Raw genomic sequence first — 138,090 nt, forward strand, 5'->3', positions numbered from 1 at the left:
CACACAGTCATCCGTGTTCCGGAATTCTGAGTGTGGGGAGGTTCCGTCTTCTGTCTGCAGCACCCGGATTCTCCTAGGAGCCCTTCGAGTGTCTTCCCCGCGTCCCTCCCTGTGCGGGCGGCCGGGGAAAGGCGGGGGTTCGGCTGGAAACTCAGGTAGCATCTAGTGCCTCCTCATGGACAGGGGAGGTAATTAGCGGACATCACCCTGCCAGGGAACATCTGTGACACCAGGCAGCTGCGTGGAGGGCGGCTCTTAACCTCCCCCTCACAGTCACCCGTGTTCCGGATTTCTGAGTGTGGGGGGGTTCCTTCTTCTGTCTGCAGCACACGGGATCTCCTAGGAGCCCTTCGAGTGTCTTCCCCGAGTCCCTCACAGTGCGGGCTGCTGGGGAAAGGCGGGGGTTTGGCTGGAAACGCAGGTAGCATCTAGTTCCTCCCCATGGACAGGGGAGGTAATTAGCGGACTTCTCCTTGCGAGGGAACACCTGTGACACCAGGAAGCTGCGTGGGGGGCGGCCCTAAACCTCCCCCACACAGTCATCCGTATTCCGGAATTCTGAGTGTGGGGAGGTTCCGTCTTCTGTCTGCAGCACCCGGGTTCTCCTAGGAGCCCTACGAGTGTCTTCCCCGATTCCCTCCCAGTGCGGGCTGCCGGGGAAAGGCGGGGGTTTGGCTGGAAACGCAGGTAGCATCTAGTGCCTCCCCATGGAGCGGGGAGGTAATTAGCGGAATTCCCCTTGCGAGGGAACACCTGTGACACCAGGCAGCTGCGTGGAGGGCGGCCCCGAACCTCCCCCACACAGTCACCCGTGTTCCGGAATTCTGAGTGTGGGGGGGTTGCTTCTTCTGTCTGCAGCACACGGGATCTCCTAGGAGCCCTTCGAGTGTCTTCCCCCAGTCCCTCCCAGTGCGGGCTGCCGGGGAAAGGAGGGGGTTGTGCTGGAAACGCAGGTAGAATCTAGTGCCTCCCCATGGACTGGGGAGGTAATTAGCGGACTACCCCCTGCCAGGGAACACCTGTGACACCAGGCAGCTGCGTGGAGGGCGGCCCCGAACCTCCCCCTCACAGTCACCCTTGTTCCGGATTTCTGAGTGTGGGGGGGTTCCTTCTTCTGTCTGCAGCACACGGGATCTCCTAGGAGCCCTTCGAGTGTCTTCCCGAGTCCCTCCCAGTGCGGGCTGCCGGGGAAAGGCAGGGGTTTGGCTGGAAACGCAGGTAGCATCTAGTTCCTCCCCATGGACAGGGGAGGTAATTAGCGGAATTCCCCTTGCGAGGGAACACCTGTGACACCAGGAAGCTGCGTGTGGGGCGGCCCTAAACCTCCCCCACACAGTCATCCGTGTTCCGGAATTCTGAGTGTGGGGAGGTTCCGTCTTCTGTCTGCAGCACCCGGGTTCTCCTAGGAGCCCTTCGAGTGTCTTCCCCGAGTCCCTCCTAGTGCGGGCTGCCGGGGAAAGGCGGGGGTTGGGCTGGAAACGCAGGTAGCATCTAGTGCCTCCCCATGGACCAGGGAGGTAATTAGCGGACTTCCCCTTGCGAGGGAACACCTGTGACACAAGGCAGCTGCGTGGAGGGCGGCCCCGAACCTCCCCCACACAGTCACCCGTGTTCCGGAATTCTGAGTGTGGGGAGGTTCCGTCTTCTGTCTGCAGCACACGGGATCTCCTAGGAGCCCTTCGAGTGTCTTCCCCGAGTCCCTCCCAGTGCGGGCTGCCGGGGAAAGGCGGGGGTTGGGCTGGAAAAGCAGGTAGCATCTAGTTCCTCCCCATGGACAGGGGAGGTAATTAGCGGACTACGCCCTGCCAGGGAACACCTGTGACACCAGGCAGCTGCGTGGAGGGCGGCCCCGAACCTCCCCCACACAGTCAGCCGTGTTCCGGAATTCTGAGTGTGGGGAGGTTCCGTCTTCTGTCTGCAGCACCCGGGTTCTCCTAGGAGCCATTCGAGTGTCTTCCCCCAGTCCCTCCCAGTGCGGGCTGCCGGGGAAAGGCGGGGGTTTGGCTGGAAACGCAGGTAGCATCTAGTGCCTCCCCATGGAGAGGGGAGGTAATTAGCGGAATTCCCCTTGCGAGGGAACACCTGTGACACCAGGCAGCTGCGTGGAGGGCGGCCCCGAACCTCCCCTACACAGTCACCCGTGTTCCGGAATTCTGAGTGTGGGGGGTTCCTTCTTCTGTCTGCAGCACACGGGATCTCCTAGGAGCCCTTCGAGTGTCTTCCCCGAGTCCCTCTCAGTGCGGGCTGCCGGGGAAAGGCGGGGGTTGGGCTGGAAAAGCAGGTAGCATCTAGTGCCTCCCCCTGGACAGGGGAGGTAATTAGCGGACTTCCCCTTGCGAGGGAACCCCTGTGACACCAGGCAGCTGCGTGGAGGGCGGCTCCGAACCTCCCCCACACAGTCATACGTGTTCCGGAATTCTGAGTGTGGGGGGGTTCCTTCTTCTGTCTGCAGCACACGGGATCTCCTAGGAGCCCTTCGAGTGTCTTCCCCCAGTCCCTCGCAGTGCGGGCTGCCGGGGAAAGGCGGGGGTTTGGCTGGAAACGCAGGTAGCATCTAGTGCCTCCCCATGGACCAGGGAGGTAATTAGCGGACTTCCCCTTGCGAGGGAACACCTGTGACACCAGGCATCTTCGTGGAGGGCGGCCCCAAACCTCCCCCACACAGTCGGCCGTGTTCCGGAATTCTGAGTGTGGGGAGGTTCCGTCTTCTGTCTGCAGCACCCGGGATCTCCTAGGAGCCCTTCGAGTGTCTTCCCCGAGTCCCTCCCAGTGCGGGCTACCGGGGAAAGGCGGGGGTTGGGCTGGAAAAGCAGGTAGCATCTAGTGCCTCCCCCTGGACAGGGGAGATATTTAGCGGACTTCCCCCTGCCAGGGAACACCTGTGACACCAGGCATCTTCTTGGAGGGCGGCCCCAAACCTCCCCCACACAGTCGGCCGTGTTCCGGAATTCTGAGTGTGGGGAGGTTCCGTCTTCTGTCTGCAGCAACCGGGATCTCCTAGGAGCCCTTCGAGTGTCTTCCCCGAGTCCCTCCCTGTGCGGGCTGCCGGGGAAAGGCGGGGGTTGGGCTGGAAACGCAGGTAGCATCTAGTGCCTCCCCCTGGACAGGGGAGGTAATTAACGGACTTCCCCTTGCGAGGGAACACCTGTGACACCAGGAAGCTGCGTGGAGGGCGGCCCTAAACTTCCCCACACAGTCACCCTTGTTCCGGAATTCTGAGTGTGGGGAGGTTCCGTCTTCTGTCTGCAGCACCCGGGTTCTCCTAGGAGCCCTTCGATTGTCTTCCCCCAGTCCCTCCCAGTGCGGGCTGCCGGGGAAAGGTGAGGGTTGGGCTGGAAAAGCAGGTAGCATCTAGTGCCTCCCCCTGGACAGGGGAGGTAATTAGTGGACATCACCCTGCCAGGGAACACCTGTGACACCAGGCAGCTGCGTGGAGGGCGGCTCTGAACCTCCCCCTCACAGTCACCCTTGTTCCGGATTTCTGAGTGTGGGGGGGTTCCTTCTTCTGTCTGCAGCACACGGGATCTCCTGGGAGCCATTCGAGTGTCTTCCCCGAGTCCCTCCCAGTGCGGGCTGCCGGGGAAAGGCGGGGGTTTGGCTGGAAACGCAGGTAGCATCTAGTGCCTCCCCATGGACAGGGGAGGTAATTAGCGGACTTCCCCTTGCGAGGGAACACCTGTGACACAAGGCAGCTGCGTGGAGGGCGGCCCCGAACCTCCCCCACACAGTCAGCCGTGTTCCGGAATTCTGAGTGTGGGGAGGTACCGTCTTCTGTCTGCAGCACCCGGGATCTCCTAGGAGCCCTTCGAGTGTCTTCCCCGAGTCCATCCCAGTGCGGGCTACCGGGGAAAGGCGGGGGTTGGGCTGGAAAAGCAGGTAGCATCTAGTGCCTCCCCCTGGACAGGGGAGGTAATTAACGGACTTCCCCCTGCCAGGGAACACCTGTGACACCAGGCAGCTGCGTGGAGGGCGGCCCCGAACCTCCCCCACACAGTCACCCGTGTTCCGGAATTCTGAGTGTGGGGAGGTTCCGTCTTCTGTCTGCAGCACCCGGGATCTCCTAGGAGCCCTTCGAGTGTCTTCCCCGAGTCCCTCCCAGTGCGGGCTACCGGGGAAAGGCGGGGGTTGGGCTGGAAAAGCAGGTAGCATCTAGTGCCTCCCCCTGGACAGGGGAGGTAATTAGCGGACTTCCCCTTGCGAGGGAACCCCTGTGACACCAGGCAGCTGCGTGGAGGGCGGCTCCGAACCTCCCCCACACAGTCATACGTGTTCCGGAATTCTGAGTGTGGGGGGGTTCCTTCTTCTGTCTGCAGCACACGGGATCTCCTAGGAGCCCTTCGAGTGTCTTCCCCCAGTCCCTCGCAGTGCGGGCTGCCGGGGAAAGGCGGGGGTTTGGCTGGAAACGCAGGTAGCATCTAGTGCCTCCCCATGGACCAGGGAGGTAATTAGCGGACTTCCCCTTGCGAGGGAACACCTGTGACACCAGGCATCTTCGTGGAGGGCGGCCCCAAACCTCCCCCACACAGTCGGCCGTGTTCCGGAATTCTGAGTGTGGGGAGGTTCCGTCTTCTGTCTGCAGCACCCGGGATCTCCTAGGAGCCCTTCGAGTGTCTTCCCCGAGTCCCTCCCAGTGCGGGCTACCGGGGAAAGGCGGGGGTTGGGCTGGAAAAGCAGGTAGCATCTAGTGCCTCCCCCTGGACAGGGGAGATATTTAGCGGACTTCCCCCTGCCAGGGAACACCTGTGACACCAGGCATCTTCTTGGAGGGCGGCCCCAAACCTCCCCCACACAGTCGGCCGTGTTCCGGAATTCTGAGTGTGGGGAGGTTCCGTCTTCTGTCTGCAGCACCCGGGATCTCCTAGGAGCCCTTCGAGTGTCTTCCCCGAGTCCCTCCCAGTGCGGGCTGCCGGGGAAAGGCGGAGGTTGGGCTGGAAACGCAGGTAGCATCTAGTGCCTCCCCCTGGACAGGGGAGGTAATTAACGGACTTCCCCTTGCGAGGGAACACCTGTGACACCAGGAAGCTGCGTGGAGGGCGGCCCTAAACTTCCCCACACAGTCACCCTTGTTCCGGAATTCTGAGTGTGGGGAGGTTCCGTCTTCTGTCTGCAGCACCCGGGTTCTCCTAGGAGCCCTTCGATTGTCTTCCCCCAGTCCCTCCCAGTGCGGGCTGCCGGGGAAAGGTGAGGGTTGGGCTGGAAAAGCAGGTAGCATCTAGTGCCTCCCCCTGGACAGGGGAGGTAATTAGTGGACATCACCCTGCCAGGGAACACCTGTGACACCAGGCAGCTTCGTGGAGGGCGGCTCTGAACCTCCCCCTCACAGTCACCCTTGTTCCGGATTTCTGAGTGTGGGGGGGTTCCTTCTTCTGTCTGCAGCACACGGGATCTCCTGGGAGCCATTCGAGTGTCTTCCCCGAGTCCCTCCCAGTGCGGGCTGCCGGGGAAAGGCGGGGGTTTGGCTGGAAACGCAGGTAGCATCTAGTGCCTCCCCATGGACAGGGGAGGTAATTAGCGGACTTCCCCTTGCGAGGGAACACCTGTGACACAAGGCAGCTGCGTGGAGGGCGGCCCCGAACCTCCCCCACACAGTCAGCCGTGTTCCGGAATTCTGAGTGTGGGGAGGTACCGTCTTCTGTCTGCAGCACCCGGGATCTCCTAGGAGCCCTTCGAGTGTCTTCCCCGAGTCCATCCCAGTGCGGGCTACCGGGGAAAGGCGGGGGTTGGGCTGGAAAAGCAGGTAGCATCTAGTGCCTCCCCCTGGACAGGGGAGGTAATTAACGGACTTCCCCCTGCCAGGGAACACCTGTGACACCAGGCAGCTGCGTGGAGGGCGGCCCCGAACCTCCCCCACACAGTCACCCGTGTTCCGGAATTCTGAGTGTGGGGAGGTTCCGTCTTCTGTCTGCAGCACCCGGGATCTCCTAGGAGCCCTTCGAGTGTCTTCCCCGAGTCCCTCCCAGTGCGGGCTACCGGGGAAAGGCGGGGGTTGGGCTGGAAAAGCAGGTAGCATCTAGTTCCTCCCCATGGACAGGGTAGGTAATTAGCGGACTACCCCCTGCCAGGGAACACCTGTGACACCAGGCAGCTGCGTGGAGGGCGGCCCCGAACCTCCCCCACACAGTCAGCCGTGTTCCGGAATTCTGAGTGTGGGGAGGTTCCGTCTTCTGTCTGCAGCACCCAGGTTCTCCTAGGAGCCCTTCGAGTGTCTTCCCCGAGTCCCTCCCAGTGCGGGCTGCCGGGGAAATGCGGGGGTTTGGCTGGAAACGCAGGTAGCATCTAGTGCCTCCTCATGGACAGGGGAGGTAATTAGCGGACATCACCCTGCCAGGGAACACCTGTGACACCAGGCAGCTGCGTGGAGGGCGGCTCTGAACCTCCCCCTCACAGTCACCCGTGTTCCGGATTTCTGAGTGTGGGGGGGTTCCTTCTTCTGTCTGCAGCACACGGGATCTCCTAGGAGCCCTTCGAGTGTCTTCCCCGAGTCCCTCCCAGTGCGGGCTGCCGGGGAAAGGCGGGGGTTTGGCTGGAAACGCAGGTAGCATCTAGTGCCTCCCCATGGAGAGGGGAGGTAATTAGCGGAATTCCCCTTGCGAGGGAACACCTGTGACACCAGGCAGCTGCGTGGAGGGCGGCCCCGAAACTCCCCCACACAGTCACCCGTGTTCCGGAATTCTGAGTGTGGGGGGGTTCCTTCTTCTGTCTGCAGCACACGGGATCTCCTAGGAGCCCTTCGAGTGTCTTCCCCCAGTCCCTCCCAGTGCGGGCTGCCGGGGAAAGGTGGGGGTTGGGCTGGAAACGCAGGTAGCATCTAGTGCCTCCTCATGGACAGGGGAGGTAATTAGCGGACATCACCCTGCCAGGGAACACCTGTGACACCAGGCAGCTGCGTGGAGGGCGGCTCTCAACCTCCCCCTCACAGTCACCCGTGTTCCGGATTTCTGAGTGTGGGGAGGTTCCGTCTTCTGTCTGCAGCACCCGGGTTCTCCTAGGAGCACTTCGAGTGTCTTCCCCCAGTCCCTCCCAGTGCGGGCTGCCGGGGAAAGGTGGGGGTTGGGCTGGAAAAGCAGGTAGCATCTAGTGCCTCCCCCTGGACAGGGGAGGTAATTAGTGGACATCACCCTGCCAGGGAACACCTGTGACACCAGGCAGCTGCGTGGAGGGCGGCTCTGAACCTCACCCTCACAGTCACCCGTGTTCCGGATTTCTGAGTGTGGGGGGGTTCCTTTTTCTGTCTGCAGCACACGGGATCTCCTAGGAGCCCTTCGAGTGTCTTCCCCGAGTCCCTCCCAGTGCGGGCTGCCGGGGAAAGGCGGGGGTTGGGCTGGAAAAGCAGGTAGCATCTAGTTCCTCCCCATGGACAGGGGAGGTAATTAGCGGACTACGCCCTGCCAGGGAACACCTGTGACACCAGGCAGCTGCGTGGAGGGCGGCCCCGAACCTCCCCCACACAGTCAGCCGTATTCCGGAATTCTGAGTGTGGGGAGGTTCCGTCTTCTGTCTGCAGCACCCGGGTTCTCCTAGGAGCCCTTCGAGTGTCTTCCCCGAGTCCCTCCCAGTGCGGGCTGCCGGGGAAAGGCGGGGGTTGGGCTGGAAACGCAGGTAGCATCTAGTGCCTCCTCATGGACAGGGGAGGTAATTAGCGGACATCACCCTGCCAGGGAACACCTGTGACACCAGGCAGCTGCGTGGAGGGCGGCTCTGAACCTCCCCCTCACAGTCAACCGTGTTCCGGATTTCTGAGTGTGGGGGGGTTCCTTCTTCTGTCTGCAGCACACGGGATCTCCTAGGAGCCCTTCGAGTGTCTTCCCCGAGTCCCTCCCAGTGCGGGCTGCCGGGGAAAGGCGGGGGTTGGGCTGGAAAAGCAGGTAGAATCTAGTGCCTCCCCATGGACAAGGGAGATAATTAGCGGACTTCCCCCTGCCAGGGAACACCTGTGACACCAGGCAGCTGCGTGGAGGGCGGCCCCGAACCTCCCCCACACAGTCACCCGTGTTCCGGGATTCTGAGTGTGGGGAGGTTCCGTCTTCTGTCTGCAGCACCCGGGATCTCCTAGGAGCCCTTCGAGTGTCTTCCCCGAGTCCCTCCCAGTGCGGGCTGCCGGGGAAAGGCGGGGGTTGGGCTGGAAAAGCAGGTAGCATCTAGTGCCTCCCCCTGGACAGGGGAGGTAATTAGCGGACATCCCCCTGCCAGGGAACACCTGTGACACCAGGCAGCTGCGTGTAGGGCGGCCACGAACCTCCCCCACACAGTCACCCGTGTTCCGGAAATCTGAGTGTGGGGAGGTTCCGTCTTCTGTCTGCAGCACACGGGATCTCCTAGGAGCCCTTCGAGTGTCTTCCCCGAGTCCCTCCCAGTGCGGGCTGCCGGGGAAAGGCGGGGGTTGGGCTGGAAAAGCAGGTAGCATCTAGTTCCTCCCCATGGACAGGGGAGGTAATTAGCGGACTACGCCCTGCCAGGGAACACCTGTGACACCAGGCAGCTGCGTGGAGGGCGGCCCCGAACCTCCCCCACACAGTCAGCCGTGTTCCGGAATTCTGAGTGTGGGGAGGTTCCGTCTTCTGTCTGCAGCACCCGGGTTCTCCTAGGAGCCATTCGAGTGTCTTCCCCCAGTCCCTCCCAGTGCGGGCTGCCGGGGAAAGGCGGGGGTTGGGCTAGAAAAGCAGGTAGCATCTAGTGCCTCCCCATGGACAAGGGAGATAATTAGCGGACTTCCCCCTGCCAGGGAACACCTGTGACACCAGGCAGCTGCGTGGAGGGCGGCCCCGAACCTCCCCCACACAGTCACCCGTGTTCCGGAATTCTGAGTGTGGGGAGGTTCCGTCTTCTGTCTGCAGCACCCGGGATCTCCTAGGAGCCCTTCGAGTGTCTTCCCCGAGTCCCTCCCAGTGCGGGCTGCCGGGGAAAGGCGGGGGTTGGGCTGGAAACGCAGGTAGCATCTAGTGCCTCCTCATGGACAGGGGAGGTAATTAGCGGACATCACCCTGCCAGGGAACACCTGTGACACCAGGCAGCTGCGTGGAGGGCGGCTCTGAACCTCCCCCTCACAGTCACCCGTGTTCCGGATTTCTGAGTGTGGGGGGGTTCCTTCTTCTGTCTGCAGCACACGGGATCTCCTAGGAGCCCTTCGAGTGTCTTCCCCGAGTCCCTCCCAGTGCGGGCTGCCGGGGAAAGGCGGGGGTTGGGCTGGAAACGCTGGTAGCATCTAGTTCCTCCCCATGGACAGGGGAGGTAATTAGCGGACTACGCCCTGCCAGGGAACACCTGTGACACCAGGCAGCTGCGTGGAGGGCGGCCCCGAACCTCCCCCACACAGTCAGCCGTATTCCGGAATTCTGAGTGTGGGGAGGTTCCGTCTTCTGTCTGCAGCACCCGGGTTCTCCTAGGAGCCCTTCGAGTGTCTTCCCCGAGTCCCTCCCAGTGCGGGCTGCCGGGGAAAGGTGGGGGTTGGGCTGGAAAAGCAGGTAGCATCTAGTGCCTCCCCCTGGACAGGGGAGGTAATTAGTGGACATCACCCTGCCAGGGAACACCTGTGACACCAGGCAGCTGCGTGGAGGGCGGCTCTGAACCTCCCCATCACAGTCACCCTTGTTCCGGATTTCTGAGTGTGGGGGGGTTCCTTCTTCTGTCTGCAGCACACGGGATCTCCTAGGAGCCCTTCGAGTGTCTTCCCCGAGTCCCTCACAGTGCGGGCTGCTGGGGAAAGGCGGGGGTTTGGCTGGAAACGCAGGTAGCATCTAGTTCCTCCCCATGGACAGGGGAGGTAATTAGCGGACTTCTCCTTGCGAGGGAACACCTGTGACACCAGGAAGCTGCGTGGGGGGCGGCCCTAAACCTCCCCCACACAGTCATCCGTATTCCGGAATTCTGAGTGTGGGGAGGTTCCGTCTTCTGTCTGCAGCACCCGGGTCCTCCTAGGAGCCCTACGAGTGTCTTCCCCGATTCCCTCCCAGTGCGGGCTGCCGGGGAAAGGCGGGGGTTTGGCTGGAAACGCAGGTAGCATCTAGTGCCTCCCCATGGAGCGGGGAGGTAATTAGCGGAATTCCCCTTGCGAGGGAACACCTGTGACACCAGGCAGCTGCGTGGAGGGCGGCTCTGAACCTCCCCCTCACAGTCACCCGTGTTCCGGATTTCTGAGTGTGGGGGGGTTCCGTCTTCTGTCTGCAGCACCCAGGTTCTCCTAGGAGCCCTTCGAGTGTCTTCCCCGAGTCCCTCCCAGTGCGGGCTGCCGGGGAAAGGCGGGGGTTTGGCTGGAAACGCAGGTAGCATCTAGTGCCTCCCCATGGACCAGGGAGGTAATTAGCGGACTTCCCCTTGCGAGGGAACACCTGTGACACAAGGCAGCTGCGTGGAGGGCGGCCCCGAACCTCCCCCACACAGTCAGCCGTGTTCCGGAATTCTGAGTGTGGGGAGGTTCCGTCTTCTGTCTGCAGCACCCGGGTTCTCCTAGGAGCCATTCGAGTGTCTTCCCCCAGTCCCTCCCAGTGCGGGCTGCCGGGGAAAGGCGGGGGTTGGGCTGGAAAAGCAGGTAGCATCTAGTGCCTCCCCATGGACAAGGGAGATAATTAGCGGACTTCCCCCTGCCAGGGAACACCTGTGACACCAGGCATCTTCGCGGAGGGCGGCCCCAAACCTCCCCCACACAGTCGGCCGTGTTCCGGAATTCTGAGTGTGGGGAGGTTCCGTCTTCTGTCTGCAGCACCCGGGATCTCCTAGGAGCCCTTCGAGTGTCTTCCCCGAGTCCCTCTCAGTGCGGGCTGCCGGGGAAAGGCGGGGGTTGGGTTGGAAACGCAGGTAGCATCTAGTGCCTCCTCATGGACAGGGGAGGTAATTAGCGGACATCACCCTGCCAGGGAACACCTGTGACACCAGGCAGCTGCGTGGAGGGCGGCTCTGAACCTCCCCCTCACAGTCACCCGTGTTCCGGATTTCTGAGTGTGGGGGGGTTCCTTCTTCTGTCTGCAGCACACGGGATCTCCTAGGAGCCCTTCGAGTGTCTTCCCCGAGTACCTCCCAGTGCGTGCTGCCGGGGAAAGGCGGGGGTTGGGCTGGAAAAGCAGGTAGCATCTAGTTCCTCCCCATGGACAGGGGAGGTAATTAGCGGACTACCCCCTGCCAGGGAACACCTGTGACACCAGGCAGCTGCGTGGAGGGCGGCCCCGAACCTCCCCCACACAGTCAGCCGTATTCCGGAATTCTGAGTGTGGGGAGGTTCCGTCTTCTGTCTGCAGCACCCGGGTTCTCCTAGGAGCCCTTCGAGTGTCTTCCCCGAGTCCCTCCCAGTGCGGGCTGCCGGGGAAAGGCGGGGGTTTGGCTGGAAACGCAGGTAGCATCTAGTGCCTCCCCATGGAGCGGGGAGGTAATTAGCGGAATTCCCCTTGCGAGGGAACACCTGTGACACCAGGCAGCTGCGTGGAGGGCGGCCCCGAACCTCCCCCACACAGTCACCCGTGTTCCGGAATTCTGAGTGTGGGGGGGTTGCTTCTTCTGTCTGCAGCACACGGGATCTCCTAGGAGCCCTTCGAGTGTCTTCCCCCAGTCCCTCCCAGTGCGGGCTGCCGGGGAAAGGAGGGGGTTGTGCTGGAAACGCAGGTAGAATCTAGTGCCTCCCCATGGACTGGGGAGGTAATTAGCGGACTACCCCCTGCCAGGGAACACCTGTGACACCAGGCAGCTGCGTGGAGGGCGGCCCCGAACCTCCCCCTCACAGTCACCCTTGTTCCGGATTTCTGAGTGTGGGGGGGTTCCTTCTTCTGTCTGCAGCACACGGGATCTCCTAGGAGCCCTTCGAGTGTCTTCCCCGAGTCCCTCCCAGTGCGGGCTGCCGGGGAAAGGCAGGGGTTTGGCTGGAAACGCAGGTAGCATCTAGTTCCTCCCCATGGACAGGGGAGGTAATTAGCGGACTTCCCCTTGCGAGGGAACACCTGTGACACCAGGAAGCTGCGTGTGGGGCGGCCCTAAACCTCCCCCACACAGTCATCCGTGTTCCGGAATTCTGAGTGTGGGGAGGTTCCGTCTTCTGTCTGCAGCACCCGGGTTCTCCTAGGAGCCCTTCGAGTGTCTTCCCCGAGTCCCTCCTACTGCGGGCTGCCGGGGAAAGGCGGGGGTTGGGCTGGAAACGCAGGTAGCATCTAGTGCCTCCCCATGGACCAGGGAGGTAATTAGCGGACTTCCCCTTGCGAGGGAACACCTGTGACACAAGGCAGCTGCGTGGAGGGCGGCCCCGAACCTCCCCCACACAGTCAGCCGTGTTCCGGAATTCTGAGTGTGGGGAGGTTCCGTCTTCTGTCTGCAGCACCCGGGTTCTCCTAGGAGCCATTCGAGTGTCTTCCCCCAGTCCCTCCCAGTGCGGGCTGCCGGGGAAAGGCGGGGGTTGGGCTGGAAAAGCAGGTAGCATCTAGTGCCTCCCCATGGACAAGGGAGATAATTAGCGGACTTCCCCCTGCCAGGGAACACCTGTGACACCAGGCAGCTGCGTGGAGGGCGGCCCCGAACCTCCCCCACACAGTCACCCGTGTTCCGGAATTCTGAGTGTGGGGAGGTTCCGTCTTCTGTCTGCAGCACCCGGGATCTCCTAGGAGCCCTTCGAGTGTCTTCCCCGAGTCCCTCCCAGTGCGGGCTGCCGGGGAAAGGCGGGGGTTGGGCTGGAAACGCAGGTAGCATCTAGTGCCTCCTCATGGACAGGGGAGGTAATTAGCGGACATCACCCTGCCAGGGAACACCTGTGACACCAGGCAGCTGCGTGGAGGGCGGCTCTGAACCTCCCCCTCACAGTCACCCGTGTTCCGGATTTCTGAGTGTGGGGGGGTTCCTTCTTCTGTCTGCAGCACACGGGATCTCCTAGGAGCCCTTCGAGTGTCTTCCCCGAGTCCCTCCCAGTGCGGGCTGCCGGGGAAAGGCGGGGGTTTGGCTGGAAAAGCAGGTAGCATCTAGTTCCTCCCCATGGACAGGGGAGGTAATTAGCGGACTACGCCCTGCCAGGGAACACCTGTGACACCAGGCAGCTGCGTGGAGGGCGGCCCCGAACCTCCCCCACACAGTCAGCCGTGTTCCGGAATTCTGAGTGTGGGGAGGTTCCGTCTTCTGTCTGCAGCACCCGGGTTCTCCTAGGAGCCATTCGAGTGTCTTCCCCCAGTCCCTCCCAGTGCGGGCTGCCGGGGAAAGGCGGGGGTTTGGCTGGAAACGCAGGTAGCATCTAGTGCCTCCCCATGGAGAGGGGAGGTAATTAGCGGAATTCCCCTTGCGAGGGAACACCTGTGACACCAGGCAGCTGCGTGGAGGGCGGCCCCGAACCTCCCCTACACAGTCACCCGTGTTCCGGAATTCTGAGTTTGGGGGGTTCCTTCTTCTGTCTGCAGCACACGGGATCTCCTAGGAGCCCTTCGAGTGTCTTCCCCGAGTCCCTCTCAGTGCGGGCTGCCGGGGAAAGGCGGGGGTTGGGCTGGAAAAGCAGGTAGCATCTAGTGCCTCCCCCTGGACAGGGGAGGTAATTAGCGGACTTCCCCTTGCGAGGGAACCCCTGTGACACCAGGCAGCTGCGTGGAGGGCGGCTCCGAACCTCCCCCACACAGTCATACGTGTTCCGGAATTCTGAGTGTGGGGGGGTTCCTTCTTCTGTCTGCAGCACACGGGATCTCCTAGGAGCCCTTCGAGTGTCTTCCCCCAGTCCCTCGCAGTGCGGGCTGCCGGGGAAAGGCGGGGGTTTGGCTGGAAACGCAGGTAGCATCTAGTGCCTCCCCATGGACCAGGGAGGTAATTAGCGGACTTCCCCTTGCGAGGGAACACCTGTGACACCAGGCATCTTCGTGGAGGGCGGCCCCAAACCTCCCCCACACAGTCGGCCGTGTTCCGGAATTCTGAGTGTGGGGAGGTTCCGTCTTCTGTCTGCAGCACCCGGGATCTCCTAGGAGCCCTTCGAGTGTCTTCCCCGAGTCCCTCCCAGTGCGGGCTACCGGGGAAAGGCGGGGGTTGGGCTGGAAAAGCAGGTAGCATCTACTGCCTCCCCCTGGACAGGGGAGATATTTAGCGGACTTCCCCCTGCCAGGGAACACCTGTGACACCAGGCATCTTCTTGGAGGGCGGCCCCAAACCTCCCCCACACAGTCGGCCGTGTTCCGGAATTCTGAGTGTGGGGAGGTTCCGTCTTCTGTCTGCAGCACCCGGGATCTCCTAGGAGCCCTTCGAGTGTCTTCCCCGAGTCCCTCCCAGTGCGGGCTGCCGGGGAAAGGCGGGGGTTGGGCTGGAAACGCAGGTAGCATCTAGTGCCTCCCCCTGGACAGGGGAGGTAATTAACGGACTTCCCCTTGCGAGGGAACACCTGTGACACCAGGAAGCTGCGTGGAGGGCGGCCCTAAACTTCCCCACACAGTCACCCTTGTTCCGGAATTCTGAGTGTGGGGAGGTTCCGTCTTCTGTCTGCAGCACCCGGGTTCTCCTAGGAGCCCTTCGAGTGTCTTCCCCGAGTCCCTCCCAGTGCGGGCTGCCGGGGAAAGGCGGGGGTTGGACTGGAAACGCAGGTAGCATCTAGTGCCTCCTCATGGACAGGGGAGGTAATTAGCGGACATCACCCTGCCAGGGAACACCTGTGACACCAGGCAGCTGCGTGGAGGGCGGCTCTGAACCTCCCACTCACAGTCACCCGTGTTCCGGATTTCTGAGTGTGGGGAGGTTCCGTCTTCTGTCTGCAGCACCCGGGTTCTCCTAGGAGCCATTCGAGTGTCTTCCCCCAGTCCCTCCCAGTGCGGGCTGCCGGGGAAAGGCGGGGGTTGGGCTGGAAAAGCAGGTAGCATCTAGTGCCTCCCCATGGACAAGGGAGATAATTAGCGGACTTCCCCCTGCCAGGGAACACCTGTGACACCAGGCAGCTGCGTGGAGGGCGGCCCCGAACCTCCCCCACACAGTCACCAGTGTTCCGGAATTCTGAGTGTGGGGAGGTTCCGTCTTCTGTCTGCAGCACCCGGGATCTCCTAGGAGCCCTTCGAGTGTCTTCCCCGAGTCCCTCCCAGTGCGGGCTGCCGGGGAAAGGCGGGGGTTGGGCTGGAAACGCAGGTAGCATCTAGTGCCTCCTCATGGACAGGGGAGGTAATTAGCGGACATCACCCTGCCAGGGAATACCTGTGACACTAGGCAGCTGCGTGGAGGGCGGCTCTGAACCTCCCCCTCACAGTCACCCGTGTTCCGGATTTCTGAGTGTGGGGGGGTTCCTTCTTCTGTCTGCAGCACACGGGATCTCCTAGGAGCCCTTCGAGTGTCTTCCCCGAGTCCCTCCCAGTGCGGGCTGCCGGGGAAAGGCGGGGGTTGGGCTGGAAAAGCAGGTAGCATCTAGTTCCTCCCCATGGACAGGGGAGGTAATTAGCGGACTTCCCCTTGCGAGGGAACACCTGTGACACCAGGAAGCTGCGTGGGGGGCGGCCCTAAACCTCCCCCACACAGTCATCCGTATTCCGGAATTCTGAGTGTGGGGAGGTTCCGTCTTCTGTCTGCAGCACCCGGGTTCTCCTAGGAGCCCTTCGAGTGTCTTCCCCGAGTCCCTCCCAGTGCGGGCTGCCGGGGAAAGGCGGGGGTTTGGCTGGAAACGCAGGTAGCATCTAGTGCCTCCCCATGGAGAGGGGAGGTAATTAGCGGAATTCCCCTTGCGAGGGAACACCTGTGACACCAGGCAGCTGCGTGGAGGGCGGCCCCGAACCTCCCCCACACAGTCACCCGTGTTCCGGAATTCTGAGTGTGGGGGGGTTGCTTCTTCTGTCTGCAGCACACGGGATCTCCTAGGAGCCCTTCGAGTGTCTTCCCCCAGTCCCTCCCAGTGCGGGCTGCCGGGGAAAGGAGGGGGTTGTGCTGGAAACGCAGGTAGAATCTAGTGCCTCCCCATGGACTGGGGAGGTAATTAGCGGACTACCCCCTGCCAGGGAACACCTGTGACACCAGGCAGCTGCGTGGAGGGCGGCCCCGAACCTCCCCCTCACAGTCACCCTTGTTCCGGATTTCTGAGTGTGGGGGGGTTCCTTCTTCTGTCTGCAGCACACGGGATCTCCTAGGAGCCCTTCGAGTGTCTTCCCCGAGTCCCTCCCAGTGCGGGCTGCCGGGGAAAGGCAGGGGTTTGGCTGGAAACGCAGGTAGCATCTAGTTCCTCCCCATGGAAAGGGGAGGATATTAGCGGACTTCCCCTTGCGAGGGAACACCTGTGACACCAGGAAGCTGCGTGTGGGGCGGCCCTAAACCTCCCCCACACTGTCATCCGTGTTCCGGAATTCTGAGTGTGGGGAGGTTCCGTCTTCTGTCTGCAGCACCCGGGTTCTCCTAGGAGCCATTCGAGTGTCTTCCCCCAGTCCCTCCCAGTGCGGGCTGCCGGGGAAAGGCGGGGGTTGGGCTGGAAAAGCAGGTAGCATCTAGTGCCTCCCCATGGACAAGGGAGATAATTAGCGGACTTCCCCCTGCCAGGGAACACCTGTGACACCAGGCAGCTGCGTGGAGAGCGGCCCCGAACCTCCCCCACACAGTCACCCGTGTTCCGGAATTCTGAGTGTGGGGAGGTTCCGTCTTCTGTCTGCAGCACCCGGGATCTCCTAGGAGCCCTTCGAGTGTCTTCCCCGAGTCCCTCCCAGTGCGGGCTGCCGGGGAAAGGCGGGGGTTGGGCTGGAAACGCAGGTAGCATCTAGTGCCTCCCCATGGACTGGGGAGGTAATTAGCGGACTACCCCCTGCCAGGGAACACCTGTGACACCAGGCAGCTGCGTGGAGGGCGGCCCCGAACCTCCCCCTCACAGTCACCCTTGTTCCGGATTTCTGAGTGTGGGGGGGTTCCTTCTTCTGTCTGCAGCACACGGGATCTCCTAGGAGCCCTTCGAGTGTCTTCCCCGAGTCCCTCCCAGTGCGGGCTGCCGGGGAAAGGCAGGGGTTTGGCTGGAAACGCAGGTAGCATCTAGTTCCTCCCCATGGACAGGGGAGGTAATTAGCGGACTTCGCCTTGCGAGGGAACACCTGTGACACCAGGAAGCTGCGTGTGGGGCGGCCCTAAACCTCCCCAACACAATCATCCGTGTTCCGGAATTCTGAGTGTGGGGAGGTTCCGTCTTCTGTCTGCAGCACCCGGGTTCTCCTAGGAGCCATTCGAGTGTCTTCCCCCAGTCCCTCCCAGTGCGGGCTGCCGGGGAAAGGCGGGGGTTGGGCTGGAAAAGCAGGTAGCATCTAGTGCCTCCCCATGGACAAGGGAGATAATTAGCGGACTTCCCCCTGCCAGGGAACACCTGTGACACCAGGCAGCTGCGTGGAGGGCGGCCCCGAACCTCCCCCACACAGTCACCCGTGTTCCGGAATTCTGAGTGTGGGGAGGTTCCGTCTTCTGTCTGCAGCACCCGGGATCTCCTAGGAGCCCTTCGAGTGTCTTCCCCGAGTCCCTCCCAGTGCGGGCTGCCGGGGAAAGGCGGGGGTTGGGCTGGAAACGCAGGTAGCATCTAGTGCCTCCTCATGGACAGGGGAGGTAATTAGCGGACATCACCCTGCCAGGGAACACCTGTGACACCAGGCAGCTGCGTGGAGGGCGGCTCTGAACCTCCCCCTCACAGTCACCCGTGTTCCGGATTTCTGAGTGTGGGGGGGTTCCTTCTTCTGTCTGCAGCACACGGGATCTCCTAGGAGCCCTTCGAGTGTCTTCCCCGAGTCCCTCCCAGTGCGGGCTGCCGGGGAAAGGCGGGGGTTGGGCTGGAAAAGCAGGTAGCATCTAGTTCCTCCCCATGGACAGGGGAGGTAATTAGCGGACTACGCCCTGCCAGGGAACACCTGTGACACCAGGCAGCTGCGTGGAGGGCGGCCCCGAACCTCCCCCACACAGTCAGCCGTGTTCCGGAATTCTGAGTGTGGGGAGGTTCCGTCTTCTGTCTGCAGCACCCGGGTTCTCCTAGGAGCCATTCGAGTGTCTTCCCCCAGTCCCTCCCAGTGCGGGCTGCCGGGGAAAGGCGGGGGTTGGGCTGGAAAAGCAGGTAGCATCTAGTGCCTCCCCATGGACAAGGGAGATAATTAGCAGACTTCCCCCTGCCAGGGAACACCTGTGACACCAGGCAGCTGCGTGGAGGGCGGCCCCGAACCTCCCCCACACAGTCACCCGTGTTCCGGAATTCTGAGTGTGGGGAGGTTCCGTCTTCTGTCTGCAGCACCCGGGATCTCCTAGGGGCCCTTCGAGTGTCTTCCCCGAGTCCCTCCCAGTGCGGGCTGCCGGGGAAAGGCGGGGGTTGGGCTGGAAACGCAGGTAGCATCTAGTGCCTCCTCATGGACAGGGGAGGTAATTAGCGGACATCACCCTGGCAGGGAACACCTGTGACACCAGGCAGCTGCGTGGAGGGCGGCTCTGAACCTCCCCCTCACAGTCACCCGTGTTCCGGATTTCTGAGTGTGGGGGGGTTCCTTCTTCTGTCTGCAGCACACGGGATCTCCTAGGAGCCCTTCGAGTGTCTTCCCCGAGTCCCTCCCAGTGCGGGCTGCCGGGGAAAGGCGGGGGTTGGGCTGGAAAAGCAGGTAGCATCTAGTTCCTCCCCATGGACAGGGGAGGTAATTAGCGGACTACCCCCTGCCAGGGAACACCTGTGACACCAGGCAGCTGCGTGGAGGGCGGCCCCGAACCTCCCCCACACAGTCAGCCGTATTCCGGAATTCTGAGTGTGGGGAGGTTCCGTCTTCTGTCTGCAGCACCCGGGTTCTCCTAGGAGCCCTTCGAGTGTCTTCCCCGAGTCCCTCCCAGTGCGGGCTGCCAGGGAAAGGCGGGGGTTGGGCTGGAAACGCAGGTAGCATCTAGTGCCTCCTCATGGACAGGGGAGGTAATTAGCGGACATCACCCTGCCAGGGAACACCTGTGACACCAGGCAGCTGCGTGGAGTGCGGCTCTGAACCTCCCCCTCACAGTCACCCGTGTTCCGGATTTCTGAGTGTGGGGGGGTTCCTTCTTCTGTCTGCAGCACACGGGATCTCCTAGGAGCCCTTCGAGTGTCTTCCCCGAGTCCCTCCCAGTGCGGGCTGCCGGGGAAAGGCGGGGGTTGGGCTGGAAAAGCAGGTAGCATCTAGTGCCTCCCCATGGACAAGGGAGATAATTAGCGGACTTCCCCCTGCCAGGGAACACCTGTGACACCAGGCAGCTGCGTGGAGGGCGGCCCCGAACCTCCCCCACACAGTCACCCGTGTTCCGGAATTCTGAGTGTGGGGAGGTTCCGTCTTCTGTCTGCAGCACCCGGGATCTCCTAGGAGCCCTTCGAGTGTCTTCCCCGAGTCCCTCCCAGTGCGGGCTGCCGGGGAAAGGCGGGGGTTGGGCTGGAAAAGCAGGTAGCATCTAGTGCCTCCCCCTGGACAGGGGAAGTAATTAGCGGACATCCCCCTGCCAGGGAACACCTGTGACACCAGGCAGCTGCGTGTAGGGCGGCCACGAACCTCCCCCACACAGTCACCCGTGTTCCGGAATTCTGAGTGTGGGGAGGTTCCGTCTTCTGTCTGCAGCACACGGGATCTCCTAGGAGCCCTTCGAGTGTCTTCCCCGAGTCCCTCCCAGTGCGGGCTGCCGGGGAAAGGCGGGGGTTGGGCTGGAAAAGCAGGTAGCATCTAGTTCCTCCCCATGGACAGGGGAGGTAATTAGCGGACTACGCCCTGCCAGGGAACACCTGTGACACCAGGCAGCTGCGTGGAGGGCGGCCCCGAACCTCCCCCACACAGTCAGCCGTGTTCCGGAATTCTGAGTGTGGGGAGGTTCCGTCTTCTGTCTGCAGCACCCGGGTTCTCCTAGGAGCCATTCGAGTGTCTTCCCCCAGTCCCTCCCAGTGCGGGCTGCCGGGGAAAGGCGGGGGTTGGGCTAGAAAAGCAGGTAGCATCTAGTGCCTCCCCATGGACAAGGGAGATAATTAGCGGACTTCCCCCTGCCAGGGAACACCTGTGACACCAGGCAGCTGCGTGGAGGGCGGCCCCGAACCTCCCCCACACAGTCAGCCGTGTTCCAGAATTCTGAGTGTGGGGAGGTTCCGTCTTCTATCTGCAGCACCCGGGTTCTCCTAGGAGCCCTTCTAGTGTCTTCCCCGAGTCCCTCCCAGTGCGGGCTGCCGGGGAAAGTCGGGGGTTTGGCTGGAAACGCAGGTAGCATCTAGTGCCTCCCCATGGACAGGGGAGGTAATTAGCGGACTTCCCCTTGCGAGGGAACACCTGTGACACCAGGAAGCTGCGTGGGGGGCGGCCCTAAACCTCCCCCACACAGTCATCCGTGTTCCGGAATTCTGAGTGTGGGGAGGTTCCGTCTTCTGTCTGCAGCACCCGGGTTCTCCTAGGAGCCCTTCGAGTGTGTTCCCCGAGTCCCTCCCTGTGCGGGCGGCCGGGGAAAGGCAGGGGTTGGGCTGGAAACGCAGGTAGCATCTAGTGCCTCCCCATGGACAGGGGAGGTAATTAGCGGACTACCCCCTGCCAGGGAACACCTGTGACACCAGGCAGCTGCGTGGAGGGCGGCCCCGAACCTCCCCCACACAGTCAGCCGTATTCTGGAATTCTGAGTGTGGGGAGGTTCCGTCTTCTGTCTGCAGCACCCGGGTTCTCCTAGGAGCCCTTCGAGTGTCTTCCCCGAGTCCCTCCCAGTGCGGGCTGCCGGGGAAAGGCGGGGGTTGGACTGGAAACGCAGGTAGCATCTAGTGCCTCCTCATGGACAGGGGAGGTAATTAGCGGACATCACCCTGCCAGGGAACACCTGTGACACCAGGCAGCTGCGTGGAGGGCGGCTCTGAACCTCCCACTCACAGTCACCCGTGTTCCGGATTTCTGAGTGTGGGGAGGTTCCGTCTTCTGTCTGCAGCACCCGGGTTCTCCTAGGAGCCATTCGAGTGTCTTCCCCCAGTCCCTCCCAGTGCGGGCTGCCGGGGAAAGGCGGGGGTTGGGCTGGAAAAGCAGGTAGCATCTAGTGCCTCCCCATGGACAAGGGAGATAATTAGCGGACTTCCCCCTGCCAGGGAACACCTGTGACACCAGGCAGCTGCGTGGAGGGCGGCCCCGAACCTCCCCCACACAGTCACCCGTGTTCCGGAATTCTGAGTGTGGGGAGGTTCCGTCTTCTGTCTGCAGCACCCGGGATCTCCTAGGAGCCCTTCGAGTGTCTTCCCCGAGTCCCTCCCAGTGCGGGCTGCCGGGGAAAGGCGGGGGTTGGGCTGGAAACGCAGGTAGCATCTAGTGCCTCCTCATGGACAGGGGAGGTAATTAGCGGACATCAACCTGCCAGGGAATACCTGTGACACCAGGCAGCTGCGTGGAGGGCGGCTCTGAACCTCCCCCTCACAGTCACCCGTGTTCCGGATTTCTGAGTGTGGGGGGGTTCCTTCTTCTGTCTGCAGCACACGGGATCTCCTAGGAGCCCTTCGAGTGTCTTCCCCGAGTCCCTCCCAGTGCGGGCTGCCGGGGAAAGGCGGGGGTTGGGCTGGAAAAGCAGGTAGCATCTAGTTCCTCCCCATGGACAGGGGAGGTAATTAGCGGACTTCCCCTTGCGAGGGAACACCTGTGACACCAGGAAGCTGCGTGGGGGGCGGCCCTAAACCTCCCCCACACAGTCATCCGTATTCCGGAATTCTGAGTGTGGGGAGGTTCCGTCTTCTGTCTGCAGCACCCGGGTTCTCCTAGGAGCCCTTCGAGTGTCTTCCCCGAGTCCCTCCCAGTGCGGGCTGCCGGGGAAAGGCGGGGGTTTGGCTGGAAACGCAGGTAGCATCTAGTGCCTCCCCATGGAGAGGGGAGGTAATTAGCGGAATTCCCCTTGCGAGGGAACACCTGTGACACCAGGCAGCTGCGTGGAGGGCGGCCCCGAACCTCCCCCACACAGTCACCCGTGTTCCGGAATTCTGAGTGTGGGGGGGTTGCTTCTTCTGTCTGCAGCACACGGGATCTCCTAGGAGCCCTTCGAGTGTCTTCCCCCAGTCCCTCCCAGTGCGGGCTGCCGGGGAAAGGAGGGGGTTGTGCTGGAAACGCAGGTAGAATCTAGTGCCTCCCCATGGACTGGGGAGGTAATTAGCGGACTACCCCCTGCCAGGGAACACCTGTGACACCAGGCAGCTGCGTGGAGGGCGGCCCCGAACCTCCCCCTCACAGTCACCCTTGTTCCGGATTTCTGAGTGTGGGGGGGTTCCTTCTTCTGTCTGCAGCACACGGGATCTCCTAGGAGCCCTTCGAGTGTCTTCCCCGAGTCCCTCCCAGTGCGGGCTGCCGGGGAAAGGCAGGGGTTTGGCTGGAAACGCAGGTAGCATCTAGTTCCTCCCCATGGAAAGGGGAGGATATTAGCGGACTTCCCCTTGCGAGGGAACACCTGTGACACCAGGAAGCTGCGTGTGGGGCGGCCCTAAACCTCCCCCAACTGTCATCCGTGTTCCGGAATTCTGAGTGTGGGGAGGTTCCGTCTTCTGTCTGCAGCACCCGGGTTCTCCTAGGAGCCATTCGAGTGTCTTCCCCCAGTCCCTCCCAGTGCGGGCTGCCGGGGAAAGGCGGGGGTTGGGCTGGAAAAGCAGGTAGCATCTAGTGCCTCCCCATGGACAAGGGAGATAATTAGCGGACTTCCCCCTGCCAGGGAACACCTGTGACACCAGGCAGCTGCGTGGAGAGCGGCCCCGAACCTCCCCCACACAGTCACCCGTGTTCCGGAATTCTGAGTGTGGGGAGGTTCCGTCTTCTGTCTGCAGCACCCGGGATCTCCTAGGAGCCCTTCGAGTGTCTTCCCCGAGTCCCTCCCAGTGCGGGCTGCCGGGGAAAGGCGGGGGTTGGGCTGGAAACGCAGGTAGCATCTAGTGCCTCCCCATGGACTGGGGAGGTAATTAGCGGACTACCCCCTGCCAGGGAACACCTGTGACACCAGGCAGCTGCGTGGAGGGCGGCCCCGAACCTCCCCCTCACAGTCACCCTTGTTCCGGATTTCTGAGTGTGGGGGGGTTCCTTCTTCTGTCTGCAGCACACGGGATCTCCTAGGAGCCCTTCGAGTGTCTTCCCCGAGTCCCTCCCAGTGCGGGCTGCCGGGGAAAGGCAGGGGTTTGGCTGGAAACGCAGGTAGCATCTAGTTCCTCCCCATGGACAGGGGAGGTAATTAGCGGACTTCGCCTTGCGAGGGAACACCTGTGACACCAGGAAGCTGCGTGTGGGGCGGCCCTAAACCTCCCCAACACAGTCATCCGTGTTCCGGAATTCTGAGTGTGGGGAGGTTCCGTCTTCTGTCTGCAGCACCCGGGTTCTCCTAGGAGCCATTCGAGTGTCTTCCCCGAGTCCCTCCCAGTGCGGGCTGCCGGGGAAAGGCGGGGGTTTGGCTGGAAACGCAGGTAGCATCTAGTGCCTCCCCATGGAGAGGGGAGGTAATTAGCGGAATTCCCCTTGCGAGGGAACACCTGTGACACCAGGCAGCTGCGTGGAGGGCGGCCCCGAACCTCCCCCACACAGTCACCCGTGTTCCGGAATTCTGAGTGTGGGGGGGTTGCTTCTTCTGTCTGCAGCACACGGGATCTCCTAGGAGCCCTTCGAGTGTCTTCCCCCAGTCCCTCCCAGTGCGGGCTGCCGGGGAAAGGAGGGGGTTGTGCTGGAAACGCAGGTAGAATCTAGTGCCTCCCCATGGACTGGGGAGGTAATTAGCGGACTACCCTCTGCCAGGGAACACCTGTGACACCAGGCAGCTGCGTGGAGGGCGGCCCCGAACCTCCCCCTCACAGTCACCCTTGTTCCGGATTTCTGAGTGTGGGGGGGTTCCTTCTTCTGTCTGCAGCACACGGGATCTCCTAGGAGCCCTTCGAGTGTCTTCCCCGAGTCCCTCCCAGTGCGGGCTGCCGGGGAAAGGCAGGGGTTTGGCTGGAAACGCAGGTAGCATCTAGTTCCTCCCCATGGACAGGGGAGGTAATTAGCGGACTTCCCTTTGCGAGGGAACACCTGTGACACCAGGAAGCTGCGTGTGGGGCGGCCCTAAACCTCCCCCACACAGTCATCCGTGTTCCGGAATTCTGAGTGTGGGGAGGTTCCGTCTTCTGTCTGCAGCACCCGGGTTCTCCTAGGAGCCCTTCGAGTGTCTTCCCCGAGTCCCTCCTAGTGCGGGCTGCCGGGGAAAGGCGGGGGTTTGGCTGGAAACGCAGGTAGCATCTAGTGCCTCCCCATGGACCAGGGAGGTAATTAGCGGACTTCCCCTTGCGAGGGAACACCTGTGACACAAGGCAGCTGCGTGGAGGGCGGCCCCGAACCTCCCCCACACAGTCAGCCGTGTTCCGGAATTCTGAGTGTGGGGAGGTTCCGTCTTCTGTCTGCAGCACCCGGGTTCTCCTAGGAGCCATTCGAGTGTCTTCCCCCAGTCCCTCCCAGTGCGGGCTGCCGGGGAAAGGCGGGGGTTGGGCTGGAAAAGCAGGTAGCATCTAGTGCCTCCCCATGGACAAGGGAGATAATTAGCGGACTTCCCCCTGCCAGGGAACACCTGTGACACCAGGCAGCTGCGTGGAGGGCGGCCCCGAACCTCCCCCACACAGTCACCCGTGTTCCGGAATTCTGAGTGTGGGGAGGTTCCGTCTTCTGTCTGCAGCACCCGGGATCTCCTAGGAGCCCTTCGAGTGTCTTCCCCGAGTCCCTCCCAGTGCGGGCTGACGGGGAAAGGCGGGGGTTTGGCTGGAAACGCAGGTAGCATCTAGTGCCTCCTCATGGACAGGGGAGGTAATTAGCGGACATCACCCTGCCAGGGAACACCTGTGACACCAGGCAGCTGCGTGGATGGCGGCTCTGAACCTCCCCCTCACAGTCACCCTTGTTCCTGATTTCTGAGTGTGGGGGGGTTCCTTCTTCTGTCTGCTGCACACGGGATCTCCTAGGAGCCCTTCGAGTGTCTTCCCCGAGTCCCTCCCAGTGCGGGCTGCCGGGGAAAGGCGGGGGTTGGGCTGGAAAAGCAGGTAGCATCTAGTTCCTCCCCATGGACAGGGGAGGTAATTAGCGGACTACGCCCTGCCAGGGAACACCTGTGACACCAGGCAGCTGCGTGGAGGGCGGCCCCGAACCTCCCCCACACAGTCAGCCGTGTTCCGGAATTCTGAGTGTGGGGAGGTTCCGTCTTCTGTCTGCAGCACCCGGGTTCTCCTAGGAGCCATTCGAGTGTCTTCCCCCAGTCCCTCCCAGTGCGGGCTGCCGGGGAAAGGCGGGGGTTGGGCTGGAAAAGCAGGTAGCATCTAGTGCCTCCCCATGGACAAGGGAGATAATTAGCGGACTTCCCCCTGCCAGGGAACACCTGTGACACCAGGCAGCTGCGTGGAGGGCGGCCCCGAACCTCCCCCACACAGTCAGCCGTGTTCCGGAATTCTGAGTGTGGGGAGGTTCCGTCTTCTGTCTGCAGCACCCGGGATCTCCTAGGAGCCCTTCGAGTGTCTTCCCCGAGTCCCTCCCAGTGCGGGCTGCCGGGGAAAGGCGGGGGTTGGGCTGGAAACGCAGGTAGCATCTAGTGCCTCCTCATGGACATGGGAGGTAATTAGCGGACATCACCCTGGCAGGGAACACCTGTGACACCAGGCAGCTGCGTGGAGGGCGGCTCTGAACCTCCCCCTCACAGTCACCCGTGTTCCGGATTTCTGAGTGTGGGGGGGTTCCTTCTTCTGTCTGCAGCACACGGGATCTCCTAGGAGCCCTTCGAGTGTCTTCCCCGAGTCCCTCCCAGTGCGGGCTGCCGGGGAAAGGCGGGGGTTGGGCTGGAAAAGCAGGTAGCATCTAGTTCCTCCCCATGGACAGGGGAGGTAATTAGCGGACTACGCCCTGCCAGGGAACACCTGTGACACCAGGCAGCTGCGTGGAGGGCGGCCCCGAACCTCCCCCACACAGTCAGCCGTATTCCGGAATTCTGAGTGTGGGGAGGTTCCGTCTTCTGTCTGCAGCACCCGGGTTCTCCTAGGAGCCCTTCGAGTGTCTTCCCCGAGTCCCTCCCAGTGCGGGCTGCCGGGGAAAGGCGGGGGTTGGGCTGGAAACGCAGGTAGCATCTAGTGCCTCCTCATGGACAGGGGAGGTAATTAGCGGACATCACCCTGCCAGGGAACACCTGTGACACCAGGCAGCTGCGTGGAGGGCGGCTCTGAACCTCCCCCTCACAGTCACCCTTGTTCCGGATTTCTGAGTGTGGGGGGGTTCCTTCTTCTGTCTGCAGCACACGGGATCTCCTAGGAGCCCTTCGAGTGTCTTCCCCGAGTCCCTCCCAGTGCGGGCTGCCGGGGAAAGGCGGGGGTTGGGCTGGAAAAGCAGGTAGCATCTAGTTCCTCCCCATGGACAGGGGAGGTAATTAGCGGACTTCGCCTTGCGAGGGAACACCTGTGACACCAGGAAGCTGCGTGTGGGGCGGCCCTAAACCTCCCCAACACAGTCATCCGTGTTCCGGAATTCTGAGTGTGGGGAGGTTCCGTCTTCTGTCTGCAGCACCCGGGTTCTCCTAGGAGCCATTCGAGTGTCTTCCCCCAGTCCCTCCCAGTGCGGGCTGCCGGGGAAAGGCGGGGGTTGGGCTGGAAAAGCAGGTAGCATCTAGTGCCTCCCCATGGACAAGGGAGATAATTAGCGGACTTCCCCCTGCCAGGGAACACCTGTGACACCAGGCAGCTGCGTGGAGGGCGGCCCCGAACCTCCCCCACACAGTCACCCGTGTTCCGGAATTCTGAGTGTGGGGAGGTTCCGTCTTCTGTCTGCAGCACCCGGGATCTCCTAGGAGCCCTTCGAGTGTCTTCCCCGAGTCCCTCCCAGTGCGGGCTGCCGGGGAAAGGCGGGGGTTGGGCTGGAAACGCAGGTAGCATCTAGTGCCTCCTCATGGACAGGGGAGGTAATTAGCGGACATCACCCTGCCAGGGAACACCTGTGACACCAGGCAGCTGCGTGGAGGGCGGCTCTGAACCTCCCCCTCACAGTCACCCGTGTTCCGGATTTCTGAGTGTGGGGGGGTTCCTTCTTCTGTCTGCAGCACACGGGATCTCCTAGGAGCCCTTCGAGTGTCTTCCCCGAGTCCCTCCCAGTGCGGGCTGCCGGGGAAAGGCGGGGGTTGGGCTGGAAAAGCAGGTAGCATCTAGTTCCTCCCCATGGACAGGGGAGGTAATTAGCGGACTACGCCCTGCCAGGGAACACCTGTGACACCAGGCAGCTGCGTGGAGGGCGGCCCCGAACCTCCCCCACACAGTCAGCCGTGTTCCGGAATTCTGAGTGTGGGGAGGTTCCGTCTTCTGTCTGCAGCACCCGGGTTCTCCTAGGAGCCATTCGAGTGTCTTCCCCCAGTCCCTCCCAGTGCGGGCTGCCGGGGAAAGGCGGGGGTTGGGCTGGAAAAGCAGGTAGCATCTAGTGCCTCCCCATGGACAAGGGAGATAATTAGCAGACTTCCCCCTGCCAGGGAACACCTGTGACACCAGGCAGCTGCGTGGAGGGCGGCCCCGAACCTCCCCCACACAGTCACCCGTGTTCCGGAATTCTGAGTGTGGGGAGGTTCCGTCTTCTGTCTGCAGCACCCGGGATCTCCTAGGAGCCCTTCGAGTGTCTTCCCCGAGTCCCTCCCAGTGCGGGCTGCCGGGGAAAGGCGGGGGTTGGGCTGGAAACGCAGGTAGCATCTAGTGCCTCCTCATGGACAGGGGAGGTAATTAGCGGACATCACCCTGCCAGGGAACACCTGTGACACCAGGCAGCTGCGTGGAGGGCGGCTCTGAACCTCCCCCTCACAGTCACCCGTGTTCCGGATTTCTGAGTGTGGGGGGGTTCCTTCTTCTGTCTGCAGCACACGGGATCTCCTAGGAGCCCTTCGAGTGTCTTCCCCGAGTCCCTCCCAGTGCGGGCTGCCGGGGAAAGGCGGGGGTTGGGCTGGAAACGCTGGTAGCATCTAGTTCCTCCCCATGGACAGGGGAGGTAATTAGCGGACTACGCCCTGCCAGGGAACACCTGTGACACCAGGCAGCTGCGTGGAGGGCGGCCCCGAACCTCCCCCACACAGTCAGCCGTATTCCGGAATTCTGAGTGTGGGGAGGTTCCGTCTTCTGTCTGCAGCACCCGGGTTCTCCTAGGCGCCCTTCGAGTGTCTTCCCCGAGTCCCTCCCAGTGCGGGCTGCCGGGGAAAGGTGGGGGTTGGGCTGGAAAAGCAGGTAGCATCTAGTGCCTCCCCCTGGACAGGGGAGGTAATTAGTGGACATCACCCTGCCAGGGAACACCTGTGACACCAGGCAGCTGCGTGGAGGGCGGCTCTGAACCTCCCCCTCACAGTCACCCTTGTTCCGGATTTCTGAGTGTGGGGGGGTTCCTTCTTCTGTCTGCAGCACACGGGATTTCCTAGGAGCCCTTCGAGTGTCTTCCCCGAGTCCCTCACAGTGCGGGCTGCTGGGGAAAGGCGGGGGTTTGGCTGGAAACGCAGGTAGCATCTAGTTCCTCCCCATGGACAGGGGAGGTAATTAGCGGACTTCTCCTTGCGAGGGAACACCTGTGACACCAGGAAGCTGCGTGGGGGGCGGCCCTAAACCTCCCCCACACAGTCATCCGTATTCCGGAATTCTGAGTGTGGGGAGGTTCCGTCTTCTGTCTGCAGCACCCGGGTTCTCCTAGGAGCCCTACGAGTGTCTTCCCCGATTCCCTCCCAGTGCGGGCTGCCGGGGAAAGGCGGGGGTTTGGCTGGAAACGCAGGTAGCATCTAGTGCCTCCCCATGGAGCGGGGAGGTAATTAGCGGAATTCCCCTTGCGAGGGAACACCTGTGACACCAGGCAGCTGCGTGGAGGGCGGCCCCGAACCTCCCCCACACAGTCACCCGTGTTCCGGAATTCTGAGTGTGGGGGGGTTGCTTCTTCTGTCTGCAGCACACGGGATCTCCTAGGAGCCCTTCGAGTGTCTTCCCCCAGTCCCTCCCAGTGCGGGCTGCCGGGGAAAGGAGGGGGTTGTGCTGGAAACGCAGGTAGAATCTAGTGCCTCCCCATGGACTGGGGAGGTAATTAGCGGACTACCCCCTGCCAGGGAACACCTGTGACACCAGGCAGCTGCGTGGAGGGCGGCCCCGAACCTCCCCCTCACAGTCACCCTTGTTCCGGATTTCTGAGTGTGGGGGGGTTCCTTCTTCTGTCTGCAGCACACGGGATCTCCTAGGAGCCCTTCGAGTGTCTTCCCCGAGTCCCTCCCAGTGCGGGCTGCCGGGGAAAGGCAGGGGTTTGGCTGGAAACGCAGGTAGCATCTAGTTCCTCCCCATGGACAGGGGAGGTAATTAGCGGAATTCCCCTTGCGAGGGAACACCTGTGACACCAGGAAGCTGCGTGTGGGGCGGCCCTAAACCTCCCCCACACAGTCATCCGTGTTCCGGAATTCTGAGTGTGGGGAGGTTCCGTCTTCTGTCTGCAGCACCCGGGTTCTCCTAGGAGCCCTTCGAGTGTCTTCCCCGAGTCCCTCCTAGTGCGGGCTGCCGGGGAAAGGCGGGGGTTGGGCTGGAAACGCAGGTAGCATCTAGTGCCTCCCCATGGACCAGGGAGGTAATTAGCGGACTTCCCCTTGCGAGGGAACACCTGTGACACAAGGCAGCTGCGTGGAGGGCGGCCCCGAACCTCCCCCACACAGTCAGCCGTGTTCCGGAATTCTGAGTGTGGGGAGGTTCCGTCTTCTGTCTGCAGCACACGGGATCTCCTAGGAGCCCTTCGAGTGTCTTCCCCGAGTCCCTCCCAGTGCGGGCTGCCGGGGAAAGGCGGGGGTTGGGCTGGAAAAGCAGGTAGCATCTAGTTCCTCCCCATGGACAGGGGAGGTAATTAGCGGACTACGCCCTGCCAGGGAACACCTGTGACACCAGGCAGCTGCGTGGAGGGCGGCCCCGAACCTCCCCCACACAGTCAGCCGTGTTCCGGAATTCTGAGTGTGGGGAGGTTCCGTCTTCTGTCTGCAGCACCCGGGTTCTCCTAGGAGCCATTCGAGTGTCTTCCCCCAGTCCCTCCCAGTGCGGGCTGCCGGGGAAAGGCGGGGGTTTGGCTGGAAACGCAGGTAGCATCTAGTGCCTCCCCATGGAGAGGGGAGGTAATTAGCGGAATTCCCCTTGCGAGGGAACACCTGTGACACCAGGCAGCTGCGTGGAGGGCGGCCCCGAACCTCCCCTACACAGTCACCCGTGTTCCGGAATTCTGAGTGTGGGGGGTTCCTTCTTCTGTCTGCAGCACACGGGATCTCCTAGGAGCCCTTCGAGTGTCTTCCCCGAGTCCCTCTCAGTGCGGGCTGCCGGGGAAAGGCGGGGGTTGGGCTGGAAAAGCAGGTAGCATCTAGTGCCTCCCCCTGGACAGGGGAGGTAATTAGCGGACTTCCCCTTGCGAGGGAACCCCTGTGACACCAGGCAGCTGCGTGGAGGGCGGCTCCGAACCTCCCCCACACAGTCATACGTGTTCCGGAATTCTGAGTGTGGGGGGGTTCCTTCTTCTGTCTGCAGCACACGGGATCTCCTAGGAGCCCTTCGAGTGTCTTCCCCCAGTCCCTCGCAGTGCGGGCTGCCGGGGAAAGGCGGGGGTTTGGCTGGAAACGCAGGTAGCATCTAGTGCCTCCCCATGGACCAGGGAGGTAATTAGCGGACTTCCCCTTGCGAGGGAACACCTGTGACACCAGGCATCTTCGTGGAGGGCGGCCCCAAACCTCCCCCACACAGTCGGCCGTGTTCCGGAATTCTGAGTGTGGGGAGGTTCCGTCTTCTGTCTGCAGCACCCGGGATCTCCTAGGAGCCCTTCGAGTGTCTTCCCCGAGTCCCTCCCAGTGCGGGCTACCGGGGAAAGGCGGGGGTTGGGCTGGAAAAGCAGGTAGCATCTAGTGCCTCCCCCTGGACAGGGGAGATATTTAGCGGACTTCCCCCTGCCAGGGAACACCTGTGACACCAGGCATCTTCTTGGAGGGCGGCCCCAAACCTCCCCCACACAGTCGGCCGTGTTCCGGAATTCTGAGTGTGGGGAGGTTCCGTCTTCTGTCTGCAGCAACCGGGATCTCCTAGGAGCCCTTCGAGTGTCTTCCCCGAGTCCCTCCCTGTGCGGGCTGCCGGGGAAAGGCGGGGGTTGGGCTGGAAACGCAGGTAGCATCTAGTGCCTCCCCCTGGACAGGGGAGGTAATTAACGGACTTCCCCTTGCGAGGGAACACCTGTGACACCAGGAAGCTGCGTGGAGGGCGGCCCTAAACTTCCCCACACAGTCACCCTTGTTCCGGAATTCTGAGTGTGGGGAGGTTCCGTCTTCTGTCTGCAGCACCCGGGTTCTCCTAGGAGCCCTTCGATTGTCTTCCCCCAGTCCCTCCCAGTGCGGGCTGCCGGGGAAAGGTGAGGGTTGGGCTGGAAAAGCAGGTAGCATCTAGTGCCTCCCCCTGGACAGGGGAGGTAATTAGTGGACATCACCCTGCCAGGGAACACCTGTGACACCAGGCAGCTGCGTGGAGGGCGGCTCTGAACCTCCCCCTCACAGTCACCCTTGTTCCGGATTTCTGAGTGTGGGGGGGTTCCTTCTTCTGTCTGCAGCACACGGGATCTCCTGGGAGCCATTCGAGTGTCTTCCCCGAGTCCCTCCCAGTGCGGGCTGCCGGGGAAAGGCGGGGGTTTGGCTGGAAACGCAGGTAGCATCTAGTGCCTCCCCATGGACAGGGGAGGTAATTAGCGGACTTCCCCTTGCGAGGGAACACCTGTGACACAAGGCAGCTGCGTGGAGGGCGGCCCCGAACCTCCCCCACACAGTCAGCCGTGTTCCGGAATTCTGAGTGTGGGGAGGTACCGTCTTCTGTCTGCAGCACCCGGGATCTCCTAGGAGCCCTTCGAGTGTCTTCCCCGAGTCCATCCCAGTGCGGGCTACCGGGGAAAGGCGGGGGTTGGGCTGGAAAAGCAGGTAGCATCTAGTGCCTCCCCCTGGACAGGGGAGGTAATTAACGGACTTCCCCCTGCCAGGGAACACCTGTGACACCAGGCAGCTGCGTGGAGGGCGGCCCCGAACCTCCCCCACACAGTCACCCGTGTTCCGGAATTCTGAGTGTGGGGAGGTTCCGTCTTCTGTCTGCAGCACCCGGGATCTCCTAGGAGCCCTTCGAGTGTCTTCCCCGAGTCCCTCCCAGTGCGGGCTACCGGGGAAAGGCGGGGGTTGGGCTGGAAAAGCAGGTAGCATCTAGTGCCTCCCCCTGGACAGGGGAGGTAATTAGCGGACTTCCCCTTGCGAGGGAACCCCTGTGACACCAGGCAGCTGCGTGGAGGGCGGCTCCGAACCTCCCCCACACAGTCATACGTGTTCCGGAATTCTGAGTGTGGGGGGGTTCCTTCTTCTGTCTGCAGCACACGGGATCTCCTAGGAGCCCTTCGAGTGTCTTCCCCCAGTCCCTCGCAGTGCGGGCTGCCGGGGAAAGGCGGGGGTTTGGCTGGAAACGCAGGTAGCATCTAGTGCCTCCCCATGGACCAGGGAGGTAATTAGCGGACTTCCCCTTGCGAGGGAACACCTGTGACACCAGGCATCTTCGTGGAGGGCGGCCCCAAACCTCCCCCACACAGTCGGCCGTGTTCCGGAATTCTGAGTGTGGGGAGGTTCCGTCTTCTGTCTGCAGCACCCGGGATCTCCTAGGAGCCCTTCGAGTGTCTTCCCCGAGTCCCTCCCAGTGCGGGCTACCGGGGAAAGGCGGGGGTTGGGCTGGAAAAGCAGGTAGCATCTAGTGCCTCCCCCTGGACAGGGGAGATATTTAGCGGACTTCCCCCTGCCAGGGAACACCTGTGACACCAGGCATCTTCTTGGAGGGCGGCCCCAAACCTCCCCCACACAGTCGGCCGTGTTCCGGAATTCTGAGTGTGGGGAGGTTCCGTCTTCTGTCTGCAGCACCCGGGATCTCCTAGGAGCCCTTCGAGTGTCTTCCCCGAGTCCCTCCCAGTGCGGGCTGCCGGGGAAAGGCGGAGGTTGGGCTGGAAACGCAGGTAGCATCTAGTGCCTCCCCCTGGACAGGGGAGGTAATTAACGGACTTCCCCTTGCGAGGGAACACCTGTGACACCAGGAAGCTGCGTGGAGGGCGGCCCTAAACTTCCCCACACAGTCACCCTTGTTCCGGAATTCTGAGTGTGGGGAGGTTCCGTCTTCTGTCTGCAGCACCCGGGTTCTCCTAGGAGCCCTTCGATTGTCTTCCCCCAGTCCCTCCCAGTGCGGGCTGCCGGGGAAAGGTGAGGGTTGGGCTGGAAAAGCAGGTAGCATCTAGTGCCTCCCCCTGGACAGGGGAGGTAATTAGTGGACATCACCCTGCCAGGGAACACCTGTGACACCAGGCAGCTTCGTGGAGGGCGGCTCTGAACCTCCCCCTCACAGTCACCCTTGTTCCGGATTTCTGAGTGTGGGGGGGTTCCTTCTTCTGTCTGCAGCACACGGGATCTCCTGGGAGCCATTCGAGTGTCTTCCCCGAGTCCCTCCCAGTGCGGGCTGCCGGGGAAAGGCGGGGGTTTGGCTGGAAACGCAGGTAGCATCTAGTGCCTCCCCATGGACAGGGGAGGTAATTAGCGGACTTCCCCTTGCGAGGGAACACCTGTGACACAAGGCAGCTGCGTGGAGGGCGGCCCCGAACCTCCCCCACACAGTCAGCCGTGTTCCGGAATTCTGAGTGTGGGGAGGTACCGTCTTCTGTCTGCAGCACCCGGGATCTCCTAGGAGCCCTTCGAGTGTCTTCCCCGAGTCCATCCCAGTGCGGGCTACCGGGGAAAGGCGGGGGTTGGGCTGGAAAAGCAGGTAGCATCTAGTGCCTCCCCCTGGACAGGGGAGGTAATTAACGGACTTCCCCCTGCCAGGGAACACCTGTGACACCAGGCAGCTGCGTGGAGGGCGGCCCCGAACCTCCCCCACACAGTCACCCGTGTTCCGGAATTCTGAGTGTGGGGAGGTTCCGTCTTCTGTCTGCAGCACCCGGGATCTCCTAGGAGCCCTTCGAGTGTCTTCCCCGAGTCCCTCCCAGTGCGGGCTACCGGGGAAAGGCGGGGGTTGGGCTGGAAAAGCAGGTAGCATCTAGTTCCTCCCCATGGACAGGGTAGGTAATTAGCGGACTACCCCCTGCCAGGGAACACCTGTGACACCAGGCAGCTGCGTGGAGGGCGGCCCCGAACCTCCCCCACACAGTCAGCCGTGTTCCGGAATTCTGAGTGTGGGGAGGTTCCGTCTTCTGTCTGCAGCACCCAGGTTCTCCTAGGAGCCCTTCGAGTGTCTTCCCCGAGTCCCTCCCAGTGCGGGCTGCCGGGGAAATGCGGGGGTTTGGCTGGAAACGCAGGTAGCATCTAGTGCCTCCTCATGGACAGGGGAGGTAATTAGCGGACATCACCCTGCCAGGGAACACCTGTGACACCAGGCAGCTGCGTGGAGGGCGGCTCTGAACCTCCCCCTCACAGTCACCCGTGTTCCGGATTTCTGAGTGTGGGGGGGTTCCTTCTTCTGTCTGCAGCACACGGGATCTCCTAGGAGCCCTTCGAGTGTCTTCCCCGAGTCCCTCCCAGTGCGGGCTGCCGGGGAAAGGCGGGGGTTTGGCTGGAAACGCAGGTAGCATCTAGTGCCTCCCCATGGAGAGGGGAGGTAATTAGCGGAATTCCCCTTGCGAGGGAACACCTGTGACACCAGGCAGCTGCGTGGAGGGCGGCCCCGAAACTCCCCCACACAGTCACCCGTGTTCCGGAATTCTGAGTGTGGGGGGGTTCCTTCTTCTGTCTGCAGCACACGGGATCTCCTAGGAGCCCTTCGAGTGTCTTCCCCCAGTCCCTCCCAGTGCGGGCTGCCGGGGAAAGGTGGGGGTTGGGCTGGAAACGCAGGTAGCATCTAGTGCCTCCTCATGGACAGGGGAGGTAATTAGCGGACATCACCCTGCCAGGGAACACCTGTGACACCAGGCAGCTGCGTGGAGGGCGGCTCTCAACCTCCCCCTCACAGTCACCCGTGTTCCGGATTTCTGAGTGTGGGGAGGTTCCGTCTTCTGTCTGCAGCACCCGGGTTCTCCTAGGAGCACTTCGAGTGTCTTCCCCCAGTCCCTCCCAGTGCGGGCTGCCGGGGAAAGGTGGGGGTTGGGCTGGAAAAGCAGGTAGCATCTAGTGCCTCCCCCTGGACAGGGGAGGTAATTAGTGGACATCACCCTGCCAGGGAACACCTGTGACACCAGGCAGCTGCGTGGAGGGCGGCTCTGAACCTCACCCTCACAGTCACCCGTGTTCCGGATTTCTGAGTGTGGGGGGGTTCCTTTTTCTGTCTGCAGCACACGGGATCTCCTAGGAGCCCTTCGAGTGTCTTCCCCGAGTCCCTCCCAGTGCGGGCTGCCGGGGAAAGGCGGGGGTTGGGCTGGAAAAGCAGGTAGCATCTAGTTCCTCCCCATGGACAGGGGAGGTAATTAGCGGACTACGCCCTGCCAGGGAACACCTGTGACACCAGGCAGCTGCGTGGAGGGCGGCCCCGAACCTCCCCCACACAGTCAGCCGTATTCCGGAATTCTGAGTGTGGGGAGGTTCCGTCTTCTGTCTGCAGCACCCGGGTTCTCCTAGGAGCCCTTCGAGTGTCTTCCCCGAGTCCCTCCCAGTGCGGGCTGCCGGGGAAAGGCGGGGGTTGGGCTGGAAACGCAGGTAGCATCTAGTGCCTCCTCATGGACAGGGGAGGTAATTAGCGGACATCACCCTGCCAGGGAACACCTGTGACACCAGGCAGCTGCGTGGAGGGCGGCTCTGAACCTCCCCCTCACAGTCAACCGTGTTCCGGATTTCTGAGTGTGGGGGGGTTCCTTCTTCTGTCTGCAGCACACGGGATCTCCTAGGAGCCCTTCGAGTGTCTTCCCCGAGTCCCTCCCAGTGCGGGCTGCCGGGGAAAGGCGGGGGTTGGGCTGGAAAAGCAGGTAGAATCTAGTGCCTCCCCATGGACAAGGGAGATAATTAGCGGACTTCCCCCTGCCAGGGAACACCTGTGACACCAGGCAGCTGCGTGGAGGGCGGCCCCGAACCTCCCCCACACAGTCACCCGTGTTCCGGGATTCTGAGTGTGGGGAGGTTCCGTCTTCTGTCTGCAGCACCCGGGATCTCCTAGGAGCCCTTCGAGTGTCTTCCCCGAGTCCCTCCCAGTGCGGGCTGCCGGGGAAAGGCGGGGGTTGGGCTGGAAAAGCAGGTAGCATCTAGTGCCTCCCCCTGGACAGGGGAGGTAATTAGCGGACATCCCCCTGCCAGGGAACACCTGTGACACCAGGCAGCTGCGTGTAGGGCGGCCACGAACCTCCCCCACACAGTCACCCGTGTTCCGGAAATCTGAGTGTGGGGAGGTTCCGTCTTCTGTCTGCAGCACACGGGATCTCCTAGGAGCCCTTCGAGTGTCTTCCCCGAGTCCCTCCCAGTGCGGGCTGCCGGGGAAAGGCGGGGGTTGGGCTGGAAAAGCAGGTAGCATCTAGTTCCTCCCCATGGACAGGGGAGGTAATTAGCGGACTACGCCCTGCCAGGGAACACCTGTGACACCAGGCAGCTGCGTGGAGGGCGGCCCCGAACCTCCCCCACACAGTCAGCCGTGTTCCGGAATTCTGAGTGTGGGGAGGTTCCGTCTTCTGTCTGCAGCACCCGGGTTCTCCTAGGAGCCATTCGAGTGTCTTCCCCCAGTCCCTCCCAGTGCGGGCTGCCGGGGAAAGGCGGGGGTTGGGCTAGAAAAGCAGGTAGCATCTAGTGCCTCCCCATGGACAAGGGAGATAATTAGCGGACTTCCCCCTGCCAGGGAACACCTGTGACACCAGGCAGCTGCGTGGAGGGCGGCCCCGAACCTCCCCCACACAGTCACCCGTGTTCCGGAATTCTGAGTGTGGGGAGGTTCCGTCTTCTGTCTGCAGCACCCGGGATCTCCTAGGAGCCCTTCGAGTGTCTTCCCCGAGTCCCTCCCAGTGCGGGCTGCCGGGGAAAGGCGGGGGTTGGGCTGGAAACGCAGGTAGCATCTAGTGCCTCCTCATGGACAGGGGAGGTAATTAGCGGACATCACCCTGCCAGGGAACACCTGTGACACCAGGCAGCTGCGTGGAGGGCGGCTCTGAACCTCCCCCTCACAGTCACCCGTGTTCCGGATTTCTGAGTGTGGGGGGGTTCCTTCTTCTGTCTGCAGCACACGGGATCTCCTAGGAGCCCTTCGAGTGTCTTCCCCGAGTCCCTCCCAGTGCGGGCTGCCGGGGAAAGGCGGGGGTTGGGCTGGAAACGCTGGTAGCATCTAGTTCCTCCCCATGGACAGGGGAGGTAATTAGCGGACTACGCCCTGCCAGGGAACACCTGTGACACCAGGCAGCTGCGTGGAGGGCGGCCCCGAACCTCCCCCACACAGTCAGCCGTATTCCGGAATTCTGAGTGTGGGGAGGTTCCGTCTTCTGTCTGCAGCACCCGGGTTCTCCTAGGAGCCCTTCGAGTGTCTTCCCCGAGTCCCTCCCAGTGCGGGCTGCCGGGGAAAGGTGGGGGTTGGGCTGGAAAAGCAGGTAGCATCTAGTGCCTCCCCCTGGACAGGGGAGGTAATTAGTGGACATCACCCTGCCAGGGAACACCTGTGACACCAGGCAGCTGCGTGGAGGGCGGCTCTGAACCTCCCCATCACAGTCACCCTTGTTCCGGATTTCTGAGTGTGGGGGGGTTCCTTCTTCTGTCTGCAGCACACGGGATCTCCTAGGAGCCCTTCGAGTGTCTTCCCCGAGTCCCTCACAGTGCGGGCTGCTGGGGAAAGGCGGGGGTTTGGCTGGAAACGCAGGTAGCATCTAGTTCCTCCCCATGGACAGGGGAGGTAATTAGCGGACTTCTCCTTGCGAGGGAACACCTGTGACACCAGGAAGCTGCGTGGGGGGCGGCCCTAAACCTCCCCCACACAGTCATCCGTATTCCGGAATTCTGAGTGTGGGGAGGTTCCGTCTTCTGTCTGCAGCACCCGGGTCCTCCTAGGAGCCCTACGAGTGTCTTCCCCGATTCCCTCCCAGTGCGGGCTGCCGGGGAAAGGCGGGGGTTTGGCTGGAAACGCAGGTAGCATCTAGTGCCTCCCCATGGAGCGGGGAGGTAATTAGCGGAATTCCCCTTGCGAGGGAACACCTGTGACACCAGGCAGCTGCGTGGAGGGCGGCTCTGAACCTCCCCCTCACAGTCACCCGTGTTCCGGATTTCTGAGTGTGGGGGGGTTCCGTCTTCTGTCTGCAGCACCCAGGTTCTCCTAGGAGCCCTTCGAGTGTCTTCCCCGAGTCCCTCCCAGTGCGGGCTGCCGGGGAAAGGCGGGGGTTTGGCTGGAAACGCAGGTAGCATCTAGTGCCTCCCCATGGACCAGGGAGGTAATTAGCGGACTTCCCCTTGCGAGGGAACACCTGTGACACAAGGCAGCTGCGTGGAGGGCGGCCCCGAACCTCCCCCACACAGTCAGCCGTGTTCCGGAATTCTGAGTGTGGGGAGGTTCCGTCTTCTGTCTGCAGCACCCGGGTTCTCCTAGGAGCCATTCGAGTGTCTTCCCCCAGTCCCTCCCAGTGCGGGCTGCCGGGGAAAGGCGGGGGTTGGGCTGGAAAAGCAGGTAGCATCTAGTGCCTCCCCATGGACAAGGGAGATAATTAGCGGACTTCCCCCTGCCAGGGAACACCTGTGACACCAGGCATCTTCGCGGAGGGCGGCCCCAAACCTCCCCCACACAGTCGGCCGTGTTCCGGAATTCTGAGTGTGGGGAGGTTCCGTCTTCTGTCTGCAGCACCCGGGATCTCCTAGGAGCCCTTCGAGTGTCTTCCCCGAGTCCCTCTCAGTGCGGGCTGCCGGGGAAAGGCGGGGGTTGGGTTGGAAACGCAGGTAGCATCTAGTGCCTCCTCATGGACAGGGGAGGTAATTAGCGGACATCACCCTGCCAGGGAACACCTGTGACACCAGGCAGCTGCGTGGAGGGCGGCTCTGAACCTCCCCCTCACAGTCACCCGTGTTCCGGATTTCTGAGTGTGGGGGGGTTCCTTCTTCTGTCTGCAGCACACGGGATCTCCTAGGAGCCCTTCGAGTGTCTTCCCCGAGTACCTCCCAGTGCGTGCTGCCGGGGAAAGGCGGGGGTTGGGCTGGAAAAGCAGGTAGCATCTAGTTCCTCCCCATGGACAGGGGAGGTAATTAGCGGACTACCCCCTGCCAGGGAACACCTGTGACACCAGGCAGCTGCGTGGAGGGCGGCCCCGAACCTCCCCCACACAGTCAGCCGTATTCCGGAATTCTGAGTGTGGGGAGGTTCCGTCTTCTGTCTGCAGCACCCGGGTTCTCCTAGGAGCCCTTCGAGTGTCTTCCCCGAGTCCCTCCCAGTGCGGGCTGCCGGGGAAAGGCGGGGGTTTGGCTGGAAACGCAGGTAGCATCTAGTGCCTCCCCATGGAGCGGGGAGGTAATTAGCGGAATTCCCCTTGCGAGGGAACACCTGTGACACCAGGCAGCTGCGTGGAGGGCGGCCCCGAACCTCCCCCACACAGTCACCCGTGTTCCGGAATTCTGAGTGTGGGGGGGTTGCTTCTTCTGTCTGCAGCACACGGGATCTCCTAGGAGCCCTTCGAGTGTCTTCCCCCAGTCCCTCCCAGTGCGGGCTGCCGGGGAAAGGAGGGGGTTGTGCTGGAAACGCAGGTAGAATCTAGTGCCTCCCCATGGACTGGGGAGGTAATTAGCGGACTACCCCCTGCCAGGGAACACCTGTGACACCAGGCAGCTGCGTGGAGGGCGGCCCCGAACCTCCCCCTCACAGTCACCCTTGTTCCGGATTTCTGAGTGTGGGGGGGTTCCTTCTTCTGTCTGCAGCACACGGGATCTCCTAGGAGCCCTTCGAGTGTCTTCCCCGAGTCCCTCCCAGTGCGGGCTGCCGGGGAAAGGCAGGGGTTTGGCTGGAAACGCAGGTAGCATCTAGTTCCTCCCCATGGACAGGGGAGGTAATTAGCGGACTTCCCCTTGCGAGGGAACACCTGTGACACCAGGAAGCTGCGTGTGGGGCGGCCCTAAACCTCCCCCACACAGTCATCCGTGTTCCGGAATTCTGAGTGTGGGGAGGTTCCGTCTTCTGTCTGCAGCACCCGGGTTCTCCTAGGAGCCCTTCGAGTGTCTTCCCCGAGTCCCTCCTACTGCGGGCTGCCGGGGAAAGGCGGGGGTTGGGCTGGAAACGCAGGTAGCATCTAGTGCCTCCCCATGGACCAGGGAGGTAATTAGCGGACTTCCCCTTGCGAGGGAACACCTGTGACACAAGGCAGCTGCGTGGAGGGCGGCCCCGAACCTCCCCCACACAGTCAGCCGTGTTCCGGAATTCTGAGTGTGGGGAGGTTCCGTCTTCTGTCTGCAGCACCCGGGTTCTCCTAGGAGCCATTCGAGTGTCTTCCCCCAGTCCCTCCCAGTGCGGGCTGCCGGGGAAAGGCGGGGGTTGGGCTGGAAAAGCAGGTAGCATCTAGTGCCTCCCCATGGACAAGGGAGATAATTAGCGGACTTCCCCCTGCCAGGGAACACCTGTGACACCAGGCAGCTGCGTGGAGGGCGGCCCCGAACCTCCCCCACACAGTCACCCGTGTTCCGGAATTCTGAGTGTGGGGAGGTTCCGTCTTCTGTCTGCAGCACCCGGGATCTCCTAGGAGCCCTTCGAGTGTCTTCCCCGAGTCCCTCCCAGTGCGGGCTGCCGGGGAAAGGCGGGGGTTGGGCTGGAAACGCAGGTAGCATCTAGTGCCTCCTCATGGACAGGGGAGGTAATTAGCGGACATCACCCTGCCAGGGAACACCTGTGACACCAGGCAGCTGCGTGGAGGGCGGCTCTGAACCTCCCCCTCACAGTCACCCGTGTTCCGGATTTCTGAGTGTGGGGGGGTTCCTTCTTCTGTCTGCAGCACACGGGATCTCCTAGGAGCCCTTCGAGTGTCTTCCCCGAGTCCCTCCCAGTGCGGGCTGCCGGGGAAAGGCGGGGGTTGGGCTGGAAAAGCAGGTAGCATCTAGTTCCTCCCCATGGACAGGGGAGGTAATTAGCGGACTACGCCCTGCCAGGGAACACCTGTGACACCAGGCAGCTGCGTGGAGGGCGGCCCCGAACCTCCCCCACACAGTCAGCCGTGTTCCGGAATTCTGAGTGTGGGGAGGTTCCGTCTTCTGTCTGCAGCACCCGGGTTCTCCTAGGAGCCATTCGAGTGTCTTCCCCCAGTCCCTCCCAGTGCGGGCTGCCGGGGAAAGGCGGGGGTTTGGCTGGAAACGCAGGTAGCATCTAGTGCCTCCCCATGGAGAGGGGAGGTAATTAGCGGAATTCCCCTTGCGAGGGAACACCTGTGACACCAGGCAGCTGCGTGGAGGGCGGCCCCGAACCTCCCCTACACAGTCACCCGTGTTCCGGAATTCTGAGTTTGGGGGGTTCCTTCTTCTGTCTGCAGCACACGGGATCTCCTAGGAGCCCTTCGAGTGTCTTCCCCGAGTCCCTCTCAGTGCGGGCTGCCGGGGAAAGGCGGGGGTTGGGCTGGAAAAGCAGGTAGCATCTAGTGCCTCCCCCTGGACAGGGGAGGTAATTAGCGGACTTCCCCTTGCGAGGGAACCCCTGTGACACCAGGCAGCTGCGTGGAGGGCGGCTCCGAACCTCCCCCACACAGTCATACGTGTTCCGGAATTCTGAGTGTGGGGGGGTTCCTTCTTCTGTCTGCAGCACACGGGATCTCCTAGGAGCCCTTCGAGTGTCTTCCCCCAGTCCCTCGCAGTGCGGGCTGCCGGGGAAAGGCGGGGGTTTGGCTGGAAACGCAGGTAGCATCTAGTGCCTCCCCATGGACCAGGGAGGTAATTAGCGGACTTCCCCTTGCGAGGGAACACCTGTGACACCAGGCATCTTCGTGGAGGGCGGCCCCAAACCTCCCCCACACAGTCGGCCGTGTTCCGGAATTCTGAGTGTGGGGAGGTTCCGTCTTCTGTCTGCAGCACCCGGGATCTCCTAGGAGCCCTTCGAGTGTCTTCCCCGAGTCCCTCCCAGTGCGGGCTACCGGGGAAAGGCGGGGGTTGGGCTGGAAAAGCAGGTAGCATCTAGTGCCTCCCCCTGGACAGGGGAGATATTTAGCGGACTTCCCCCTGCCAGGGAACACCTGTGACACCAGGCATCTTCTTGGAGGGCGGCCCCAAACCTCCCCCACACAGTCGGCCGTGTTCCGGAATTCTGAGTGTGGGGAGGTTCCGTCTTCTGTCTGCAGCACCCGGGATCTCCTAGGAGCCCTTCGAGTGTCTTCCCCGAGTCCCTCCCAGTGCGGGCTGCCGGGGAAAGGCGGGGGTTGGGCTGGAAACGCAGGTAGCATCTAGTGCCTCCCCCTGGACAGGGGAGGTAATTAACGGACTTCCCCTTGCGAGGGAACACCTGTGACACCAGGAAGCTGCGTGGAGGGCGGCCCTAAACTTCCCCACACAGTCACCCTTGTTCCGGAATTCTGAGTGTGGGGAGGTTCCGTCTTCTGTCTGCAGCACCCGGGTTCTCCTAGGAGCCCTTCGAGTGTCTTCCCCGAGTCCCTCCCAGTGCGGGCTGCCGGGGAAAGGCGGGGGTTGGACTGGAAACGCAGGTAGCATCTAGTGCCTCCTCATGGACAGGGGAGGTAATTAGCGGACATCACCCTGCCAGGGAACACCTGTGACACCAGGCAGCTGCGTGGAGGGCGGCTCTGAACCTCCCACTCACAGTCACCCGTGTTCCGGATTTCTGAGTGTGGGGAGGTTCCGTCTTCTGTCTGCAGCACCCGGGTTCTCCTAGGAGCCATTCGAGTGTCTTCCCCCAGTCCCTCCCAGTGCGGGCTGCCGGGGAAAGGCGGGGGTTGGGCTGGAAAAGCAGGTAGCATCTAGTGCCTCCCCATGGACAAGGGAGATAATTAGCGGACTTCCCCCTGCCAGGGAACACCTGTGACACCAGGCAGCTGCGTGGAGGGCGGCCCCGAACCTCCCCCACACAGTCACCAGTGTTCCGGAATTCTGAGTGTGGGGAGGTTCCGTCTTCTGTCTGCAGCACCCGGGATCTCCTAGGAGCCCTTCGAGTGTCTTCCCCGAGTCCCTCCCAGTGCGGGCTGCCGGGGAAAGGCGGGGGTTGGGCTGGAAACGCAGGTAGCATCTAGTGCCTCCTCATGGACAGGGGAGGTAATTAGCGGACATCACCCTGCCAGGGAATACCTGTGACACCAGGCAGCTGCGTGGAGGGCGGCTCTGAACCTCCCCCTCACAGTCACCCGTGTTCCGGATTTCTGAGTGTGGGGGGGTTCCTTCTTCTGTCTGCAGCACACGGGATCTCCTAGGAGCCCTTCGAGTGTCTTCCCCGAGTCCCTCCCAGTGCGGGCTGCCGGGGAAAGGCGGGGGTTGGGCTGGAAAAGCAGGTAGCATCTAGTTCCTCCCCATGGACAGGGGAGGTAATTAGCGGACTTCCCCTTGCGAGGGAACACCTGTGACACCAGGAAGCTGCGTGGGGGGCGGCCCTAAACCTCCCCCACACAGTCATCCGTATTCCGGAATTCTGAGTGTGGGGAGGTTCCGTCTTCTGTCTGCAGCACCCGGGTTCTCCTAGGAGCCCTTCGAGTGTCTTCCCCGAGTCCCTCCCAGTGCGGGCTGCCGGGGAAAGGCGGGGGTTTGGCTGGAAACGCAGGTAGCATCTAGTGCCTCCCCATGGAGAGGGGAGGTAATTAGCGGAATTCCCCTTGCGAGGGAACACCTGTGACACCAGGCAGCTGCGTGGAGGGCGGCCCCGAACCTCCCCCACACAGTCACCCGTGTTCCGGAATTCTGAGTGTGGGGGGGTTGCTTCTTCTGTCTGCAGCACACGGGATCTCCTAGGAGCCCTTCGAGTGTCTTCCCCCAGTCCCTCCCAGTGCGGGCTGCCGGGGAAAGGAGGGGGTTGTGCTGGAAACGCAGGTAGAATCTAGTGCCTCCCCATGGACTGGGGAGGTAATTAGCGGACTACCCCCTGCCAGGGAACACCTGTGACACCAGGCAGCTGCGTGGAGGGCGGCCCCGAACCTCCCCCTCACAGTCACCCTTGTTCCGGATTTCTGAGTGTGGGGGGGTTCCTTCTTCTGTCTGCAGCACACGGGATCTCCTAGGAGCCCTTCGAGTGTCTTCCCCGAGTCCCTCCCAGTGCGGGCTGCCGGGGAAAGGCAGGGGTTTGGCTGGAAACGCAGGTAGCATCTAGTTCCTCCCCATGGAAAGGGGAGGATATTAGCGGACTTCCCCTTGCGAGGGAACACCTGTGACACCAGGAAGCTGCGTGTGGGGCGGCCCTAAACCTCCCCCACACTGTCATCCGTGTTCCGGAATTCTGAGTGTGGGGAGGTTCCGTCTTCTGTCTGCAGCACCCGGGTTCTCCTAGGAGCCATTCGAGTGTCTTCCCCCAGTCCCTCCCAGTGCGGGCTGCCGGGGAAAGGCGGGGGTTGGGCTGGAAAAGCAGGTAGCATCTAGTGCCTCCCCATGGACAAGGGAGATAATTAGCGGACTTCCCCCTGCCAGGGAACACCTGTGACACCAGGCAGCTGCGTGGAGAGCGGCCCCGAACCTCCCCCACACAGTCACCCGTGTTCCGGAATTCTGAGTGTGGGGAGGTTCCGTCTTCTGTCTGCAGCACCCGGGATCTCCTAGGAGCCCTTCGAGTGTCTTCCCCGAGTCCCTCCCAGTGCGGGCTGCCGGGGAAAGGCGGGGGTTGGGCTGGAAACGCAGGTAGCATCTAGTGCCTCCCCATGGACTGGGGAGGTAATTAGCGGACTACCCCCTGCCAGGGAACACCTGTGACACCAGGCAGCTGCGTGGAGGGCGGCCCCGAACCTCCCCCTCACAGTCACCCTTGTTCCGGATTTCTGAGTGTGGGGGGGTTCCTTCTTCTGTCTGCAGCACACGGGATCTCCTAGGAGCCCTTCGAGTGTCTTCCCCGAGTCCCTCCCAGTGCGGGCTGCCGGGGAAAGGCAGGGGTTTGGCTGGAAACGCAGGTAGCATCTAGTTCCTCCCCATGGACAGGGGAGGTAATTAGCGGACTTCGCCTTGCGAGGGAACACCTGTGACACCAGGAAGCTGCGTGTGGGGCGGCCCTAAACCTCCCCAACACAATCATCCGTGTTCCGGAATTCTGAGTGTGGGGAGGTTCCGTCTTCTGTCTGCAGCACCCGGGTTCTCCTAGGAGCCATTCGAGTGTCTTCCCCCAGTCCCTCCCAGTGCGGGCTGCCGGGGAAAGGCGGGGGTTGGGCTGGAAAAGCAGGTAGCATCTAGTGCCTCCCCATGGACAAGGGAGATAATTAGCGGACTTCCCCCTGCCAGGGAACACCTGTGACACCAGGCAGCTGCGTGGAGGGCGGCCCCGAACCTCCCCCACACAGTCACCCGTGTTCCGGAATTCTGAGTGTGGGGAGGTTCCGTCTTCTGTCTGCAGCACCCGGGATCTCCTAGGAGCCCTTCGAGTGTCTTCCCCGAGTCCCTCCCAGTGCGGGCTGCCGGGGAAAGGCGGGGGTTGGGCTGGAAACGCAGGTAGCATCTAGTGCCTCCTCATGGACAGGGGAGGTAATTAGCGGACATCACCCTGCCAGGGAACACCTGTGACACCAGGCAGCTGCGTGGAGGGCGGCTCTGAACCTCCCCCTCACAGTCACCCGTGTTCCGGATTTCTGAGTGTGGGGGGGTTCCTTCTTCTGTCTGCAGCACACGGGATCTCCTAGGAGCCCTTCGAGTGTCTTCCCCGAGTCCCTCCCAGTGCGGGCTGCCGGGGAAAGGCGGGGGTTGGGCTGGAAAAGCAGGTAGCATCTAGTTCCTCCCCATGGACAGGGGAGGTAATTAGCGGACTACGCCCTGCCAGGGAACACCTGTGACACCAGGCAGCTGCGTGGAGGGCGGCCCCGAACCTCCCCCACACAGTCAGCCGTGTTCCGGAATTCTGAGTGTGGGGAGGTTCCGTCTTCTGTCTGCAGCACCCGGGTTCTCCTAGGAGCCATTCGAGTGTCTTCCCCCAGTCCCTCCCAGTGCGGGCTGCCGGGGAAAGGCGGGGGTTGGGCTGGAAAAGCAGGTAGCATCTAGTGCCTCCCCATGGACAAGGGAGATAATTAGCAGACTTCCCCCTGCCAGGGAACACCTGTGACACCAGGCAGCTGCGTGGAGGGCGGCCCCGAACCTCCCCCACACAGTCACCCGTGTTCCGGAATTCTGAGTGTGGGGAGGTTCCGTCTTCTGTCTGCAGCACCCGGGATCTCCTAGGGGCCCTTCGAGTGTCTTCCCCGAGTCCCTCCCAGTGCGGGCTGCCGGGGAAAGGCGGGGGTTGGGCTGGAAACGCAGGTAGCATCTAGTGCCTCCTCATGGACAGGGGAGGTAATTAGCGGACATCACCCTGGCAGGGAACACCTGTGACACCAGGCAGCTGCGTGGAGGGCGGCTCTGAACCTCCCCCTCACAGTCACCCGTGTTCCGGATTTCTGAGTGTGGGGGGGTTCCTTCTTCTGTCTGCAGCACACGGGATCTCCTAGGAGCCCTTCGAGTGTCTTCCCCGAGTCCCTCCCAGTGCGGGCTGCCGGGGAAAGGCGGGGGTTGGGCTGGAAAAGCAGGTAGCATCTAGTTCCTCCCCATGGACAGGGGAGGTAATTAGCGGACTACCCCCTGCCAGGGAACACCTGTGACACCAGGCAGCTGCGTGGAGGGCGGCCCCGAACCTCCCCCACACAGTCAGCCGTATTCCGGAATTCTGAGTGTGGGGAGGTTCCGTCTTCTGTCTGCAGCACCCGGGTTCTCCTAGGAGCCCTTCGAGTGTCTTCCCCGAGTCCCTCCCAGTGCGGGCTGCCAGGGAAAGGCGGGGGTTGGGCTGGAAACGCAGGTAGCATCTAGTGCCTCCTCATGGACAGGGGAGGTAATTAGCGGACATCACCCTGCCAGGGAACACCTGTGACACCAGGCAGCTGCGTGGAGTGCGGCTCTGAACCTCCCCCTCACAGTCACCCGTGTTCCGGATTTCTGAGTGTGGGGGGGTTCCTTCTTCTGTCTGCAGCACACGGGATCTCCTAGGAGCCCTTCGAGTGTCTTCCCCGAGTCCCTCCCAGTGCGGGCTGCCGGGGAAAGGCGGGGGTTGGGCTGGAAAAGCAGGTAGCATCTAGTGCCTCCCCATGGACAAGGGAGATAATTAGCGGACTTCCCCCTGCCAGGGAACACCTGTGACACCAGGCAGCTGCGTGGAGGGCGGCCCCGAACCTCCCCCACACAGTCACCCGTGTTCCGGAATTCTGAGTGTGGGGAGGTTCCGTCTTCTGTCTGCAGCACCCGGGATCTCCTAGGAGCCCTTCGAGTGTCTTCCCCGAGTCCCTCCCAGTGCGGGCTGCCGGGGAAAGGCGGGGGTTGGGCTGGAAAAGCAGGTAGCATCTAGTGCCTCCCCCTGGACAGGGGAAGTAATTAGCGGACATCCCCCTGCCAGGGAACACCTGTGACACCAGGCAGCTGCGTGTAGGGCGGCCACGAACCTCCCCCACACAGTCACCCGTGTTCCGGAATTCTGAGTGTGGGGAGGTTCCGTCTTCTGTCTGCAGCACACGGGATCTCCTAGGAGCCCTTCGAGTGTCTTCCCCGAGTCCCTCCCAGTGCGGGCTGCCGGGGAAAGGCGGGGGTTGGGCTGGAAAAGCAGGTAGCATCTAGTTCCTCCCCATGGACAGGGGAGGTAATTAGCGGACTACGCCCTGCCAGGGAACACCTGTGACACCAGGCAGCTGCGTGGAGGGCGGCCCCGAACCTCCCCCACACAGTCAGCCGTGTTCCGGAATTCTGAGTGTGGGGAGGTTCCGTCTTCTGTCTGCAGCACCCGGGTTCTCCTAGGAGCCATTCGAGTGTCTTCCCCCAGTCCCTCCCAGTGCGGGCTGCCGGGGAAAGGCGGGGGTTGGGCTAGAAAAGCAGGTAGCATCTAGTGCCTCCCCATGGACAAGGGAGATAATTAGCGGACTTCCCCCTGCCAGGGAACACCTGTGACACCAGGCAGCTGCGTGGAGGGCGGCCCCGAACCTCCCCCACACAGTCAGCCGTGTTCCAGAATTCTGAGTGTGGGGAGGTTCCGTCTTCTATCTGCAGCACCCGGGTTCTCCTAGGAGCCCTTCTAGTGTCTTCCCCGAGTCCCTCCCAGTGCGGGCTGCCGGGGAAAGTCGGGGGTTTGGCTGGAAACGCAGGTAGCATCTAGTGCCTCCCCATGGACAGGGGAGGTAATTAGCGGACTTCCCCTTGCGAGGGAACACCTGTGACACCAGGAAGCTGCGTGGGGGGCGGCCCTAAACCTCCCCCACACAGTCATCCGTGTTCCGGAATTCTGAGTGTGGGGAGGTTCCGTCTTCTGTCTGCAGCACCCGGGTTCTCCTAGGAGCCCTTCGAGTGTGTTCCCCGAGTCCCTCCCTGTGCGGGCGGCCGGGGAAAGGCAGGGGTTGGGCTGGAAACGCAGGTAGCATCTAGTGCCTCCCCATGGACAGGGGAGGTAATTAGCGGACTACCCCCTGCCAGGGAACACCTGTGACACCAGGCAGCTGCGTGGAGGGCGGCCCCGAACCTCCCCCACACAGTCAGCCGTATTCTGGAATTCTGAGTGTGGGGAGGTTCCGTCTTCTGTCTGCAGCACCCGGGTTCTCCTAGGAGCCCTTCGAGTGTCTTCCCCGAGTCCCTCCCAGTGCGGGCTGCCGGGGAAAGGCGGGGGTTGGACTGGAAACGCAGGTAGCATCTAGTGCCTCCTCATGGACAGGGGAGGTAATTAGCGGACATCACCCTGCCAGGGAACACCTGTGACACCAGGCAGCTGCGTGGAGGGCGGCTCTGAACCTCCCACTCACAGTCACCCGTGTTCCGGATTTCTGAGTGTGGGGAGGTTCCGTCTTCTGTCTGCAGCACCCGGGTTCTCCTAGGAGCCATTCGAGTGTCTTCCCCCAGTCCCTCCCAGTGCGGGCTGCCGGGGAAAGGCGGGGGTTGGGCTGGAAAAGCAGGTAGCATCTAGTGCCTCCCCATGGACAAGGGAGATAATTAGCGGACTTCCCCCTGCCAGGGAACACCTGTGACACCAGGCAGCTGCGTGGAGGGCGGCCCCGAACCTCCCCCACACAGTCACCCGTGTTCCGGAATTCTGAGTGTGGGGAGGTTCCGTCTTCTGTCTGCAGCACCCGGGATCTCCTAGGAGCCCTTCGAGTGTCTTCCCCGAGTCCCTCCCAGTGCGGGCTGCCGGGGAAAGGCGGGGGTTGGGCTGGAAACGCAGGTAGCATCTAGTGCCTCCTCATGGACAGGGGAGGTAATTAGCGGACATCAACCTGCCAGGGAATACCTGTGACACCAGGCAGCTGCGTGGAGGGCGGCTCTGAACCTCCCCCTCACAGTCACCCGTGTTCCGGATTTCTGAGTGTGGGGGGGTTCCTTCTTCTGTCTGCAGCACACGGGATCTCCTAGGAGCCCTTCGAGTGTCTTCCCCGAGTCCCTCCCAGTGCGGGCTGCCGGGGAAAGGCGGGGGTTGGGCTGGAAAAGCAGGTAGCATCTAGTTCCTCCCCATGGACAGGGGAGGTAATTAGCGGACTTCCCCTTGCGAGGGAACACCTGTGACACCAGGAAGCTGCGTGGGGGGCGGCCCTAAACCTCCCCCACACAGTCATCCGTATTCCGGAATTCTGAGTGTGGGGAGGTTCCGTCTTCTGTCTGCAGCACCCGGGTTCTCCTAGGAGCCCTTCGAGTGTCTTCCCCGAGTCCCTCCCAGTGCGGGCTGCCGGGGAAAGGCGGGGGTTTGGCTGGAAACGCAGGTAGCATCTAGTGCCTCCCCATGGAGAGGGGAGGTAATTAGCGGAATTCCCCTTGCGAGGGAACACCTGTGACACCAGGCAGCTGCGTGGAGGGCGGCCCCGAACCTCCCCCACACAGTCACCCGTGTTCCGGAATTCTGAGTGTGGGGGGGTTGCTTCTTCTGTCTGCAGCACACGGGATCTCCTAGGAGCCCTTCGAGTGTCTTCCCCCAGTCCCTCCCAGTGCGGGCTGCCGGGGAAAGGAGGGGGTTGTGCTGGAAACGCAGGTAGAATCTAGTGCCTCCCCATGGACTGGGGAGGTAATTAGCGGACTACCCCCTGCCAGGGAACACCTGTGACACCAGGCAGCTGCGTGGAGGGCGGCCCCGAACCTCCCCCTCACAGTCACCCTTGTTCCGGATTTCTGAGTGTGGGGGGGTTCCTTCTTCTGTCTGCAGCACACGGGATCTCCTAGGAGCCCTTCGAGTGTCTTCCCCGAGTCCCTCCCAGTGCGGGCTGCCGGGGAAAGGCAGGGGTTTGGCTGGAAACGCAGGTAGCATCTAGTTCCTCCCCATGGAAAGGGGAGGATATTAGCGGACTTCCCCTTGCGAGGGAACACCTGTGACACCAGGAAGCTGCGTGTGGGGCGGCCCTAAACCTCCCCCAACTGTCATCCGTGTTCCGGAATTCTGAGTGTGGGGAGGTTCCGTCTTCTGTCTGCAGCACCCGGGTTCTCCTAGGAGCCATTCGAGTGTCTTCCCCCAGTCCCTCCCAGTGCGGGCTGCCGGGGAAAGGCGGGGGTTGGGCTGGAAAAGCAGGTAGCATCTAGTGCCTCCCCATGGACAAGGGAGATAATTAGCGGACTTCCCCCTGCCAGGGAACACCTGTGACACCAGGCAGCTGCGTGGAGAGCGGCCCCGAACCTCCCCCACACAGTCACCCGTGTTCCGGAATTCTGAGTGTGGGGAGGTTCCGTCTTCTGTCTGCAGCACCCGGGATCTCCTAGGAGCCCTTCGAGTGTCTTCCCCGAGTCCCTCCCAGTGCGGGCTGCCGGGGAAAGGCGGGGGTTGGGCTGGAAACGCAGGTAGCATCTAGTGCCTCCCCATGGACTGGGGAGGTAATTAGCGGACTACCCCCTGCCAGGGAACACCTGTGACACCAGGCAGCTGCGTGGAGGGCGGCCCCGAACCTCCCCCTCACAGTCACCCTTGTTCCGGATTTCTGAGTGTGGGGGGGTTCCTTCTTCTGTCTGCAGCACACGGGATCTCCTAGGAGCCCTTCGAGTGTCTTCCCCGAGTCCCTCCCAGTGCGGGCTGCCGGGGAAAGGCAGGGGTTTGGCTGGAAACGCAGGTAGCATCTAGTTCCTCCCCATGGACAGGGGAGGTAATTAGCGGACTTCGCCTTGCGAGGGAACACCTGTGACACCAGGAAGCTGCGTGTGGGGCGGCCCTAAACCTCCCCAACACAGTCATCCGTGTTCCGGAATTCTGAGTGTGGGGAGGTTCCGTCTTCTGTCTGCAGCACCCGGGTTCTCCTAGGAGCCATTCGAGTGTCTTCCCCGAGTCCCTCCCAGTGCGGGCTGCCGGGGAAAGGCGGGGGTTTGGCTGGAAACGCAGGTAGCATCTAGTGCCTCCCCATGGAGAGGGGAGGTAATTAGCGGAATTCCCCTTGCGAGGGAACACCTGTGACACCAGGCAGCTGCGTGGAGGGCGGCCCCGAACCTCCCCCACACAGTCACCCGTGTTCCGGAATTCTGAGTGTGGGGGGGTTGCTTCTTCTGTCTGCAGCACACGGGATCTCCTAGGAGCCCTTCGAGTGTCTTCCCCCAGTCCCTCCCAGTGCGGGCTGCCGGGGAAAGGAGGGGGTTGTGCTGGAAACGCAGGTAGAATCTAGTGCCTCCCCATGGACTGGGGAGGTAATTAGCGGACTACCCTCTGCCAGGGAACACCTGTGACACCAGGCAGCTGCGTGGAGGGCGGCCCCGAACCTCCCCCTCACAGTCACCCTTGTTCCGGATTTCTGAGTGTGGGGGGGTTCCTTCTTCTGTCTGCAGCACACGGGATCTCCTAGGAGCCCTTCGAGTGTCTTCCCCGAGTCCCTCCCAGTGCGGGCTGCCGGGGAAAGGCAGGGGTTTGGCTGGAAACGCAGGTAGCATCTAGTTCCTCCCCATGGACAGGGGAGGTAATTAGCGGACTTCCCTTTGCGAGGGAACACCTGTGACACCAGGAAGCTGCGTGTGGGGCGGCCCTAAACCTCCCCCACACAGTCATCCGTGTTCCGGAATTCTGAGTGTGGGGAGGTTCCGTCTTCTGTCTGCAGCACCCGGGTTCTCCTAGGAGCCCTTCGAGTGTCTTCCCCGAGTCCCTCCTAGTGCGGGCTGCCGGGGAAAGGCGGGGGTTTGGCTGGAAACGCAGGTAGCATCTAGTGCCTCCCCATGGACCAGGGAGGTAATTAGCGGACTTCCCCTTGCGAGGGAACACCTGTGACACAAGGCAGCTGCGTGGAGGGCGGCCCCGAACCTCCCCCACACAGTCAGCCGTGTTCCGGAATTCTGAGTGTGGGGAGGTTCCGTCTTCTGTCTGCAGCACCCGGGTTCTCCTAGGAGCCATTCGAGTGTCTTCCCCCAGTCCCTCCCAGTGCGGGCTGCCGGGGAAAGGCGGGGGTTGGGCTGGAAAAGCAGGTAGCATCTAGTGCCTCCCCATGGACAAGGGAGATAATTAGCGGACTTCCCCCTGCCAGGGAACACCTGTGACACCAGGCAGCTGCGTGGAGGGCGGCCCCGAACCTCCCCCACACAGTCACCCGTGTTCCGGAATTCTGAGTGTGGGGAGGTTCCGTCTTCTGTCTGCAGCACCCGGGATCTCCTAGGAGCCCTTCGAGTGTCTTCCCCGAGTCCCTCCCAGTGCGGGCTGCCGGGGAAAGGCGGGGGTTTGGCTGGAAACGCAGGTAGCATCTAGTGCCTCCTCATGGACAGGGGAGGTAATTAGCGGACATCACCCTGCCAGGGAACACCTGTGACACCAGGCAGCTGCGTGGATGGCGGCTCTGAACCTCCCCCTCACAGTCACCCTTGTTCCTGATTTCTGAGTGTGGGGGGGTTCCTTCTTCTGTCTGCTGCACACGGGATCTCCTAGGAGCCCTTCGAGTGTCTTCCCCGAGTCCCTCCCAGTGCGGGCTGCCGGGGAAAGGCGGGGGTTGGGCTGGAAAAGCAGGTAGCATCTAGTTCCTCCCCATGGACAGGGGAGGTAATTAGCGGACTACGCCCTGCCAGGGAACACCTGTGACACCAGGCAGCTGCGTGGAGGGCGGCCCCGAACCTCCCCCACACAGTCAGCCGTGTTCCGGAATTCTGAGTGTGGGGAGGTTCCGTCTTCTGTCTGCAGCACCCGGGTTCTCCTAGGAGCCATTCGAGTGTCTTCCCCCAGTCCCTCCCAGTGCGGGCTGCCGGGGAAAGGCGGGGGTTGGGCTGGAAAAGCAGGTAGCATCTAGTGCCTCCCCATGGACAAGGGAGATAATTAGCGGACTTCCCCCTGCCAGGGAACACCTGTGACACCAGGCAGCTGCGTGGAGGGCGGCCCCGAACCTCCCCCACACAGTCAGCCGTGTTCCGGAATTCTGAGTGTGGGGAGGTTCCGTCTTCTGTCTGCAGCACCCGGGATCTCCTAGGAGCCCTTCGAGTGTCTTCCCCGAGTCCCTCCCAGTGCGGGCTGCCGGGGAAAGGCGGGGGTTGGGCTGGAAACGCAGGTAGCATCTAGTGCCTCCTCATGGACATGGGAGGTAATTAGCGGACATCACCCTGGCAGGGAACACCTGTGACACCAGGCAGCTGCGTGGAGGGCGGCTCTGAACCTCCCCCTCACAGTCACCCGTGTTCCGGATTTCTGAGTGTGGGGGGGTTCCTTCTTCTGTCTGCAGCACACGGGATCTCCTAGGAGCCCTTCGAGTGTCTTCCCCGAGTCCCTCCCAGTGCGGGCTGCCGGGGAAAGGCGGGGGTTGGGCTGGAAAAGCAGGTAGCATCTAGTTCCTCCCCATGGACAGGGGAGGTAATTAGCGGACTACGCCCTGCCAGGGAACACCTGTGACACCAGGCAGCTGCGTGGAGGGCGGCCCCGAACCTCCCCCACACAGTCAGCCGTATTCCGGAATTCTGAGTGTGGGGAGGTTCCGTCTTCTGTCTGCAGCACCCGGGTTCTCCTAGGAGCCCTTCGAGTGTCTTCCCCGAGTCCCTCCCAGTGCGGGCTGCCGGGGAAAGGCGGGGGTTGGGCTGGAAACGCAGGTAGCATCTAGTGCCTCCTCATGGACAGGGGAGGTAATTAGCGGACATCACCCTGCCAGGGAACACCTGTGACACCAGGCAGCTGCGTGGAGGGCGGCTCTGAACCTCCCCCTCACAGTCACCCTTGTTCCGGATTTCTGAGTGTGGGGGGGTTCCTTCTTCTGTCTGCAGCACACGGGATCTCCTAGGAGCCCTTCGAGTGTCTTCCCCGAGTCCCTCCCAGTGCGGGCTGCCGGGGAAAGGCGGGGGTTGGGCTGGAAAAGCAGGTAGCATCTAGTTCCTCCCCATGGACAGGGGAGGTAATTAGCGGACTTCGCCTTGCGAGGGAACACCTGTGACACCAGGAAGCTGCGTGTGGGGCGGCCCTAAACCTCCCCAACACAGTCATCCGTGTTCCGGAATTCTGAGTGTGGGGAGGTTCCGTCTTCTGTCTGCAGCACCCGGGTTCTCCTAGGAGCCATTCGAGTGTCTTCCCCCAGTCCCTCCCAGTGCGGGCTGCCGGGGAAAGGCGGGGGTTGGGCTGGAAAAGCAGGTAGCATCTAGTGCCTCCCCATGGACAAGGGAGATAATTAGCGGACTTCCCCCTGCCAGGGAACACCTGTGACACCAGGCAGCTGCGTGGAGGGCGGCCCCGAACCTCCCCCACACAGTCACCCGTGTTCCGGAATTCTGAGTGTGGGGAGGTTCCGTCTTCTGTCTGCAGCACCCGGGATCTCCTAGGAGCCCTTCGAGTGTCTTCCCCGAGTCCCTCCCAGTGCGGGCTGCCGGGGAAAGGCGGGGGTTGGGCTGGAAACGCAGGTAGCATCTAGTGCCTCCTCATGGACAGGGGAGGTAATTAGCGGACATCACCCTGCCAGGGAACACCTGTGACACCAGGCAGCTGCGTGGAGGGCGGCTCTGAACCTCCCCCTCACAGTCACCCGTGTTCCGGATTTCTGAGTGTGGGGGGGTTCCTTCTTCTGTCTGCAGCACACGGGATCTCCTAGGAGCCCTTCGAGTGTCTTCCCCGAGTCCCTCCCAGTGCGGGCTGCCGGGGAAAGGCGGGGGTTGGGCTGGAAAAGCAGGTAGCATCTAGTTCCTCCCCATGGACAGGGGAGGTAATTAGCGGACTACGCCCTGCCAGGGAACACCTGTGACACCAGGCAGCTGCGTGGAGGGCGGCCCCGAACCTCCCCCACACAGTCAGCCGTGTTCCGGAATTCTGAGTGTGGGGAGGTTCCGTCTTCTGTCTGCAGCACCCGGGTTCTCCTAGGAGCCATTCGAGTGTCTTCCCCCAGTCCCTCCCAGTGCGGGCTGCCGGGGAAAGGCGGGGGTTGGGCTGGAAAAGCAGGTAGCATCTAGTGCCTCCCCATGGACAAGGGAGATAATTAGCAGACTTCCCCCTGCCAGGGAACACCTGTGACACCAGGCAGCTGCGTGGAGGGCGGCCCCGAACCTCCCCCACACAGTCACCCGTGTTCCGGAATTCTGAGTGTGGGGAGGTTCCGTCTTCTGTCTGCAGCACCCGGGATCTCCTAGGAGCCCTTCGAGTGTCTTCCCCGAGTCCCTCCCAGTGCGGGCTGCCGGGGAAAGGCGGGGGTTGGGCTGGAAACGCAGGTAGCATCTAGTGCCTCCTCATGGACAGGGGAGGTAATTAGCGGACATCACCCTGGCAGGGAACACCTGTGACACCAGGCAGCTGCGTGGAGGGCGGCTCTGAACCTCCCCCTCACAGTCACCCGTGTTCCGGATTTCTGAGTGTGGGGGGGTTCCTTCTTCTGTCTGCAGCACACGGGATCTCCTAGGAGCCCTTCGAGTGTCTTCCCCGAGTCCCTCCCAGTGCGGGCTGCCGGGGAAAGGCGGGGGTTGGGCTGGAAAAGCAGGTAGCATCTAGTTCCTCCCCATGGACAGGGGAGGTAATTAGCGGACTACCCCCTGCCAGGGAACACCTGTGACACCAGGCAGCTGCGTGGAGGGCGGCCCCGAACCTCCCCCACACAGTCAGCCGTATTCCGGAATTCTGAGTGTGGGGAGGTTCCGTCTTCTGTCTGCAGCACCCGGGTTCTCCTAGGAGCCCTTCGAGTGTCTTCCCCGAGTCCCTCCCAGTGCGGGCTGCCAGGGAAAGGCGGGGGTTGGGCTGGAAACGCAGGTAGCATCTAGTGCCTCCTCATGGACAGGGGAGGTAATTAGCGGACATCACCCTGCCAGGGAACACCTGTGACACCAGGCAGCTGCGTGGAGTGCGGCTCTGAACCTCCCCCTCACAGTCACCCGTGTTCCGGATTTCTGAGTGTGGGGGGGTTCCTTCTTCTGTCTGCAGCACACGGGATCTCCTAGGAGCCCTTCGAGTGTCTTCCCCGAGTCCCTCCCAGTGCGGGCTGCCGGGGAAAGGCGGGGGTTGGGCTGGAAAAGCAGGTAGCATCTAGTGCCTCCCCATGGACAAGGGAGATAATTAGCGGACTTCCCCCTGCCAGGGAACACCTGTGACACCAGGCAGCTGCGTGGAGGGCGGCCCCGAACCTCCCCCACACAGTCACCCGTGTTCCGGAATTCTGAGTGTGGGGAGGTTCCGTCTTCTGTCTGCAGCACCCGGGATCTCCTAGGAGCCCTTCGAGTGTCTTCCCCGAGTCCCTCCCAGTGCGGGCTGCCGGGGAAAGGCGGGGGTTGGGCTGGAAAAGCAGGTAGCATCTAGTGCCTCCCCCTGGACAGGGGAAGTAATTAGCGGACATCCCCCTGCCAGGGAACACCTGTGACACCAGGCAGCTGCGTGTAGGGCGGCCACGAACCTCCCCCACACAGTCACCCGTGTTCCGGAATTCTGAGTGTGGGGAGGTTCCGTCTTCTGTCTGCAGCACACGGGATCTCCTAGGAGCCCTTCGAGTGTCTTCCCCGAGTCCCTCCCAGTGCGGGCTGCCGGGGAAAGGCGGGGGTTGGGCTGGAAAAGCAGGTAGCATCTAGTTCCTCCCCATGGACAGGGGAGGTAATTAGCGGACTACGCCCTGCCAGGGAACACCTGTGACACCAGGCAGCTGCGTGGAGGGCGGCCCCGAACCTCCCCCACACAGTCACCCGTGTTCCGGAATTCTGAGTGTGGGGAGGTTCCGTCTTCTGTCTGCAGCACCCGGGTTCTCCTAGGAGCCATTCGAGTGTCTTCCCCCAGTCCCTCCCAGTGCGGGCTGCCGGGGAAAGGCGGGGGTTGGGCTAGAAAAGCAGGTAGCATCTAGTGCCTCCCCATGGACAAGGGAGATAATTAGCGGACTTCCCCCTGCCAGGGAACACCTGTGACACCAGGCAGCTGCGTGGAGGGCGGCCCCGAACCTCCCCCACACAGTCAGCCGTGTTCCAGAATTCTGAGTGTGGGGAGGTTCCGTCTTCTATCTGCAGCACCCGGGTTCTCCTAGGAGCCCTTCGAGTGTCTTCCCCGAGTCCCTCCCAGTGCGGGCTGCCGGGGAAAGTCGGGGGTTTGGCTGGAAACGCAGGTAGCATCTAGTGCCTCCCCATGGACAGGGGAGGTAATTAGCGGACTTCCCCTTGCGAGGGAACACCTGTGACACCAGGAAGCTGCGTGGGGGGCGGCCCTAAACCTCCCCCACACAGTCATCCGTGTTCCGGAATTCTGAGTGTGGGGAGGTTCCGTCTTCTGTCTGCAGCACCCGGGTTCTCCTAGGAGCCCTTCGAGTGTGTTCCCCGAGTCCCTCCCTGTGCGGGCGGCCGGGGAAAGGCAGGGGTTGGGCTGGAAACGCAGGTAGCATCTAGTGCCTCCCCATGGACAGGGGAGGTAATTAGCGGACTACCCCCTGCCAGGGAACACCTGTGACACCAGGCAGCTGCGTGGAGGGCGGCCCCGAACCTCCCCCACACAGTCAGCCGTATTCTGGAATTCTGAGTGTGGGGAGGTTCCGTCTTCTGTCTGCAGCACCCAGGTTCTCCTAGGAGCCCTTCGAGTGTCTTCCCCGAGTCCCTCCCAGTGCGGGCTGCCGGGGAAAGGCGGGGGTTGGACTGGAAACGCAGGTAGCATCTAGTGCCTCCTCATGGACAGGGGAGGTAATTAGCGGACATCACCCTGCCAGGGAACACCTGTGACACCAGGCAGCTGCGTGGAGGGCGGCTCTGAACCTCCCACTCACAGTCACCCGTGTTCCGGATTTCTGAGTGTGGGGAGGTTCCGTCTTCTGTCTGCAGCACCCGGGTTCTCCTAGGAGCCATTCGAGTGTCTTCCCCCAGTCCCTCCCAGTGCGGGCTGCCGGGGAAAGGCGGGGGTTGGGCTGGAAAAGCAGGTAGCATCTAGTGCCTCCCCATGGACAAGGGAGATAATTAGCGGACTTCCCCCTGCCAGGGAACACCTGTGACACCAGGCAGCTGCGTGGAGGGCGGCCCCGAACCTCCCCCACACAGTCACCCGTGTTCCGGAATTCTGAGTGTGGGGAGGTTCCGTCTTCTGTCTGCAGCACCCGGGATCTCCTAGGAGCCCTTCGAGTGTCTTCCCCGAGTCCCTCCCAGTGCGGGCTGCCGGGGAAAGGCGGGGGTTGGGCTGGAAACGCAGGTAGCATCTAGTGCCTCCTCATGGACAGGGGAGGTAATTAGCGGACATCAACCTGCCAGGGAATACCTGTGACACCAGGCAGCTGCGTGGAGGGCGGCTCTGAACCTCCCCCTCACAGTCACCCGTGTTCCGGATTTCTGAGTGTGGGGGGGTTCCTTCTTCTGTCTGCAGCACACGGGATCTCCTAGGAGCCCTTCGAGTGTCTTCCCCGAGTCCCTCCCAGTGCGGGCTGCCGGGGAAAGGCGGGGGTTGGGCTGGAAAAGCAGGTAGCATCTAGTTCCTCCCCATGGACAGGGGAGGTAATTAGCGGACTTCCCCTTGCGAGGGAACACCTGTGACACCAGGAAGCTGCGTGGGGGGCGGCCCTAAACCTCCCCCACACAGTCATCCGTATTCCGGAATTCTGAGTGTGGGGAGGTTCCGTCTTCTGTCTGCAGCACCCGGGTTCTCCTAGGAGCCCTTCGAGTGTCTTCCCCGAGTCCCTCCCAGTGCGGGCTGCCGGGGAAAGGCGGGGGTTTGGCTGGAAACGCAGGTAGCATCTAGTGCCTCCCCATGGAGAGGGGAGGTAATTAGCGGAATTCCCCTTGCGAGGGAACACCTGTGACACCAGGCAGCTGCGTGGAGGGCGGCCCCGAACCTCCCCCACACAGTCACCCGTGTTCCGGAATTCTGAGTGTGGGGGGGTTGCTTCTTCTGTCTGCAGCACACGGGATCTCCTAGGAGCCCTTCGAGTGTCTTCCCCCAGTCCCTCCCAGTGCGGGCTGCCGGGGAAAGGAGGGGGTTGTGCTGGAAACGCAGGTAGAATCTAGTGCCTCCCCATGGACTGGGGAGGTAATTAGCGGACTACCCCCTGCCAGGGAACACCTGTGACACCAGGCAGCTGCGTGGAGGGCGGCCCCGAACCTCCCCCTCACAGTCACCCTTGTTCCGGATTTCTGAGTGTGGGGGGGTTCCTTCTTCTGTCTGCAGCACACGGGATCTCCTAGGAGCCCTTCGAGTGTCTTCCCCGAGTCCCTCCCAGTGCGGGCTGCCGGGGAAAGGCAGGGGTTTGGCTGGAAACGCAGGTAGCATCTAGTTCCTCCCCATGGACAGGGGAGGTAATTAGCGGACTTCGCCTTGCGAGGGAACACCTGTGACACCAGGAAGCTGCGTGTGGGGCGGCCCTAAACCTCCCCAACACAGTCATCCGTGTTCCGGAATTCTGAGTGTGGGGAGGTTCCGTCTTCTGTCTGCAGCACCCGGGTTCTCCTAGGAGCCATTCGAGTGTCTTCCCCGAGTCCCTCCCAGTGCGGGCTGCCGGGGAAAGGCGGGGGTTTGGCTGGAAACGCAGGTAGCATCTAGTGCCTCCCCATGGAGAGGGGAGGTAATTAGCGGAATTCCCCTTGCGAGGGAACACCTGTGACACCAGGCAGCTGCGTGGAGGGCGGCCCCGAACCTCCCCCACACAGTCACCCGTGTTCCGGAATTCTGAGTGTGGGGGGGTTGCTTCTTCTGTCTGCAGCACACGGGATCTCCTAGGAGCCCTTCGAGTGTCTTCCCCCAGTCCCTCCCAGTGCGGGCTGCCGGGGAAAGGAGGGGGTTGTGCTGGAAACGCAGGTAGAATCTAGTGCCTCCTCATGGACAGGGGAGGTAATTAGCGGACATCACCCTGCCAGGGAACACCTGTGACACCAGGCAGCTGCGTGGAGTGCGGCTCTGAACCTCCCCCTCACAGTCACCCGTGTTCCGGATTTCTGAGTGTGGGGGGGTTCCTTCTTCTGTCTGCAGCACACGGGATCTCCTAGGAGCCCTTCGAGTGTCTTCCCCGAGTCCCTCCCAGTGCGGGCTGCCGGGGAAAGGCGGGGGTTTGGCTGGAAACGCAGGTAGCATCTAGTGCCTCCCCATGGAGAGGGGAGGTAATTAGCGGAATTCCCCTTGCGAGGGAACACCTGTGACACCAGGCAGCTGCGTGGAGGGCGGCCCCGAACCTCCCCCACACAGTCACCCGTGTTCCGGAATTCTGAGTGTGGGGGGGTTGCTTCTTCTGTCTGCAGCACACGGGATCTCCTAGGAGCCCTTCGAGTGTCTTCCCCCAGTCCCTCCCAGTGCGGGCTGCCGGGGAAAGGAGGGGGTTGTGCTGGAAACGCAGGTAGAATCTAGTGCCTCCTCATGGACAGGGGAGGTAATTAGCGGACATCACCCTGCCAGGGAACACCTGTGACACCAGGCAGCTGCGTGGAGTGCGGCTCTGAACCTCCCCCTCACAGTCACCCGTGTTCCGGATTTCTGAGTGTGGGGGGGTTCCTTCTTCTGTCTGCAGCACACGGGATCTCCTAGGAGCCCTTCGAGTGTCTTCCCCGAGTCCCTCCCAGTGCGGGCTGCCGGGGAAAGGCGGGGGTTGGGCTGGAAAAGCAGGTAGCATCTAGTGCCTCCCCATGGACAAGGGAGATAATTAGCGGACTTCCCCCTGCCAGGGAACACCTGTGACACCAGGCAGCTGCGTGGAGGGCGGCCCCGAACCTCCCCCACACAGTCACCCGTGTTCCGGAATTCTGAGTGTGGGGAGGTTCCGTCTTCTGTCTGCAGCACCCGGGATCTCCTAGGAGCCCTTCGAGTGTCTTCCCCGAGTCCCTCCCAGTGCGGGCTGCCGGGGAAAGGCGGGGGTTGGGCTGGAAAAGCAGGTAGCATCTAGTGCCTCCCCCTGGACAGGGGAAGTAATTAGCGGACATCCCCCTGCCAGGGAACACCTGTGACACCAGGCAGCTGCGTGTAGGGCGGCCACGAACCTCCCCCACACAGTCACCCGTGTTCCGGAATTCTGAGTGTGGGGAGGTTCCGTCTTCTGTCTGCAGCACACGGGATCTCCTAGGAGCCCTTCGAGTGTCTTCCCCGAGTCCCTCCCAGTGCGGGCTGCCGGGGAAAGGCGGGGGTTGGGCTGGAAAAGCAGGTAGCATCTAGTTCCTCCCCATGGACAGGGGAGGTAATTAGCGGACTACGCCCTGCCAGGGAACACCTGTGACACCAGGCAGCTGCGTGGAGGGCGGCCCCGAACCTCCCCCACACAGTCAGCCGTGTTCCGGAATTCTGAGTGTGGGGAGGTTCCGTCTTCTGTCTGCAGCACCCGGGTTCTCCTAGGAGCCATTCGAGTGTCTTCCCCCAGTCCCTCCCAGTGCGGGCTGCCGGGGAAAGGCGGGGGTTGGGCTAGAAAAGCAGGTAGCATCTAGTGCCTCCCCATGGACAAGGGAGATAATTAGCGGACTTCCCCCTGCCAGGGAACACCTGTGACACCAGGCAGCTGCGTGGAGGGCGGCCCCGAACCTCCCCCACACAGTCAGCCGTGTTCCAGAATTCTGAGTGTGGGGAGGTTCCGTCTTCTATCTGCAGCACCCGGGTTCTCCTAGGAGCCCTTCGAGTGTCTTCCCCGAGTCCCTCCCAGTGCGGGCTGCCGGGGAAAGTCGGGGGTTTGGCTGGAAACGCAGGTAGCATCTAGTGCCTCCCCATGGACAGGGGAGGTAATTAGCGGACTTCCCCTTGCGAGGGAACACCTGTGACACCAGGAAGCTGCGTGGGGGGCGGCCCTAAACCTCCCCCACACAGTCATCCGTGTTCCGGAATTCTGAGTGTGGGGAGGTTCCGTCTTCTGTCTGCAGCACCCGGGTTCTCCTAGGAGCCCTTCGAGTGTGTTCCCCGAGTCCCTCCCTGTGCGGGCGGCCGGGGAAAGGCAGGGGTTGGGCTGGAAACGCAGGTAGCATCTAGTGCCTCCCCATGGACAGGGGAGGTAATTAGCGGACTACCCCCTGCCAGGGAACACCTGTGACACCAGGCAGCTGCGTGGAGGGCGGCCCCGAACCTCCCCCACACAGTCAGCCGTATTCTGGAATTCTGAGTGTGGGGAGGTTCCGTCTTCTGTCTGCAGCACCCAGGTTCTCCTAGGAGCCCTTCGAGTGTCTTCCCCGAGTCCCTCCCAGTGCGGGCTGCCGGGGAAAGGCGGGGGTTGGACTGGAAACGCAGGTAGCATCTAGTGCCTCCTCATGGACAGGGGAGGTAATTAGCGGACATCACCCTGCCAGGGAACACCTGTGACACCAGGCAGCTGCGTGGAGGGCGGCTCTGAACCTCCCACTCACAGTCACCCGTGTTCCGGATTTCTGAGTGTGGGGAGGTTCCGTCTTCTGTCTGCAGCACCCGGGTTCTCCTAGGAGCCATTCGAGTGTCTTCCCCCAGTCCCTCCCAGTGCGGGCTGCCGGGGAAAGGCGGGGGTTGGGCTGGAAAAGCAGGTAGCATCTAGTGCCTCCCCATGGACAAGGGAGATAATTAGCGGACTTCCCCCTGCCAGGGAACACCTGTGACACCAGGCAGCTGCGTGGAGGGCGGCCCCGAACCTCCCCCACACAGTCACCCGTGTTCCGGAATTCTGAGTGTGGGGAGGTTCCGTCTTCTGTCTGCAGCACCCGGGATCTCCTAGGAGCCCTTCGAGTGTCTTCCCCGAGTCCCTCCCAGTGCGGGCTGCCGGGGAAAGGCGGGGGTTGGGCTGGAAACGCAGGTAGCATCTAGTGCCTCCTCATGGACAGGGGAGGTAATTAGCGGACATCAACCTGCCAGGGAATACCTGTGACACCAGGCAGCTGCGTGGAGGGCGGCTCTGAACCTCCCCCTCACAGTCACCCGTGTTCCGGATTTCTGAGTGTGGGGGGGTTCCTTCTTCTGTCTGCAGCACACGGGATCTCCTAGGAGCCCTTCGAGTGTCTTCCCCGAGTCCCTCCCAGTGCGGGCTGCCGGGGAAAGGCGGGGGTTGGGCTGGAAAAGCAGGTAGCATCTAGTTCCTCCCCATGGACAGGGGAGGTAATTAGCGGACTTCCCCTTGCGAGGGAACACCTGTGACACCAGGAAGCTGCGTGGGGGGCGGCCCTAAACCTCCCCCACACAGTCATCCGTATTCCGGAATTCTGAGTGTGGGGAGGTTCCGTCTTCTGTCTGCAGCACCCGGGTTCTCCTAGGAGCCCTTCGAGTGTCTTCCCCGAGTCCCTCCCAGTGCGGGCTGCCGGGGAAAGGCGGGGGTTTGGCTGGAAACGCAGGTAGCATCTAGTGCCTCCCCATGGAGAGGGGAGGTAATTAGCGGAATTCCCCTTGCGAGGGAACACCTGTGACACCAGGCAGCTGCGTGGAGGGCGGCCCCGAACCTCCCCCACACAGTCACCCGTGTTCCGGAATTCTGAGTGTGGGGGGGTTGCTTCTTCTGTCTGCAGCACACGGGATCTCCTAGGAGCCCTTCGAGTGTCTTCCCCCAGTCCCTCCCAGTGCGGGCTGCCGGGGAAAGGAGGGGGTTGTGCTGGAAACGCAGGTAGAATCTAGTGCCTCCCCATGGACTGGGGAGGTAATTAGCGGACTACCCCCTGCCAGGGAACACCTGTGACACCAGGCAGCTGCGTGGAGGGCGGCCCCGAACCTCCCCCTCACAGTCACCCTTGTTCCGGATTTCTGAGTGTGGGGGGGTTCCTTCTTCTGTCTGCAGCACACGGGATCTCCTAGGAGCCCTTCGAGTGTCTTCCCCGAGTCCCTCCCAGTGCGGGCTGCCGGGGAAAGGCAGGGGTTTGGCTGGAAACGCAGGTAGCATCTAGTTCCTCCCCATGGAAAGGGGAGGATATTAGCGGACTTCCCCTTGCGAGGGAACACCTGTGACACCAGGAAGCTGCGTGTGGGGCGGCCCTAAACCTCCCCCAACTGTCATCCGTGTTCCGGAATTCTGAGTGTGGGGAGGTTCCGTCTTCTGTCTGCAGCACCCGGGTTCTCCTAGGAGCCATTCGAGTGTCTTCCCCCAGTCCCTCCCAGTGCGGGCTGCCGGGGAAAGGCGGGGGTTGGGCTGGAAAAGCAGGTAGCATCTAGTGCCTCCCCATGGACAAGGGAGATAATTAGCGGACTTCCCCCTGCCAGGGAACACCTGTGACACCAGGCAGCTGCGTGGAGAGCGGCCCCGAACCTCCCCCACACAGTCACCCGTGTTCCGGAATTCTGAGTGTGGGGAGGTTCCGTCTTCTGTCTGCAGCACCCGGGATCTCCTAGGAGCCCTTCGAGTGTCTTCCCCGAGTCCCTCCCAGTGCGGGCTGCCGGGGAAAGGCGGGGGTTGGGCTGGAAACGCAGGTAGCATCTAGTGCCTCCCCATGGACTGGGGAGGTAATTAGCGGACTACCCCCTGCCAGGGAACACCTGTGACACCAGGCAGCTGCGTGGAGGGCGGCCCCGAACCTCCCCCTCACAGTCACCCTTGTTCCGGATTTCTGAGTGTGGGGGGGTTCCTTCTTCTGTCTGCAGCACACGGGATCTCCTAGGAGCCCTTCGAGTGTCTTCCCCGAGTCCCTCCCAGTGCGGGCTGCCGGGGAAAGGCAGGGGTTTGGCTGGAAACGCAGGTAGCATCTAGTTCCTCCCCATGGACAGGGGAGGTAATTAGCGGACTTCGCCTTGCGAGGGAACACCTGTGACACCAGGAAGCTGCGTGTGGGGCGGCCCTAAACCTCCCCAACACAGTCATCCGTGTTCCGGAATTCTGAGTGTGGGGAGGTTCCGTCTTCTGTCTGCAGCACCCGGGTTCTCCTAGGAGCCATTCGAGTGTCTTCCCCGAGTCCCTCCCAGTGCGGGCTGCCGGGGAAAGGCGGGGGTTTGGCTGGAAACGCAGGTAGCATCTAGTGCCTCCCCATGGAGAGGGGAGGTAATTAGCGGAATTCCCCTTGCGAGGGAACACCTGTGACACCAGGCAGCTGCGTGGAGGGCGGCCCCGAACCTCCCCCACACAGTCACCCGTGTTCCGGAATTCTGAGTGTGGGGGGGTTGCTTCTTCTGTCTGCAGCACACGGGATCTCCTAGGAGCCCTTCGAGTGTCTTCCCCCAGTCCCTCCCAGTGCGGGCTGCCGGGGAAAGGAGGGGGTTGTGCTGGAAACGCAGGTAGAATCTAGTGCCTCCCCATGGACTGGGGAGGTAATTAGCGGACTACCCCCTGCCAGGGAACACCTGTGACACCAGGCAGCTGCGTGGAGGGCGGCCCCGAACCTCCCCCTCACAGTCACCCTTGTTCCGGATTTCTGAGTGTGGGGGGGTTCCTTCTTCTGTCTGCAGCACACGGGATCTCCTAGGAGCCCTTCGAGTGTCTTCCCCGAGTCCCTCCCAGTGCGGGCTGCCGGGGAAAGGCAGGGGTTTGGCTGGAAACGCAGGTAGCATCTAGTTCCTCCCCATGGACAGGGGAGGTAATTAGCGGACTTCCCTTTGCGAGGGAACACCTGTGACACCAGGAAGCTGCGTGTGGGGCGGCCCTAAACCTCCCCCACACAGTCATCCGTGTTCCGGAATTCTGAGTGTGGGGAGGTTGCGTCTTCTGTCTGCAGCACCCGGGTTCTCCTAGGAGCCCTTCGAGTGTCTTCCCCGAGTCCCTCCTAGTGCGGGCTGCCGGGGAAAGGCGGGGGTTTGGCTGGAAACGCAGGTAGCATCTAGTGCCTCCCCATGGACCAGGGAGGTAATTAGCGGACTTCCCCTTGCGAGGGAACACCTGTGACACAAGGCAGCTGCGTGGAGGGCGGCCCCGAACCTCCCCCACACAGTCAGCCGTGTTCCGGAATTCTGAGTGTGGGGAGGTTCCGTCTTCTGTCTGCAGCACCCGGGTTCTCCTAGGAGCCATTCGAGTGTCTTCCCCCAGTCCCTCCCAGTGCGGGCTCCCGGGGAAAGGCGGGGGTTGGGCTGGAAAAGCAGGTAGCATCTAGTGCCTCCCCATGGACAAGGGAGATAATTAGCGGACTTCCCCCTGCCAGGGAACACCTGTGACACCAGGCAGCTGCGTGGAGGGCGGCCCCGAACCTCCCCCACACAGTCACCCGTGTTCCGGAATTCTGAGTGTGGGGAGGTTCCGTCTTCTGTCTGCAGCACCCGGGATCTCCTAGGAGCCCTTCGAGTGTCTTCCCCGAGTCCCTCCCAGTGCGGGCTGCCGGGGAAAGGCGGGGGTTGGGCTGGAAACGCAGGTAGCATCTAGTGCCTCCTCATGGACAGGGGAGGTAATTAGCGGACATCACCCTGCCAGGGAACACCTGTGACACCAGGCAGCTGCGTGGATGGCGGCTCTGAACCTCCCCCTCACAGTCACCCTTGTTCCTGATTTCTGAGTGTGGGGGGGTTCCTTCTTCTGTCTGCTGCACACGGGATCTCCTAGGAGCCCTTCGAGTGTTTTCCCCGAGTCCCTCCCAGTGCGGGCTGCCGGGGAAAGGCGGGGGTTGGGCTGGAAAAGCAGGTAGCATCTAGTTCCTCCCCATGGACAGGGGAGGTAATTAGCGGACTACGCCCTGCCAGGGAACACCTGTGACACCAGGCAGCTGCGTGGAGGGCGGCCCCGAACCTCCCCCACACAGTCAGCCGTGTTCCGGAATTCTGAGTGTGGGGAGGTTCCGTCTTCTGTCTGCAGCACCCGGGTTCTCCTAGGAGCCATTCGAGTGTCTTCCCCCAGTCCCTCCCAGTGCGGGCTGCCGGGGAAAGGCGGGGGTTGGGCTGGAAAAGCAGGTAGCATCTAGTGCCTCCCCATGGACAAGGGAGATAATTAGCGGACTTCCCCCTGCCAGGGAACACCTGTGACACCAGGCAGCTGCGTGGAGGGCGGCCCCGAACCTCCCCCACACAGTCAGCCGTGTTCCGGAATTCTGAGTGTGGGGAGGTTCCGTCTTCTGTCTGCAGCACCCGGGATCTCCTAGGAGCCCTTCGAGTGTCTTCCCCGAGTCCCTCCCAGTGCGGGCTGCCGGGGAAAGGCGGGGGTTGGGCTGGAAACGCAGGTAGCATCTAGTGCCTCCTCATGGACATGGGAGGTAATTAGCGGACATCACCCTGGCAGGGAACACCTGTGACACCAGGCAGCTGCGTGGAGGGCGGCCCTGAACCTCCCCCTCACAGTCACCCGTGTTCCGGATTTCTGAGTGTGGGGGGGTTCCTTCTTCTGTCTGCAGCACACGGGATCTCCTAGGAGCCCTTCGAGTGTCTTCCCCGAGTCCCTCCCAGTGCGGGCTGCCGGGGAAAGGCGGGGGTTGGGCTGGAAAAGCAGGTAGCATCTAGTTCCTCCCCATGGACAGGGGAGGTAATTAGCGGACTACGCCCTGCCAGGGAACACCTGTGACACCAGGCAGCTGCGTGGAGGGCGGCCCCGAACCTCCCCCACACAGTCAGCCGTATTCCGGAATTCTGAGTGTGGGGAGGTTCCGTCTTCTGTCTGCAGCACCCGGGTTCTCCTAGGAGCCCTTCGAGTGTCTTCCCCGAGTCCCTCCCAGTGCGGGCTGCCGGGGAAAGGCGGGGGTTGGGCTGGAAACGCAGGTAGCATCTAGTGCCTCCTCATGGACAGGGGAGGTAATTAGCGGACATCACCCTGCCTGGGAACACCTGTGACACCAGGCAGCTGCGTGGAGGGCGGCTCTGAACCTCCCCCTCACAGTCACCCTTGTTCCGGATTTCTGAGTGTGGGGGGGTTCCTTCTTCTGTCTGCAGCACACGGGATCTCCTAGGAGCCCTTCGAGTGTCTTCCCCGAGTCTCTCCCAGTGCGGGCTGCCGGGGAAAGGCGGGGGTTGGGCTGGAAAAGCAGGTAGCATCTAGTGCCTCCCCATGGACAAGGGAGATAATTAGCGGACTTCCCCCTGCCAGGGAACACCTGTGACACCAGGCAGCTGCGTGGAGGGCGGCCCCGAACCTCCCCCACACAGTCACCCGTGTTCCGGAATTCTTAGTGTGGGGAGGTTCCGTCTTCTGTCTGCAGCACCGGGGATCTCCTAGGAGCCCTTCGAGTGTCTTCCCCGAGTCCCTCCCAGTGCGGGCTGCCGGGGAAAGGCGGGGGTTGGGCTGGAAAAGCAGGTAGCATCTAGTGCCTCCCCCTGGACAGGGGAGGTAATTAGCGGACATCCGCCTGCCAGGGAACACCTGTGACACCAGGCAGCTGCGTGTAGGGCGGCCACGAACCTCCCCCACACAGTCACCCGTGTTCCGGAATTCTGAGTGTGGGGAGGTTCCGTCTTCGGTCTGCAGCACACGGGATCTCCTAGGAGCCCTTCGAGTGTCTTCCCCGAGTCCCTCCCAGTGCGGGCTGCCGGGGAAAGGCGGGGGTTGGGCTGGAAAAGCAGGTAGCATCTAGTTCCTCCCCATGGACAGGGGAGGTAATTAGCGGACTACGCCCTGCCAGGGAACACCTGTGACACCAGGCAGCTGCGTGGAGGGCGGCCCCGAACCTCCCCCACACAGTCAGCCGTGTTCCGGAATTCTGAGTGTGGGGAGGTTCCGTCTTCTGTCTGCAGCACCCGGGTTCTCCTGGGAGCCATTCGAGTGCCTTCCCCCAGTCCCTCCCAGTGCGGGCTGCCGGGGAAAGGCTGGGGTTGGGCTAGAAAAGCAGGTAGCATCTAGTGCCTCCCCATGGACAAGGGAGATAATTAGCGGACTTCCCCCTGCCAGGGAACACCTGTGACACCAGGCAGCTGCGTGGAGGGCGGCCCCGAACCTCCCCCACACAGTCACCCGTGTTCCGGAATTCTGAGTGTGGGGAGGTTCCGTCTTCTGTCTGCAGCACCCGGGATCTCCTAGGAGCCCTTCGAGTGACTTCCCCGAGTCCCTCCCAGTGCGGGCTGCCGGGGAAAGGCGGGGGTTGGGCTGGAAACGCAGGTAGCATCTAGTGCCTCCTCATGGACAGGGGAGGTAATTAGCGGACATCACCCTGCCAGGGAACACCTGTGACACCAGGCAGCTGCGTGGAGGGCGGCTCTGAACCTCCCCCTCACAGTCACACGTGTTCCGGATTTCTGAGTGTGGGGGGGTTCCTTCTTCTGTCTGCAGCACACGGGATCTCCTAGGAGCCCTTCGAGTGTCTTCCCCGAGTCCCTCCCAGTGCGGGCTGCCGGGGAAAGCGGGGGTTGGGCTGGAAACGCAGGTAGCATCTAGTTCCTCCCCATGGACAGGGGAGGAAATTAGCGGACTACGCCCTGCCAGGGAACACCTGTGACACCAGGCAGCTGCGTGGAGGGCGGCCCCGAACCTCCCCCACACAGTCAGCCGTATTCCGGAATTCTGAGTGTGGGGAGGTTCCGTCTTCTGTCTGCAGCACCCGGGTTCTCCTAGGAGCCCTTCGAGTGTCTTCCCCGAGTCCCTCCCAGTGCGGGCTGCCGGGGAAAGGTGGGGGTTGGGCTGGAAATGCAGGTAGCATCTAGTGCCTCCCCCTGGACAGGGGAGGTAATTAGTGGACATCACCCTGCCAGGGAACACCTGTGACACCAGGCAGCTGCGTGGAGGGCGGCTCTGAACCTCCCCCTCACAGTCACCCTTGTTCCGGATTTCTGAGTGTGGGGGGGTTCCTTCTTCTGTCTGCAGCACACGGGATCTCCTAGGAGCCCTTCGAGTGTCTTCCCCGAGTCCCTCACAGTGCGGGCTGCTGGGGAAAGGCGGGGGTTTGGCTGGAAACGCAGGTAGCATCTAGTTCCTCCCCATGGACAGGGGAGGTAATTAGCGGACTTCCCCTTGCGAGGGAACACCTGTGACACCAGGAAGCTGCGTGGGGGGCGGCCCTAAACCTCCCCCACACAGTCATCCGTATTTCGGGATTCTGAGTTTGGGGAGGTTCCGTCTTCTGTCTGCAGCACCCGGGTTCTCCTAGGAGCCCTTCGAGTGTCTTCCCCGAGTCCCTCCCAGTGCGGGCTGCCGGGGAAAGGCAGGGGTTTGGCTGGAAACGCAGGTAGCATCTAGTTCCTCCCCATGGACAGGGGAGGTAATTAGCGGACTTCCCCTTGCGAGGGAACACCTGTGACACCAGGAAGCTGCGTGTGGGGCGGCCCTAAACCTCCCCCACACAGTCATCCGTGTTCCGGAATTCTGAGTGTGGGGAGGTTCCGTCTTCTGTCTGCAGCACCCGGGTTCTCCTAGGAGCCCTTCGAGTGTCTTCCCCGAGTCCCTCCTAGTGCGGTCTGCCGGGGAAAGGCGGGGGTTTGGCTGGAAACGCAGGTAGCATCTAGTGCCTCCCCATGGACCAGGGAGGAAATTAGCGGACTTCCCCTTGCGAGGGAACACCTGTGACACAAGGCAGCTGCGTGGAGGGCGGCCCCGAACCTCCCCCACACAGTCAGCCGTGTTCCGGAATTCTGAGTGTGGGGAGGTTCCGTCTTCTGTCTGCAGCACCCGGGTTCTCCTAGGAGCCATTCGAGTGTCTTCCCCCAGTCCCTCCCAGTGCGGGCTGCCGGGGAAAGGCGGGGGTTGGGCTGGAAAAGCAGGTAGCATCTAGTGCCTCCCCATGGACAAGGGAGATAATTAGCGGACTTCCCCCTGCCAGGGAACACCTGTGACACCAGGCAGCTGCGTGGAGGGCGGCCCCGAACCTCCCCCACACAGTCACCCGTGTTCCGGAATTCTGAGTGTGGGGAGGTTCCGTCTTCTGTCTGCAGCACCCGGGATCGCCTAGGAGCCCTTCGAGTGTCTTCCCCGAGTCCCTCCCAGTGCGGGCTGCCGGGGAAAGGCGGGGGTTGGGCTGGAAACGCAGGTAGCATCTAGTGCCTCCTCATGGACAGGGGAGGTAATTAGCGGACATCACCCTGGCAGGGAACACCTGTGACACCAGGCAGCTGCGTGGAGGGCGGCTCTGAACCTCCCCCTCACAGTCACCCGTGTTCCGGATTTCTGAGTGTGGGGGGGTTCCTTCTTCTGTCTGCAGCACACGGGATCTCCTAGGAGCCCTTCGAGTGTCTTCCCCGAGTCCCTCCCAGTGCGGGCGGCCGGGGAAAGGCGGGGGTTGGGCTGGAAACGCAGGTAGCATCTAGTGCCTCCCCATGGACAGGGGAGGTAATTAGCGGACTACCCCCTGCCAGGGAACACCTGTGACACCAGGCAGCTGCGTGGGGGGCGGCCCTAAACCTCCCCCACACAGTCATCCGTATTTCGGAATTCTGAGTTTGGGGAGGTTCCGTCTTCTGTCTGCAGCACCCGGGTTCTCCTAGGAGCCCTTCGAGTGTCTTCCCCGAGTCCCTCCCAGTGCGGGCTGCCGGGGAAAGGCGGGGGTTTGGCTGGAAACGCAGGTAGCATCTAGTGCCTCCCCATGGACCAGGGAGGTAATTAGCGGACTTCCCCTTGCGAGGGAACACCTGTGACACAAGGCAGCTGCGTGGAGGGCGGCCCCGAACCTCCCCCACACAGTCAGCCGTGTTCCGGAATTCTGAGTGTGGGGAGGTTCCGTCTTCTGTCTGCAGCACCCGGGTTCTCCTAGGAGCCATTCGAGTGTCTTCCCCCAGTCCCTCCCAGAGCGGGCTGCCGGGGAAAGGCGGGGGTTGGGCTGGAAACGAAGGTAGCATCTAGTGCCTCCCCATGGACAAGGGAGATAATTAGCGGACTTCCCCCTGCCAGGGAACACCTGTGACACCAGGCATCTTCGTGGAGGGCGGCCCCAAACCTCCCCCACACAGTCGGCCGTGTTCCGGAATTCTGAGTGTGGGGAGGTTCCGTCTTCTTTCTGCAGCACCCGGGATCTCCTAGGAGCCCTTCGAGGGTCTTCCCCGAGTCCCTCCCAGTGCGGGCTGCCGGGGAAAGGCGGGGGTTGGGCTGGAAACGCAGGTAGCATCTAGTGCCTCCTCATGGACAGGGGAGGTAATTAGCGGACTTCCCCCTGCGAGGGAACACCTGTGACACCAGGAAGTTGCGTGGGGGCGGCCCTAAACCTCACACACAGTCAGCCCTGTTCCGGAATTCTGAGTGTGGGGAGGTTACGTCTTCTGTCTGCAGCACCCGGGATCTCCTAGGAGCCCTTCGAGTGTCTTCCCCCAGTCCCTCCCAGTGCGGGCTGCCGGGGAAAGGAGGGGGTTGTGCTGGAAACGCTGGTAGCATCTAGTGCCTCCCCATGGACTGGGGAGGTAATTAGCGGACTACCCCCTGCCAGGGAACACCTGTGACACAAGGCAGCTGCGTGGAGGGCGGCCCCGAACCTCCCCCACACAGTCAACCGTGTTCCGGAATTCTGAGTGTGGGGAGGTTCCGTCTTCTGTCTGCAGCACCCGGGATCTCCTAGGAGCCCTTCGAGTGTCTTCCCCGAGTCCATCCCAGTGCGGGCTACCGGGGAAAGGCGGGGGTTGGGCTGGAAAAGCAGGTAGCATCTAGTGCCTCCCCCTGGACAGGGGAGGTAATTAACGGACTTCCCCCTGCCAGGGAACACCTGTGACACCAGGCAGCTGCGTGGAGGGCGGCCCCGAACCTCCCCCACACAGTCACTCGTGTTCCGGAATTCTGAGTGTGGGGAGGTTCCGTCTTCTGTCTGCAGCACCCGGGATCTCCTAGGAGCCCTTCGAGTGTCTTCCCCGAGTCCATCCCAGTGCGGGCTACCGGGGAAAGGCGGGGGTTGGGCTGGAAAAGCAGGTAGCATCTAGTGCCTCCCCCTGGACAGGGGAGGTAATTAACGGACTTCCCCCTGCCAGGGAACACCTGTGACACCAGGCAGCTGCGTGGAGGGCGGCCCCGAACCTCCCCCACACAGTCACTCGTGTTCCGGAATTCTGAGTGTGGGGAGGTTCCGTCTTCTGTCTGCAGCACCCGGGATCTCCTAGGAGCCCTTCGAGTGTCTTCCCCGAGTCCCTCCCAGTGCGGCCTACCGGGGAAAGGCGGGGGTTGGGCTGGAAAAGCAGGTAGCATCTAGTTCCTCCCCATGGACAGGGGAGGTAATTAGCGGACTACCCCCTGCCAGGGAACACCTGTGACACCAGGCAGCTGCGTGGAGGGCGGCCCCGAACCTCCCCCACACAGTCAGCCGTGTTCCGGAATTCTGAGTGTGGGGAGGTTCCGTCTTCTGTCTGCAGCACCCAGGTTCTCCTAGGAGCCCTTCGAGTGTCTTCCCCGAGTCCCTCCCAGTGCGGGCTGCCGGGGAAAGGCGGGGGTTTGGCTGGAAACGCAGGTAGCATCTAGTGCCTCCCCATGGACCAGGGAGGTAATTAGCGGACTTCCCCTTGCGAGGGAACACCTGTGACACAAGGCAGCTGCGTGGAGGGCGGCCCCGAACCTCCCCCACACAGTCAGCCGTGTTCCGGAATTCTGAGTGTGGGGAGGTTCCGTCTTCTGTCTGCAGCACCCGGGTTCTCCTAGGAGCCATTCGAGTGTCTTCCCCCAGTCCCTCCCAGTGCGGGCTGCCGGGGAAAGGCGGGGGTTGGGCTGGAAAAGCAGGTAGCATCTAGTGCCTCCCCATGGACAAGGGAGATAATTAGCGGACTTCCCCCTGCCAGGGAACACCAGTGACACCAGGCATCTTCGTGGAGGGCGGCCCCAAACCTCCCCCACACAGTCGGCCGTGTTCCGGAATTCTGAGTGAGGGGAGGTTCCGTCTTCTGTCTGCAGCACCCGGGATCTCCTAGGAGCCCTTCGAGTGTCTTCACCGAGTCCCTCCCAGTGCGGGCTGCCGGGGAAAGGCGGGGGTTGGGCTGGAAACGCAGGTAGCATCTAGTGCCTCCTCATGGACAGGGGAGGTAATTAGCGGACATCACCCTGGCAGGGAACACCTGTGACACCAGGCAGCTGCGTGGAGGGCGGCTCTGAACCTCCCCCTCACAGTCACCCGTGTTCCGGATTTCTGAGTGTGGGGGGGTTCCTTCTTCTGTCTGCAGCACACGGGATCTCCTAGGAGCCCTTCGAGTGTCTTCCCCGAGTCCCTCCCAGTGCGGGCTGCCGGGGAAAGGCGGGGGTTGGGCTGGAAAAGCAGGTAGCATCTAGTTCCTCCCCATGGACAGGGGAGGTAATTAGCGGACTACCTCCTGCCAGGGAACACCTGTGACACCAGGCAGCTGCGTGGAGGGCGGCCCCGAACCTCCCCCACACAGTTAGCCGTATTCCGGAATTCTGAGTGTGGGGAGGTTCCGTCTTCTGTCTGCAGCACCCGGGATCTCCTAGGAGCCCTTCGAGTGTCTTCCCCGAGTCCCTCCCAGTGCGGGCTGCCGGGGAAAGGCGGGGGTTTGGCTGGAAACGCAGGTAGCATCTAGTGCCTCCCCATGGAGAGGGGAGGTAATTAGCGGAATTCCCCTTGCGAGGGAACACCTGTGACACCAGGCAGCTGCGTGGAGGGCGGCCCCGAACCTCCCCCACACAGTCACCCGTGTTCCGGAATTCTGAGTGTGGGGGGGTTCCTTCTTCTGTCTGCAGCACACGGGATCTCCTAGGAGCCCTTCGAGTGTCTTCCCCCAGTCCCTCCCAGTGCGGGCTGCCGGGGAAAGGAGGGGGTTGTGCTGGAAACGCAGGTAGCATCTAGTGCCTCCCCATGGACTGGAGAGGTAATTAGCGGACTACCCCCTGCCAGGGAACACCTGTGACACCAGGCAGCTGCGTGGAGGGCGGCCCCGAACCTCCCCCACACAGTCAACCGTGTTCCGGAATTCTGAGTGTGGGGAGGTTCCGTCTTCTGTCTGCAGCACCCGGGATCTCCTGGGAGCCCTTCGAGTGTCTTCCCCGAGTACCTCCCAGTGCGGGCTGCCTGGGAAAGTCGGGGGTTGGGCTGGAAAAGCAGGTAGCATCTAGTGCCTCCCCCTGGACAGGGGAGGTAATTAGCGGACTTCCCCTTGCGAGGGAACACCTGTGACACAAGGCAGCTTCGTGGAGGGCGGCCCCGAACCTCCCCCACACAGTCAGCCGTGTTCCGGAATTCTGAGTGTGGGGAGGTACCGTCTTCTGTCTGCAGCACCCGGGATCTCCTAGGAGCCCTTCGAGTGTCTTCCCCGAGTCCATCCCAGTGCGGGCTACCGGGGAAAGGCGGGGGTTGGGCTGGAAAAGCAGGTAGCATCTAGTGCCTCCCCCTGGACAGGGGAGGTAATTAACGGACTTCCCCCTGCCAGGGAACACCTGTGACACCAGGCAGCTGCGTGGAGGGCGGCCCCGAACCTCCCCCACACAGTCACCCGTGTTCCGGTATTCTGAGTGTGCGGAGGTTCCGTCTTCTGTCTGCAGCACCCGGGATCTCCTAGGAGCCCTTCGAGTGTCTTCCCCGAGTACCTCCCAGTGCTGGCTGCCGGGGAAAGTCGGGGGTTGGGCTGGAAAAGCAGGTAGCATCTAGTGCCTCCCCCTGGACAGGGGAGGTAATTAGCGGACTTCCCCTTGCGAGGGAACACCTGTGACACAAGGCAGCTGCGTGGAGGGCGGCCCCGAACCTCCCCCACACAGTCAGCCGTGTTCCGGAATTCTGAGTGTGGGGAGGTACCGTCTTCTGTCTGCAGCACCCGGGATCTCCTAGGAGCCCTTCGAGTGTCTTCCCCGAGTCCATCCCAGTGCGGGCTACCGGGGAAAGGTGGGGGTTGGGCTGGAAAAGCAGGTAGCATCTAGTGCCTCCCCCTGGACAGGGGAGGTAATTAACGGACTTCCCCCTGCCAGGGAACACCTGTGACACCAGGCAGCTGCGTGGAGGGCGGCCCCGAACCTCCCCCACACAGTCACCCGTGTTCCGGAATTCTGAGTGTGGGGAGGTTCCGTCTTCTGTCTGCAGCACCCGGGTTCTCCTAGGAGCCATTCGAGTGTCTTCCCCCAGTCCCTCCCAGTGCGGGCTGCCGGGGAAAGGCGGGGGTTGGGCTGGAAATGCAGGTAGCATCTAGTGCCTCCCCATGGACAAGGGAGATAATTAGCGGACTTCCCCCTGCCAGGGAACACCTGTGACACCAGGCATCTTCGTGGAGGGCGGCCCCAAACCTCCCCCACACAGTCGGCCGTGTTCCGGAATTCTGAGTGTGGGGAGGTTCCGTCTTCTGTCTGCAGCACCCGGGATCTCCTAGGAGCCCTTCGAGTGTCTTCCCCGAGTCCCTCTCAGTGCGGGCTGCCGGGGAAAGGCGGGGGTTGGGTTGGAAACGCAGGTAGCATCTAGTGCCTCCTCATGGACAGGGGAGGTAATTAGCGGACATCACCCTGCCAGGGAACACCTGTGACACCAGGCAGCTGCGTGGAGGGCGGCTCTGAACCTCCCCCTCACAGTCACCCGTGTTCCGGATTTCTGAGTGTGGGGGGGTTCCTTCTTCTGTCTGCAGCACACGGGATCTCCTAGGAGCCCTTCGAGTGTCTTCCCCGAGTACCTCCCAGTGCGTGCTGCCGGGGAAAGGCGGGGGTTGGGCTGGAAAAGCTGGTAGCATCTAGTTCCTCCCCATGGACAGGGGAGGTAATTAGCGGACTACCCCCTGCCAGGGAACACCTGTGACACCAGGCAGCTGCGTGGAGGGCGGCCCCGAACCTCCCCCACACAGTCAGCCGTGTTCCAGAATTCTGAGTGTGGGGAGGTTCCGTCTTCTGTCTGCAGCACCCGGGTTCTCCTAGGAGCCCTTCGAGTGTCTTCCCCGAGTCCCTCCCTGTGCGGGCTGCCGGGGAAAGGCGGGGGTTTGGCTGGAAACGCAGGTAGCATCTAGTGCCTCCCCATGGACAGGGGAGGTAATTAGCGGACTTCCCCTTGCGAGGGAACACCTGTGACACCAGGAAGCTGCGTGGGGGGCGGCCATAAACCTCCCCCACACAGTCATCCGTGTTCCGGAATTCTGAGTGTGGGGAGGTTCCGTCTTCTGTCTGCAGCACCCGGGTTCTCCTAGGAGCCCTTCGAGTGTCTTCCCCGCGTCCCTCCCTGTGCGGGCGGCCGGGGAAAGGCGGGGGTTCGGCTGGAAACTCAGGTAGCATCTAGTGCCTCCTCATGGACAGGGGAGGTAATTAGCGGACATCACCCTGCCAGGGAACATCTGTGACACCAGGCAGCTGCGTGGAGGGCGGCTCTTAACCTCCCCCTCACAGTCACCCGTGTTCCGGATTTCTGAGTGTGGGGGGGTTCCTTCTTCTGTCTGCAGCACACGGGATCTCCTAGGAGCCCTTCGAGTGTCTTCCCCGAGTCCCTCCCAGTGCGGGCTGCCGGGGAAAGGCGGGGGTTGGGCTGGAAAAGCAGGTAGCATCTAGTTCCTCCCCATGGACAGGGGAGGTAATTAGCGGACTACCCCCTGCCAGGGAAAACCTGTGACACCAGGAAGCTGCGTGGAGGGCGGCCCCGAACCTCCCCCACACAGTCAGCCGTATTCCGGAATTCTGAGTGTGGGGAGGTTCCGTCTTCTGTCTGCAGCACCCGGGTTCTCCTAGGAGCCCTTCGAGTGTCTTCCCCGAGTCCCTCCCAGTGCGGGCTGCCGGGGAAAGGCGGGGGTTTGGCTGGAAACGCAGGTAGCATCTAGTGCCTCCCCATGGAGAGGGGAGGTAATTAGCGGAATTCCCCTTGCGAGGGAACACCTGTGACACCAGGCAGCTGCGTGGAGGGCGGCCCCGAACCTCCCCCACACAGTCACCCGTGTTCCGGAATTCTGAGTGTGGGGGGGTTCCTTCTTCTGTCTGCAGCACACGGGATCTCCTAGGAGCCCTTCGAGTGTCTTCCCCGAGTCCCTCCCAGTGCGGGCTGCCGGGGAAAGGCGGGGGTTGGGCTGGAAAAGCAGGTAGCATCTAGTGCCTCCCCCTGGACAGGGGAGGTAATTAGCGGACTACCCCCTGCCAGGGAACACCTGTGACACCAGGCAGCTGCGTGGAGGGCGGCCCCGAACCTCCCCTACACAGTCAGCCGTGTTCCGGAATTCTGAGTGTGGGGAGGTTCCGTCTTCTGTCTGCAGCACCCAGGTTCTCCTAGGAGCCCTTCGAGTGTCTTCCCCGAGTCCCTCCCAGTGCGGGATGCCGGGGAAAGGCGGGGGTTTGGCTGGAAACGCAGGTAGCATCTAGTGCCTCCCCATGGACCAGGGAGGTAATTAGCGGACTTCCCCTTGCGAGGGAACACCTGTGACACCAGGCAGCTGCGTGGAGGGCGGCCCCGAACCTCCCCCACACAGTCACCCGTGTTCCGGAATTCTGAGTGTGGGGGGGTTCCTTCTTCTGTCTGCAGCACACGGGATCTCCTAGGAGCCCTTCGAGTGTCTTCCCCGAGTCCCTCCCAGTGCGGGCTGCCGGGGAAAGGCGGGGGTTTGGCTGGAAAAGCAGGTAGCATCTAGTGCCTCCCCCTGGACAGGGGAGGTAATTAACGGACTTCCCCCTGCCAGGGAACACCTGTGACACCAGGCAGCTGCGTGGAGGGCGGCCCCGAACTTCCCCCACACAGTCACCCGTGTTCCGGAATTCTGAGTGTGGGGAGGTACCGTCTTCTGTCTGCAGCACCCGGGATCTCCTAGGAGCCCTTCGAGTGTCTTCCCCGAGTCCCTCCCAGTGTGGGCTACCGGGGAAAGGCGGGGGTTGGGCTGGAAAAGCAGGTAGCATCTAGTTCCTCCCCATGGACAGGGGAGGTAATTAGCGGACTACCCCCTGCCAGGGAACACCTGTGACACCAGGCAGCTGCGTGGAGGGCGGCCCCGAACCTCCCCCACACAGTCAGCCGTGTTCCGGAATTCTGAGTGTGGGGAGGTTCCGTCTTCTGTCTGCAGCACCCAGGTTCTCCTAGGAGCCCTTCGAGTGTCTTCCCCGAGTCCCTCCCAGTGCGGGCTGCCGGGGAAAGGCGGGGGTTTGGCTGGAAACGCAGGTAGCATCTAGTGCCTCCCCATGGACCTGGGAGGTAATTAGCGGACTTCCCCTTGCGAGGGAACACCTGTGACACAAGGCAGCTGCGTGGAGGGCGGCCCCGAAACTCCCCCACACAGTCAGCCGTGTTCCGGAATTCTGAGTGTGGGGAGGTTCCGTCTTCTGTCTGCAGAACCCGGGTTCTCCTAGGAGCCATTCGAGTGTCTTCCCCCAGTCCCTCCCAGTGCGGGCTGCAGGGGAAAGGCGGGGGTTGGGCTGGAAAAGCAGGTAGCATCTAGTGCCTCCCCATGGACAAGGGAGATAATTAGCGGTCTTCCCCCTGCCAGGGAACACCTGTGACACCAGGCATCTTCGTGGAGGGCGGCCCCAAACCTCCCCCACACAGTCGGCCGTGTTCCGGAATTCTGAGTGTGGGGAGGTTCCGTCTTCTGTCTGCAGCACCCGGGATCTCCTAGGAGCCCTTCGAGTGTCTTCCCCGAGTCCCTCTCAGTGCGGGCTGCCGGGGAAAGGCGGGGGTTGGGTTGGAAACGCAGGTAGCATCTAGTGCCTCCTCATGGACAGGGGAGGTAATTAGCGGACATCACCCTGCCAGGGAACACCTGTGACACCAGGCAGCTGCGTGGAGGGCGGCTCTGAACCTCCCCCTCACAGTCACCCGTGTTCCGGATTTCTGAGTGTGGGGGGGTTCCTTCTTCTGTCTGCAGCACACGGGATCTCCTAGGAGCCCTTCGAGTGTCTTCCCCGAGTACCTCCCAGTGCGTGCTGCCGGGGAAAGGCGGGGGTTGGGCTGGAAAAGCAGGTAGCATCTAGTTCCTCCCCATGGACAGGGGAGGTAATTAGCGGACTACCCCCTGCCAGGGAACACCTGTGACACCAGGCAGCTGCGTGGAGGGCGGCCCCGAACCTCCCCCACACAGTCAGCCGTATTCCGGAATTCTGAGTGTGGGGAGGTTCCGTCTTCTGTCTGCAGCACCCGGGTTCTCCTAGGAGCCCTTCGAGTGTCTTCCCCGAGTCCCTCCCAGTGCGGGCTGCCGGGGAAAGGCGGGGGTTGGGCTGGAAACGCAGGTAGCATCTAGTGCCTCCTCATGGACAGGGGAGGTAATTAGCGGACATCACCCTGGCAGGGAACACCTGTGACACCAGGCAGCTGCGTGGAGGGCGGCTCTGAACCTCCCCCTCACAGTCACCCGTGTTCCGGATTTCTGAGTGTGGGGGGGTTCCTTCTTCTGTCTGCAGCACACGGGATCTCCTAGGAGCCCTTCGAGTGTCTTCCCCGAGTCCCTCCCAGTGCGGGCTGCCGGGGAAAGGCGGGGGTTGGGCTGGAAAAGCAGGTAGCATCTAGTTCCTCCCCATGGACAGGGGAGGTAATTAGCGGACTACCTCCTGCCAGGGAACACCTGTGACACCAGGCAGCTGCGTGGAGGGCGGCCCCGAACCTCCCCCACACAGTTAGCCGTATTCCGGAATTCTGAGTGTGGGGAGGTTCCGTCTTCTGTCTGCAGCACCCGGGATCTCCTAGGAGCCCTTCGAGTGTCTTCCCCGAGTCCCTCCCAGTGCGGGCTGCCGGGGAAAGGCGGGGGTTTGGCTGGAAACGCAGGTAGCATCTAGTGCCTCCCCATGGAGAGGGGAGGTAATTAGCGGAATTCCCCTTGCGAGGGAACACCTGTGACACCAGGCAGCTGCGTGGAGGGCGGCCCCGAACCTCCCCCACACAGTCACCCGTGTTCCGGAATTCTGAGTGTGGGGGGGTTCCTTCTTCTGTCTGCAGCACACGGGATCTCCTAGGAGCCCTTCGAGTGTCTTCCCCCAGTCCCTCCCAGTGCGGGCTGCCGGGGAAAGGAGGGGGTTGTGCTGGAAACGCAGGTAGCATCTAGTGCCTCCCCATGGACTGGAGAGGTAATTAGCGGACTACCCCCTGCCAGGGAACACCTGTGACACCAGGCAGCTGCGTGGAGGGCGGCCCCGAACCTCCCCCACACAGTCAACCGTGTTCCGGAATTCTGAGTGTGGGGAGGTTCCGTCTTCTGTCTGCAGCACCCGGGATCTCCTGGGAGCCCTTCGAGTGTCTTCCCCGAGTACCTCCCAGTGCGGGCTGCCTGGGAAAGTCGGGGGTTGGGCTGGAAAAGCAGGTAGCATCTAGTGCCTCCCCCTGGACAGGGGAGGTAATTAGCGGACTTCCCCTTGCGAGGGAACACCTGTGACACAAGGCAGCTTCGTGGAGGGCGGCCCCGAACCTCCCCCACACAGTCAGCCGTGTTCCGGAATTCTGAGTGTGGGGAGGTACCGTCTTCTGTCTGCAGCACCCGGGATCTCCTAGGAGCCCTTCGAGTGTCTTCCCCGAGTCCATCCCAGTGCGGGCTACCGGGGAAAGGCGGGGGTTGGGCTGGAAAAGCAGGTAGCATCTAGTGCCTCCCCCTGGACAGGGGAGGTAATTAACGGACTTCCCCCTGCCAGGGAACACCTGTGACACCAGGCAGCTGCGTGGAGGGCGGCCCCGAACCTCCCCCACACAGTCACCCGTGTTCCGGAATTCTGAGTGTGCGGAGGTTCCGTCTTCTGTCTGCAGCACCCGGGATCTCCTAGGAGCCCTTCGAGTGTCTTCCCCGAGTACCTCCCAGTGCTGGCTGCCGGGGAAAGTCGGGGGTTGGGCTGGAAAAGCAGGTAGCATCTAGTGCCTCCCCCTGGACAGTGGAGGTAATTAGCGGACTTCCCCTTGCGAGGGAACACCTGTGACACAAGGCAGCTGCGTGGAGGGCGGCCCCGAACCTCCCCCACACAGTCAGCCGTGTTCCGGAATTCTGAGTGTGGGGAGGTACCGTCTTCTGTCTGCAGCACCCGGGATCTCCTAGGAGCCCTTCGAGTGTCTTCCCCGAGTCCATCCCAGTGCGGGCTACCGGGGAAAGGTGGGGGTTGGGCTGGAAAAGCAGGTAGCATCTAGTGCCTCCCCCTGGACAGGGGAGGTAATTAACGGACTTCCCCCTGCCAGGGAACACCTGTGACACCAGGCAGCTGCGTGGAGGGCGGCCCCGAACCTCCCCCACACAGTCACCCGTGTTCCGGAATTCTGAGTGTGGGGAGGTTCCGTCTTCTGTCTGCAGCACCCGGGTTCTCCTAGGAGCCATTCGAGTGTCTTCCCCCAGTCCCTCCCAGTGCGGGCTGCCGGGGAAAGGCGGGGGTTGGGCTGGAAAAGCAGGTAGCATCTAGTGCCTCCCCATGGACAAGGGAGATAATTAGCGGACTTCCCCCTGCCAGGGAACACCTGTGACACCAGGCATCTTCGTGGAGGGCGGCCCCAAACCTCCCCCACACAGTCGGCCGTGTTCCGGAATTCTGAGTGTGGGGAGGTTCCGTCTTCTGTCTGCAGCACCCGGGATCTCCTAGGAGCCCTTCGAGTGTCTTCCCCGAGTCCCTCTCAGTGCGGGCTGCCGGGGAAAGGCGGGGGTTGGGTTGGAAACGCAGGTAGCATCTAGTGCCTCCTCATGGACAGGGGAGGTAATTAGCGGACATCACCCTGCCAGGGAACACCTGTGACACCAGGCAGCTGCGTGGAGGGCGGCTCTGAACCTCCCCCTCACAGTCACCCGTGTTCCGGATTTCTGAGTGTGGGGGGGTTCCTTCTTCTGTCTGCAGCACACGGGATCTCCTAGGAGCCCTTCGAGTGTCTTCCCCGAGTACCTCCCAGTGCGTGCTGCCGGGGAAAGGCGGGGGTTGGGCTGGAAAAGCTGGTAGCATCTAGTTCCTCCCCATGGACAGGGGAGGTAATTAGCGGACTACCCCCTGCCAGGGAACACCTGTGACACCAGGCAGCTGCGTGGAGGGCGGCCCCGAACCTCCCCCACACAGTCAGCCGTGTTCCAGAATTCTGAGTGTGGGGAGGTTCCGTCTTCTCTCTGCAGCACCCGGGTTCTCCTAGGAGCCCTTCGAGTGTCTTCCCCGAGTCCCTCCCTGTGCGGGCTGCCGGGGAAAGGCGGGGGTTTGGCTGGAAACGCAGGTAGCATCTAGTGCCTCCCCATGGACAGGGGAGGTAATTAGCGGACTTCCCCTTGCGAGGGAACACCTGTGACACCAGGAATCTGCGTGGGGGGCGGCCATAAACCTCCCCCACACAGTCATCCGTGTTCCGGAATTCTGAGTGTGGGGAGGTTCCGTCTTCTGTCTGCAGCACCCGGGTTCTCCTAGGAGCCCTTCGAGTGTCTTCCCCGCGTCCCTCCCTGTGCGGGCGGCCGGGGAAAGGCGGGGGTTGGGCTGGAAACGCAGGTAGCATCTAGTGCCTCCTCATGGACAGGGGAGGTAATTAGCGGACATCACCCTGCCAGGGAACATCTGTGACACCAGGCAGCTGCGTGGAGGGCGGCTCTTAACCTCCCCATCACAGTCACCCTTGTTCCGGATTTCTGAGTGTGGGGGGGTTCCTTCTTCTGTCTGCAGCACACGGGATCTCCTAGGAGCCCTTCGAGTGTCTTCCCCGAGTCCCTCCCAGTGCGGGCTGCCGGGGAAAGGCGGGGGTTGGGCTGGAAAAGCAGGTAGCATCTAGTTCCTCCCCATGGACAGGGGAGGTAATTAGCGGACTACCCCCTGCCAGGGAAAACCTGTGACACCAGGAAGCTGCGTGGAGGGCGGCCCCGAACCTCCCCCACACAGTCAGCCGTATTCCGGAATTCTGAGTGTGGGGAGGTTCCGTCTTCTGTCTGCAGCACCCGGGTTCTCCTAGGAGCCCTTCGAGTGTCTTCCCCGAGTCCCTCCCAGTGCGGGCTGCCGGGGAAAGGCGGGGGTTTGGCTGGAAACGCAGGTAGCATCTAGTGCCTCCCCATGGAGAGGGGAGGTAATTAGCGGAATTCCCCTTGCGAGGGAACACCTGTGACACCAGGCAGCTGCGTGGAGGTCGGCCCCGAACCTCCCCCACACAGTCACCCGTGTTCCGGAATTCTGAGTGTGGGGGGGTTCCTTCTTCTGTCTGCAGCACACGGGATCTCCTAGGAGCCCTTCGAGTGTCTTCCCCGAGTCCCTCCCAGTGCGGGCTGCCGGGGAAAGGCGGGGGTTGGGCTGGAAAAGCAGGTAGCATCTAGTGCCTCCCCCTGGACAGGGGAGGTAATTAACGGACTTCCCCCTGCCAGGGAACACCTGTGACACCAGGCAGCTGCGTGGAGGGCGGCCCCGAACCTCCCCCACACAGTCACCCGTGTTCCGGAATTCTGAGTGTGGGGAGGTACCGTCTTCTGTCTGCAGCACCCGGGATCTCCTAGGAGCCCTTCGAGTGTCTTCCCCGAGTCCCTCCCAGTGCGGGCTACCGGGGAAAGGCGGGGGTTGGGCTGGAAAAGCAGGTAGCATCTAGTTCCTCCCCATGGACAGGGGAGGTAATTAGCGGACTACCCCCTGCCAGGGAACACCTGTGACACCAGGCAGCTGCGTGGAGGGCGGCCCCGAACCACCCCTACACAGTCAGCCGTGTTCCGGAATTCTGAGTGTGGGGAGGTTCCGTCTTCTGTCTGCAGCACCCAGGTTCTCCTAGGAGCCCTTCGAGTGTCTTCCCCGAGTCCCTCCCAGTGCGGGATGCCGGGGAAAGGCGGGGGTTTGGCTGGAAACGCAGGTAGCATCTAGTGCCTCCCCATGGACCAGGGAGGTAATTAGCGGACTTCCCCTTGCGAGGGAACACCTGTGACACCAGGCAGCTGCGTGGAGGGCGGCCCCGAACCTCCCCCACACAGTCACCCGTGTTCCGGAATTCTGAGTGTGGGGGGGTTCCTTCTTCTGTCTGCAGCACACGGGATCTCCTAGGAGCCCTTCGAGTGTCTTCCCCGAGTCCCTCCCAGTGCGGGCTGCCGGGGAAAGGCGGGGGTTTGGCTGGAAAAGCAGGTAGCATCTAGTGCCTCCCCCTGGACAGGGGAGGTAATTAACGGACTTCCCCCTGCCAGGGAACACCTGTGACACCAGGCAGCTGCGTGGAGGGCGGCCCCGAACTTCCCCCACACAGTCACCCGTGTTCCGGAATTCTGAGTGTGGGGAGGTACCGTCTTCTGTCTGCAGCACCCGGGATCTCCTAGGAGCCCTTCGAGTGTCTTCCCCGAGTCCCTCCCAGTGTGGGCTACCGGGGAAAGGCGGGGGTTGGGCTGGAAAAGCAGGTAGCATCTAGTTCCTCCCCATGGACAGGGGAGGTAATTAGCGGACTACCCCCTGCCAGGGAACACCTGTGACACCAGGCAGCTGCGTGGAGGGCGGCCCCGAACCTCCCCCACACAGTCAGCCGTGTTCCGGAATTCTGAGTGTGGGGAGGTTCCGTCTTCTGTCTGCAGCACCCAGGTTCTCCTAGGAGCCCTTCGAGTGTCTTCCCCGAGTCCCTCCCAGTGCGGGCTGCCGGGGAAAGGCGGGGGTTTGGCTGGAAACGCAGGTAGCATCTAGTGCCTCCCCATGGACCAGGGAGGTAATTAGCGGACTTCCCCTTGCGAGGGAACACCTGTGACACAAGGCAGCTGCGTGGAGGGCGGCCCCGAAACTCCCCCACACAGTCAGCCGTGTTCCGGAATTCTGAGTGTGGGGAGGTTCCGTCTTCTGTCTGCAGCACCCGGGTTCTCCTAGGAGCCATTCGAGTGTCTTCCCCCAGTCCCTCCCAGTGCGGGCTGCAGGGGAAAGGCGGGGGTTGGGCTGGAAAAGCAGGTAGCATCTAGTGCCGCCCCATGGACAAGGGAGATAATTAGCGGTCTTCCCCCTGCCAGGGAACACCTGTGACACCAGGCATCTTCGTGGAGGGCGGCCCCAAACCTCCCCCACACAGTCGGCCGTGTTCCGGAATTCTGAGTGTGGGGAGGTTCCGTCTTCTGTCTGCAGCACCCGGGATCTCCTAGGAGCCCTTCGAGTGTCTTCCCCGAGTCCCTCTCAGTGCGGGCTGCCGGGGAAAGGCGGGGGTTGGGTTGGAAACGCAGGTAGCATCTAGTGCCTCCTCATGGACAGGGGAGGTAATTAGCGGACATCACCCTGCCAGGGAACACCTGTGACACCAGGCAGCTGCGTGGAGGGCGGCTCTGAACCTCCCCCTCACAGTCACCCGTGTTCCGGATTTCTGAGTGTGGGGGGGTTCCTTCTTCTGTCTGCAGCACACGGGATCTCCTAGGAGCCCTTCGAGTGTCTTCCCCGAGTACCTCCCAGTGCGTGCTGCCGGGGAAAGGCGGGGGTTGGGCTGGAAAAGCAGGTAGCATCTAGTTCCTCCCCATGGACAGGGGAGGTAATTAGCGGACTACCCCCTGCCAGGGAACACCTGTGACACCAGGCAGCTGCGTGGAGGGCGGCCCCGAACCTCCCCCACACAGTCAGCCGTATTCCGGAATTCTGAGTGTGGGGAGGTTCCGTCTTCTGTCTGCAGCACCCGGGTTCTCCTAGGAGCCCTTCGAGTGTCTTCCCCGAGTCCCTCCCAGTGCGGGCTGCCGGGGAAAGGCGGGGGTTTGGCTGGAAACGCAGGTAGCATCTAGTGCCTCCCCATGGAGAGGGGAGGTAATTAGCGGAATTCCCCTTGCGAGGGAACACCTGTGACACCAGGCAGCTGCGTGGAGGTCGGCCCCGAACCTCCCCCACACAGTCACCCGTGTTCCGGAATTCTGAGTGTGGGGGGGTTCCTTCTTCTGTCTGCAGCACACGGGATCTCCTAGGAGCCCTTCGAGTGTCTTCCCCCAGTCCCTCCCAGTGCGGGCCGCCGGGGAAAGGAGGGGGTTGTGCTGGAAACGCAGGTAGCATCTAGTGCCTCCCCCTGGACAGGGGAGGTAATTAGCGGACTTCCCCTTGCGAGGGAACACCTGTGACACAAGGCAGCTGCGTGGAGGGCGGCCCCGAACCTCCCCCACACAGTCAGCCGTGTTCCGGAATTCTGAGTGTGGGGAGGTACCGTCTTCTGTCTGCAGCACCCGGGATCTCCTAGGAGCCCTTCGAGTGTCTTCCCCGAGTCCATCCCAGTGCGGGCTGCCGGGGAAAGGCGGGGGTTTGGCTGGAAACGCAGGTAGCATCTAGTGCCTCCCCATGGACCAGGGAGGTAATTAGCGGACTTCCCCTTGCGAGGGAACACCTGTGACACAAGGCAGCTGCGTGGAGGGCGGCCCCGAACCTCCCCCACACAGTCAGCCGTGTTCCGGAATTCTGAGTGTGGGGAGGTTCCGTCTTCTGTCTGCAGCACCCGGGTTCTCCTAGGAGCCATTCGAGTGTCTTCCCCCAGTCCCTCCCAGTGCGGGCTGCCGGGGAAAGGCGGGGGTTGGGCTGGAAAAGCAGGTAGCATCTAGTGCCTCCCCATGGACAAGGGAGATAATTAGCGGACTTCCCCCTGCCAGGGAACACCTGTGACACCAGGCATCTTCGTGGAGGGCGGCCCCAAACCTCCCCCACACAGTCGGCCGTGTTCCGGAATTCTGAGTGTGGGGAGGTTCCGTCTTCTGTCTGCAGCACCCGGGATCACCTAGGAGCCCTTCGAGTGTCTTCCCCGAGTCCCTCTCAGTGCGGGCTGCCGGGGAAAGGCGGGGGTTCGGTTGGAAACGCAGGTAGCATCTAGTGCCTCCTCATGGACAGGGGAGGTAATTAGCGGACATCACCCTGCCAGGGAACACCTGTGACACCAGGCAGCTGCGTGGAGGGCGGCTCTGAACCTCCCCCTCACAGTCACCCGTGTTCCGGATTTCTGAGTGTGGGGGGGTTCCTTCTTCTGTCTGCAGCACACGGGATCTCCTAGGAGCCCTTCGAGTGTCTTCCCCGAGTACCTCCCAGTGCGTGCTGCCGGGGAAAGGCGGGGGTTGGGCTGGAAAAGCAGGTAGCATCTAGTTCCTCCCCATGGACAGGGGAGGTAATTAGCGGACTACCCCCTGCCAGGGAACACCTGTGACACCAGGCAGCTGCGTGGAGGGCGGCCCCGAACCTCCCCCACACAGTCAGCCGTATTCCGGAATTCTGAGTGTGGGGAGGTTCCGTCTTCTGTCTGCAGCACCCGGGTTCTCCTAGGAGCCCTTCGAGTGTCTTCCCCGAGTCCCTCCCAGTGCGGGCTGCCGGGGAAAGGCGGGGGTTTGGCTGGAAACGCAGGTAGCATCTAGTGCCTCCCCATGGAGAGGGGAGGTAATTAGCGGAATTCCCCTTGCGAGGGAACACCTGTGACACCAGGCAGCTGCGTGGAGGTCGGCCCCGAACCTCCCCCACACAGTCAACCGTGTTCCGGAATTCTGAGTGTGGGGGGGTTCCTTCTTCTGTCTGCAGCACACGGGATCTCCTAGGAGCCCTTCGAGTGTCTTCCCCCAGTCCCTCCCAGTGCGGGCTGCCGGGGAAAGGAGGGGGTTGTGCTGGAAGCGCAGGTAGCATCTAGTGCCTCCCCCTGGACAGGGGAGGTAATTAGAGGACTTCCCCTTGCGAGGGAACACCTGTGACACAAGGCAGCTGCGTGGAGGGCGGCCCCGAACCTCCCCCACACAGTCAGCCGTGTTCCGGAATTCTGAGTGTGGGGAGGTACCGTCTTCTGTCTGCAGAACCCGGGATCTCCTAGGAGCCCTTCGAGTGTCTTCCCCGAGTCCATCCCAGTGCGGGCTACCGGGGAAAGACGGGGGTTGGGCTGGAAAAGCAGGTAGCATCTAGTTCCTCCCCATGGACAGGGGAGGTAATTAGCGGACTACCCCCTGCCAGGGAACACCTGTGACACCAGGCAGCTGCGTGGAGGGCGGCCCCGAACCTCCCCCACACAGTCAACCGTGTTCCGGAATTCTGAGTGTGGGGAGGTTCCGTCTTCTGTATGCAGCACCCGGGATCTCCTAGGAGCCCTTCGAGTGTCTTCCCCGAGTACCTCCCAGTGCGGGCTGCCGGGGAAAGGCGGGGGTTGGGCTGGAAAAGCAGGTAGCATCTAGTGCCTCCCCCTGGACAGGGGAGGTAATTAGCGGACTTCCCCTTGCGAGGGAACACCTGTGACACCAGGCAGCTGCGTGGAGGGCGGCCCCGAACCTCCCCCACACAGTCAGCCGTGTTCTGGAATTCTGAGTGTGGGGAGGTACCGTCTTCTGTCTGCAGCACCCGGGATCTCCTAGGAGCCCTTCGAGTGTCTTCCCCGAGTCCATCCCAGTGCGGGCTACCGGGGAAAGGCGGGGGTTGGGCTGGAAAAGCAGGTAGCATCTAGTTCCTCCCCATGGACAGGGGAGGTAATTAGCGGACTACCCCCTGCCAGGGAACACCTGTGACACCAGGCAGCTGCGTGGAGGGCGGCCCCGAACCTCCCCCACACAGTCAGCCGTATTCCGGAATTCTGAGTGTGGGGAGGTTCCGTCTTCTGTCTGCAGCACCCGGGTTCTCCTAGGAGCCCTTCGAGTGTCTTCCCCGAGTCCCTCTCAGTGCGGGCTGCCGGGGAAAGGCGGGGGTTGGGTTGGAAACGCAGGTAGCATCTAGTGCCTCCTCATGGACAGGGGAGGTAATTAGCGGACATCACCCTGCCAGGGAACACCTGTGACACCAGGCAGCTGCGTGGAGGGCGGCTCTGAACCTCCCCCTCACAGTCACCCGTGTTCCGGATTTCTGAGTGTGGGGGGGTTCCTTCTTCTGTCTGCAGCACACGGGATCTCCTAGGAGCCCTTCGAGTGTCTTCCCCGAGTACCTCCCTGTGCGTGCTGCCGGGGAAAGGCGGGGGTTGGGCTGGAAAAGCAGGTAGCATCTAGTTCCTCCCCATGGACAGGGGAGGTAATTAGCGGACTACCCCCTGCCAGGGAACACCTGTGACACCAGGCAGCTGCGTGGAGGGCGGCCCCGAACCTCCCCCACACAGTCAGCCGTATTCCGGAATTCTGAGTGTGGGGAGGTTCCGTCTTCTGTCTGCAGCACCCGGGTTCTCCTAGGAGCCCTTCGAGTGTCTTCCCCGAGTCCCTCCCAGTGCGGGCTGCCGGGGAAAGGCGGGGGTTTGGCTGGAAACGCAGGTAGCATCTAGTGCCTCCCCATGGAGAGGGGAGGTAATTAGCGGAATTCCCCTTGCGAGGGAACACCTGTGACACCAGGCAGCTGCGTGGAGGTCGGCCCCGAACCTCCCCCACACAGTCACCCGTGTTCAGGAATTCTGAGTGTGGGGGGGTTCCTTCTTCTGTCTGCAGCACACGGGATCTCCTAGGAGCCCTTCGAGTGTCTTCCCACAGTCCCTCCCAGTGCGGGCTGCCGGGGAAAGGAGGGGGTTGTGCTGGAAGCGCAGGTAGCATCTAGTGCCTCCCCCTGGACAGGGGAGGTAATTAGCGGACTTCCCCTTGCGAGGGAACACCTGTGACACAAGGCAGCTGCGTGGAGGGCGGCCCCGAACCTCCCCCACACAGTCAGCCGTGTTCCGGAATTCTGAGTGTGGGGAGGTACCGTCTTCTGTCTGCAGCACCCGGGATCTCCTAGGAGCCCTTCGAGTGTCTTCCCCGAGTCCATCCCAGTGCGGGCAACCGGGGAAAGGCGGGGGTTGGGCTGGAAAAGCAGGTAGCATCTAGTTCCTACCCATGGACAGGGGAGGTAATTAGCGGACTACCCCCTGCCAGGGAACACCTGTGACACCAGGCAGCTGCGTGGAGGGCGGCCCCGAACCTCCCCCACACAGTCAACCGTGTTCAGGAATTCTGAGTGTGGGGAGGTTCCGTCTTCTGTCTGCAGCACCCGGGATCTCCTAGGAGCCCTTCGAGTGTCTTCCCCGAGTACCTCCCAGTGCGGGCTGCCGGGGAAAGTCGGGGGTTGGGCTGGAAAAGCAGGTAGCATCTAGTGCCTCCCCCTGGACAGGGGAGGTATTTAGCGGACTTCCCCTTGCGAGGGAACACCTGTGACACAAGGCAGCTGCGTGGAGGGCGGCCCCGAACCTCCCCCACACAGTCAGCCGTGTTCTGGAATTCTGAGTGTGGGGAGGTACCGTCTTCTGTCTGCAGCACCCGGGATCTCCTAGGAGCCCTTCGAGTGTCTTCCCCGAGTCCATCCCAGTGCGGGCTACCGGGGAAAGGCGGGGGTTGGGCTGGAAAAGCAGGTAGCATCTAGTTCCTCCCCATGGACAGGGGAGGTAATTAGCGGACTACCCCCTGCCAGGGAACACCTGTGACAGCAGGCAGCTGCGTGGAGGGCGGCCCCGAACCTCCCCCACACAGTCAGCCGTATTCCGGAATTCTGAGTGTGGGGAGGTTCCGTCTTCTGTCTGCAGCACCCGGGTTCTCCTAGGAGCCCTTCGAGTGTCTTCCCAGAGTCCCTCCCAGTGCGGGCTGCCGGGGAAAGGCGGGGGTTTGGCTGGAAACGCAGGTAGCATCTAGTGCCTCCCCATGGAGAGGGGAGGTAATTAGCGGAATTCCCCTTGCGAGGGAACACCTGTGACACCAGGCAGCTGAGTGGAGGGCGGCCACGAACCTCCCCCACACAGTCACACGTGTTCCGGAATTCTGAGTGTGGGGGGGTTCCTTCTTCTGTCTGCAGCACACGGGATCTCCTAGGAGCCCTTCGAGTGTCTTCCCCCAGTCCCTCCCAGTGCGGGCTGCCGGGGAAAGGCGGGGGTTGGGCTGGAAAAGCTGGTAGCATCTAGTGCCTCCCCATGGACAGGGGAGGTAATTAGCGGACTACCCCCTGCCAGGGAACACCTGTGACACCAGGCAGCTGCGTGGAGGGCGGCCCCGAACCTCCCCCACACAGTCAGCCGTGTTCCAGAATTCTGAGTGTGGGGAGGTTCCGTCTTCTGTCTGCAGCACCCGGGTTCTCCTAGGAGCCCTTCGAGTGTCTTCCCCGAGTCCCTCCCTGTGCGGGCTGCCGGGGAAATGCGGGGGTTTGGCTGGAAACGCAGGTAGCATCTAGTGCCTCCCCATGGACAGGGGAGGTAATTAGCGGACTTCCCCTTGCGAGGGAACACCTGTGACACCAGGAAGCTGCGTGGGGGGTGGCCATAAACCTCCCCCACACAGTCATCCGTGTTCCGGAATTCTGAGTGTGGGGAGGTTCCGTCTTCTGTCTGCAGCACCCGGGTTCTCCTAGGAGCCCTTCGAGTGTTTTCCCCGCGTCCCTCCCTGTGCGGGCGGCCGGGGAAAGGCGGGGGTTGGGCTGGAAACGTAGGTAGCATCTAGTGCCTCCTCATGGACAGGGGAGGTAATTAGCGGACATCACCCTGCCAGGGAACATCTGTGACACCAGGCAGCTGCGTGGAGGGCGGCTCTTAACCTCCCCCTCACAGTCACCCGTGTTCCGGATTTCTGAGTGTGGGGGGGTTCCTTCTTCTGTCTGCAGCACACGGGATCTCCTAGGAGCCCTTCGAGTGTCTTCCCCGAGTCCCTCCCAGTGCGGGCTGCCGGGGAAAGGCGGGGGTTGGGCTGGAAAAGCAGGTAGCATCTAGTTCCTCCCCATGGACAGGGGAGGTAATTAGCGGACTACCCCCTGCCAGGGAACACCTGTGACACCAGGAAGCTGCGTGGAGGGCGGCCCCGAACCTCCCCCACACAGTCAGCCGTATTCCGGAATTCTGAGTGTGGGGAGGTTCCGTCTTCTGTCTGCAGCACCCGGGTTCTCCTAGGAGCCCTTCGAGTGTCTTCCCCGAGTCCCTCCCATTGCGGGCTGCCGGGGAAAGGCGGGGGTTTGGCTGGAAACGCAGGTAGCATCTAGTGCCTCCCCATGGAGAGGGCAGGTAATTAGCGGAATTCCCCTTGCGAGGGAACACCTGTGACACCAGGCAGCTGCGTGGAGGGCGGCCCCGAACCTCCCCCACACAGTCACACGTGTTCCGGAATTCTGAGTGTGGGGGGGTTCCTTCTTCTGTCTGCAGCACACGGGATCTCCTAGGAGCCCTTCGAGTGTCTTCCCCGAGTCCCTCCCAGTGCGGGCTGCCGGGGAAAGGCGGGGGTTGGGCTGGAAAAGCAGGTAGCATCTAGTGCCTCCCCCTGGACAGGGGAGGTAATTAACGGACTTCCCCCTGCCAGGGAACACCTGTGACACCAGGCAGCTGCGTGGAGGGCGGCCCCGAACCTCCCCCACACAGTCAGCCGTGTTCCGGTATTCTGAGTGTGGGGAGGTACCGTCTTCTGTCTGCAGCACCCGGGATCTCCTAGGAGCCCTTCGAGTGTCTTCCCCGAGTCCCTCCCAGTGCGGGCTACCGGGGAAAGGCGGGGGTTGGGCTGGAAAAGCAGGTAGCATCTAGTTCCTCCCCATGGACAGGGGAGGTAATTAGCGGACTACCCCCTGCCAGGGAACACCTGTGACACCAGGCAGCTGCGTGGAGGGCGGCCCCGAACCTCCCCAACACAGTCAGCCGTGTTCCGGAATTCTGAGTGTGGGGAGGTTCCGTCTTCTGTCTGCAGCACCCAGGTTCTCCTAGGAGCCCTTCGAGTGTCTTCCCCGAGTCCCTCCCAGTGCGGGATGCCGGGGAAAGGCGGGGGTTTGGCTGGAAACGCAGGTAGCATCTAGTGCCTCCCCATGGACCAGGGAGGTAATTAGCGGACTTCCCCTTGCGAGGGAACACCTGTGACACCAGGCAGCTGCGTGGAGGGCGGCCCAGAACCTCCCCCACACAGTCACCCGTGTTCCGGAATTCTGAGTGTGGGGGGGTTCCTTCTTCTGTCTGCAGCACACGGGATCTCCTAGGAGCCCTTCGAGTGTCTTCCCCGAGTCCCTCCCAGTGCGGGCTGCCGGGGAAAGGCGGGGGTTGGGCTGGAAAAGCAGGTAGCATCTAGTGCCTCCCCCTGGACAGGGGAGGTAATTAACGGACTTCCCCCTGCCAGGGAACACCTGTGACACCAGGCAGCTGCGTGGAGGGCGGCCCCGAACTTCCCCCACACAGTCACACGTGTTCCGGAATTCTGAGTGTGGGGAGGTACCGTCTTCTGTCTGCAGCACCCGGGATCTCCTAGGAGCCCTTCGAGGGTCTTCCCCGAGTCCCTCCCAGTGCGGGCTACCGGGGAAAGGCGGGGGTTGGGCTGGAAAAGCAGGTAGCATCTAGTTCCTCCCCATGGACAGGGGAGGTAATTAGCGGACTACCCCCTGCCAGGGAACACCTGTGACACCAGGCAGCTGCGTGGAGGGCGGCCCCGAACCTCCCCCACACAGTCAGCCGTGTTCCGGAATTCTGAGTGTGGGGAGGTTCCGTCTTCTGTCTGCAGCACCCAGGTTCTCCTAGGAGCCCTTCGAGTGTCTTCCCCGAGTCCCTCCCAGTGCGGGCTGCCGGGGAAAGGCGGGGGTTTGGCTGGAAACGCAGGTAGCATCTAGTGCCTCCCCATGGACCAGGGAGGTAATTAGCGGACTTCCCCTTGCGAGGGAACACCTGTGACACAAGGCAGCTGCGTGGAGGGCGGCCCCGAACCTCCCCCACACAGTCAGCCGTGTTCCGGAATTCTGAGTGTGGGGAGGTTCCGTCTTCTGTCTGCAGCACCCGGGTTCTCCTAGGAGCCATTCGAGTGTCTTCCCCCAGTCCCTCCCAGTGCGGGCTGCAGGGGAAAGGCGGGGGTTGGGCTGGAAAAGCAGGTAGCATCTAGTGCCTCCCCATGGACAAGGGAGATAATTAGCGGTCTTCCCCCTGCCAGGGAACACCTGTGACACCAGGCATCTTCGTGGAGGGCGGCCCCAAACCTCCCCCACACAGTCGGCCGTGTTCCGGAATTCTGAGTGTGGGGAGGTTCCGTCTTCTGTCTGCAGCACCCGGGATCTCCTAGGAGCCCTTCGAGTGTCTTCCACGAGTCCCTCTCAGTGCGGGCTGCCGGGGAAAGGCGGGGGTTGGGTTGGAAACGCAGGTAGCATCTAGTGCCTCCTCATGGACAGGGGAGGTAATTAGCGGACATCACCCTGCCAGGGAACACCTGTGACACCAGGCAGCTGCGTGGAGGGCGGCTCTGAACCTCCCCCTCACAGTCACCCGTGTTCCGGATTTCTGAGTGTGGGGGGGTTCCTTCTTCTGTCTGCAGCACACGGGATCTCCTAGGAGCCCTTCGAGTGTCTTCCCCCAGTCCCTCCCAGTGCGGGCTGCAGGGGAAAGGCGGGGGTTGGGCTGGAAAAGCAGGTAGCATCTAGTGCCTCCCCATGGACAAGGGAGATAATTAGCGGTCTTCCCCCTGCCAGGGAACACCTGTGACACCAGGCATCTTCGTGGAGGGCGGCCCCAAACCTCCCCCACACAGTCGGCCGTGTTCCGGAATTCTGAGTGTGGGGAGGTTCCGTCTTCTGTCTGCAGCACCCGGGATCTAATAGGAGCCCTTCGAGTGTCTTCCCCGAGTCCCTCTCAGTGCGGGCTGCCGGGGAAAGGCGGGGGTTGGGTTGGAAACGCAGGTAGCATCTAGTGCCTCCTCATGGACAGGGGAGGTAATTAGCGGACATCACCCTGCCAGGGAACACCTGTGACACCAGGCAGCTGCGTGGAGGGCGGCTCTGAACCTCCCCCTCACAGTCACCCGTGTTCCGGATTTCTGAGTGTGGGGGGGTTCCTTCTTCTGTCTGCAGCACACGGGATCTCCTAGGAGCCCTTCGAGTGTCTTCCCCCAGTCCCTCCCAGTGCGGGCTGCCGGAGAAAGGAGGGGGTTGTGCTGGAAGCGCAGGTAGCATCTAGTGCCTCCCCCTGGACAGGGGAGGTAATTAGCGGACTTCCCCTTGCGAGGGAACACCTGTGACACAAGGCAGCTGCGTGGAGGGCGGCCCCGAACCTCCCCCACACAGTCAGCCGTGTTCCGGAATTCTGAGTGTGGGGAGGTACCGTCTTCTGTCTGCAGCACCCGGGATCTCCTAGGAGCCCTTCGAGTGTCTTCCCCGAGTCCATCCCAGTGCGGGCTGCCGGGGAAAGGCGGGGGTTGGGCTGGAAACGCAGGTAGCATCTAGTGCCTCCCCATGGAGAGGGGAGGTAATTAGCGGAATTCCCCTTGCGATGGAACACCTGTGACACCAGGCAGCTGCGTGGAGGGCGGCCCCGAACCTCCCCCACACAGTCACCCGTGTTCCGGAATTCTGAGTGTGGGGGGGTTCCTTCTTCTGTCTGCAGCACACGGGATCTCCTAGGAGCCCTTCGAGTGTCTTCCCCCAGTCCCTCCCAGTGCGGGCTGCCGGGGAAAGGCGGGGGTTGGGCTGGAAAAGCAGGTAGCATCTAGTGCCTCCCCATGGACAGGGGAGGTAATTAGCGGACTAACCCCTGCCAGGGAACACCTGTGACACCAGGCAGCTGCGTGGAGGGCGGCCCCGAACCTCCCCCACACAGTCAGCCGTGTTCCAGAATTCTGAGTGTGGGGAGGTTCCGTCTTCTATCTGCAGCACCCGGGTTCTCCTAGGAGCCCTTCGAGTGTGTTCCCCGAGTCCCTCCCTGTGCGGGCTGCCGGGGAAAGGCAGGGGTTGGGCTGGAAACGCAGGTAGCATCTAGTGCCTCCCCATGGACAGGGGAGGTAATTAGCGGACTACCCCCTGCCAGGGAACACCTGTGACACCAGGCAGCTGCGTGGAGGGCGGCCCCGAACCTCCCCCACACAGTCAGCCGTATTCCGGAATTCTGAGTGTGGGGAGGTTCCGTCTTCTGTCTACAGCACCCGGGTTCTCCTAGGAGCCATTCGAGTGTCTTCCCCCAGTACCTCCCAGTGCGGGCTGCCGGGGAAAGGCGGGGGTTGGGCTGGAAAAGCAGGTAGCATCTAGTGCCTCCCCATGGACAAGGGAGATAATTAGCGGACTTCCCCCTGCCAGGGAACACCTGTGACACCAGGCATCTTCATGGAGGGCGGCCCCAAACCTCCCCCACACAGTCGGCCGTGTTCCGGAATTCTGAGTGTGGGGAGGTTCCGTCTTCTGTCTGCAGCACCCGGGATCTCCTAGGAGCCCTTCGAGTGTCTTCCCCGAGTCCCTCTCAGTGCGGGCTGCCGGGGAAAGGCGGGGGTTGGGTTGGAAACGCAGGTAGCATCTAGTGCCTCCTCATGGACAGGGGAGGTAATTAGCGGACATCACCCTGCCAGGGAACACCTGTGACACCAGGCAGCTGCGTGGAGGGCGGCTCTGAACCTCCCCCTCACAGTCACCCGTGTTCCGGATTTCTGAGTGTGGGGGGGTTCCTTCTTCTGTCTGCAGCACACGGGATCTCCTAGGAGCCATTCGAGTGTCTTCCCCGAGTACCTCCCAGTGCGTGCTGCCGGGGAAAGGCGGGGGTTGGGCTGGAAAAGCAGGTAGCATCTAGTTCCTCCCCATGGACAGGGGAGGTAATTAGCGGACTACCCCCTGCCAGGGAACACCTGTGACACCAGGCAGCTGCGTGGAGGGCGGCCCCGAACCTCCCCCACACAGTCAGCCGTATTCCGGAATTCTGAGTGTGGGGAGGTTCCGTCTTCTGTCTGCAGCACCCGGGTTCTCCTAGGAGCCCTTCGAGTGTCTTCCCCGAGTCCCTCCCAGTGCGGGCTGCCGGGGAAAGGCGGGGGTTTGGCTGGAAACGCAGGTAGCATCTAGTGCCTCCCCATGGAGAGGGGAGGTAATTAGCGGAATTCCCCTTGCGAGGGAACACCTGTGACACCAGGCAGCTGCGTGGAGGTCGGCCCCGAACCTCCCCCACACAGTCACCCGTGTTCCGGAATTCTGAGTGTGGGGGGTTCCTTCTTCTGTCTGCAGCACACGGGATCTCCTAGGAGCCCTTCGAGTGTCTTCCCCCAGTCCCTCCCATTGCGGGCTGCCGGGGAAAGGAGGGGGTTGTGCTGGAAGCGCAGGTAGCATCTAGTGCCTCCCCCTGGACAGGGGAGGTAATTAGCGGACTTCCCCTTGCGAGGGAACACCTGTGACACAAGGCAGCTGCGTGGAGGGCGGCCCCGAACCTCCCCCACACAGTCAGCCGTGTTCCGGAATTCTGAGTGTGGGGAGGTACCGTCTTCTGTCTGCAGCACCCGGGATCTCCTAGGAGCCCTTCGAGTGTCTTCCCCGAGTCCATCCCAGTGCGGGCTACCGGGGAAAGGCGGGGGTTGGGCTGGAAAAGCAGGTAGCATCTAGTTCCTCCCCATGGACAGGGGAGGTAATTAGCGGACTACCCCCTGCCAGGGAACACCTGTGACACCAGGCAGCTGCGTGGAGGGCGGCCCCGAACCTCCCCCACACAGTCAACCGTGTTCCGGAATTCTGAGTGTGGGGAGGTTCCGTCTTCTGTCTGCAGCACCCGGGATCTCCTAGGAGCCCTTCGAGTGTCTTCCCCGAGTACCTCCCAGTGCGGGCTGCCGGGGAAAGTCGGGGGTTGGGCTGGAAAAGCAGGTAGCATCTAGTGCCTCCCCCTGGACAGGGGAGGTAATTAGCGGACTTCCCCTTGCGAGGGAACACCTGTGACACAAGGCAGCTGCGTGGAGGGCGGCCCCGAACCTCCCCCAAACAGTCAGCCGTGTTCTGGAATTCTGAGTGTGGGGAGGTTCCGTCTTCTGTCTGCAGCACCCGGGTTCTCCTAGGAGCCCTTCGAGTGTGTTCCCCGAGTCCCTCCCTGTGCGGGCGGCCGGGGAAATGCGGGCGTTGGGCTGGAAACGCAGGTAGCATCTAGTTCCTCCTCATGGACAGGGGAGGTAATTAGCGGACATCACCCTGCCAGGGAACATCTGTGACACCAGGCAGCTGCGTGGAGGGCGGCTCTGAACCTCCCCCTCACAGTCACCCGTGTTCCGGATTTCTGAGTGTGGGGGGGTTCCTTCTTCTGTCTGCAGCACACGGGATCTCCTAGGAGCCATTCGAGTGTCTTCCCCGAGTACCTCCCAGTGCGTGCTGCCGGGGAAAGGCGGGGGTTGGGCTGGAAAAGCAGGTAGCATCTAGTTCCTCCCCATGGACAGGGGAGGTAATTAGCGGACTACCCCCTGCCAGGGAACACCTGTGACACCAGGCAGCTGCGTGGAGGGCGGCCCCGAACCTCCCCCACACAGTCAGCCGTATTCCGGAATTCTGAGTGTGGGGAGGTTCCGTCTTCTGTCTGCAGCACCCGGGTTCTCCTAGGAGCCCTTCGAGTGTCTTCCCCGAGTCCCTCCCAGTGCGGGCTGCCGGGGAAAGGCGGGGGTTTGGCTGGAAACGCAGGTAGCATCTAGTGCCTCCCCATGGAGAGGGGAGGTAATTAGCGGAATTCCCCTTGCGAGGGAACACCTGTGACACCAGGCAGCTGCGTGGAGGTCGGCCCCGAACCTCCCCCACACAGTCACCCGTGTTCCGGAATTCTGAGTGTGGGGGGTTCCTTCTTCTGTCTGCAGCACACGGGATCTCCTAGGAGCCCTTCGAGTGTCTTCCCCCAGTCCCTCCCATTGCGGGCTGCCGGGGAAAGGAGGGGGTTGTGCTGGAAGCGCAGGTAGCATCTAGTGCCTCCCCCTGGACAGGGGAGGTAATTAGCGGACTTCCCCTTGCGAGGGAACACCTGTGACACAAGGCAGCTGCGTGGAGGGCGGCCCCGAACCTCCCCCACACAGTCAGCCGTGTTCCGGAATTCTGAGTGTGGGGAGGTACCGTCTTCTGTCTGCAGCACCCGGGATCTCCTAGGAGCCCTTCGAGTGTCTTCCCCGAGTCCATCCCAGTGCGGGCTACCGGGGAAAGGCGGGGGTTGGGCTGGAAAAGCAGGTAGCATCTAGTTCCTCCCCATGGACAGGGGAGGTAATTAGCGGACTACCCCCTGCCAGGGAACACCTGTGACACCAGGCAGCTGCGTGGAGGGCGGCCCCGAACCTCCCCCACACAGTCAACCGTGTTCCGGAATTCTGAGTGTGGGGAGGTTCCGTCTTCTGTCTGCAGCACCCGGGATCTCCTAGGAGCCCTTCGAGTGTCTTCCCCGAGTACCTCCCAGTGCGGGCTGCCGGGGAAAGTCGGGGGTTGGGCTGGAAAAGCAGGTAGCATCTAGTGCCTCCCCCTGGACAGGGGAGGTAATTAGCGGACTTCCCCTTGCGAGGGAACACCTGTGACACAAGGCAGCTGCGTGGAGGGCGGCCCCGAACCTCCCCCAAACAGTCAGCCGTGTTCTGGAATTCTGAGTGTGGGGAGGTTCCGTCTTCTGTCTGCAGCACCCGGGTTCTCCTAGGAGCCCTTCGAGTGTGTTCCCCGAGTCCCTCCCTGTGCGGGCGGCCGGGGAAAGGCGGGCGTTGGGCTGGAAACGCAGGTAGCATCTAGTTCCTCCTCATGGACAGGGGAGGTAATTAGCGGACATCACCCTGCCAGGGAACATCTGTGACACCAGGCAGCTGCGTGGAGGGCGGCTCTTAACCTCCCCCTCACAGTCACCCGTGTTCCGGATTTCTGAGTGTGGGGGGGTTCCTTCTTCTGTCTGCAGCACACGGGATCTCCTAGGAGCCCTTCGAGTGTCTTCCCCGAGTCCCTCCCAGTGCGGGCTGCCGGGGAAAGGCGGGGGTTGGGCTGGAAAAGCAGGTAGCATCTAGTTCCTCTCCATGGACAGGGGAGGTAATTAGCGGACTACCCCCTGCCAGGGAACACCTGTGACACCAGGAAGCTGCGTGGAGGGCGGCCCCGAACCTCCCCCACACAGTCAGCCGTATTCCGGAATTCTGAGTGTGGGGAGGTTCCGTCTTCTGTCTGCAGCACCCGGGTTCTCCTAGGAGCCCTTCGAGTGTCTTCCCCGGGTCCCTCCCAGTGCGGGCTGCCGGGGAAAGGCGGGGGTTTGGCTGGAAACGCAGGTAGCATCTAGTGCCTCCCCATGGACAGGGGAGGTAATTAGCGGACTTCCCCTTGCGAGGGAACACCTGTGACACCAGGAAGCTGCGTGGGGGGCGGCCCTAAACCTCCCCCACACAGTCATCCGTGTTCCGGAATTCTGAGTGTGGGGAGGTTCCGTCTTCTGTCTGCAGCACCAAGGTTCTCCTAGGAGCCCTTCGAGTGTGTTCCCCGCGTCCCTCCCTGTGCGGGCGGTCGGGGAAAGGCGGGGGTTGGGCTGGAAACGCAGGTAGCATCTAGTGCCTCCTCATGGACAGGGGAGGTAATTAGCGGACATCACCCTGCCAGGGAACATCTGTGACACCAGGCAGCTGCGTGGAGGGCGGCTCTTAACCTCCCCCTCACAGTCACCCGTGTTCCGGATTTCTGAGTGTGGGGGGGTTCCTTCTTCTGTCTGCAGCACACGGGATCTCCTAGGAGCCCTTCGAGTGTCTTCCCCGAGTCCCTCCCAGTGCGGGCTGCCGGGGAAAGGCGGGGGTTTGGCTGGAAAAGCAGGTAGCATCTAGTTCCTCCCCATGGACAGGGGAGGTAATTAGCGGACTACCCCCTGCCAGGGAACACCTGTGACACCAGGAAGCTGCGTGGAGGGCGGCCCCGAACCTCCCCCACACAGTCAGCCGTATTCCGGAATTCTGAGTGTGGGGAGGTTCCGTCTTCTGTCTGCAGCACCCGGGTTCTCCTAGGAGCCCTTCGAGTGTCTTCCCCGAGTCCCTCCCAGTGCGGGCTGCCGGGGAAAGGCGGGGGTTTGGCTGGAAACGCAGGTAGCATCTAGTGCCTCCCCATGGAGAGGGGAGGTAATTAGCGGAATTCCCCTTGCGAGGGAACACCTGTGACACCAGGCAGCTGCGTGGAGGGCGGCCCCGAACCTCCCCCACACAGTCACCCGTGTTCCGGAATTCTGAGTGTGGGGGGGTTCCTTCTTCTGTCTGCAGCACACGGGATCTCCTAGGAGCCCTTCGAGTGTCTTCCCCCAGTCCCTCCCAGTGCGGGCTGCCGGGGAAAGGAGGGGGTTGTGCTGGAAGCGCAGGTAGCATCTAGTGCCTCCCCCTGGACAGGGGAGGTAATTAGCGGACTTCCCCTTGCGAGGGAACACCTGTGACACAAGGCAGCTGCGTGGAGGGCGGCCCCGAACCTCCCCCACACAGTCAGCCGTGTTCCGGAATTCTGAGTGTGGGGAGGTACCGTCTTCTGTCTGCAGCACCCGGGATCTCCTAGGAGCCCTTCGAGTGTCTTCCCCGAGTCCATCCCAGTGCGGGCTACCGGGGAAAGGCGGGGGTTGGGCTGGAAAAGCAGGTAGCATCTAGTTCCTCCCTATGGACAGGGGAGGTAATTAGCGGACTACCCCCTGTCAGGGAACACCTGTGACACCAGGCAGCTGCGTGGAGGGCGGCCCCGAACCTCCCCCACACAGTCAACCGTGTTCCGGAATTCTGAGTGTGGGGAGGTTCCGTCTTCTGTCTGCAGCACCCGGGATCTCCTAGGAGCCCTTCGAGTGTCTTCCCCGAGTACCTCCCAGTGCGGGCTGCCGGGGAAAGTCGGGGGTTGGGCTGGAAAAGCAGGTAGCATCTAGTGCCTCCCCCTGGACAGGGGAGGTAATTAGCGGACTTCCCCTTGCGAGGGAACACCTGTGACACAAGGCAGCTGCGTGGAGGGCGGCCTCGAACCTTCCCCACACAGTCAGCCGTGTTCTGGAATTCTGAGTGTGGGGAGGTACCGTCTTCTGTCTGCAGCACCCGGGATCTCCTAGGAGCCTTTCGAGTGTCTTCCCCGAGTCCATCCCAGTGCGGGCTACCGGGGAAAGGCGGGGGTTGGGCTGGAAAAGCAGGTAGCATCTAGTTCCTCCCCATGGACAGGGGAGGTAATTAGCGGACTACCCCCTGCCAGGGAACACCTGTGACACCAGGCAGCTGCGTGGAGGGCGGCCCCGAACCTCCCCCACACAGTCAGCCGTATTCCGGAATTCTGAGTGTGGGGAGGTTCCGTCTTCTGTCTGCAGCACCCGGGTTCTCCTAGGAGCCCTTCGAGTGTCTTCCCCGAGTCCCTCCCAGTGCGGGCTGCCGGGGAAAGGCGGGGGTTTGGCTGGAAACGCAGGTAGCATCTAGTGCCTCCCCATGGAGAGGGGAGGTAATTAGCGGAATTCCCCTTGCGAGGGAACACCTGTGACACCAGGCAGCTGCGTGGAGGGCGGCCACGAACCTCCCCCACACAGTCACCCGTGTTCCGGAATTCTGAGTGTGGGGGGGTTCCTTCTTCTGTCTGCAGCACACGGGATCTCCTAGGAGCCCTTCGAGTGTCTTCCCCCAGTCCCTCCCAGTGCGGGCTGCCGGGGAAAGGCGGGGGTTGGGCTGGAAACGCAGGTAGCATCTAGTGCCTCCCCATGGACAGGGGAGGTAATTAGCGGACATCCCCTTGCGAGGGAACACCTGTGACACCAGGAAGCTGCGTGGGGGGCGGCCCTAAACCTCCCCCACACAGTCATCCGTGTTGCGGAATTCTGAGTGTGGGGAGGTTCCGTCTTCTGTATGCAGCACCCGGGTTCTCCTAGGAGCACTTCGAGTGTGTTCCCCGAGTCCCTCCCTGTGCGGGCGGCCGGGGAAAGGCGGGGGTTGGGCTGGAAACGCAGGTAGCATCTAGTGCCTCCTCATGGACAGGGGAGGTAATTAGCGGACATCACCCTGCCAGGGAACATCTGTGACACCAGGCAGCTGCGTGGAGGGCGGCTCTTAACCTCCCCCTCACAGTCACCCGTGTTCCGGATTTCTGAGTGTGGGGGGGTTCCTTCTTCTGTCTGCAGCACACGGGATCTCCTAGGAGCCCTTCGAGTGTCTTCCCCGAGTCCCTCCCTGTGCGGGCTGCCGGGGAAAGGCGGGGGTTGGGCTGGAAAAGCAGGTAGCATCTAGTTCCTCCCCATGGACAGGGGAGGTAATTAGCGGACTACCCCCTGCCAGGGAACACCTGTGACACCAGGAAGCTGCGTGGAGGGCGGCCCCGAACCTCCCCCACACAGTCAGCCGTATTCCGGAATTCTGAGTGTGGGGAGGTTCCGTCTTCTGTCTGCAGCACCCGGGTTCTCCTAGGAGCCCTTCGAGTGTCTTCCCCGAGTCCCTCCCAGTGCGGGCTGCCGGGGAAAGGCGGGGGTTTGGCTGGAAACGCAGGTAGCATCTAGTGCCTCCCCATGGACAGGGGAGGTAATTAGCGGACTTCCCCTTGCGAGGGAACACCTGTGACACCAGGAAGCTGCGTGGGGGGCGGCCCTAAACCTCCCCCACACAGTCATCCGTGTTCCGGAATTCTGAGTGTGGGGAGGAACCGTCTTCTGTCTGCAGCACCCGGGTTCTCCTAGGAGCCCTTCGAGTGTGTTCCCCGCGTCCCTCCCTGTGCGGGCGGCCGGGGAAAGGCGGGGGTTGGGCTGGAAACGCAGGTAGCATCTAGTGCCTCCTCATGGACAGGGGAGGTAATTAGCGGACATCACCCTGCCAGGGAACATCTGTGACACCAGGCAGCTGCGTGGAGGGCGGCTCTTAACCTCCCCCTCACAGTCACCCGTGTTCCGGATTTCTGAGTGTGGGGGGGTTCCTTCTTCTGTCTGCAGCACACGGGATCTCCTAGGAGCCCTTCGAGTGTCTTCCCCGAGTCCCTCCCAGTGCGGGCTGCCGGGGAAAGGCGGGGGTTGGGCTGGAAAAGCAGGTAGCATCTAGTGCCTCCCCCTGGACAGGGGAGGTAATTAGCGGACTTCCCCTTGCGATGGAACCCCTGTGACACCAGGCAGCTGCGTGGAGGGCGGCTCCGAACCTCCCCCACACAGTCATACGTGTTCTGGAATTCTGAGTGTGGGGGGGTTCCTTCTTCTGTCTGCAGCACACGGGATCTCCCAGGAGCCCTTCGAGTGTCTTCCCCCAGTCCCTCCCAGTGCGGGCTGCCGGGGAAAGGCGGGGGTTGGGCTGGAAAAGCAGGTAGGATCTAGTGCCTCCCCTTGGACGGGGGAGGTAATTAGCGGACTACCCCCTGCCAGGGAACACCTGTGACACCAGGCAGCTGCGTGGAGGGCGGCCCCGAACCTCCCCCACACAGTCAGCCGTGTTCCAGAATTCTGAGTGTGGGGAGGTTCCGTCTTCTATCTGCAGCACCCGGGTTCTCCTAGGAGCCCTTCGAGTGTCTTCCCCGAGTCCCTCCCAGTGCGGGCTGCCGGGGAAAGGCGGGGGTTTGGCTGGAAACGCAGGTAGCATCTAGTGCCTCCCCATGGACAGGGGAGGTAATTAGCGGACTTCCCCTTGCGAGGGAACACCTGTGACACCAGGAAGCTGCGTGGGGGGCGGCCCTAAACCTCCCCCACACAGTCATCCGTGTTCCGGAATTCTGAGTGTGGGGAGGTTCCGTCTTCTGTCTGCAGCACCCGGGTTCTCCTAGGAGCCCTTCGAGTGTGTTCCCCGAGTCCCTCCCTGTGCGGGCGGCCGGGGAAAGGCAGGGGTTAGGCTGGAAACGCAGGTAGCATCTAGTGCCTCCCCATGGACAGGGGAGGTAATTAGCGGACTACCCCCTGCCAGGGAACACCTGTGACACCAGGCAGCTGCGTGGAGGGCTGCCCCAAACCTCCCCCACACAGTCGGCCGTGTTCCGGAATTCTGAGTGTGGGGAGGTTCCGTCTTCTGTCTGCAGCACCCGGGATCTCCTAGGAGCCCTTCGAGTGTCTTCCCCGAGTCCCTCCCAATGCGGGCTGCCGGGGAAAGGCGGGGGTTAGGCTGGAAAAGCAGGTAGCATCTAGTGCCTCCTCATGGACAGGGGAGGTAATTAGCGGACATCACCCTGCCAGGGAACACCTGTGACACCAGGCAGCTGCGTGGAGGGCGGCTCTGAAACTCCCCCTCACAGTCACCCGTGTTCCGGATTTCTGAGTGTGGGGAGGTTCCGTCTTCTGTCTGCAGCACCCGGGTTCTCCTAGGAGCCATTCGAGTGTCTTCCCCCAGTCCCTCCCAGTGCGGGCTGCCGGGGAAAGGCGGGGGTTGGGCTGGAAAAGCAGGTAGCATCTAGTGCCTCCCCATGGACAAGGGAGATAATTAGCGGACTTCCCCCTGCCAGGGAACACCTGTGACACCAGGCAGCTGCGTGGAGGGCGGCCCCGAATCTCCCCCACACAGTCACCCGTGTTCCGGAATTCTGAGTGTGGGGAGGTTCCGTCTTCTGTCTGCAGCACCCTGGATCTCCTAGGAGCCCTTCGAGTGTCTTCCCCGAGTCCCTCCCAGTGCGGGCTGCCGGGGAAAGGCGGGGGTTGGGCTGGAAAAGCAGGTAGCATCTAGTGCCTCCCCATGGACAAGGGAGATAATTAGCGGACTTCCCCCTGCCAGGGAACACCTGTGACACCAGGCAGCTGCGTGGAGGGCGGCCCTAAACTTCCCCACACAGTCACCCTTGTTCCGGAATTCTGAGTGTGGGGAGGTTCCGTCTTCTGTCTGCAGCACCCGGTTTCTCCTAGGAGCCCTTCGAGTGTCTTCCCCCAGTCCCTCCCAGTGCGGGCTGCCGGGGAAAGGTGGGGGTTGGGCTGGAAAAGCAGGTAGCATCTAGTGCCTCCCCCTGGACAGGGGAGGTAATTAGTGGACATCACCCTGCCAGGGAACACCTGTGACACCAGGCAGCTGCGTGGAGGGCGGCTCTGAACCTCCCCCTCACAGTCACCCTTTTTCCGGATTTCTGAGTGTGGGGGGGTTCCTTCTTCTGTCTGCAGCACACGGGATCTCCTGGGAGCCCTTCGAGTGTCTTCCCCGAATCCCTCCCAGTGCGGGCTGCTGGGGAAAGGCGGGGGTTTGGCTGGAAACGCAGGTAGCATCTAGTTCCTCCCCATGGACAGGGGAGGTAATTAGCGGACTTCCCCTTGCGAGGGAACACCTGTGACACCAGGAAGCTGCGTGGGGGGCGGCCCTAAACCTCCCCCACACAGTCATCCGTATTCCGGAATTCTGAGTGTGGGGAGGTTCCGTCTTCTGTCTGCAGCACCCGGGTTCTCCTAGGAGCCCTTCGAGTGTCTTCCCCGAGTCCCTCCCAGTGCGGGCTGCCGGGGAAAGGCGGGGGTTTGGCTGGAAACGCAGGTAGCATCTAGTGCCTCCCCATGGAGAGGGGAGGTAATTAGCGGAATTCCCCTTGCGAGGGAACACCTGTGACACCAGGCAGCTGCGTGGAGGGCGGCCCTGAAACTCCCCCACACAGTCACCCGTGTTCCGGAATTCTGAGTGTGGGGGGGTTGCTTCTTCTGTCTGCAGCACACGGGATCTCCTAGGAGCCCTTCGAGTGTCTTCCCCCAGTCCCTCCCAGTGCGGGCTGCCGGGGAAAGGAGGGGGTTGTGCTGGAAACGCAGGTAGAATCTAGTGCCTCCCCATGGACTGGGGAGGTAATTAGCGGACTACCCCCTGCCAGGGAACACCTGTGACACCAGGCAGCTGCGTGGAGGGCGGCCCCGAACCTCCCCCTCACAGTCACCCTTGTTCCGGATTTCTGAGTGTGGGGAGGTTCCGTCTTCTGTCTGCAGCACCCGGGTTCTCCTAGGAGCCATTCGAGTGTCTTCCCCCAGTCCCTCCCAGTGCGGGCTGCCGGGGAATGGCGGGGGTTGGGCTGGAAAAGCAGGTAGCATCTAGTGCCTCCCCATGGACAAGGGAGATAATTAGCGGACTTCCCCCTGCCAGGGAACACCTGTGACACCAGGCAGCTGCGTGGAGGGCGGCCCCGAATCTCCCCCACACAGTCACCCGTGTTCCGGAATTCTGAGTGTGGGGAGGTTCCGTCTTCTGTCTGCAGCACCCGGGATCTCCTAGGAGCCCTTCGAGTGTCTTCCCCGAGTCCCTCCCAGTGCGGGCTGCCGGGGAAAGGCGGGGGTTGGGCTGGAAAAGCAGGTAGCATCTAGTGCCTCCCCATGGACAAGGGAGATAATTAGCGGACTTCCCCCTGCCAGGGAACACCTGTGACACCAGGCAGCTGCGTGGAGGGCGGCCCTAAACTTCCCCACACAGTCACCCTTGTTCCGGAATTCTGAGTGTGGGGAGGTTCCGTCTTCTGTCTGCAGCACCCGGTTTCTCCTAGGAGCCCTTCGAGTGTCTTCCCCCAGTCCCTCCCAGTGCGGGCTGCCGGGGAAAGGTGGGGGTTGGGCTGGAAAAGCAGGTAGAATCTAGTGCCTCCCCCTGGACAGGGGAGGTAATTAGTGGACATCACCCTGCCAGGGAACACCTGTGACACCAGGCAGCTGCGTGGAGGGCGGCTCTGAACCTCCCCCTCACAGTCAACCTTTTTCCGGATTTCTGAGTGTGGGGGGGTTCCTTCTTCTGTCTGCAGCACACGGGATCTCCTGGGAGCCCTTCGAGTGTCTTCCCCGAGTCCCTCCCAGTGCGGGCTGCTGGGGAAAGGCGGGGGTTTGGCTGGAAACGCAGGTAGCATCTAGTTCCTCCCCATGGACAGGGGAGGTAATTAGCGGACTTCCCCTTGCGAGGGAACACCTGTGACACCAGGAAGCTGCGTGGGGGGCGGCCCTAAACCTCCCCCACACAGTCATCCGTATTCCGGAATTCTGAGTGTGGGGAGGTTCCGTCTTCTGTCTGCAGCACCCGGGTTCTCCTAGGAGCCCTTCGAGTGTCTTCCCCGAGTCCCTCCCAGTGCGGGCTGCCGGGGAAAGGCGGGGGTTTGGCTGGAAACGCAGGTAGCATCTAGTGCCTCCCCATGGAGAGGGGAGGTAATTAGCGGAATTCCCCTTGCGAGGGAACACCTGTGACACCAGGCAGCTGCGTGGAGGGCGGCCCTGAACCTCCCCCACACAGTCACCCGTGTTCCGGAATTCTGAGTGTGGGGGGGTTGCTTCTTCTGTCTGCAGCACACGGGATCTCCTAGGAGCCCTTCGAATGTCTTCCCCCAGTCCCTCCCAGTGCGGGCTGCCGGGGAAAGGAGGGGGTTGTGCTGGAAACGCAGGTAGAATCTAGTGCCTCCCCATGGACTGGGGAGGCAATTAGCGGACTACCCCCTGCCAGGGAACACCTGTGACAGCAGGCAGCTGCGTGGAGGGCGGCCCCGAACCTCCCCCTCACAGTCACCCTTGTTCCGGATTTCTGAGTGTGGGGAGGTTCCGTCTTCTGTCTGCAGCACCCGGGTTCTCCTAGGAGCCATTCGAGTGTCTTCCCCCAGTCCCTCCCAGTGCGGGTTGCCGGGGAAAGGCGGGGGTTGGGCTGGAAAAGCAGGTAGCATCTAGTGCCTCCCCATGGACAAGGGAGATAATTAGCGGACTTCCCCCTGCCTGGGAACACCTGTGACACCAGGCAGCTGCGTGGAGGGCGGCCCCGAACCTCCCCCACACAGTCACCCGTGTTCCGGAATTCTGAGTGTGGGGAGGTTCCGTCTTCTGTCTGCAGCACCCGGGATCTCCTAGGAGCCCTTCGAGTGTCTTCCCCGAGTCCCTCCCAGTGCGGGCTGCCGGGGAAAGGCGGGGGTTGGGCTGGAAACGCAGGTAGCATCTAGTGCCTCCTCATGGACAGGGGAGGTAATTAGCGGACATCACCTTGCCAGGGAACACCTGTGACACCAGGCAGCTGCGTGGAGGGCGGCTCTGAACCTCCCCCTCACAGTCACCCGTGTTCCGGATTTCTGAGTGTGGGGGGGTTCCTTCTTCTGTCTGCAGCACACGGGATCTCCTAGGAGCCCTTCGAGTGTCTTCCCCGAGTCCCTCCCAGTGCGGGCTGCCGGGGAAAGGCGGGGGTTGGGCTGGAAAAGCAGGTAGCATCTAGTTCCTCCCCATGGACAGGGGAGGTAATTAGCGGACTACGCCCTGCCAGGGAACACCTGTGACACCAGGCAGCTGCGTGGAGGGCGGCCCCGAACCTCCCCCACACAGTCAGCCGTGTTCCGGAATTCTGAGTTTGGGGAGGTTCCGTCTTCTGTCTGCAGCACCCGGGTTCTCCTAGGAGCCATTCGAGTGTCTTCCCCCAGTCCCTCCCAGTGCGGGCTGCCGGGGAAAGGCGGGGGTTGGGCTGGAAAAGCAGGTAGCATCTAGTGCCTCCCCATGGACAAGGGAGATAATTAGCGGACTTCCCCCTGCCAGGGAACACCTGTGACACCAGGCAGCTGCGTGGAGGGCGGCCCCGAACCTCCCCCACACAGTCACCCGTGTTCCGGAATTCTGAGTGTGGGGAGGTTCCGTCTTCTGTCTGCAGCACCCGGGATCTCCTAGGAGCCCTTCGAGTGTCTTCCCCGAGTCCCTCCCAGTGCGGGCTGCCGGGGAAAGGCGGGGGTTGGGCTGGAAACGCAGGTAGCATCTAGTGCCTCCTCATGGACAGGGGAGGTAATTAGCGGACATCACCCTGGCAGGGAACACCTGTGACACCAGGCAGCTGCGTGGAGGGCGGCTCTGAACCTCCCCCTCACAGTCACCCGTGTTCCGGATTTCTGAGTGTGGGGGGGTTCCTTCTTCTGTCTGCAGCACACGGGATCTCCTAGGAGCCCTTCGAGTGTCTTCCCCGAGTCCCTCCCAGTGCGGGCTGCCGGGGAAAGGCGGGGGTTGGGCTGGAAAAGCAGGTAGCATCTAGTTCCTCCCCATGGACAGGGGAGGTAATTAGCGGACTACGCCCTGCCAGGGAACACCTGTGACACCAGGCAGCTGCGTGGAGGGCGGCCCCGAACCTCCCCCACACAGTCAGCCGTATTCCGGAATTCTGAGTGTGGGGAGGTTCCGTCTTCTGTCTGCAGCACCCGGGTTCTCCTAGGAGCCCTTCGAGTGTCTTCCCCGAGTCCCTCCCAGTGCGGGCTGCCGGGGAAAGGTGGGGGTTGGGCTGGAAAAGCAGGTAGCATCTAGTGCCTCCCCCTGGACAGGGGAGGTAATTAGTGGACATCACCCTGCCAGGGAACACCTGTGACACCAGGCAGCTGCGTGGAGGGCGGCTCTGAACCTCCCCCTCACAGTCACCCTTGTTCCGGATTTCTGAGTGTGGGGGGGTTCCTTCTTCTGTCTGCAGCACACGGGATCTCCTAGGAGCCCTTCGAGTGTCTTCCCCGAGTCCCTCACAGTGCGGGCTGCTGGGGAAAGGCGGGGGTTTGGCTGGAAACGCAGGTAGCATCTAGTTCCTCCCCATGGACATGGGAGGTAATTAGCGGACTTCCCCTTGCGAGGGAACACCTGTGACACCAGGAAGCTGCGTGGGGGGCGGCCCTAAACCTCCCCCACACAGTCACCCGTGTTCCGGAATTCTGAGTGTGGGGGGGTTGCTTCTTCTGTCTGCAGCACACGGGATCTCCTAGGAGCCCTTCGAGTGTCTTCCCCCATTCCCTCCCAGTGCGGGCTGCCGGGGAAAGGAGGGGGTTGTGCTGGAAACGCAGGTAGAATCTAGTGCCTCCCCATGGACTGGGGAGGTAATTAGCGGACTACCCCCTGCCAGGGAACACCTGTGACACCAGGCAGCTGCGTGGAGGGCGGCTCTGAACCTCCCCCTCACAGTCACCCGTGTTCCGGATTTCTGAGTGTGGGGGGGTTCCTTCTTCTGTCTGCAGCACACGGGATCTCCTAGGAGCCATTCGAGTGTCTTCCCCGAGTACCTCCCAGTGCGTGCTGCCGGGGAAAGGCGGGGGTTGGGCTGGAAAAGCAGGTAGCATCTAGTTCCTCCCCATGGACAGGGGAGGTAATTAGCGGACTACCCCCTGCCAGGGAACACCTGTGACACCAGGCAGCTGCGTGGAGAGCGGCCCCGAACCTCCCCCACACAGTCAGCCGTATTCCGGAATTCTGAGTGTGGGGAGGTTCCGTCTTCTGTCTGCAGCACCCGGGTTCTCCTAGGAGCCCTTCGAGTGTCTTCCCCGAGTCCCTCCCAGTGCGGGCTGCCGGGGAAAGGCGGGGGTTTGGCTGGAAACGCAGGTAGCATCTAGTGCCTCCCCATGGAGAGGGGAGGTAATTAGCGGAATTCCCCTTGCGAGGGAACACCGGTGACACCAGGCAGCTGCGTGGAGGTCGGCCCCGAACCTCCCCCACACAGTCACCCGTGTTCCGGAATTCTGAGTGTGGGGGGTTCCTTCTTCTGTCTGCAGCACACGGGATCTCCTAGGAGCCCTTCGAGTGTCTTCCCCCAGTCCCTCCCATTGCGGGCTGCCGGGGAAAGGAGGGGGTTGTGCTGGAAGCGCAGGTAGCATCTAGTGCCTCCCCCTGGACAGGGGAGGTAATTAGCGGACTTCCCCTTGCGAGGGAACACCTGTGACACAAGGCAGCTGCGTGGAGGGCGGCCCCGAACCTCCCCCACACAGTCAGCCGTGTTCCGGAATTCTGAGTGTGGGGAGGTACCGTCTTCTGTCTGCAGCACCCGGGATCTCCTAGGAGCCCTTCGAGTGTCTTCCCCGAGTCCATCCCAGTGCGGGCTACCGGGGAAAGGCGGGGGTTGGGCTGGAAAAGCAGGTAGCATCTAGTTCCTCCCCATGGACAGGGGAGGTAATTAGCGGACTACCCCCTGCCAGGGAACACCTGTGACACCAGGCAGCTGCGTGGAGGGCGGCCCCGAACCTCCCCCACACAGTCAACCGTGTTCCGGAATTCTGAGTGTGGGGAGGTTCCGTCTTCTGTCTGCAGCACCCGGGATCTCCTAGGAGCCCTTCGAGTGTCTTCCCCGAGTACCTCCCAGTGCGGGCTGCCGGGGAAAGTCGGGGGTTGGGCTGGAAAAGCAGGTAGCATCTAGTGCCTCCCCCTGGACAGGGGAGGTAATTAGCGGACTTCCCCTTGCGAGGGAACACCTGTGACACAAGGCAGCTGCGTGGAGGGCGGCCCCGAACCTCCCCCACACAGTCAGCCGTGTTCTGGAATTCTGAGTGTGGGGAGGTTCCGTCTTCTGTCTGCAGCACCCGGGTTCTCCTAGGAGCCCTTCGAGTGTGTTCCCCGAGTCCCTCCCTGTGCGGGCGGCCGGGGAAAGGCGGGGGTTGGGCTGGAAACGCAGGTAGCATCTAGTGCCTCCTCATGGACAGGGGAGGTAATTAGCGGACATCACCCTGCCAGGGAACATCTGTGACACCAGGCAGCTGCGTGGAGGGCGGCTCTTAACCTCCCCCTCACAGTCACCCGTGTTCCGGATTTTTGAGTGTGGGGGGGTTCCTTCTTCTGTCTGCAGCACACGGGATCTCCTAGGAGCCCTTCGAGTGTCTTCCCCGAGTCCCTCCCAGTGCGGGCTGCCGGGGAAAGGCGGGGGTTTGGCTGGAAATGCAGGTAGCATCTAGTGCCTCCCCATGGACAGGGGAGGTAATTAGCGGACTTCCCCTTGCGAGGGAACACCTGTGACACCAGGAAGCTGCGTGGGGGGCGGCCCTAAACCTCCCCCACACAGTCATCCGTGTTCCGGAATTCTGAGTGTGGGGAGGTTCCGTCTTCTGTCTGCAGCACCAAGGTTCTCCTAGGAGCCCTTCGAGTGTGTTCCCCGCGTCCCTCCCTGTGCGGGCGGTCGGGGAAAGGCGGGGGTTGGGCTGGAAACGCAGGTAGCATCTAGTGCCTCCTCATGGACAGGGGAGGTAATTAGCGGACATCACCCTGCCAGGGAACATCTGTGACACCAGGCAGCTGCGTGGAGGGCGGCTCTTAACCTCCCCCTCACAGTCACCCGTGTTCCGGATTTCTGAGTGTGGGGGGGTTCCTTCTTCTGTCTGCAGCACACGGGATCTCCTAGGAGCCCTTCGAGTGTCTTCCCCGAGTCCCTCCCAGTGCGGGCTGCCGGGGAAAGGCGGGGGTTTGGCTGGAAAAGCAGGTAGCATCTAGTTCCTCCCCATGGACAGGGGAGGTAATTAGCGGACTACCCCCTGCCAGGGAACACCTGTGACACCAGGAAGCTGCGTGGAGGGCGGCCCCGAACCTCCCCCACACAGTCAGCCGTATTCCGGAATTCTGAGTGTGGGGAGGTTCCGTCTTCTGTCTGCAGCACCCGGGATCTCCTAGGAGCCCTTCGAGTGTCTTCCCCGAGTCCCTCTCAGTGCGGGCTGCCGGGGAAAGGCGGGGGTTGGGTTGGAAACGCAGGTAGCATCTAGTGCCTCCTCATGGACAGGGGAGGTAATTAGCGGACATCACCCTGCCAGGGAACACCTGTGACACCAGGCAGCTGCGTGGAGGGCGGCTCTGAACCTCCCCCTCACAGTCACCCGTGTTCCGGATTTCTGAGTGTGGGGGGGTTCCTTCTTCTGTCTGCAGCACACGGGATCTCCTAGGAGCCCTTCGAGTGTCTTCCCCGAGTACCTCCCAGTGCGTGCTGCCGGGGAAAGGCGGGGGTTGGGCTGGAAAAGCAGGTAGCATCTAGTTCCTCCCCATGGACAGGGGAGGTAATTAGCGGACTACCCCCTGCCAGGGAACACCTGTGACACCAGGCAGCTGCGTGGAGGGCGGCCCCGAACCTCCCCCACACAGTCAGCCGTATTCCGGAATTCTGAGTGTGGGGAGGTTCCGTCTTCTGTCTGCAGCACCCGGGTTCTCCTAGGAGCCCTTCGAGTGTCTTCCCCGAGTCCCTCCCAGTGCGGGCTGCCGGGGAAAGGCGGGGGTTTGGCTGGAAACGCAGGTAGCATCTAGTGCCTCCCCATGGAGAGGGGAGGTAATTAGCGGAATTCCCCTTGCGAGGGAACACCTGTGACACCAGGCAGCTACGTGGAGGTCGGCCCCGAACCTCCCCCACACAGTCACCCGTGTTCCGGAATTCTGAGTGTGGGGGGGTTCCTTCTTCTGTCTGCAGCACACGGGATCTCCTAGGAGCCCTTCGAGTGTCTTCCCCCAGTCCCTCCCAGTGCGGGCTGCCGGGGAAAGGAGGGGGTTGTGCTGGAAGCGCAGGTAGCATCTAGTGCCTCCCCCTGGACAGGGGAGGTAATTAGCGGACTTCCCCTTGCGAGGGAACACCTGTGACACAAGGCAGCTGCGTGGAGGGCGGCCCCGAACCTCCCCCACACAGTCAGCCGTGTTCCGGAATTCTGAGTGTGGGGAGGTACCGTCTTCTGTCTGCAGCACCCGGGATCTCCTAGGAGCCCTTCGAGTGTCTTCCCCGAGTCCATCCCAGTGCGGGCTACCGGGGAAAGGCGGGGGTTGGGCTGGAAAAGCAGGTAGCATCTAGTTCCTCCCCATGGACAGGGGAGGTAATTAGCGGACTACCCCCTGCCAGGGAACACCTGTGACACCAGGCAGCTGCGTGGAGGGCGGCCCCGAACCTACCCCACACAGTCAACCATGTTCCGGAATTCTGAGTGTGGGGAGGTTCCGTCTTCTGTCTGCAGCACCCGGGATCTCCTAGGAGCCCTTCGAGTGTCTTCCCCGAGTACCTCCCAGTGCGGGCTGCCGGGGAAAGTCGGGGGTTGGGCTGGAAAAGCAGGTAGCATCTAGTGCCTCCCCCTGGACAGGGGAGGTAATTAGCGGACTTCCCCTTGCGAGGGAACACCTGTGACACAAGGCAGCTGCGTGGAGGGCGGCCTCGAACCTCCCCCACACAGTCAGCCGTGTTCTGGAATTCTGAGTGTGGGGAGGTACCGTCTTCTGTCTGCAGCACCCGGGATCTCCTAGGAGCCTTTCGAGTGTCTTCCCCGAGTCCATCCCAGTGCGGGCTACCGGGGAAAGGCGGGGGTTGGGCTGGAAAAGCAGGTAGCATCTAGTTCCTCCCCATGGACAGGGGAGGTAATTAGCGGACTACCCCCTGCCAGGGAACACCTGTGACACCAGGCAGCTGCGTGGAGGGCGGCCCCGAACCTCCCCCACACAGTCAGCCGTATTCCGGAATTCTGAGTGTGGGGAGGTTCCGTCTTCTGTCTGCAGCACCCGGGTTCTCCTAGGAGCCCTTCGAGTGTCTTCCCCGAGTCCCTCCCAGTGCGGGCTGCCGGGGAAAGGCGGGGGTTTGGCTGGAAACGCAGGTAGCATCTAGTGCCTCCCCATGGAGAGGGGAGGTAATTAGCGGAATTCCCCTTGCGAGGGAACACCTGTGACACCAGGCAGCTGCGTGGAGGGCGGCCCCGAACCTCCCCCACACAGTCACCCGTGTTCCAGAATTCTGAGTGTGGGGGGGTTCCTTCTTCTGTCTGCAGCACACGGGATCTCCTAGGAGCCCTTCGAGTGTCTTCCCCCAGTCCCTCCCAGTGCGGGCTGCCGGGGAAAGGCGGGGGTTGGGCTGGAAAAGCAGGTAGCATCTAGTGCCTCCCCATGGACAGGGGAGGTAATTAGCGGACTACCCCCTGCCAGGGAACACCTGTGACACAAGGCAGCTGCGTGGAGGGCGGCCCCGAACCTCCCCCACACAGTCAGCCGTGTTCCAGAATTCTGAGTGTGGGGAGGTTCCGTCTTCTGTCTGCAGCACCCGGGTTCTCCTAGGAGCCCTTCGAGTGTCTTCCCCGAGTCCCTCCCAGTGCGGGCTGCCGGGGAAAGGCGGGGGTTTGGCTGGAAACGCAGGTAGCATCTAGTGCCTCCCCATGGACAGGGGAGGTAATTAGCGGACTTCCCCTTGCGAGGGAACACCTGTGACACCAGGCAGCTGCGTGGAGGGCGGCCCCGAACCTCCCCCACACAGTCACACGTGTTCCGGAATTCTGAGTGTGGGGGGGTTCCTTCTTCTGTCTGCAGCACACGGGATCTCCTAGGAGCCCTTCGAGTGTCTTCCCCGAGTCCCTCCCAGTGCGGGCTGCCGGGGAAAGGCGGGGGTTGGGCTGGAAAAGCAGGTAGCATCTAGTGCCTCCCCCTGGACAGGGGAGGTAATTAGCGGAATTCCCCTTGCGATGGAACCCCTGTGAAACCAGGCAGCTGCGTGGAGCGCGGCTCCGAACCTCCCCCACACAGTCATACGTGTTCTGGAATTCTGAGTGTGGGGGGGTTCCTTCTTCTGTCTGCAGCACACGGGATCTCCCAGGAGCCCTTCGAGTGTCTTCCCCCAGTCCCTCCCAGTGCGGGCTGCCGGGGAAAGGCGGGGGTTGGGCTGGAAAAGCAGGTAGCATCTAGTGCCTCCCCATGGACAGGGGAGGTAATTAGCGGACTACCCCCTGCCAGGGAACACCTGTGACACCAGGCAGCTGCGTGGAGGGCGGCCCCGAACCTCCCCCACACAGTCAGCCGTGTTCCAGAATTCTGAGTGTGGGGAGGTTCCGTCTTCTATCTGCAGCACCCGGGTTCTCCTAGGAGCCCTTCGAGTGTCTTCCCCGAGTCCCTCCCAGTGCGGGCTGCAGGGGAAAGGCGGGGGTTTGGCTGGAAACGCAGGTAGCATCTAGTGCCTCCCCATGGACAGGGGAGGTAATTAGCGGACTTCCCCTTGCGAGGGAACACCTGTGACACCAGGAACCTGCGTGGGGGGCGGAACTAAACCTCCCCCACACAGTCATCCGTGTTCCGGAATTCTGAGTGTGGGGAGGTTCCGTCTTCTGTCTGCAGCACCCGGGTTCTCCTAGGAGCCCTTCGAGTGTGTTCCCCGAGTCCCTCCCTGTGCGGGCGGCCGGGGAAAGGCAGGGGTTAGGCTGGAAACGCAGGTAGCATCTAGTGCCTCCCCATGGACAGGGGAGGTAATTAGCGGACTACCCCCTGCCAGGGAACACCTGTGACACCAGGCAGCTGCGTGGAGGGCGGCCCCGAACCTCCCCCACACAGTCAGCCGTATTCCGGAATTCTGAGTGTGGGGAGGTTCCGTCTTCTGTCTGCAGCACCCGGGTTCTCCTAGGAGCCCTTCGAGTGTCTTCCCCGAGTCCCTCCCAGTGCGGGCTGCCGGGGAAAGGCGGGGGTTTGGCTGGAAACGCAGGTAGCATCTAGTGCCTCCCCATGGACAAGGGAGATAATTAGCGGACTTCCCCCTGCCAGGGAACACCTGTGACACCAGGCATCTTCGTGGAGGGCGGCCCCAAACCTCCCCCACACAGTCGGCCGTGTTCCGGAATTCTGAGTGTGGGGAGGTTCCGTCTTCTGTCTGCAGCACCCGGGTTCTCCTAGGAGACATTCGAGTGTCTTCCCCCAGTCCCTCCCAGTGCGGGCTGCCGGGGAAAGGCGGGGGTTGGGCTGGAAAAGCAGGTAGCATCTAGTGAATCCCCATGGACAAGGGAGATAATTAGCGGACTTCCCCCTGCCAGGGAACACCTGTGACACCAGGCAGCTGCGTGGAGGGCGGCCCCGAATCTCCCCCACACAGTCACCCGTGTTCCGGAATTCTGAGTGTGGGGAGGTTCCGTCTTCTGTCTGCAGCACCCTGGATCTCCTAGGAGCCCTTCGAGTGTCTTCCCCGAGTCCCTCCCAGTGCGGGCTGCCGGGGAAAGGCGGGGGTTGGGCTGGAAAAGCAGGTAGCATCTAGTGCCTCCCCATGGACAAGGGAGATAATTAGCGGACTTCCCCCAGCCAGGGAACACCTGTGACACCAGGCAGCTGCGTGGAGGGCGGCCCTAAACTTCCCCACACAGTCACCCTTGTTCCGGAATTCTGAGTGTGGGGAGGTTCCGTCTTCTGTCTGCAGCACCCGGTTTCTCCTAGGAGCCCTTCGAGTGTCTTCCCCCAGTCCCTCCCAGTGCGGGCTGCCGGGGAAAGGTGGGGGTTGGGCTGGAAAAGCAGGTAGCATCTAGTGCCTCCCCCTGGACAGGGGAGGTAATTAGTGGACATCACCCTGCCAGGGAACACCTGTGACACCAGGCAGCTGCGTGGAGGGCGGCTGTGAACCTCCCCCTCACAGTCACCCTTTTTCCGGATTTCTGAGTGTGGGGGGGTTCCTTCTTCTGTCTGCAGCACACGGGATCTCTTGGGAGCCCTTCGAGTGTCTTCCCCGAGTCCCTCCCAGTGCGGGCTGCCGGGGAAAGGCGGGGGTTTGGCTGGAAACGCAGGTAGCATCTAGTGCCTCCCCATGGAGAGGGGAGGTAATTAGCGGAATTCCCCTTGCGAGGGAACACCTGTGACACCAGGCAGCTGCGTGGAGGGCGGCCCTGAACCTCCCCCACACAGTCACCCGTGTTCCGGAATTCTGAGTGTGGGGGGGTTGCTTCTTCTGTCTGCAGCACACGGGATCTCCTAGGAGCCCTTCGAGTGTCTTCCCCCAGTCCCTCCCAGTGCGGGCTGCCGGGGAAAGGAGGGGGTTGTGCTGGAAACGCAGGTAGAATCTAGTGCCTCCCCATGGACTGGGGAGGTAATTAGCGGACTACCCCCTGCCAGGGAACACCTGTGACACCAGGCAGCTGCGTGGAGGGCGGCCCCGAACCTCCCCCTCACAGTCACCCTTGTTCCGGATTTCTGAGTGTGGGGAGGTTCCGTCTTCTGTCTGCAGCACCCGGGTTCTCCTAGGAGCCATTCGAGTGTCTTCCCCCAGTCCCTCCCAGTGCGGGTTGCCGGGGAAAGGCGGGGGTTGGGCTGGAAAAGCAGGTAGCATCTAGTGCCTCCCCATGGACAAGGGAGATAATTAGCGGACTTCCCCCTGCCAGGGAACACCTGTGACACCAGGCATCTTCGTGGAGGGCGGCCCCAAACCTCCCCCACACAGTCGGCCGTGTTCCGGAATTCTGAGTGTGGGGAGGTTCCGTCTTCTGTCTGCAGCACCCGGGATCTCCTAGGAGCCCTTTGAGTGTCTTCCCCGAGTCCCTCCCAATGCGGGCTGCCGGGGAAAGGCGGGGGTTGGGCTGGAAACGCAGGTAGCATCTAGTGCCTCCTCATGGACAGGGGAGGTAATTAGCGGACATCACCCTGCCAGGGAACACCTGTGACACCAGGCAGCTGCGTGGAGGGCGGCTCTGAAACTCCCCCTCACAGTCACAAGTGTTCCGGATTTCTGAGTGTGGGGAGGTTCCGTCTTCTGTCTGCAGCACCCGGGTTCTCCTAGGAGCCATTCGAGTGTCTTCCCCCAGTCCCTCCCAGTGCGGGCTGCCGGGGAAAGGCGGGGGTTGGGCTGGAAAAGCAGGTAGCATCTAGTGCCTCCCCATGGACAAGGGAGATAATTAGCGGACTTCCCCCTGCCAGGGAACACCTGTGACACCAGGCAGCTGCGTGGAGGGCGGCCCCGAATCTCCCCTACACAGTCACCCGTGTTCCGGAATTCTGAGTGTGGGGAGGTTCCGTCTTCTGTCTGCAGCACCCGGGATCTCCTAGGAGCCCTTCGAGTGTCTTCCCCGAGTCCCTCCCAGTGCGGGCTGCCGGGGAAAGGCGGGGGTTGGGCTGGAAAAGCAGGTAGCATCTAGTGCCTCCCCATGGACAAGGGAGATAATTAGCGGACTACCCCCTGCCAGGGAACACCTGTGACACCAGGCAGCTGCGTGGAGGGCGGCCCCGAACCTCCCCCACACAGTCACCCGTGTTCCGGAATTCTGAGTGTGGGGACGTTCCGTCTTCTGTCTGCAGCACCCGGGATCTCCTAGGAGCCCTTCGAGTGTCTTCCCCGAGTCCCTCCCAGTGCGGGCTGCCGGGGAAAGGCGGGGGTTTGGCTGGAAACGCAGGTAGTATCTAGTGCCTCCCCATGGACCAGGGAGGTAATTAGCGGACTTCCCCTTGCGAGGGAACACCTGTGACACAAGGCAGCTGCGTGGAGGGCGGCCCCGAACCTCCCCCACACAGTCAGCCGTGTTCCGGAATTCTGAGTGTGGGGAGGTTCCGTCTTCTGTCTGCAGCACCCGGGTTCTCCTAGGAGCCATTCGAGTGTCTTCCCCCAGTCCCTCCCAGTGCGGGCTGCCGGGGAAAGGCGGGGGTTGGGCTGGAAAAGCAGGTAGCATCTAGTGCCTCCCCATGGACAAGGGAGATAATTAGCGGACTTCCCCCTGCCAGGGAACACCTGTGACACCAGGCATCTTCGTGGAGGGCGGCCCCAAACCTCCCCCACACAGTCGGCCGTGTTCCGGAATTCTGAGTGTGGGGAGGTTCCGTCTTCTGTCTGCAGCACCCGGGATCTCCTAGGAGCCCTTCGAGTGTCTTCCCCGAGTCCCTCCCAGTGCGGGCTGCCGGGGAAAGGCGGGGGTTGGGCTGGAAACGCAGGTAGCATCTAGTGCCTCCTCATGGACAGGGGAGGTAATTAGCGGACATCACCCTGCCAGGGAACACCTGTGACACCAGGCAGCTGCGTGGAGGGCGGCTCTCAACCTCCCCCTCACAGTCACCCGTGTTCCGGATTTCTGAGTGTGGGGAGGTTCCGTCTTCTGTCTGCAGCACCCGGGTTCTCCTAGGAGCACTTCGAGTGTCTTCCCCCAGTCCCTCCCAGTGCGGGCTGCCGGGGAAAGGTGGGGGTTGGGCTGGAAAAGCAGGTAGCATCTAGTGCCTCCCCCTGGACAGGGGAGGTAATTAGTGGACATCACCCTGCCAGGGAACACCTGTGACACCAGGCAGCTGCGTGGAGGGCGGCTCTGAACCTCCCCCTCACAGTCACCCGTGTTCCGGATTTCTGAGTGTGGGGGGGTTCCTTTTTCTGTCTGCAGCACACGGGATCTCCTAGGAGCCCTTCGAGTGTCTTCCCCGAGTCCCTCCCAGTGCGGGCTGCCGGGGAAAGGCGGGGGTTGGGCTGGAAAAGCAGGTAGCATCTAGTTCCTCCCCATGGACAGGGGAGGTAATTAGCGGACTACGCCCTGCCAGGGAAAACCTGTGACACCAGGCAGCTGCGTGGAGGGCGGCCCCGAACCTCCCCCACACAGTCAGCCGTATTCCGGAATTCTGAGTGTGGGGAGGTTCCGTCTTCTGTCTGCAGCACCCGGGTTCTCCTAGGAGCCCTTCGAGTGTCTTCCCCGAGTCCCTCCCAGTGCGGGCTGCCGGGGAAAGGCGGGGGTTGGGCTGGAAACGCAGGTAGCATCTAGTGCCTCCTCATGGACAGGGGAGGTAATTAGCGGACATCACCCTGCCAGGGAACACCTGTGACACCAGGCAGCTGCGTGGAGGGCGGCTCTGAACCTCCCCCTCACAGTCACCCGTGTTCCGGATTTCTGAGTGTGGGGGGGTTCCTTCTTCTGTCTGCAGCACACGGGATCTCCTAGGAGCCCTTCGAGTGTCTTCCCCGAGTCCCTCCCAGTGCGGGCTGCCGGGGAAAGGCAGGGGTTTGGCTGGAAACGCAGGTAGCATCTAGTACCTCCCCATGGACAGGGGAGGTAATTAGCGGACTTCCCCTTGCGAGGGAACACCTGTGACACCAGGAAGCTGCGTGTGGGGCGGCCCTAAACCTCCCCCACACAGTCATCCGTGTTCCGGAATTCTGAGTGTGGGGAGGTTCCGTCTTCTGTCTGCAGCACCCGGGATCTCCTAGGAGCCCTTCGAGTGTCTTCCCCGAGTCCCTCCCAGTGCGGGCTACCGGGGAAAGGCGGGGGTTGGGCTGGAAAAGCAGGTAGCATCTAGTTCCTCCCCATGGACAGGGTAGGTAATTAGCGGACTACCCCCTGCCAGGGAACACCTGTGACACCAGGCAGCTGCGTGGAGGGCGGCCCCGAACCTCCCCCACACAGTCAGCCGTGTTCCGGAATTCTGAGTGTGGGGAGGTTCCGTCTTCTGTCTGCAGCACCCAGGTTCTCCTAGGAGCCCTTCGAGTGTCTTCCCCGAGTCCCTCCCAGTGCGGGCTGCCGGGGAAATGCGGGGGTTTGGCTGGAAACGCAGGTAGCATCTAGTGCCTCCTCATGGACAGGGGAGGTAATTAGCGGACATCACCCTGCCAGGGAACACCTGTGACACCAGGCAGCTGCGTGGAGGGCGGCTCTGAACCTCCCCCTCACAGTCACCCGTGTTCCGGATTTCTGAGTGTGGGGGGGTTCCTTCTTCTGTCTGCAGCACACGGGATCTCCTAGGAGCCCTTCGAGTGTCTTCCCCGAGTCCCTCCCAGTGCGGGCTGCCGGGGAAAGGCGGGGGTTTGGCTGGAAACGCAGGTAGCATCTAGTGCCTCCCCATGGAGAGGGGAGGTAATTAGCGGAATTCCCCTTGCGAGGGAACACCTGTGACACCAGGCAGCTGCGTGGAGGGCGGCCCCGAACCTCCCCCACACAGTCACACGTGTTCCGGAATTCTGAGTGTGGGGGGGTTCCTTCTTCTGTCTGCAGCACACGGGATCTCCTAGGAGCCCTTCGAGTGTCTTCCCCCAGTCCCTCCCAGTGCGGGCTGCCGGGGAAAGGAGGGGGTTGTGCTGGAAACGCAGGTAGCATCTAGTGCCTCCCCATGGACAAGGGAGATAATTAGCGGACTACCCCCTGCCAGGGAACACCTGTGACACCAGGCAGCTGCGTGGAGGGCGGCCCCGAACCTCCCCCACACAGTCACCCGTGTTCCGGAATTCTGAGTGTGGGGACGTTCCGTCTTCTGTCTGCAGCACCCGGGATCTCCTAGGAGCCCTTCGAGTGTCTTCCCCGAGTCCCTCCCAGTGCGGGCTGCCGGGGAAAGGCGGGGGTTTGGCTGGAAACGCAGGTAGTATCTAGTGCCTCCCCATGGACCAGGGAGGTAATTAGCGGACTTCCCCTTGCGAGGGAACACCTGTGACACAAGGCAGCTGCGTGGAGGGCGGCCCCGAACCTCCCCCACACAGTCAGCCGTGTTCCGGAATTCTGAGTGTGGGGAGGTTCCGTCTTCTGTCTGCAGCACCCGGGTTCTCCTAGGAGCCATTCGAGTGTCTTCCCCCAGTCCCTCCCAGTGCGGGCTGCCGGGGAAAGGCGGGGGTTGGGCTGGAAAAGCAGGTAGCATCTAGTGCCTCCCCATGGACAAGGGAGATAATTAGCGGACTTCCCCCTGCCAGGGAACACCTGTGACACCAGGCATCTTCGTGGAGGGCGGCCCCAAACCTCCCCCACACAGTCGGCCGTGTTCCGGAATTCTGAGTGTGGGGAGGTTCCGTCTTCTGTCTGCAGCACCCGGGATCTCCTAGGAGCCCTTCGAGTGTCTTCCCCGAGTCCCTCCCAGTGCGGGCTGCCGGGGAAAGGCGGGGGTTGGGCTGGAAACGCAGGTAGCATCTAGTGCCTCCTCATGGACAGGGGAGGTAATTAGCGGACATCACCCTGCCAGGGAACACCTGTGACACCAGGCAGCTGCGTGGAGGGCGGCTCTCAACCTCCCCCTCACAGTCACCCGTGTTCCGGATTTCTGAGTGTGGGGAGGTTCCGTCTTCTGTCTGCAGCACCCGGGTTCTCCTAGGAGCACTTCGAGTGTCTTCCCCCAGTCCCTCCCAGTGCGGGCTGCCGGGGAAAGGTGGGGGTTGGGCTGGAAAAGCAGGTAGCATCTAGTGCCTCCCCCTGGACAGGGGAGGTAATTAGTGGACATCACCCTGCCAGGGAACACCTGTGACACCAGGCAGCTGCGTGGAGGGCGGCTCTGAACCTCCCCCTCACAGTCACCCGTGTTCCGGATTTCTGAGTGTGGGGGGGTTCCTTTTTCTGTCTGCAGCACACGGGATCTCCTAGGAGCCCTTCGAGTGTCTTCCCCGAGTCCCTCCCAGTGCGGGCTGCCGGGGAAAGGCGGGGGTTGGGCTGGAAAAGCAGGTAGCATCTAGTTCCTCCCCATGGACAGGGGAGGTAATTAGCGGACTACGCCCTGCCAGGGAAAACCTGTGACACCAGGCAGCTGCGTGGAGGGCGGCCCCGAACCTCCCCCACACAGTCAGCCGTATTCCGGAATTCTGAGTGTGGGGAGGTTCCGTCTTCTGTCTGCAGCACCCGGGTTCTCCTAGGAGCCCTTCGAGTGTCTTCCCCGAGTCCCTCCCAGTGCGGGCTGCCGGGGAAAGGCGGGGGTTGGGCTGGAAACGCAGGTAGCATCTAGTGCCTCCTCATGGACAGGGGAGGTAATTAGCGGACATCACCCTGCCAGGGAACACCTGTGACACCAGGCAGCTGCGTGGAGGGCGGCTCTGAACCTCCCCCTCACAGTCACCCGTGTTCCGGATTTCTGAGTGTGGGGGGGTTCCTTCTTCTGTCTGCAGCACACGGGATCTCCTAGGAGCCCTTCGAGTGTCTTCCCCGAGTCCCTCCCAGTGCGGGCTGCCGGGGAAAGGCAGGGGTTTGGCTGGAAACGCAGGTAGCATCTAGTACCTCCCCATGGACAGGGGAGGTAATTAGCGGACTTCCCCTTGCGAGGGAACACCTGTGACACCAGGAAGCTGCGTGTGGGGCGGCCCTAAACCTCCCCCACACAGTCATCCGTGTTCCGGAATTCTGAGTGTGGGGAGGTTCCGTCTTCTGTCTGCAGCACCCGGGTTCTCCTAGGAGCCCTTCGAGTGTCTTCCCCGAGTCCCTCCTAGTGCGGGCTGCCGGGGAAAGGCGGGGGTTTGGCTGGAAACGCAGGTAGCATCTAGTGCCTCCCCATGGACCAGGGAGGTAATTAGCGGACTTCCCCTTGCGAGGGAACACCTGTGACACAAGGCAGCTGCGTGGAGGGCGGCCCCGAACCTCCCCCACACAGTCAGCCGTGTTCCGGAATTCTGAGTGTGGGGAGGTTCCGTCTTCTGTCTGCAGCACCCGGGTTCTCCTAGGAGCCATTCGAGTGTCTTCCCCCAGTCCCTCCCAGTGCGGGCTGCCGGGGAAATGCGGGGGTTGGGCTGGAAAAGCAGGTAGCATCTAGTGCCTCCCCATGGACAAGGGAGATAATTAGCGGACTTCCCCCTGCCAGGGAACACCTGTGACACCAGGCAGCTGCGTGGAGGGCGGCCCCGAACCTCCCCCACACAGTCACCCGTGTTCCGGAATTCTGAGTGTGGGGAGGTTCCGTCTTCTGTCTGCAGCACCCGGGATCTCCTAGGAGCCCTTCGAGTGTCTTCCCCGAGTCACTCCCAGTGCGGGCTGCCGGGGAAAGGCGGGGGTTGGGCTGGAAACGCAGGTAGCATCTAGTGCCTCCTCATGGACAGGGGAGGTAATTAGCGGACATCACCCTGGCAGGGAACACCTGTGACACCAGGCAGCTGCGTGGAGGGCGGCTCTGAACCTCCCCCTCACAGTCACCCGTGTTCCGGATTTCTGAGTGTGGGGGGGGTCCTTCTTCTGTCTGCAGCACACGGGATCTCCTAGGAGCCCTTCGAGTGTCTTCCCCGAGTCCTTCCCAGTGCGGGCTGCCGGGGAAGGCGGGGGTTGGGCTGGAAACGCAGGTAGCATCTAGTGCCTCCCCATGGACAAGGGAGATAATTAGCGGACTTCCCCCTGCCAGGGAACACCTGTGACACCAGGCAGCTGCGTGGAGGGCGGCCCCGAACCTCCCCCACACAGTCACCCGTGTTCCGGAATTCTGAGTGTGGGGAGGTTCCGTCTTCTGTCTGCAGCACCCGGGATCTCCTAGGAGCCCTTCGAGTGTCTTCCCCGAGTCCCTCCCAGTGCGGGCTGCCGGGGAAAGGCGGGGGTTGGGCTGGAAACGCAGGTAGCATCTAGTGCCTCCTTATGGACAGGGGAGGTAATTAGCGGACATCACCCTGCCAGGGAACACCTGTGACACCAGGCAGCTGCGTGGAGGGCGGCTCTGAACCTCCCCCTCACAGTCACCCGTGTTCCGGATTTCTGAGTGTGGGGGGGTTCCTTCTTCTGTCTGCAGCACACGGGATCTCCTAGGAGCCCTTCGAGTGTCTTCCCCGAGTCCCTCCCAGTGCGGGCTGCCGGGGAAAGGCGGGGGTTGGGCTGGAAACGCTGGTAGCATCTAGTTCCTCCCCATGGACAGGGGAGGTAATTAGCGGACTACGCCCTGCCAGGGAACACCTGTGACACCAGGCAGCTGCGTGGAGGGCGGCCCCGAACCTCCCCCACACAGTCAGCCGTATTCCGGAATTCTGAGTGTGGGGAGGTTCCGTCTTCTGTCTGCAGCACCCGGGTTCTCCTAGGCGCCCTTCGAGTGTCTTCCCCGAGTCCCTCCCAGTGCGGGCTGCCGGGGAAAGGTGGGGGTTGGGCTGGAAAAGCAGGTAGCATCTAGTGCCTCCCCCTGGACAGGGGAGGTAATTAGTGGACATCACCCTGCCAGGGAACACCTGTGACACCAGGCAGCTGCGTGGAGGGCGGCTCTGAACCTCCCCCTCACAGTCACCCTTGTTCCGGATTTCTGAGTGTGGGGGGGTTCCTTCTTCTGTCTGCAGCACACGGGATTTCCTAGGAGCCCTTCGAGTGTCTTCCCCGAGTCCCTCACAGTGCGGGCTGCTGGGGAAAGGCGGGGGTTTGGCTGGAAACGCAGGTAGCATCTAGTTCCTCCCCATGGACAGGGGAGGTAATTAGCGGACTTCTCCTTGCGAGGGAACACCTGTGACACCAGGAAGCTGCGTGGGGGGCGGCCCTAAACCTCCCCCACACAGTCATCCGTATTCCGGAATTCTGAGTGTGGGGAGGTTCCGTCTTCTGTCTGCAGCACCCGGGTTCTCCTAGGAGCCCTACGAGTGTCTTCCCCGATTCCCTCCCAGTGCGGGCTGCCGGGGAAAGGCGGGGGTTTGGCTGGAAACGCAGGTAGCATCTAGTGCCTCCCCATGGAGCGGGGAGGTAATTAGCGGAATTCCCCTTGCGAGGGAACACCTGTGACACCAGGCAGCTGCGTGGAGGGCGGCCCCGAACCTCCCCCACACAGTCACCCGTGTTCCGGAATTCTGAGTGTGGGGGGGTTGCTTCTTCTGTCTGCAGCACACGGGATCTCCTAGGAGCCCTTCGAGTGTCTTCCCCCAGTCCCTCCCAGTGCGGGCTGCCGGGGAAAGGAGGGGGTTGTGCTGGAAACGCAGGTAGAATCTAGTGCCTCCCCATGGACTGGGGAGGTAATTAGCGGACTACCCCCTGCCAGGGAACACCTGTGACACCAGGCAGCTGCGTGGAGGGCGGCCCCGAACCTCCCCCTCACAGTCACCCTTGTTCCGGATTTCTGAGTGTGGGGGGGTTCCTTCTTCTGTCTGCAGCACACGGGATCTCCTAGGAGCCCTTCGAGTGTCTTCCCCGAGTCCCTCCCAGTGCGGGCTGCCGGGGAAAGGCAGGGGTTTGGCTGGAAACGCAGGTAGCATCTAGTTCCTCCCCATGGACAGGGGAGGTAATTAGCGGAATTCCCCTTGCGAGGGAACACCTGTGACACCAGGAAGCTGCGTGTGGGGCGGCCCTAAACCTCCCCCACACAGTCATCCGTGTTCCGGAATTCTGAGTGTGGGGAGGTTCCGTCTTCTGTCTGCAGCACCCGGGTTCTCCTAGGAGCCCTTCGAGTGTCTTCCCCGAGTCCCTCCTAGTGCGGGCTGCCGGGGAAAGGCGGGGGTTGGGCTGGAAACGCAGGTAGCATCTAGTGCCTCCCCATGGACCAGGGAGGTAATTAGCGGACTTCCCCTTGCGAGGGAACACCTGTGACACAAGGCAGCTGCGTGGAGGGCGGCCCCGAACCTCCCCCACACAGTCAGCCGTGTTCCGGAATTCTGAGTGTGGGGAGGTTCCGTCTTCTGTCTGCAGCACACGGGATCTCCTAGGAGCCCTTCGAGTGTCTTCCCCGAGTCCCTCCCAGTGCGGGCTGCCGGGGAAAGGCGGGGGTTGGGCTGGAAAAGCAGGTAGCATCTAGTTCCTCCCCATGGACAGGGGAGGTAATTAGCGGACTACGCCCTGCCAGGGAACACCTGTGACACCAGGCAGCTGCGTGGAGGGCGGCCCCGAACCTCCCCCACACAGTCAGCCGTGTTCCGGAATTCTGAGTGTGGGGAGGTTCCGTCTTCTGTCTGCAGCACCCGGGTTCTCCTAGGAGCCATTCGAGTGTCTTCCCCCAGTCCCTCCCAGTGCGGGCTGCCGGGGAAAGGCGGGGGTTTGGCTGGAAACGCAGGTAGCATCTAGTGCCTCCCCATGGAGAGGGGAGGTAATTAGCGGAATTCCCCTTGCGAGGGAACACCTGTGACACCAGGCAGCTGCGTGGAGGGCGGCCCCGAACCTCCCCTACACAGTCACCCGTGTTCCGGAATTCTGAGTGTGGGGGGTTCCTTCTTCTGTCTGCAGCACACGGGATCTCCTAGGAGCCCTTCGAGTGTCTTCCCCGAGTCCCTCTCAGTGCGGGCTGCCGGGGAAAGGCGGGGGTTGGGCTGGAAAAGCAGGTAGCATCTAGTGCCTCCCCCTGGACAGGGGAGGTAATTAGCGGACTTCCCCTTGCGAGGGAACCCCTGTGACACCAGGCAGCTGCGTGGAGGGCGGCTCCGAACCTCCCCCACACAGTCATACGTGTTCCGGAATTCTGAGTGTGGGGGGGTTCCTTCTTCTGTCTGCAGCACACGGGATCTCCTAGGAGCCCTTCGAGTGTCTTCCCCCAGTCCCTCGCAGTGCGGGCTGCCGGGGAAAGGCGGGGGTTTGGCTGGAAACGCAGGTAGCATCTAGTGCCTCCCCATGGACCAGGGAGGTAATTAGCGGACTTCCCCTTGCGAGGGAACACCTGTGACACCAGGCATCTTCGTGGAGGGCGGCCCCAAACCTCCCCCACACAGTCGGCCGTGTTCCGGAATTCTGAGTGTGGGGAGGTTCCGTCTTCTGTCTGCAGCACCCGGGATCTCCTAGGAGCCCTTCGAGTGTCTTCCCCGAGTCCCTCCCAGTGCGGGCTACCGGGGAAAGGCGGGGGTTGGGCTGGAAAAGCAGGTAGCATCTAGTGCCTCCCCCTGGACAGGGGAGATATTTAGCGGACTTCCCCCTGCCAGGGAACACCTGTGACACCAGGCATCTTCTTGGAGGGCGGCCCCAAACCTCCCCCACACAGTCGGCCGTGTTCCGGAATTCTGAGTGTGGGGAGGTTCCGTCTTCTGTCTGCAGCAACCGGGATCTCCTAGGAGCCCTTCGAGTGTCTTCCCCGAGTCCCTCCCAGTGCGGGCTGCCGGGGAAAGGCGGGGGTTGGGCTGGAAACGCAGGTAGCATCTAGTGCCTCCCCCTGGACAGGGGAGGTAATTAACGGACTTCCCCTTGCGAGGGAACACCTGTGACACCAGGAAGCTGCGTGGAGGGCGGCCCTAAACTTCCCCACACAGTCACCCTTGTTCCGGAATTCTGAGTGTGGGGAGGTTCCGTCTTCTGTCTGCAGCACCCGGGTTCTCCTAGGAGCCCTTCGATTGTCTTCCCCCAGTCCCTCCCAGTGCGGGCTGCCGGGGAAAGGTGAGGGTTGGGCTGGAAAAGCAGGTAGCATCTAGTGCCTCCCCCTGGACAGGGGAGGTAATTAGTGGACATCACCCTGCCAGGGAACACCTGTGACACCAGGCAGCTGCGTGGAGGGCGGCTCTGAACCTCCCCCTCACAGTCACCCTTGTTCCGGATTTCTGAGTGTGGGGGGGTTCCTTCTTCTGTCTGCAGCACACGGGATCTCCTGGGAGCCATTCGAGTGTCTTCCCCGAGTCCCTCCCAGTGCGGGCTGCCGGGGAAAGGCGGGGGTTTGGCTGGAAACGCAGGTAGCATCTAGTGCCTCCCCATGGACAGGGGAGGTAATTAGCGGACTTCCCCTTGCGAGGGAACACCTGTGACACAAGGCAGCTGCGTGGAGGGCGGCCCCGAACCTCCCCCACACAGTCAGCCGTGTTCCGGAATTCTGAGTGTGGGGAGGTACCGTCTTCTGTCTGCAGCACCCGGGATCTCCTAGGAGCCCTTCGAGTGTCTTCCCCGAGTCCATCCCAGTGCGGGCTACCGGGGAAAGGCGGGGGTTGGGCTGGAAAAGCAGGTAGCATCTAGTGCCTCCCCCTGGACAGGGGAGGTAATTAACGGACTTCCCCCTGCCAGGGAACACCTGTGACACCAGGCAGCTGCGTGGAGGGCGGCCCCGAACCTCCCCCACACAGTCACCCGTGTTCCGGAATTCTGAGTGTGGGGAGGTTCCGTCTTCTGTCTGCAGCACCCGGGATCTCCTAGGAGCCCTTCGAGTGTCTTCCCCGAGTCCCTCCCAGTGCGGGCTACCGGGGAAAGGCGGGGGTTGGGCTGGAAAAGCAGGTAGCATCTAGTGCCTCCCCATGGACAAGGGAGATAATTAGCGGACTTCCCCCTGCCAGGGAACACCTGTGACACCAGGCAGCTGCGTGGAGGGCGGCCCCGAACCTCCCCCACACAGTCACCCGTGTTCCGGAATTCTGAGTGTGGGGAGGTTCCGTCTTCTGTCTGCAGCACCCGGGATCTCCTAGGAGCCCTTCGAGTGTCTTCCCCGAGTCCCTCCCAGTGCGGGCTGCCGGGGAAAGGCGGGGGTTGGGCTGGAAACGCAGGTAGCATCTAGTGCCTCCTCATGGACAGGGGAGGTAATTAGCGGACATCACCCTGGCAGGGAACACCTGTGACACCAGGCAGCTGCGTGGAGGGCGGCTCTGAACCTCCCCCTCACAGTCACCCGTGTTCCGGATTTCTGAGTGTGGGGGGGGTCCTTCTTCTGTCTGCAGCACACGGGATCTCCTAGGAGCCCTTCGAGTGTCTTCCCCGAGTCCTTCCCAGTGCGGGCTGCCGGGGAAGGCGGGGGTTGGGCTGGAAACGCAGGTAGCATCTAGTGCCTCCCCATGGACAAGGGAGATAATTAGCGGACTTCCCCCTGCCAGGGAACACCTGTGACACCAGGCAGCTGCGTGGAGGGCGGCCCCGAACCTCCCCCACACAGTCACCCGTGTTCCGGAATTCTGAGTGTGGGGAGGTTCCGTCTTCTGTCTGCAGCACCCGGGATCTCCTAGGAGCCCTTCGAGTGTCTTCCCCGAGTCCCTCCCAGTGCGGGCTGCCGGGGAAAGGCGGGGGTTGGGCTGGAAACGCAGGTAGCATCTAGTGCCTCCTTATGGACAGGGGAGGTAATTAGCGGACATCACCCTGCCAGGGAACACCTGTGACACCAGGCAGCTGCGTGGAGGGCGGCTCTGAACCTCCCCCTCACAGTCACCCGTGTTCCGGATTTCTGAGTGTGGGGGGGTTCCTTCTTCTGTCTGCAGCACACGGGATCTCCTAGGAGCCCTTCGAGTGTCTTCCCCGAGTCCCTCCCAGTGCGGGCTGCCGGGGAAAGGCGGGGGTTGGGCTGGAAACGCTGGTAGCATCTAGTTCCTCCCCATGGACAGGGGAGGTAATTAGCGGACTACGCCCTGCCAGGGAACACCTGTGACACCAGGCAGCTGCGTGGAGGGCGGCCCCGAACCTCCCCCACACAGTCAGCCGTATTCCGGAATTCTGAGTGTGGGGAGGTTCCGTCTTCTGTCTGCAGCACCCGGGTTCTCCTAGGCGCCCTTCGAGTGTCTTCCCCGAGTCCCTCCCAGTGCGGGCTGCCGGGGAAAGGTGGGGGTTGGGCTGGAAAAGCAGGTAGCATCTAGTGCCTCCCCCTGGACAGGGGAGGTAATTAGTGGACATCACCCTGCCAGGGAACACCTGTGACACCAGGCAGCTGCGTGGAGGGCGGCTCTGAACCTCCCCCTCACAGTCACCCTTGTTCCGGATTTCTGAGTGTGGGGGGGTTCCTTCTTCTGTCTGCAGCACACGGGATTTCCTAGGAGCCCTTCGAGTGTCTTCCCCGAGTCCCTCACAGTGCGGGCTGCTGGGGAAAGGCGGGGGTTTGGCTGGAAACGCAGGTAGCATCTAGTTCCTCCCCATGGACAGGGGAGGTAATTAGCGGACTTCTCCTTGCGAGGGAACACCTGTGACACCAGGAAGCTGCGTGGGGGGCGGCCCTAAAGCTCCCCCACACAGTCATCCGTATTCCGGAATTCTGAGTGTGGGGAGGTTCCGTCTTCTGTCTGCAGCACCCGGGTTCTCCTAGGAGCCCTACGAGTGTCTTCCCCGATTCCCTCCCAGTGCGGGCTGCCGGGGAAAGGCGGGGGTTTGGCTGGAAACGCAGGTAGCATCTAGTGCCTCCCCATGGAGCGGGGAGGTAATTAGCGGAATTCCCCTTGCGAGGGAACACCTGTGACACCAGGCAGCTGCGTGGAGGGCGGCCCCGAACCTCCCCCACACAGTCACCCGTGTTCCGGAATTCTGAGTGTGGGGGGGTTGCTTCTTCTGTCTGCAGCACACGGGATCTCCTAGGAGCCCTTCGAGTGTCTTCCCCCAGTCCCTCCCAGTGCGGGCTGCCGGGGAAAGGAGGGGGTTGTGCTGGAAACGCAGGTAGAATCTAGTGCCTCCCCATGGACTGGGGAGGTAATTAGCGGACTACCCCCTGCCAGGGAACACCTGTGACACCAGGCAGCTGCGTGGAGGGCGGCCCCGAACCTCCCCCTCACAGTCACCCTTGTTCCGGATTTCTGAGTGTGGGGGGGTTCCTTCTTCTGTCTGCAGCACACGGGATCTCCTAGGAGCCCTTCGAGTGTCTTCCCCGAGTCCCTCCCAGTGCGGGCTGCCGGGGAAAAGCAGGGGTTTGGCTGGAAACGCAGGTAGCATCTAGTTCCTCCCCATGGACAGGGGAGGTAATTAGCGGAATTCCCCTTGCGAGGGAACACCTGTGACACCAGGAAGCTGCGTGTGGGGCGGCCCTAAACCTCCCCCACACAGTCATCCGTGTTCCGGAATTCTGAGTGTGGGGAGGTTCCGTCTTCTGTCTGCAGCACCCGGGTTCTCCTAGGAGCCCTTCGAGTGTCTTCCCCGAGTCCCTCCTAGTGCGGGCTGCCGGGGAAAGGCGGGGGTTGGGCTGGAAACGCAGGTAGCATCTAGTGCCTCCCCATGGACCAGGGAGGTAATTAGCGGACTTCCCCTTGCGAGGGAACACCTGTGACACAAGGCAGCTGCGTGGAGGGCGGCCCCGAACCTCCCCCACACAGTCAGCCGTGTTCCGGAATTCTGAGTGTGGGGAGGTTCCGTCTTCTGTCTGCAGCACACGGGATCTCCTAGGAGCCCTTCGAGTGTCTTCCCCGAGTCCCTCCCAGTGCGGGCTGCCGGGGAAAGGCGGGGGTTGGGCTGGAAAAGCAGGTAGCATCTAGTTCCTCCCCATGGACAGGGGAGGTAATTAGCGGACTACGCCCTGCCAGGGAACACCTGTGACACCAGGCAGCTGCGTGGAGGGCGGCCCCGAACCTCCCCCACACAGTCAGCCGTGTTCCGGAATTCTGAGTGTGGGGAGGTTCCGTCTTCTGTCTGCAGCACCCGGGTTCTCCTAGGAGCCATTCGAGTGTCTTCCCCCAGTCCCTCCCAGTGCGGGCTGCCGGGGAAAGGCGGGGGTTTGGCTGGAAACGCAGGTAGCATCTAGTGCCTCCCCATGGAGAGGGGAGGTAATTAGCGGAATTCCCCTTGCGAGGGAACACCTGTGACACCAGGCAGCTGCGTGGAGGGCGGCCCCGAACCTCCCCTACACAGTCACCCGTGTTCCGGAATTCTGAGTGTGGGGGGTTCCTTCTTCTGTCTGCAGCACACGGGATCTCCTAGGAGCCCTTCGAGTGTCTTCCCCGAGTCCCTCTCAGTGCGGGCTGCCGGGGAAAGGCGGGGGTTGGGCTGGAAAAGCAGGTAGCATCTAGTGCCTCCCCCTGGACAGGGGAGGTAATTAGCGGACTTCCCCTTGCGAGGGAACCCCTGTGACACCAGGCAGCTGCGTGGAGGGCGGCTCCGAACCTCCCCCACACAGTCATACGTGTTCCGGAATTCTGAGTGTGGGGGGGTTCCTTCTTCTGTCTGCAGCACACGGGATCTCCTAGGAGCCCTTCGAGTGTCTTCCCCCAGTCCCTCGCAGTGCGGGCTGCCGGGGAAAGGCGGGGGTTTGGCTGGAAACGCAGGTAGCATCTAGTGCCTCCCCATGGACCAGGGAGGTAATTAGCGGACTTCCCCTTGCGAGGGAACACCTGTGACACCAGGCATCTTCGTGGAGGGCGGCCCCAAACCTCCCCCACACAGTCGGCCGTGTTCCGGAATTCTGAGTGTGGGGAGGTTCCGTCTTCTGTCTGCAGCACCCGGGATCTCCTAGGAGCCCTTCGAGTGTCTTCCCCGAGTCCCTCCCAGTGCGGGCTACCGGGGAAAGGCGGGGGTTGGGCTGGAAAAGCAGGTAGCATCTAGTGCCTCCCCCTGGACAGGGGAGATATTTAGCGGACTTCCCCCTGCCAGGGAACACCTGTGACACCAGGCATCTTCTTGGAGGGCGGCCCCAAACCTCCCCCACACAGTCGGCCGTGTTCCGGAATTCTGAGTGTGGGGAGGTTCCGTCTTCTGTCTGCAGCAACCGGGATCTCCTAGGAGCCCTTCGAGTGTCTTCCCCGAGTCCCTCCCAGTGCGGGCTGCCGGGGAAAGGCGGGGGTTGGGCTGGAAACGCAGGTAGCATCTAGTGCCTCCCCCTGGACAGGGGAGGTAATTAACGGACTTCCCCTTGCGAGGGAACACCTGTGACACCAGGAAGCTGCGTGGAGGGCGGCCCTAAACTTCCCCACACAGTCACCCTTGTTCCGGAATTCTGAGTGTGGGGAGGTTCCGTCTTCTGTCTGCAGCACCCGGGTTCTCCTAGGAGCCCTTCGATTGTCTTCCCCCAGTCCCTCCCAGTGCGGGCTGCCGGGGAAAGGTGAGGGTTGGGCTGGAAAAGCAGGTAGCATCTAGTGCCTCCCCCTGGACAGGGGAGGTAATTAGTGGACATCACCCTGCCAGGGAACACCTGTGACACCAGGCAGCTGCGTGGAGGGCGGCTCTGAACCTCCCCCTCACAGTCACCCTTGTTCCGGATTTCTGAGTGTGGGGGGGTTCCTTCTTCTGTCTGCAGCACACGGGATCTCCTGGGAGCCATTCGAGTGTCTTCCCCGAGTCCCTCCCAGTGCGGGCTGCCGGGGAAAGGCGGGGGTTTGGCTGGAAACGCAGGTAGCATCTAGTGCCTCCCCATGGACAGGGGAGGTAATTAGCGGACTTCCCCTTGCGAGGGAACACCTGTGACACAAGGCAGCTGCGTGGAGGGCGGCCCCGAACCTCCCCCACACAGTCAGCCGTGTTCCGGAATTCTGAGTGTGGGGAGGTACCGTCTTCTGTCTGCAGCACCCGGGATCTCCTAGGAGCCCTTCGAGTGTCTTCCCCGAGTCCATCCCAGTGCGGGCTACCGGGGAAAGGCGGGGGTTGGGCTGGAAAAGCAGGTAGCATCTAGTGCCTCCCCCTGGACAGGGGAGGTAATTAACGGACTTCCCCCTGCCAGGGAACACCTGTGACACCAGGCAGCTGCGTGGAGGGCGGCCCCGAACCTCCCCCACACAGTCACCCGTGTTCCGGAATTCTGAGTGTGGGGAGGTTCCGTCTTCTGTCTGCAGCACCCGGGATCTCCTAGGAGCCCTTCGAGTGTCTTCCCCGAGTCCCTCCCAGTGCGGGCTACCGGGGAAAGGCGGGGGTTGGGCTGGAAAAGCAGGTAGCATCTAGTGCCTCCCCCTGGACAGGGGAGGTAATTAGCGGACTTCCCCTTGCGAGGGAACCCCTGTGACACCAGGCAGCTGCGTGGAGGGCGGCTCCGAACCTCCCCCACACAGTCATACGTGTTCCGGAATTCTGAGTGTGGGGGGGTTCCTTCTTCTGTCTGCAGCACACGGGATCTCCTAGGAGCCCTTCGAGTGTCTTCCCCCAGTCCCTCGCAGTGCGGGCTGCCGGGGAAAGGCGGGGGTTTGGCTGGAAACGCAGGTAGCATCTAGTGCCTCCCCATGGACCAGGGAGGTAATTAGCGGACTTCCCCTTGCGAGGGAACACCTGTGACACCAGGCATCTTCGTGGAGGGCGGCCCCAAACCTCCCCCACACAGTCGGCCGTGTTCCGGAATTCTGAGTGTGGGGAGGTTCCGTCTTCTGTCTGCAGCACCCGGGATCTCCTAGGAGCCCTTCGAGTGTCTTCCCCGAGTCCATCCCAGTGCGGGCTACCGGGGAAAGGCGGGGGTTGGGCTGGAAAAGCAGGTAGCATCTAGTGCCTCCCCCTGGACAGGGGAGGTAATTAACGGACTTCCCCCTGCCAGGGAACACCTGTGACACCAGGCAGCTGCGTGGAGGGCGGCCCCGAACCTCCCCCACACAGTCACCCGTGTTCCGGAATTCTGAGTGTGGGGAGGTTCCGTCTTCTGTCTGCAGCACCCGGGATCTCCTAGGAGCCCTTCGAGTGTCTTCCCCGAGTCCCTCCCAGTGCGGGCTACCGGGGAAAGGCGGGGGTTGGGCTGGAAAAGCAGGTAGCATCTAGTTCCTCCCCATGGACAGGGTAGGTAATTAGCGGACTACCCCCTGCCAGGGAACACCTGTGACACCAGGCAGCTGCGTGGAGGGCGGCCCCGAACCTCCCCCACACAGTCAGCCGTGTTCCGGAATTCTGAGTGTGGGGAGGTTCCGTCTTCTGTCTGCAGCACCCAGGTTCTCCTAGGAGCCCTTCGAGTGTCTTCCCCGAGTCCCTCCCAGTGCGGGCTGCCGGGGAAATGCGGGGGTTTGGCTGGAAACGCAGGTAGCATCTAGTGCCTCCTCATGGACAGGGGAGGTAATTAGCGGACATCACCCTGCCAGGGAACACCTGTGACACCAGGCAGCTGCGTGGAGGGCGGCTCTGAACCTCCCCCTCACAGTCACCCGTGTTCCGGATTTCTGAGTGTGGGGGGGTTCCTTCTTCTGTCTGCAGCACACGGGATCTCCTAGGAGCCCTTCGAGTGTCTTCCCCGAGTCCCTCCCAGTGCGGGCTGCCGGGGAAAGGCGGGGGTTTGGCTGGAAACGCAGGTAGCATCTAGTGCCTCCCCATGGAGAGGGGAGGTAATTAGCGGAATTCCCCTTGCGAGGGAACACCTGTGACACCAGGCAGCTGCGTGGAGGGCGGCCCCGAAACTCCCCCACACAGTCACCCGTGTTCCGGAATTCTGAGTGTGGGGGGGTTCCTTCTTCTGTCTGCAGCACACGGGATCTCCTAGGAGCCCTTCGAGTGTCTTCCCCCAGTCCCTCCCAGTGCGGGCTGCCGGGGAAAGGTGGGGGTTGGGCTGGAAACGCAGGTAGCATCTAGTGCCTCCTCATGGACAGGGGAGGTAATTAGCGGACATCACCCTGCCAGGGAACACCTGTGACACCAGGCAGCTGCGTGGAGGGCGGCTCTCAACCTCCCCCTCACAGTCACCCGTGTTCCGGATTTCTGAGTGTGGGGAGGTTCCGTCTTCTGTCTGCAGCACCCGGGTTCTCCTAGGAGCACTTCGAGTGTCTTCCCCCAGTCCCTCCCAGTGCGGGCTGCCGGGGAAAGGTGGGGGTTGGGCTGGAAAAGCAGGTAGCATCTAGTGCCTCCCCCTGGACAGGGGAGGTAATTAGTGGACATCACCCTGCCAGGGAACACCTGTGACACCAGGCAGCTGCGTGGAGGGCGGCTCTGAACCTCACCCTCACAGTCACCCGTGTTCCGGATTTCTGAGTGTGGGGGGGTTCCTTTTTCTGTCTGCAGCACACGGTATCTCCTAGGAGCCCTTCGAGTGTCTTCCCCGAGTCCCTCCCAGTGCGGGCTGCCGGGGAAAGGCGGGGGTTGGGCTGGAAAAGCAGGTAGCATCTAGTTCCTCCCCATGGACAGGGGAGGTAATTAGCGGACTACGCCCTGCCAGGGAACACCTGTGACACCAGGCAGCTGCGTGGAGGGCGGCCCCGAACCTCCCCCACACAGTCAGCCGTATTCCGGAATTCTGAGTGTGGGGAGGTTCCGTCTTCTGTCTGCAGCACCCGGGTTCTCCTAGGAGCCCTTCGAGTGTCTTCCCCGAGTCCCTCCCAGTGCGGGCTGCCGGGGAAAGGCGGGGGTTGGGCTGGAAACGCAGGTAGCATCTAGTGCATCCTCATGGACAGGGGAGGTAATTAGCGGACATCACCCTGCCAGGGAACACCTGTGACACCAGGCAGCTGCGTGGAGGGCGGCTCTGAACCTCCCCCTCACAGTCAACCGTGTTCCGGATTTCTGAGTGTGGGGGGGTTCCTTCTTCTGTCTGCAGCACACG

The sequence above is a fragment of the Camelus bactrianus genome, chromosome 2, assembly GCF_048773025.1.
Source record: "Camelus bactrianus isolate YW-2024 breed Bactrian camel chromosome 2, ASM4877302v1, whole genome shotgun sequence".
Lineage (NCBI taxonomy): Eukaryota > Metazoa > Chordata > Mammalia > Artiodactyla > Camelidae > Camelus > Camelus bactrianus.